The sequence below is a fragment of the Lepisosteus platostomus genome, chromosome 8 (assembly GCF_059453375.1).
Source record: "Lepisosteus platostomus isolate fLepPlt1 chromosome 8, fLepPlt1.hap1, whole genome shotgun sequence".
In the NCBI taxonomy this organism is placed as follows: domain Eukaryota; kingdom Metazoa; phylum Chordata; class Actinopteri; order Semionotiformes; family Lepisosteidae; genus Lepisosteus; species Lepisosteus platostomus.
Genome location: NC_142618.1, coordinates 20,985,086 through 21,099,456, shown reverse-complemented (window position 1 = coordinate 21,099,456; position 114,371 = coordinate 20,985,086). Strand labels below are relative to the sequence as shown.

At 43.0% G+C, this 114,371-nt stretch overlaps 1 protein-coding gene and 1 long non-coding RNA gene across 17 annotated transcripts; one reads left to right on the top strand and one right to left on the bottom strand.

Annotated features, from left to right (window-relative positions):
- Positions 1-7,195: 7,195 nt before the first annotated feature.
- arhgap12b (Rho GTPase activating protein 12b) lies at positions 7,196-96,872 on the top strand. Of its 16 annotated transcripts, none has more exons than XM_088642878.1 (20): positions 7,196-7,406; positions 16,589-17,362; positions 64,362-64,640; positions 66,513-66,653; positions 68,610-68,690; positions 70,048-70,173; positions 72,301-72,375; positions 73,089-73,163; positions 73,737-73,798; positions 76,357-76,438; positions 77,075-77,197; positions 80,633-80,734; positions 83,021-83,119; positions 85,628-85,766; positions 87,622-87,741; positions 88,763-88,861; positions 89,004-89,081; positions 90,454-90,588; positions 91,208-91,313; positions 94,825-96,872. In XM_088642878.1, the coding sequence occupies exons 2-20, from the start codon at positions 16,661-16,663 to the stop codon at positions 94,997-94,999; spliced, it is 2,799 nt and encodes a 932-aa protein (XP_088499004.1). In that variant the 5' UTR covers positions 7,196-7,406; positions 16,589-16,660; the 3' UTR covers positions 95,000-96,872. The 16 variants fall into 16 exon arrangements, with proteins under 16 accessions (XP_088499004.1, XP_088499002.1, XP_088499010.1 ...); XM_088642876.1 differs by having other exon boundaries at positions 80,630-80,734; XM_088642877.1 differs by lacking the exon at positions 7,196-7,406 and adding an exon at positions 8,126-9,007 and having other exon boundaries at positions 80,630-80,734.
- Positions 96,873-98,803: 1,931 nt separating this feature from the next.
- On the bottom strand, positions 98,804-114,142 carry LOC148657071 (uncharacterized). The gene is made up of 4 exons (XR_015940855.1): positions 113,989-114,142; positions 109,054-109,139; positions 104,590-104,643; positions 98,804-98,919 (listed from the first exon to the last, which is right to left on the bottom strand). It is a non-coding gene; the product is annotated as an uncharacterized LOC148657071 (long non-coding RNA).
- Between the last annotated feature and the right edge of the window lie 229 nt (positions 114,143-114,371).

The following is a 114,371-nucleotide window of genomic DNA, read 5'->3' as shown; positions in this document are numbered from 1 at the left end:
CCTTTTACTCTTAAATCTTCAAACGTTTTCTCATCAGACAATGGAACAGAGTTCCAGGAACTTTTGAAAGTGGAGATGGGGATTCTTATTGCCCAATTTGGTGCTAACAACATTTTGGTGTTGGGGTTTACAATATCTTGTGATTCTGGTTAATAATATTGTTCTGAGGATTGTGCTTAACATCCACCCTGAGTGAAGAAGAAGAAGAATATGGTCAACGCACATAGAATGAAACAGGAGCAAAGCAGAGGAAAGAGGAAGAGTTATAGAAGGTGGTCTTGTCGTCAATATTGTTTGATTAGAAGTATACTGCACAAATGGCCAAAATGTTTTATTTATTAAAAAGTCAGTAGCCAAGTGAAACTTGGAAAGCAATTAGCAGCTACTGTGCAGGATGCATTTCATTGTATAAAGGTTAAGGCAAGGCTGGTTACACCTGCTTATTGTGGGGTGAAGGGTCTTATATTTGTTCAACCCAAGCTCTTCATTTGACTGAGACCAGCTGCTGTGTTTATATGGACCTCTTTGCGTTTCATTGGAGGCTTCAGAATGTTCTGTCCCATAATTTTGGATACAGCCCCTTTGTTCCAGATACTGGATTACAATTCTGTTTAATATATCTGGTTAAGCAACCTGATAGATATATTAGTTATCAGGGTTTCTAACACAAAGGAAACAAGGAAGGGAAAAGATACTTAAGCCCCTATGGCCTGCAGCCTGACATACTTAATTCAGACAATATGATGCGGGTGACAGTGGCAAGGTAGCGTGCTGAGAAAAGCTGCTGCTTCACAGCTCAGGAGTCCTGGATCTGATTTCCGGTATGATGTCTGCATGTGCTCCCTGCTTTTGAGTGCTCCAGTTTCCTTCCATCTGTCAAGGGCCGGCTGGATAAGTTTGATTGGCCTGTGATGGGCCGGGGGCTATGCAGGGGGTGAGCCTTGGTATGTTGTCAGCTCTGCTTGGCACCCTGTGCTTCCAGGATAGGCTCTGGCCTGATTCAGTCTTCATCATGAAGAGCTTTAAAGCAATCTGTAAAAAAATAAAGAAATAGTTATGACTAGCAGATAAAAACACATAGACATGATCTAATGTTTTCTTCTGCTCTGGTACCTTTTTTTTTTTCCTCAATAATGATGAGGTGCCTAAATACTATCCTAAAAATATACTATCGTATATAAAGGTGGTATTAACATGAGAAGATGATCAGCCTTATTTACCCCAAGCTGGAATCAATCAGCATAATCGTTTGATAAAGGAATGTTTTGCAGAAGGAAATAATACCAACACCTTCTTTTTCGTGGGTGTGGAAAAAAACGAGGTATGAGGGTGTAAGCAAGGCCACAAAGGTAAGAGCTTTTTTTCAGAAAGTGCTAACGTCCTCTTAGGCAGCACTTCATTGAAAGCTTTTTAGCTTGAAATATCAGAAAAATGTTTATAGCCAAAGAACAAAGCAAGAATTGAAGAGCACAACAACGATAATGCATGGTCATGAACCACTAATTATCTAGGGCAGCAGAGGAGGTTTCTGAATACTGTTAAACTGGAGGTATTTGGGAGTTAATTGTAAAACACCGCACTCTGGTACTTTCTTTGACTAAAAATGGCCATTTGCATTTTAAAACCCACCACAGATCTGAAGCATAATGGCTAATCGATGCACACATTTTGGGAGATGAACGGGATTCGAGTGAAAGACCTGTCCAGTCAACGCTTCAAGCTTTACCCTGACCAAGATGAGGGGTGAAAGGGTGACAGGTATATAAGCCCGAGACACCCAGAGGACACAAATCAGTTCATGAAAAAACACAATGAGCTAAGAGACAAAAATATTTGAAAAAACATTTTTTAGACATGAAATTGTAAAAAATGTCAGATGGGGGGGGGGAGGGGTTAATGAATTTCTACAATTAAAAGCAAGAAACCAAAAGGACTGATTAGTTAGGTTTAAAGACCTTGGCTATTAAAATCAAAGGAGGTTTGTCTGATTTCAATACATTAGGGTTTTTTAATATGTTTGATTTTATTGAAGTTTTTGCATTGACATGTTAGACTTCTGGGTTGAATTGTGCAAGAATCATGTTTTCCTTATTTCCAGAAAGGTGTGTAAGAAACAGATGAGCCTACCTACACCAGGTCGTTCATCAAACCTGAACAGTTTCAGTACTTTGATTATATTTATAATAATATCAAAAAGACAGAGTAGAATTTTAAAAAATAAAAACACAAAAATCTGCTACTGCAAACATGCAATATTTTAGAATCCAGAAGGTGGAGCTCTTTCTCTCGTCTGATTGTGCCGTCTTCAAGAAAAAAAAAACGCTGTTGTGTAGCATCAATAATTAATAATAATTGCTTACACTTATATAGCGCTTTTCTGGACACTCCACTCAAAGCGCTTTACAGGTAATGGGGACTCCCCTCCACCACCACCAGTGTGCAGCCCCACCTGGATGATGCGACAGCTACAGTATCAGTGGGGAAGAGAGCAGAGTAATGAAACCAATTCATAGATTCATTTCTGATCAGGCCTCAGCACAATCAGATCAATGTATTACGAAGGCAGAGATTCAAGTTGATGCGTTCGGTGGATTTCGCCCATGACATGTTGTCAGCCACACCCTTTATGAAGAAACATCTGAAAACGTGGTTTGGAGCAATAAATGGGATCAGCTTTGAATAGTTCATTGAGGGAGTTTCAAGGTGTGATTTTTGTATGCCAGCTGCTTCACTTGTACCACGTAAGTCAATGATGTGAGGTTTGTACCTTCAAAAATGATGCCACAATCTGAACAATTTAACAGTGTGAATAGTACATTTCATAACGCTTTTAACAAGGACCACTGGAAACAATCATTTTTACACACTGTGATGATATCCAAACACTTTAGCTTACTGAAAGAAATTTAAACGCCAAATTCAGTACACCTAAAATAGCTATGTGGGCCATACTTTTTGATCATGTTTTCCTCTGACCAGTGTTGGTTTCAACCTGTCTGCTCATCAATAGAATCTCCAGCAAAATTGAAAACTGAGTTTAAAAAAGTGACAGAAAAAAAGTGAAAGGAGACAATTCAGTCCATCCTGTGCTTGGTGGTTTGAAGTAGCAAATGGATCCAAGGTTTTCATCCAGTTTTTTCTTAAACAAACAATGTTTTTTGGCACTGTACCATAATATCCAAGTAAATTAAGTAGAATTACAAACTAGAGTATAAAAGTGAGCTTCAACATGGGACTTAAAAGTGCAAGACCTGATACAGGCCAGGAGATCCTTCCAAAGTCCGTCAACCAGTGTGTGGAAGTTCACTTTAGGAACCCAAGGGAGGCCAGAGTCCACAGAAAGCAAACATGGAATATAACAGAGAGTTAAAAGTCCAGTGATGTAGTCAGGAGCCAACCTGCCCTTAACGCTGCACGGCAGTTCTTTGAATTTTATTCTGAAATCTGCAGGGAGCCTGTGGGAGGAAGTGGAAACAGATGACACATGACCGTGGATTTTCGTTTGGGTTGGGATCTGAGCAGTGGAGTTGTGAATGTGCTGCAACTTGCTCAGAACATGATTTGATACACCAGCAAGTACTGCATTCCAACAATCAAGCCTTGAAAAGTCAAAAGCACTCATTAGCATTCTCTGTTAGCATTGAATTGGGAGAGACGTGTATTGATAGTTCAAAGGAACTAGTAAAGGTTTTATTCCGTGCCGAAAAGAGACACAAGGTTTCGGCTGTGGAGTCATCTTTGGTTGTGATATGTTCAGTATTCCAAAGACAAATACACATATTCAGCATTGTACTTAAAATTTAAAGCTCAAGTCAAAAATGACACTACGTTTCCTGGCCTCCGTACCATACTTCGACAGATCCCAAGACCATCAATAGTTTAACGAAGCCTGACACATTTGTGGAGTTGATAAGGAAAGTCAATCATCATAAATCCAGTCTTGGAAGAGCCCAGACATTTAAGATTTTGTCACATGTGTTTTTAACAGTATCTAAGCAACAAGTGCTTGAATAACATTTTATTGTAACATCTGGGGGTCATCAGCTGAGAATGACAGATGATTCCATACCTATGAAGAATCTGACCCAATGGTAACTTATTGGATGATTGTACCCACTACACCCATGCACCATTTAAACTCAACAGCATGTTTTTTAAAAAGTAAATTAAATTTGCTTGTGCTAATGATCTTGAGAAATGCAATGCTTAGCTTTACCCAAAGTCACTTTTAAGTTAAACCACACATAGTTTGTGATTACTATCTTATGTACTATGGTCTATATATATTTGGCAAGAATAATCAAGTACGTATTACTTTATACAGTAAAGGGAAGTCAAAATTGAAAATATGTATTTGCTGACCTTTCAGAAGCATACAATGTGGCAGGACCCAGATCCCTAGTATAAAATTATTCATTTCCATACATTATTCTAAAATGACAGAGAAATATTTTTTGTACGAATGTGCTTTTTGTGCTTAAAAGGTGCGTGACCAGCCGAGATTACAGAGACACATAGTGTAATAAAGACTGTTTACCGTAGTGGACCAAGAACAGGTGGCATGATATATACTATTTCTTGCATTAGGGATTTCTTTTCGCATACCCCAACTTGCTCTCCATGAGACACACAGACAGGGGGAGAAGCTTGGGGTCAGAGGGCAGGGTCAGCCATTTATATACAGCACCCCTGGAGCAGTTGGGGTTCAGGGCCTTGCTTATGAGCCCAACAGAGTAAGATTCCTCTGCCGGCCGCGGGATACGAACCAGCAACCTTCCAGCCACAGGCGCAGATCCTTAACCACAGAGCCACCGCACTGCCCTCCGAGGAGGAGCAACGCCCAGTTTAGACAAATTATTCTCTGTCGGGTCGACAGGAATAAATAGATCAATCACATTAAAGCAGTTCTAATATGACCCAAAAGCCTCTCAGATCTATTCACCGAGGTGATATGGTCATCACAACAGAACTAAGGTCCAGAACACGAACACACAAAAAAAGAAGCAGCGCTCATCAGCAGTTCACGAGTATCGCTAATAAGCTGCTTCTTTACTACGCATCGACCTAAAGCCAGGCTTACCAAACAGCTCACGTGCAGATGCGTGAGATTTTCACTGAACTGCGACAGCCTGCTGGAGAACATTTGCCAATAATACTAAGGTAGCTATTGGCTGACAGTTATTGAAAGGCTGGTGTCTAAATCTCGCTAAATAAGTGCCTCCTGTTCTCAGTCTGGAATGTGTTTTCCCCTGGTTTTCAATTGCATGTTCTGGTTCATGTTTCACTTTTGATCCTGAATAAACCCATTGGGTTAACTTTGTCAAGGCCTTGTATCACAACAACTGCACACTAATGACGTTTAAGCTTAGTCGCACATTTACTTGCTACTGTTTCATTATAAATTAATGAAACAATCTTTACAAGGTGGGATAAAAAAATGATTTCATCTGAAATCATGAGAGTTCATTTGGACAGTTATTGGTTTTTAAAGGCACTAATAAAAAGTAGAGGTGTCAACAGGTCATTTACATACCATTCTGCTCCAATTGACTTAGACTAGATTTATTTTCATTTAACTCCAATTAAAAATGCTTTCAATAATTAAATTGGGAAAAAGTAGACCTGAATGCATATTGAGTTTCCTTTAAAAATATAATTTAAAAGCAATAAAAAATTTGTTTTCTTGTCCACAAAAGGCATCTTAATGACAATTTGTGATTTACATCTCTTTAATTGCACAATTAGTGGAACACATTTTAAAATCTTGGCATAATACAATTGACCTCCACAATTAACTAAATGTATTCTCCAAAGTCAGATGTTTAAGAGTTATATAGTAAGGTTCTCCTAGTATTTTTTTAAAAAGCTAAATTGGTCAGTACAGCTTTTGGAGGGGTTCTGTTCTATACTGCTTTCTGTGTCATACAGACCACTGGGAAAGTTTGCTGTCTGCATAATCCATTGAAAAAAACTAAAAAATGTGCCAGAGACCACATAATCGAGGCAATAATATGGATCTATTATCCAGTCTCGGCAGCACCAGCCATCTGTCTCCTCTAAGCACGGCTGGCAGGGAATCCAAAGACTTCTGAAAGAAGGTCTCTTGAATTTGTTTGGATTTATTAACATTTTCCCTTGACAGAACTGCAACTATTTGCGTCGATGGTTCAGGTCGAGAAGCCTCAACTATTCCTGAGCAGAATTTTGGAGAATGTGGCGGAAGGCGACGCGCTCTTTCACTGCATCTCAAAAGAAATGTCACCCGAAAATGCGTGTGGACTTGGAAGATGGCAGTCTCTCTCACTGTACGGTATTTCCGTATAATGCATCGTTTCAAACAGTACGATAAACGAGTGCCCCTTATTTTTAATATTATTTAAACAATACCCTTTTAAAGTAATCAAAGCAAGCTCATCGTCTCCTACCCATGCAGTACATTCATAAAGAAGAGCAGAAATCGGAGACACCTGCAGTTCCGTTGGGGTTTTGAATGAGTGTAGGAAGACATGTTGTCTAGGAGGTAAACTGAGCCTTGTGGGCACGCTCTGCAGTGGACTGGTATCCTCCCATTGACAGGTCAGGGCTGTCCAGTCCGGGTCATGAGAACGTGCAGTTTTTAATTTCGGCTCAGCTCTTCATTACCAGCGCTTCCCAGCTCATCGGGCCCTTAAAGACACCTACAGGAACAGCAGACACTACAGCCCTCAAGACACGGACTGGACAGCCCCGATCCGTGAAGGTACTGAAAATGCTTTCGTTGGTGCTAACAGTCCAATTTAACTGTAGACGTGCCTGACTGCGTTGTACGTTGAAAACGGTGTAGCTTATCATTAAAAAAATCTTGTTGCGTAAGTTGTATTAAAACCTTCAGAAGGCTGGGGGAAACAAAACTTTTCCAGTTTCATAACTTATTTTCCCGTTTAAAAAAAACAAATACCTATTTTGCCGTGGGAAGGCAAATATGCCACTGGCATATGTATCGGCTCACCACATATTATGACATACGTTCACCAAGGAGAGGTCAGCAAATAAAAAAAAACCCAACTACATCGAGCCGTCCAGCGTTTAATGTAATTCAGACAAACCACAAGATGGTGCCAGTCCCCAGGACAGCCTGCCCCGTGCACCAGACATTAATGAACTCAAGCTGCAGGGCGAAGCGATACCGTCCGGCGGCGGAGCTGGGCGGCCGGCGAGGCGGGAGCGAGCGCAGCGTGTGCGCGTCAGGCGAGTGGAAACGGGGCGGAGGGAGAGGGCGCTCCTGCCGGGGAAGACGCGCGGCGCGCCTGCGACCTGTGCGGACTGCGGACTAGGAAACCGGGCGGAAAGAGAGAAGTTTATTTACTGACAGGGACCGCTGGGCTTTGAAAACCGGGGACGCCGAGGGGCGGAAAGAAAAGTAGCAGGTTAGTAAAAGATGCCTTGTTGTTTGCCGGCGCGAACCAAAGTGACTGAGGGTCGGTAGCGGCTACTGAAACTCGCTTCGGGACACGATACTTGATCCCCCATGTTTCTCTGCCGAAATGAAAAAGAACCTGTTCTGTCTGGCAGATCCGGCTGGAAAAAAACGCCTTAGGACGGTCACCACTGCAATTTGCTGACCATTATGGGCACCTACACGTGTAGTTTGTATTTAGTGTGGGGTGTTTGTCTCCCTTTTGTCTCGGTGTTTTTACTGTTTCAAGTGCTACAGCGCGGAGTTGACTAATCTCATTAGAAAGCCGTGCCTTGCGGTTTTGAATCAAGTGCGGTGCATTTCTTTCACCTCCTAGCAGCTAGGACCTCATGGCCTTTCCGTATTTATTAAGCATCTGTATCAAAGTGACACTTGTGGGACCGCGTATCTAATGGAGATCGCAAGGAAACCGTGTTTTTGTAAGGCGGCGTAAACGCTGCATGTTGTAGGAGCAGTTTCAACCGGGGGGGGGAGATTTCCAAGGAGGGCAAAAAAACTTGTTTTATTGTATGTTTCGGTGAAAAACAAATCGGGAACCGAGCGAGCGGTGCCGAATGTGTTCATTTGCAGATCCGATTAAATCGCGGGGGCAGGATATGGTCTTTCAGGTACAACGCCACGTTATTTAAGGAATGTCCTGGGAGACGCGAGCATGCTCCGATCTTGTTAAGGGTTCACAAACGTGGTTTACAACTCGGTGGGCCCCAAAGACGCCCCCCTCCATACTGGCCTGTTTGGGGAGGGAGTACTTTCACGCAGAGCAGCGGTTGGGAGCAGATAAGCGAATTGGGTCCTCTGGTTGTGTGTGTTTTTGCCGTCGTTTGATGTAGTAGCCACAGCCACCAACCTAAACTGCATTGTTGTTCTACTTAAGTCGAGATGTCGGGTTTCTAAAAGCAAGGATTTTCTTAAAAAGCGCAAACCACCTGTTTTCGCCTGCTTTAGGAAATATACTGAAACATACGTCGTGACTACGACTAAGATTTCTGTGGTTTCAGCGCGTTGTGGGTTTAAGGCTGGATACACAAACTCGTCGCTCCTAAGGAGGAGAGAGGTGGAGATTAGATTTTTATCTCACAAAGGCAACACCGCCGTAACTGCTGTGGCATTCTGACTTGTCTCAGTCTGGTATTGCGAAGAGCTGAAGTACAGTAAGGTCAGCCTGGTGGGGAGTAACTCCGCCGAGCTGCCCGTGTGTGCGTGTGCAGCCGGACTCCTGCGGTACCGTCTTGGACGCAGCGGGCTGTCGTGAACCGGCCGAGTACCGCGTTTTACTGCGACTACGCGAGGAGTTGTGTTCATCGGAAGCCGAGCAGCCCCGGACGGTGCTCTCTTTAAGCCCGCCAGCAAGAGCCCCGCGCCCGGCGGCAGCTGCCGCGCAGCCCCGCCGGAGATCTGCCAGATGCGGGACGCGGCTCCGGTCCCGGGGCGCTGCGCTGCTCTGTCTGGGCCAGTCGGTGCCCCTGGTGCGAGCAGCCGGGAGACATTCCAGGGAGCCGGACGCGAGCGCTGAGTCGGCTGGCGACACGTCCCTACAAGCCCGAGGTGTAGGTAGGTAAGAAGCCACCGACAAATGCCCTTCCTCCCTCCCGCCCATTTCAGCCGTGAGGACGATTTTCTTTAAAAACCCGCGTTTCACTAAAGAATTCGTTTTGCCGGTCGTCGTGTTTCGGATGTTTTTTTTTAAAGAACGTGGTTATAAAACCCTTCATGTTGGGTGTTGGTCTTTTGTTTTGTTTACCGGTAGTCGAGCTGTTTTGAAGGATATTTTCTTTCCTGGCCTTTAAAAGGCGTTCACTCTTCCTACCTGTCTCATTTCAGGAAGAGGTTGCTCTGTCCCTCCCCCTCCAACTTTCGCACTATGCGGTGCAAAGCCCTGTTCCCTTTAAAGTTTTTTTGCAAGGATGCCGTTTCGTGAAAGCAGCGGCCGGTTGGCCAGCGAGTTTGGAGACTCTGGCGGGGAGTGTCGGAGTAAAATTCAACAGGAGAAAAGAATACACCTGGGCACGTCTGATCTAAATCCGGCAAAAGTAGGCCATTCAGTGTTGAGATAGGATGCGTGGGACATGAATCTGGCTTGAAGGTGAAAATGCTGTATTTTTAGTGCAGTTTCTGAGCAAGGTCATTTTATTCACTGCAGATGACAGATTACGCCACCTTCAATCTTTTACAGCTTTTGTTTGGCAGTGGTTGGGTGACTGTGGTCTGATAGATACTTTATTCAGGTGGGTAGCTGCATCAGCATGCGTAGGCTGCAAAGGAACAAGTAATAGGTTTATTCCATGCTGAAAAGAGAAGGCTCTACGGCCGAAACGTTGTGTTTTCTTCTCTTTTCAGCATGGAATAAACCTATTACTAGATACTTTATTGTCCACGACTGTGTAAATTTGTCTTTGGCTTTTCCCATAAAAGTGCAAAACACACACGTTTAACGTGAAAGTCACATAAAGTACATGCCATCACAAAAGCCGTCTGTACTGCATCAATAAAGGGATGGATAAATTGGTAGTCGGGGGACTACATTTACATACATTTAGAGAGCAGTTTTACTGCAGAGGAGACAAGGGACGTCTTATACATGTTTGTATTTGAATTTGGTATCCCGTAGTTCTCCCTGGTGGGTGCCTTACAAATTGAAAATGGAGTGGGTACTTGGATTCAGCTGTGATGTTGCCTTGCCATTCTACGAACTCTATTATCGTGTAAATTGCTGACCTGGGCCCATTGTTTTTCCTGCCATTTTCACAATCTGATCGAATTCATGAGTACTCTTTCTCGATTCATTGGAAGGACCACATAGCAGATAACCAAATTCATCTCTGTTCTAGATCTCTAGCAACTGTTGTTCCATTAATTAATTAGGAATGCATATTTGCTCAGAGTTATACTGCTGTTACACAGAGCATGTGAAGAAGGCCTAGTTTCCTGTCAGCAGGGAATAAACCTGTACCTGTTCCTTTGCAGCCTACAGCTACTGAAACAGCTTCCTACTCAAACAGCTTCAGCCCATGTTGTAATCAAATAACAAAACAGTATTGTAGCGTAGTTCCCCATGCAGACTATTTAACAGGTTTTCTGGGATCTAACTAAGGGGAGAATGGAGACTTCCTAAGAGCCAGGAAGGGCTCTCCTCCCGTGAGGAAGATCTAGCATGTGTCTTCACAGCAGGAGCAGAAATATCACTGTCAGCTTTCTCCTGATCTCAGATCTGAGTGATACGTGTTATACAATTTGACAGATCTGACGGGAGACATCTCGTCGCCTTTTTTCTAAAGATGTGGAGGGAGACTGGTCCCGAAAGAGCACCTTGGTTGTTTAGGAAACTTAATGCTATAACTGAGATTAGAGTGGTAAGCGAGACCCCTTCATGGGAAGTGCTGAGGGAGGGCAACCCTTCTGGGTCCAGAGGAGCCGTAGTCGTTAATCTGATTGAAGATAATCCGTCCGTTTAACCTATCAGTGTGTCTTTGGACTGTGGGATGGACACCAGTGCACCCAGAGGAAACCCACATGAACACAAGGTGAACACACAAGCTCCGCACAGATAGCACACTAGGTCCAGATTTGAACCCAGGCTTCCTGGTCCAGTGCTAAGCACTGTGCTAGCATCCCTCCCCCACAAAACGCCACAGGCAATTTGCCTGCTGTGTTTATTTGTGGCCTTCTGTGGAAGAGGAAAGAAGAGAATTAGGAAGTGGGCAAATGGGAATTAAAAATGTTATTTTAATCCCCTTTTCCAGTGCCTCGTTTTGCCCTCTTTTGGAGGAAACCTGGATTTCATTTGCTGTTTGACAAAAAAAAAAATGTTCAGCGGCCGAGAAGGCTGGCACAGTCAATTTTATATAAAGATTTGTACCGCGCGGTCTGACACCGAGATGAAGCTCAGTTTTGGATCTTAGACTGCGGAGTGAAATTCAAGAAGTTGGGTCCTGTTCTCTGGTTGAAACACAACTGTTCACCGCTGGCAGCTAAAAGCATTTGCTGAGCATTGCACTTTTGTTGTTCCTGTTTGTTTTGAACACGTTGGTTTTTAGATGAAGGCATAAAAATACTGTTCTTCAGGCGTGATCCTGTGCAGCCTTGCCAGCTTTACTGTCTGTTAAATAACGCTGGGCCTTGCAACTGTCTGAGGGAATAAAAAAGCAACAGACTCTGTATTTCAAGAGTTAATTGATAGTGGTGCTTACTCAGGGCAGTAATGAATTGAGCAATGCCGTGACTACAAACTTGTAATGTACCAGGAGCATTCTGCCATGGTGACTACTTTTATTGTGGAAATTCCAGCGATGTTGGCTGCTTCTGATAAGTCTGTGCATGCATCGATATGAAAGAACAGGGCCGCGTGGCTGGAAAATCTTAAAATCATTTCTCAACCTCACCGTGAAGCTTGTGTGGCTTGTTTTATTTTCCACACATTTTGAAATGGATTTTGTATCTGGGGGGGGAAACCCCAACAATTTGTCTTTTTGTGTCGTCCGTGAGGATGCACAGCGTCAACGACAACTGGGAAAGAGCCTGAATTGAAAACATCTGTTTGTCAGAGTTCTGGGTCGGTGTGGTAAACGTGTACTTTAGGAGGATGTGAGAGGGGCTGATTTGTGAATGTGGAGCTTGACTTTGGATAAACCTCCAGATCTGTTGAGATTTAAGGTGTCTTTTGGGGTTGGTGGAGATTAATGGAGTCTGGGAAGATTTCATCCTGTCGTCTTCGGGGGTTGGTGTGGTTGTGCCCGGGACTTAGCAGGAAAATGCACAAGCACGTCTTTTAATTTCCTTGCTTTTCATGAGTTTGTTGTTTAAAATTAGGGTGAATTAACTGGGGCTGGTGAACACCAATAGCATGTAATCTCTACCTCCCCTAGGGCTTCTGTTCATTGGCAGCAGCAGTGTTAGTGAAAATAAGCTGCAGCATGCAGATCCAGGCTAAGGAGCAGATCACATCAAAAGACAGTGATAAGAACTTGTTTGGTAATCTGTTGGGTTGCCTCCCATTACAATTAAACAATGTTGTAGGAAAGCAAAAAAAAAAAAAGAAAGGGAAAATACTCAAGTTTGCAGCAAAGAATATAAACAACGCCTCGATATCAGAGGTAGTGATGGCGTTTGTGTCCGTGTGGAAATGTGGGGTAAAAAGCGTTTTTGTAAAATCAAAAACAGCCTTTTTACCAAGGGTGTAACATAATGGCAGAGAATTGGAAACTTTTCCTCTGTGGTGGTCAAATCTTTTGGGTCTGCTGGAAGCCATTTTTATTAGTTTCTATTTCGGAGAGGTGGCATATGAGCAGGCTTGGTGGTTTGTTTGCTCATCTTATGTGACCGAGGAGAGTTAAATAAAGGCGAGCGATGAAGCTGCTGGCGGGCACTTTAATAGATGTGTGGCCTGTACAATTCCCGTTTGGTGGTAGAGGCTTATGTGGCACAGGGTAGGGATGAACTACTTAGCGTGAAGCATGGGGTTAAGATATCATTAAGCCCTTTTCGAAGATCGAAAACAGTTTTACTACAGGGCGAATTGACAAAACAGGGAGAATTAGTGATTATAGAAGAATCTGTGCCTAGAAACACTGAAGGCACTTTAAGAAAGCATTATGAAGTAGGGATAAGTTGAAAATGTGGATTTTTAGTGGTAGTTTTATTAAAAGAGGTAACCATGAAATACGCATTTACTTATTTTTCTATGTAACCCATCAAAAAGCCAACTGCAAATCAGATATCTTTGGACAAGCGTCCATAACAAAGTAATAGTACCCCAGGGGTGCCCAGCCACGGATATGAGGAGCTGCAGTCTGGCAGGACGTAATAGGTCACCCTTCATCGATGCGTGGGCCCCTAATAGCTCTGATGGGAGAGCATGAGACTCATAGTCTCAGGGTAGTGGGTTCGTGTCCCACGTCGGGCGCCAGGTCCTCCATGTTGGAGGTTGGGCACAAGACTAACAATCCTGTCCCGTAAAAATAAATGTTACAGAAACAGCAACGGGATGTTGCCGTCCCTACGTGCCGGAAGGCATAACAGGCAAACATCCATCCATCATCGATATGTAACGTCAGATCATCAGTCAGTAAAGCTGAGATCTCAAATGCATGGCAGGCGACGCCTGTTTCTTTGTGGCTGTCGGGAAGGGTTCAGCGCATGTGTTGCCCGGGCCCGAATCGTCCACGGGCGAAGCCGGCACCCTTGGGGGCGGTGACTGTGTCCGTCTCGGAAGCACGGTGCCCCCCTGGGGTTCTCTCCCTCCGCCCCATCACGGAGCCCCGCTTCAGCAATGTCATGGATCGGTTTCAACAGGCCGTGTCCTGGCACGAACACCGTGGGGAAAACCGCAAGTCCCGCCTGCACAATCGCTCTGGACTATCCTAGATTTTTTTATCTCAAAAGGAGAAAACGGAACAGAATTACACAACTTTTGTTAAGAATAAAGCTGTGTAGAAATGTATATGTCTTTAAGTGAATGGAAAGTCAGCACCCTTGATTTGGACAAGTACTCCTTGCCAAACCGCGATAGTTGTAGAACTGAATTTTTGCTGTTTTTTTATCAGTTTTCTTTCAAATAGTGTTTTGTGTCTTATTCCTCTTCCATGGATCGCCTTTGCCCAGAAAAGTACAATACTAGGTACTGCAATGGCTTAAGTTGAGGGTATTTGTATGAAACATATACGTTTTCAAAAGAAAGATTGAAAAAGCATGGTGTTGGCGTGATTTCATGATTTCTGTGCAGCCTGCAAGACTATTTCTTTGAGGCTTCAGGTATGGGCAGCAAAGGCACCTCGGCTGTACACATCTAAATAAAGATCAGCAGCAGGACCAGATCAGTGTCGCGTTGTGTAATACAGGGGGTGTTTTCAAGCATGAAGCAATCATGGTCTTGGTCTTCTTATCCTTTGGCCTTCTCTTGACTGCTATTTCCTAACAGCTGACTTTATTACTCACTAGTACACCCAATACATCAGCTGGGATCCTGTACTATATTTATATCCCACTCCTTAATCATTAAATTACTGTTTTTCCCTTCTCCCTAATCCAGTTATAACCATTTCCTCCTCTTTAAGCATTTGCTTATCTGAAGCAGCTGCTTCTCCCCACCTGAGAGCGGTCCTGGTCTCCCAAGCAAAATGTACAGCATGAATCCTCAGTGTCCATGTGAATTGCTGAAACATCCTGTACTTCAGGTTTGTGTGGTAAGGTGTGTAAGGAGAGTTTTATTTCAGTGTACTCTTCATGTTTTCCAAACTTTTTTTTTATTCACCCCCATTATTTAGGGTGTTATTCCCGTCTTGGTACAAAACTCTTCTTACACACCTTACCACACAAATGTAACACATGCTAATGTCATGCTGACACTGTCTTCCGGTATGAATCAGACCAGATTTAGGTTGCTTCTCTGCATGCAACCTAAAACAGCTTTTATACCATAGACTGTGCCACCAGGACTCTAATCCAATATGTACTTCAAAGAAGAAGCTCTTAACATTGAATATTCCTCCTGTTTGCTCAAAAAACGACTAGCAGGATAATGTAATCAGCTGCTGTTTGTAAAATACGACAGCTGTTTGTACCACGCACTCGGACGGGGAGCTATAATAATTCGGCGTTCAGTGAGAGATGTGAAACTTCCAACTCGGGACATAACTGATGAGGTTGTTTGGCACAGACACCACCTTAGATCCCTCCTGAAAACAGGTATGACTTCCGGTCTGTATCCTCCCGTCACCTGCTTCATTTCATCCATGGGGTAGCGCAGGGAAGGCGTTTTCCAAATTCCTGGCGACCACTGTGATTCCACCACTGAAGCAGGTGGACTGTCCACTTAGGTAGTTCAGAGACCCTCAAGAACACGGCTGGCACACATTCTTTACTTAACTGGATCACCTGAAATTAATCTACTGATCTGTTCTGACTCCGTACATAAGGGGTGGAAAGCTTATTTGGTGTGGTGGGCCAGATCTGATTTAAATTGATGTTGAGCAGGCCATACATACCAGTAATGATCTAAATACTAGGCACAGCCATTGCATAGTATTATTATTTGTATGGTTCTGTGTTTATGTATTTTAAAACTAAATGCTGCTCTTTAAACTGCAGTTAGCCATCATTACAATTTCACTAGGTGGCAGTTTAGCAAAACCTGCTCATTACCTTCAAGTATGGGATGTTTATTTAGCATTCTTAACCTTAATCACAACTATGATATTTTACATTATTTTACATGGCACAAATCTCGTTTCTGTTTAAAAGAATATTGTCCAAATGTCTTGTTAAAACTTTTTGCCAAAATTTATGCACGTTTTTTTGCTACAACAGAAGGTAAATTTTAATACACCTTTGCTGTACGATGGTCATCTTCAAAATACAAACACGGGAACAGCACTGTTCCTGGTCTCTGGTTTGTTATGCCAGTTTATGCCTTTTGTAAGCCTCAGACTCTTTCATGTAGGCCCTTAGTAATCACTGTGTACGCATGATTTTTCAAATGCGGATGTGGTTTTAAATATTTAGTACTGATTTGGTATTCTCCTTTATTAGTATAAATTGCAGGAAAGCCTGTCGCTGGACAGGCCTGAAATGGGTCAAACCCTTGGGGATTTGGAGTCGTTTTTTTCCGTCCTGTGAGAGAAACGGTTCTGAGGCCAACGTCTGTGACAGAGTGAAGGGTTAGGTGACCACTCGGTGTAACGGTCCAGTGTCCGGGGGAAAGAATTTGTAAAAAAATCTAAGGAAAATTAGTCCTCTTTTGTATCATTTTTCTTGTCATTTTACACTACATTGCAAATTTCCTTTTTTGTCTGTCATTGTTTCAGGAGGTGGTCTGCGGCTTTTGTTCCTTAAGTCTGTTTTTTCCATCGGTCACAATGAGCTTCATACTCGCAATAAGGTTTTAGGAGCAGTGAATGCTAGGAAATTGCAAAGGCAGCCCTTTGAAGGTGGACTTTAGGAATCAGTTCTCTCAGACGTAAAGAGATGTAAAAGAATCATAGAGCACAGAGTTGTGGATGTTGACCCACTCTAGAGATTTCTATGTCTTGATTTTTCCAATTGTTTTTTTTTTAAATGTTTCTGTTGGCATCTTGAAGGGCATTGTGTGAGGTGTTTGACCAAAGCTCCTGATCTGAAGGGTGTCCTGCTCTCTTCCAGAGCTGCGCCGGCGAAGCGCGCCATGTGGGTTCCTCCAGCTTTCGCTCGGTGAACTTCGGAGCCGCGCAGAAGATGGCCGACAAGGATGGCAAGTGCGACTTGGCCATAGCTCCCGGGCAGGTCTACGTGGAGGTGGAATACGACTACGAGTACAAGGCCAAAGACCGGCTCATCACCATCAGGCAAGGGGAGTGCTACATCCTGCTGAAGAAGACCAATGAGGACTGGTGGCAGGTGAAGAAGGACGAGAACACCAAACCCTTCTACGTGCCTGCCCAGTATGTGAGGGAGGTGCGCAAGGCTCTCATGCCTCCCCAGAAGCCCCTCCACTCCGGCGCTCTGGTCAAGGCGAAGCCCAACATGCTGGACATCCACCCCCTGCAGAAGTCGAACGAAAACCTGGCCAAGGCCCCCGAGATGACCAGTTTCGGCCGCCCCGCTCCCGGGCCCGTCACCCCGCCGGCCCCTCCCAGGGACGCCAACCAGAACCTGGGCAGCCCCGTGCAGAGCAAGAGCCTGGCGGAGCACTTCCTGAACAACAACAACATCAGCGGCGCCGCTGGCTCTCTCCCGGGGGCCCGGGCCGACTCGCCGCCGCCTCCCCGGCCGCCCAATCACAGCAGGTCCCCCGCGGCCGGGCGGAAGCCCCCCCTGGACCTGGAGGCCGACCGGACGCCCCCCCACTGCGACTCGGCGGGGGAGGGCTCGGAGAAGCACCGCCAGGACTCGGAGTCGGGAGACGAGCTGAGCAGCAGCTCCACCGAGCACCTGCAGGTATGCACAGCCGCGCTCGGCAGAGGCAAGGCGGGTCTGCCAGGACCGAGGGGTGCTTTCTGTTTGACCGAATAATAGTGTAATAGTGGCTGGAACAACTATAATGCCTGATAGAGAGCTGTAAAACACCTGGAAGCTCCAAAATACACGCCCAGTAGAGGGTTGTCACTTATTGACCTGTCAGATTTTTCTTTTCTTCTCTCGTGAATGCTTGGTGTGTCCCCTTGTGAGCCCGCGTTTCATGCATCTTGTGGACGGCACAGAACGGCACAGGGTTCTGCGTTGTTCTGTTCTTCCCCGGTGCCAGGCAGCAAGTTTAGTTGAGGGCCTTGTTAAACGTGGGCATGCCATCTAAGGATACAGCCTCCGTGATGCCAAATGCTTTCGGCCCATTTATCCTGCGGTCCAAAAGGCCGGCTGTGTCTGCCATAAATTCCTGCGCACTCTTCGCTTTTCTTGAGCCTCACAGGTATCTTGATGATTAGTACTGAGGAGACCAAGTAACTTCTGAGTTTGACCAAATGTACTTTTTCCCCGCCGGTCAGGTGTGACTGTTTCTTGTAATAAGGAATTGGGTGTCCAGACAGATCGATATTTGCGGCAGCATGGAGAGCCGGTGTCTGTTGAAGCCCTGTAAGAGCAAAGGGCTTTTCTCTGTTGCTCCCAGAACTTCGCTGTGCACAGAGTGCCCTGAAATGGCGGTGTACAGAAGAGGCTGAGCTGCTGCAAGATAGGATGTCTGAAATGAGACAAAGAGGATGCCCCCCACTGCTAAGATAAGGACTCTTTCAGATGCTTGGATGCTGGATTTCAGTGTCCCCACCCCCCACCCCAATTATTTTCGCTGTGCATAGTAATCTGAAGTGGTTTATTAAGCAAATAGGCTGAGTCGCCACCTTTTAATCCAGCCGCGCATTAAGACGCATTGCACTTGCTTTGTTCTCTTTGCCAAAAAAAGCTGTGGAAGTGGCTGCTATAGAACAAAAACCAGAGACAATTAATAGAAACTAGGTCACATCAGCAGAGGATTCATCCCCATGTCTAAATTGGAGAATCAGAGGGCTGTAGATCCAAGATACGGCATCTCGTTTTTAATTGGCCGCTACAGAGACTGGCCTGCGGAAGGGATGGTCTTGAATGCCTGATCAGCTCACGGTTCTTATGAGAAAGGAATCATCTGGCCGGGTTCCCTGATCTGTGGTGTAACTACCTGAGCGATGCAGTTCAGCTCTTGGAAAATTCCCCATAAAAGTGCCGTGCTGAAGAGCTTCGCTGTTGCGGGTATTTCTCTCACTGCTGTTTTGCCTTCCCGAGTTCTGTCGGGGATGTGCTGTAGATACCATCAAATTAACTTGTCATTTATACATGCTAAATTTGATGAAACCCTTACTTTTAAGCAAAAACAGAAACTTGTGACTGCAGCAAACTCGCGAAAATATCCGTAGAATGACAGTCGTGTCTGATCCCTTCCTCGCCTGAATTCAATATCCCAAATCCCTGTACTTATTTTTTTGAAAAACATAAATGCATGAAGCAATTATTTTGATGCTCAGTATTCTTGGGTGTCTTCTGCTTCAAAAAGTTTCAAGAAAACAAATTAGCATGACGAGGCCAAAATGTCTGTTTGCCTATAGACCGGCAAATTATAAAATGCTTTGATTTGAAAAGTATGTTTTTTCACAAAGTCCCGGTTCTGCCTTTGTTTTATTTTGATGTTTAATGTCAAAAGGGCCTCTGAATATCATTTTCCAGAGTCATACGAACTCTATGTAGAGTCATATATATATATAGAGAGAGAATGAGAATATAAGACAGCAGCTGTATCACCCTACAACTTACAACTGGCAGCCCACTGAAGCTTAGCAGGTGCCTGGCCAGTATCTGGATGGGAGACCAGGTTGGTGCTGGAAGAGGTGTCAGTGGGACCAGTAGGGGGTGCTAACCCTGCGGTCTGTGTGGGTCCTAATGCCCCAGTATAGTGAAGGGGGAACTCTACTGTAAAATGCACTTTCCTGACTCTCTGTGGTCATTATAAATCCCAGGGTGTTTCTCGAAACGAGTAGGGATATTAACCCCGGCGTCCTGGCCAAATTTCCCCCTGGCCTTTACCAGTCATGGCCTCCAATTAATCCCCATCTATAAACTGGCTTCATCTCTCTGTTCCCCTTCCCTGTGGTAGCTGATGTGTGGGGAGCGTACTGGTGCATCATCCAGGTGGGGGCTGCACACTGGTGGTGGTGGAGAGGATCCCCCGTTGCCCCCCCCCCAAAGCACTTTGAATGGAGCGTCCAGAAAGATGTATGCGTAAGGATTGTTATTATATTTTGATTGAACATAAGCCAGCCTCTCTGAAGAGGTATCCTGGCCAAGCGACGCAGTGAAAGCGACTCTCCACGCTGAGCCCCCTGTGAGCGTCTGCGGTGTCCAGGAGAGAGAGGGGGAGAGAGATGACTGAGCCTCCGCAGGCCGCAGTGCAGCGACAGCTCCGGCTCTTTCCTGAGCTGTTGGCACGAACGTTGTGAGCCACGTCCAAAACGTTAGCTCTTATAATGAAGTTTCTTAAGCTTGCTTAATGGCTTTTATTTGATTTTGCTGTTATTGCGGGTTTCTCTTCAGGGTTTGCAGAGACCCCAAAAGACATCAGCTGTTGTTAGCGGTAGGTGTACCAGTTGTGGCAAGACTCACGTCGGCTCTGCTGTCTCGAGGGCCCAGGCAGACTGTGACAAGTGTTTTTTCCACATTAAGGACACAAAATAACATTTCAAAGCAGCTGCCGCGGGCTTTCTTTAACCCCAATGCCGCCATCCGCCCCTGGTTTTTGAAGAAGGTATTTCTTGGTCTAGCCTGTCTTGATCCTTTCCTTTGTCGTCGTTGTATCGGAATTGACCGGTCTGGGTGTTGTGAGGCCTCACCTCCTGAGTCCGGCTGTCTGTCTGAAAGAGCCGGCGGCGGCTCAGTGCGTCACGTGGCCGTAGACGGATGCGCCGCGCTCCCGTCGGCACGCGGCCGGTCTTGTTCGCTCCGGAACGTTCTATGGATCGTGAGGGGATGGGCATGGGACAGGGTCTCTGCCTTGAAGAGGTGGCGGCGTCTGAGCAGTATGGGAGACGGAGGCCAGGCTGCTTTTACATGCTCTTTTCCTTTAAAGGCTTTGTACAGTGCGCAGTATGGGAAAGTGTGTTGTTCAGAAACCCGCTGGACCAGGGGAAGGTCTGTGTAACTTGTTACTTTCCTTTGAAGGGTGACAAATTAAAAAATAAACATTTGCAAGTGCTTTTTTTTTTTGCAAAAAACTTGTAAACTTAGTTTTTTTTTAAACTTGCAAAAACACTAGGTTGTTTTTCTTCAAAGGATATCTTGCTTGCCATGGTATCATGTTGTGACTCCTTAAGTGGAGGGAAACACACTATGGCTTGCATAACAAGATAGAGAGCCACTCTGACTAGAGTATAATGGGAAAGGAGTATGTTTATCCTCTTTACAGCTGTTGGCAAATCCTGCACTAACGGCAGGCCGGAGGAGAGCCGGCTGTTTTAGGGAGGGGTGCAGCTCGGTGGGTTGCTCTCGGTTTTCCCCAGTTTCACCAGAGGTGCTCTCCTCCCCACTGATAGCTGATGTGTGGTGAGCGTTCTGGCGCACTATGGCTGCCATCGCATCATCCAGGTGGATGCTGCACATTGGTGGTGGTGGAGGGGAGTCCCCATTACCTGTAAAGCGCTTTGAGTGGAGTGTCCAGAAAAGCGCTATATAAGTGTAAGCAATTATTATTATTATTATTATTTTTATTATTATTATTATTATTATTATTATTATTAAGAGACTCCCATCAGCAGGCTATTCTTTTTTTTCCCCACGTGGAAGTTGAGGTCGCGCAAGCAACCGTTCAGGAACGCTGAGCGCCACCCAGCCTTCAGGGCGACCACCGCCCTTTTCTCTTCGCTGCTTACCGAGAGAGGGGCCTTGTGTCTCAGGAGTTACAGCTGCAGTCTGCGTCACCTGGTTCTGTTGGTTGGTTGTTAATGAGGAGCGGAGGCCACATTGTCAAAAAAACTTTCTTTGTAACAAAGAAAGCGAGCGTGTTGAGGGTTTCCTGCAGGAGAAGGCTTGGGTCAGGTGGTAACCTCCCACAGATAATATAAAGTGGCACATTAAGATCAGCTCTTTCAGCTATGTAAAAGCTAGATTAGCGTACTAGTGTGTGCACTAGCTAGCTTCGTTATTATAACTGTTATCCTGAACAAGATGTGATTAGACCCATCTACTAGTTTGATTATATAGGATGCATCAGTGATGTGGGCGACCCCTGAAGCTGCCTGGGGATGAGTTTTGTGCTTGAAGCAAGTTGGTATTTGCTATTATCTGTCTGAATCAAGCCATCGTTATGTTCTTTTTGCTGTTGACGCCCCATTTATTATTTTGTGCTCATTGAGGCAGCAAGTCTTTTTTCACTTTTTGATAGTCAAGTGGCAGGTGAAGGGAAGGGCAGATCGCCGTATCTGTTGCTTGTGGTTTCCTGTGACGCCATGGGTCATCACTGACTCGAGGTTGGCCTCTCTGCATGACGCGACTCCATCTGCCCTCTGTCAAAGGTGAGAAATGTGAGGGGGAGACGGTCTCCCTTTGCCTGATTAAGTTCATATTCTGCGCTCACTGAGGCAGTAATTCTTTTTTCACTTTTTGATAGTCAAGTGGCAGGTGACGAAGAGGCGCCGTATTTTTCCGTGACCCGGTGCTTCACCTGTGAGGGAACTGTTTTTCTCTGCACCAGTTACTAACGCATCTCTCAAGTGTCCAGAGCCCTAATACGTGCGATTTTACATAGGGAGCCGCGTTTGCCCACCATTTGTATAGGTGGTTTCTTCTATTCATGTCCAAAAAAACACTTTGGTTAATTTACAGAACGGTGAGTCTCCACAACAAACGTGAAATTTTACATTACTTTCCTTCATTTTTTATTTTGGGAGGGGGGTGAGAGGCGACAAGTTTGTTCTTACTAAACCTGGTGGGTAAGCGGCCATTTTTGTACCCGTGCCACAGTCTCTCTGTGCAGTTTTCCGTGTTCCGTGTTAGCTGTCAGAGAACCCATGAAGGACCCTTCTGCTCGACCCTAGCCTCAGCTGTCGGGCTTCTTGTGCAGATGAGAGAGAGGTGGCGGATCCGCCGTGCTGCTGCGCGTGGTGAAGGGAAGGGCAGACCGCCGTCTCTGTGGCTTGTGGTTTCCTGTGACGCCACGGGTCATCACTGACTCGAGGTTGGCCTCTCTGAGTGACGCGACTCCGTCTGCCCTCTGTCAAAGGCGAGACATTAGGGGGAGAAATGTGAGGGGGAGACAGTCACCCTTTGCCTGATTAAGTTCATCGTAAACAAACAGAATACTTGCTCAGTAGGCTTTCTCGTTTAATTACAGTGGTTCATCTCCCGGTAGTGTGCATGGTGACTGGAACAAATCTCTGTTTCTAGAGGAGGATGTGTTGTTTTGGGGGGTTGTTGCTGAGGTGCTGGTTAACGCAGAAGGTTAACGCAGTGGGAGGACGGCTCTCTTTGGGTCAGGTATTAAAATGGATGTCGTTCAGAGTCCGAGGTCAGGTTGTTCTGTCATTGCTCTGCGTTGTTTCCAGCCTGGAGCTCTCCGGCCCCCCACTCGCACTCTTAATTAAAACAAAATAGCGTGGAAGCGTCGGGAGGTGTATGACTTGTCGAAGGGCACGCTAGCTGCAATTAGTTTAGTGCTTTTTTAACAGGTTTATCGTTTCAGAAGAAAATGCTGAATAATCGGTGTTTGTGACCAGCTAATTGTTTGTGGGAAATCTTAAGCCGGCTTGCTTGGTTTTCTGAGCTGGGATGAAGAGTGTATGTGTACATCACCTTATTTTTCTGTGTGGTTTAGTGCCCAGGAATAGGTGCTACACAGCAGGAAACGTTCAGCCTTATCCCCGGACCACAGTTACAGCATTGATAGGCTCGGTGCAGTGATGTGATATTTTAGGCCAAGCAGGAATGCAACCACAGGCACTCGGTCAACCCTGAAGTCCTTGTGCCAAGTAGCTCTCTTTTTATAGACGAAGCTTTTTAACTGAGGCAGAAGCGGATGCCATCGGGCGGCCTTGTCGCCATTGGCCAAGCCAGGCCCCTTGAAGGAACCATATAAAATAAGCCCCTGGGCAGCACGGCGGCGTAGAGTTTGCCCATTGCTGGAGCCCGGGGTTCGGACTGGGACCTGGGGTGCTGCCTGTGTGGAGTTTGTTCTCCCCCTGCTTGGGCGAGTTTTCCCCTAGGTGCTCTGGTTTCTCCCACAGTCCTAAGACATACTGGCTTTTCCATTGGCTTCTGGAAAACTGGCCCTGGCGTGAGTGTGCGTGCGTGCGTGCGCGCGCGCGCGCGCGCGTCTGTGTTTGTGTCAGTGCGAGTGCCGTGCGCTGGACTGGCGTCCTGTCCGGGGTGGACGCCGCCTTGCGCCCGTTGCTTGCTGGGATAGGCTCCGGCTCCCCTCGCCACCCTGAATCGGATGGAGCAGTTTGAAAATGGATGGATGGGTTAAATCCTGGAGTCTCTCTGACCCCCCCGAAGGTGGGAAGTGGCTGGAGATGATGTGCTGCGGAGGCCGGTGTTGCAGTCGGCCAGGGAAGGAAAGTTGGCCTTTGGCCGGAAGAGAGTGAAGAAACTGTTCGCACAGTTAGGTGCGCCGGTGCCTTCAGGATGTGCGGTAAATTTTACTGCCTTGCCTACAAGCTGATCTGTGGACAGTAGGTGGGGTTTCATTCAGGGAGAGTTCAGCCTGGTTCGAATTTGCTTATTCTTGTTTACCGTCTTTAGTTATTGAGCAAAGGGTTGCATTCATTGGGAGCTTAGTGCACTTACAATAGTGAGCAGTTCCTCCTGTCCAGGTTCTTTTAACAGTGTGCTATCGCACCACACCTGTACCAGTTTGTGACTCAACAGTGATTTTTCCTGAAAAGTTTTTTGTTTATCTATATCCAATGGAAATGTAATACGTCACCCTGGATAAGGGTGTCGACTAAGCATAGAAATAACAGGAGGACAAACCCTTTCAGGCCTGTGGTCATGAATTTTGATCACTTAGGTGTCTGGGTTTTTGTATGGTGCAGTAGCATGAGTTATCAAGAGTTCTGATTTTACTTGCATAAAGCTTTATTCACGCATGTTTAGCTTTTGCCACAGATACTGTGAGTACTGAGTGCAAGGTTTTTTTGTCTTCTGCTTTTTTACAAGTGTAGCTTGACTTTTTTGTTGTTTGTGAAGCGGCAATCAACAGGGGGACCTAGTCCGATAAATTTGTAAGCACCGTAGCATTGCGAGCAGCTATGTCACCCTGAAACTGGCAACCCACTGAAGCTCAGCAAGTGTGAGCCTGGTCAGTACCTGGAGGGGAGACCTCCTGAGAAAGCTAAGGCTGCTGCTGGAAGAGGTGTTAGTGGGACCAGCAAGGGGCGCTCTCCCTGAGGACCCACACAGACCAAATGCCCCAGTATAGTGATGGGGACACTTTACTGTAAAAAGGCACCGTCCTTTATTATGAACTGTAAAACCAAGGTCCTGACTCTCGGTGGTCGTTAAAAATCCCAGGGCATTTCTCGAAAAGAGTAGGGGTGTAACCCCGGTGTCCTGACCAAATTTCCCCCTGGCCTTAACCAATCATGGCCTCCTAATAATCCCCATCTATGAACTGGCTTCATCACTCTGCTCTCCTCCCCACTGATAGCTGATGTGTGGTGAGCGTTCTGGCGCACTATGGCTGCCGTTGCATCATCCAGGTGGGGCTGCACATATGTGGTGGTGGAGAGTCCCCATTACCTCTAAAGCCTTTTGAGGGGAGTGTCCAGAAAAGTGCTATATAAGTGTAAGGATTTTTTTTAAATACTTGCTGTATTGGGAAGACTGCTTAAAGGCCCATGGAAATGAAATGAGGATGCAGTGCTAGATCCTTTGGGCAGAGGCAGCTTAGACTTCAGGGTTTCTTAATGAGTTCAGTTGACATAGATTTTCTTTATCTTTATACCCAGTAACTTGGGGGGGGTTCTTATTTAAAATGACTACATTTGCAGTCTTTCTACTAAATTGGTAAAAATCCCTTCAATTCTATCAATCTAAACTGAAGAAACCCTGTGGTATCCCAGACAATGTTTTTTTTGATTGAAGGTAAAATCTAAGGTTCTCTAAGGTATTCTACTTTGTATACGGTCAACTTTTTAGGTTCTAAAAGATTGTGCAGGCTCTAACCTTAAAGATAATGGAACCGAGAAGCTCCAGTATGATAAGTTCGGAAAAACACTGCATCTGTAATCTAATTTTTTTTACATTCCTTGTGATACTAGCAAATAAGAGAGCCTGAACTGGATTCCACATTTCTTTATACTGGGAGTATACCTGTTTAGTTATACACAGTCTGACCTTTGTCGCATCGGTGGAAGCACGAATAAGTCAAATCTTTTGGAAGCCGAGTTCCAAGGACGGATATTATTGCGACTATCCAGGATTTATGCCAAAGGATTAGTGTTCTTGTAGCTCAGCCCATATGCACTGACATAGCAGTAAGAGTAGAAATGTGACATCAGACGGGGAGCTGTGTATCGGTGCTCCTTCATTTATCTCCAGCTTTGTCAGGCTGCGGAGCGACCGGGAGATTTCCTCCTCGTGTGGCCTCGCCGTCCGCCCTCGGGGTCCCTGTGTGGTCCCAGGGGTGAAAACTGGCGCCTGGGCAAATGCCTCCCGAGCCTCGGCTCTGCCGCTGGGATTCGCCTGGCCTCTCCTAGGGAAGAGAAGTGGTCCGCGCGGCCGGAAGGGGGTCCTTGGCGGCGGACAGGGAAGGGCAGCCGGGGTCCGGGCGGTTCTGTGGTGGCGGGGTGTTGGCGTGTGTTTTGCCGAGCGGGCGGGCAGGCGCCGGGCGACCATGTTACGCAGGGGGTGCCGGCGGCTGCCGAGCGACCCCGCTCCTGCTGGGCGGTGTGCCGAGCTGCGGCCGCGCGGACTGGGCTCCGGTCGGGGGCTGTCCTGACGCGGCTCGTCGGGGGTCCTGGCTGTTCTTCTGGAGAGCCGCCTGCAGGCGAGGGGAAAGGTGGGGCGTCTTTTGCCGAAATACAGCGAATACAGTACAGCGCCAGCAGGGAGATAATGTTCCCAGAGGCAAAGGTACGTCAGAGCAGCATGGTTTTATATCCCTTTATACTCCCTCTGAACGTCATGCCAGGACTTGATGGGCATCTTTAACATGTGAGCTGCTCTTGCAGGTCCAGTGCTTGATTTAGACGGTCATCAGTCTTCGATTCTCGAGTATAAGAAGTGTTATTTAATTGATCACCAATGGAAAACTTCTCAGTAACTGCGAATGCCCTCTCTTCATATGTAATTTAATTGACAGTCAATTTGGGTGCATGTATATATATTATAATTATACAGTTAATAATTTTTTTATCTACTGTTTTTTGTTAAAATATATGTGAAATACAACTACAAAATGCAGAACCTTAAGTCACTTAAAAAGGATTATATGTGGAGATGGTACATTAAGCAGTTCTCTCGATGAAATATTACATAACTGTTCAGCTGTAATGTTTGTTTGAACAGCTGGGAGTCCTAAATCACAGGTTGTTAGACTACTTGAGGGGAAAGAGCAGAGTGTGGATCTGTTTATCTGCTTGTTTAGTTTAGGAGGCGTTGCTGCTGCTGCTGCTGCTGCTGCAAAAAAAATTAAAGATGAGAGGTTGATTGTGCTTGCAAAAATGTCGGGACAAAGAGGAGATGGAAGCATTTTGCTAGCAAAACAACCGCTTTTTAAAATGACCGAGCTCTAATGGGTGTTTTCAACCTAGCGAACAAGTGCCTGTGATTGTTCAGATTCATCATCTGAAGTACATCTCAAGTGATGCACCTGTATTAACGACTGCCGTTGCCAAAGATGTACTCTTGACCGAAGAACGCCAAGGAAAAGGCTTTCGGACACTATCGTTTTCTGTCTGCCCTGAGCTAGTTGGATAGCGTTGTTGATAATGCTGTAAAGTTGGGAATTCCCAAACGCAGAGCATCACTAACGATCATGATGCAGAACCAAAAGTTTTAAGGGAATTGGTTTTAAGACATTCTAAGATATTCACCGTTCTTTTAGTGCTCACCTCTGCGCTCGTCACCACGCTCAGGATTGTTGAGGTGAATCGGCTGGTAAGGGCAGCAAAATAGCCCGTGTTTAGGGGGCGTTTTGAAAGGTGGGAGTCTGACATGTTTGTGTCATCAGATGCAGCCCAGGAGAGACTCAGACATTTGTATTGCATCCCCTGCTGACAGGGGACGGGCGATCGTCCTTGGAACGCCCCCTGAGGCTGGGGACGAGGGTTTTCACTGGGAACACGCGCCGCTGTGTGTGTGTGTGTGTGTGTGTGTGTGTGACCTGCTGTTGCTGCTCTCCGCTGGGAGCCAGATAGAGGAAACCCGCCGGCAGCAGACCTGTTGTTCCCCCCCCCCCCCCCCCTCCCTCTTCAAAGCTGCCTTCGAGCTGAAAGTGTGTAGAAGGCTCTCGCCTTGCTTGCGTGTGGGCTGCCCTGCGCGGGGGCTGGTGGCAGCGGCGTGTTTTCACGCTGCGATTCTGTCTGGCGCGCGCCGGCTTACTGCAGGGCCGGCGGCCTCCGGAGCGCTGAGCAAGCGCACGGGGCCTGTCGTCAAGCAGCGGGGTGCGGACCAGCTCCCCTCCCGTGTGCCGGGGCGCCTGCAGGCCGCTCTGTTCTCAGAGCTGGGTAACAAGCAGCTTGGATTCCCAGGGGCTTTGTACACATCAGTACCGTTGTGCTTTGATCCAAAACAGTCTTTCAAGAAAGGGTTTAAAGACTTTTCTAACCTTAATAAATACTGGTGAGTGAATAAATCTTCAGTCTACTGGGCCATCCCGGTTAGTGGATTGAGAAACCGAACAGAGGGGGGTCAGGGGAGTCTTGGGGTGAATGAGCCACAAACCCGTGGTGTGACAGCGTTCGGCAGCTGAGTTACAGCCTTTAAACTCCTATGGCGGTGGACGGACGCAGTGCTCCGGTCCCCCTCTTTTCACCAGGCTGTCATTGTTCCAGCTGCGTTTTTGTGCGGGGGGGGGCCCTTCCAGAGAGATCTTTTCTGTTCGGAGCCTTTGGAACAGCCATGGAAAAAGCTGAGAGGTGGAGAGCAGGTAGACAAAGAGGTTGAGGGTCACCGTGGAAAGCGCCAGGCTCTCTACAGGCTCAGCTGAACAGGGGCTTGATTGTGGACTCCAGGCATGTTTGTTTTCGCAGTGGCACCCAGTGAGCTCTGTGTGAGATGTTAGTAACATGTCTGTAGATTTTATTTTACTTCTATTTTTTGTTTTGTTCTATGTTAATTTTATTATTTTTATTTGCTTTGGCAACACTGATTGTACCCATCAGTCATGCTAATAAAGCACCTTGAATTGAATTGAATTGAATTGTTAGTGAGGACAAAGGGAGAATGAGAGAGCTTTAATCAGACAAAATCTTAAGGGAGGCCTGCTTGGAATAAAAATATGCACGGATGGTTTTGTGCCTTTACCTCATTTACAGGTCTGTGGAAGGGGGTCTAGAGTGCTTTTTAAGCTTTAGGATTTTGTCTACAGGAAGTGGACCAAAGATGGAAATGCCAGTCGAAGTCACTTCATGGGCTGTGGAGTGGCCAGGCGCACCCTGTCGAGGGATTCAGCATCAGTAGAGCAGCACGGCGGCGCAGTGGGCACAGTGCGGGGGCCCTGGGTTCAGGTCCTGGGCCTGGAGTTTGTATGTGCTCCCCATGGTCGCGTGCGGTTCCTCCCACAGCCCGCAGACATGCTGGTCAACTGGCTTCTGGGAAAACGGGCCCTGGTGTGGCGGGAGTGTTGGAGTTGGTCTGTCCTACAGCGGACTGGCGTCCTGTCCAGGGTGTATCCCACCGTGTGCCTGTGGCTTGCCGGGATAGGCTCCCAGGGCCCGAATGGGATGAACCAGATGGAAGCAGCCCCATTCTTCCACACAACACAGGACCGTACCCTCGTAGCCAAGTCACCGTATCTTCTAGCTGCTAGTTCATTACCCATACATTTCTCACCCCCCGAGCCCCGAGTAGAACTTACCTAAGCCAAACAACCTCTTTTAATTCAAAGAAAATAATCATGATCAACCACCAAAAAGAAAAATGACAACTAACCCCCCTGAATAAGCTCAGTCCGTTTGACTGAGAGCCACCTTTTCACCTCTCAGTCACAGCCACCATGGACTCCACTTCCAGTGTGCTCGCCAGTGGTGTAGATGAGGTATTTTTAATAGTCCAGCGCTGGCTGTTGGGTCAGATATGCATGAGCACTGCTCGCAGTCAGAGACCCCCGCACATCGGTGCTTATGCGTTTCAAAAAGCTTCAGTGACGTATTCTGAGTAAGCAGCTCCGAGAAATAATTCATCTTGTTCACGTGTTTCCAAATGGCACTTTGCACGAATGGCCGTAATCTGTACTGCTGTTTTTAATGAGTTAAGATGTCCGATGTTGTCTTAAGTAACTGCGGTTGTGAACTCTGTGGAAGTGTACAGGAAACCCTTAACATCCTCCCAACATGGGCCCGTCGCGTTTGTTCTGGTAGCATGTCAAGCTTCTGTCTGTAGGTTCAAAACTAGGAAAACCACTCAGATTCCTGATGTTTAGTGCTTTTTATGCAGCTTTGAGTTTTACAGGTTATGGGCTGTTTTACATAAAGCATCACCAAGTGATTGTTGCATAACCAGATGTTGGAATTTTAAAAAAGAATATTAAATTCACTATATGGTTTTTGTGCTCCATATGTCCAGTTTTGCACAAGGGTTCACGCAGATTCTGAAAGTTGAAGAGGATCAGACTGCCAAATGGGTCCTCTCTCTGCCCTCCCCCAGTAATAATTCAACTTCACTTCTGGACGAAGAGTGTTTGGTGGAGTAATATGTATGTGTAGTGGTGAGCTGTAACATCACACCAAGTGAGTTCCCGGAGAAAATCAGTGTACAGCACATCTGCAGAAGTAGCAAGTGCCTCTGTCCTTGCAGTAAGCCCAGGAGGAGGTGAGTCTTGCCTCACAGCTTGAGATGATTAGTTTCACTACTTAAATTGCAGTCCTTCCTCTGAATGTTGATACGGTTTGGTTTGATTCTGCATGAGCGCTCCCAGGTCTGAGCCAAGCAGATTCTGAGGCACCAGTCTGGATCTTGCTGAATCATTATTACTGTAAATGTGGCAATTTTCTTTGAACAGTTGGTGTTGGAAGTCTTGAAAAATACTTTAAAAGACAATGTTCTGAAATCACTTTTTTTTTTCCGTGCTGCCCCACAAACGAAGAACTGCGTTTCTCTAAAAAACTATTTCTAAACCCATTTTGCTCATATCAACAACATACCACCATTAAAAAGATACTGAAGGATTTCCCAAAATAAAAATTAGCATCACTGATTGTTTTACAAAGAAAAAAGAAGCATGCACTGTTGTCTTTTGAAGGTTTAGTTGTACTTTGTGATTGTTTGTAGCATTCGCAGTAATAAAGCAGAAGTGTTTCCTTTGCTCTTGTGTGTAATCTGATTTGAATCATAAGCATATGTTGATGTGATCATCAAATCTTATTTGGTCTTTCATTTAGTAACCTCATTGCTGTATTGCTTAATATTTGTGCCTAGCGTTTAAGTAGGTTGAATTTAATGGAAAAAAAAAACACGGGACCAGTGAGCTGAGAAGCCTACCCTGTCCAGAGAAATGCAAAGTGCATACGGTTTTTATTGGGTTTTATTTTACTGGGTTATCTTAGAATAGTGTGCTGATCTGATTTAGGACCTGGTGCATTACTGTGCTAAGGCAGTGATAATGGACACCAGGCTCTGCTCTTCGAGTGCTCCTCTGCTCCTGGTACTGTGCATTCCACTTTGACAGATCACAATGGGAAAACCTGACTATTCCTGAAAGCCTGTTGCAGTTCATTATTCAACATCCTTAGAGCCAAGTCTGTTTCTCATGGTGAATTTTGGTGAAATTGTTACATCTCTTTTTTTTTTACAAGTGACATTAGTTTTTTAATTTGAGCTAGGAATTTGTTTCTGATATTCATTGTGTTGTACGTAACTTATTTGGTATCCTTTTGTCTCCAGCAATTTTGAAGATGATTAAATATCTACATTTTCCTTCGAAAAATCTACATTATAATTGATCCCGATTGGTGTTTCGTAGTACAATAAGTAGCCTTTAAATTTTGTGGATATATAGAGAGGAAGAGATGTTAATGATGGGGAATCAAGTGACTAAGTCTGATTTGATTGTTAAATGCGATGTGTTCAATACTACTACTGTATGTTTACTGCTCAGTATTCATGTATTCATAATTTAAGTTTACCTGTAACTGTTAGTAATACTGTTTTGAATATTCTGATCATGGTGAGTTTAAAAATGTGGTTTCTTCTTACCAAGCTAACCTTGTTGATAATAAAAGATGTAATAGTAGGAATTGTTAATGCCTAATTGTGTCTGAGTTGTATAAGACTATCTGTATTGTAGAATGTCTTATTAAAGTGATTATGTAGTACTTTGCCAAATTATTAGTAAAGTAACTGTCTACTGTCTGTTCTTCCCTGGATGCCTTTCAGAAACATCGCTTGTCTTCTAGTGCAAGACCAGCTGTATTGTTGTGTAAATGTTAGGGCGCCTGCACCTCGTAAAAGGCAGTGTTTTGTTTCCTGATGGTGGGAGATAAGTTTGGCATTTTCTGTGCTTTCAATCCTCAGTGCCTGAGGAGAGGATGATTGATGAGATTAACTTTTTGGGCCATTATCTTCTCTTTCCTAAGAGAATTGTTGTCCTGAGATATAGAACAGGAAACATTATCATTCTATAGAATTATATTATTATATTTCACCGAGATAAAAACACAAGAAAGTAAATGGTGAGATGGGTCATTGTGCTGATCAGTGCTTTTTATTTTCTTGCACTTTTAACGGTTTTTGTCACAGTAGTGTGACTGGTTTGGAGACTTTGAATCCAAAATGTTTGTGAGGAACCTATTCCACGAATTCATAATACTCTGTAAGCTTTTAACATGACAGCAGAGACTGGCTTTTACTAGCTTTGTGGTTATTTCCTCAGGTTCCGTTTGCTGAACTTAATTTGAGATATTGACTGGAGTCTTGGATAAAAAGGGACTATATTCCTTCCGGCTGTTCTCAATACTCTTTTGTAACCCCTAAATGAATTTTGTTTCTCTTCAGTGGCCCTTTAACCTAGACCCGTCTGTCTGTTTTGTAATGTTGAGACCAGAACTGGAATGCTGTGCTCCAGATCTGGTCCAACTCAGGGAAGTACAGTTTCAGTACAACATGACTTGTTTACTGTACTGTATTTATGTGTAAGCAAGCTTGCTGGTAGCCCATGTTCTTGCTGCTGTACATTGCCTTGGTGCTGACAGGTCTACTGCATTTTGGAGTCGGTGGGTTGTATGACTGAAGGATTACTTTGTGTGCTAGCCAGAACCAACAGTTTAATTGAATCTGCTAGGCAAGTTTTATTGAATCAGTCGATCTCTCTTAAACGTGAAGGGATTGAGAGAATCGGTGATGAGTGAGGCCCTTTCTGTGCTCTTCCTTAGAACCTGAAGTGCTCTGTCCATAAGCTTTTTTCAAGAAGTCAGCAGTTCCTGTTTCAGTTAAAATGAACAATGGCAAATAAAGTCATTTTCTAAATTCTGAGAGGACCTGTTTTAAAATTAGTTACAAAAAAAAACATCAGCCGATTTGTTTATAATGTGTCACAGTTTACAATCTGTATGAAGGTCTGGCTTAAAGTGATAATGAAATGCAGCACCGTGAGAGAGGTTCCACATGGTCTATCAGTGATAAGCATTTTTGAGTTTTTACTTCTGATTTTTCCAAGTGTTAGATCTTCAGCAGCTAATTGTCCAGTATAGTTTAAGAATTGATTATTGAGCTTACTGTATACCAAGTTGGGGACAGTCATTTTCTCTGTAAGATTGAATAATGACGCATGGATCACTTGGAAAGCCTAAGGCCTCTGTTTTTTTTTTTGGAGTATCGAATGAGTTATCTTTAGATTCTTCTTTGTGTCTTGTACGTAAGCGTGTGTTCTGGCGGAAACGCTTCTGCCTCGGTTTAGTGTATCTGAGCTCCTTCTGGGTTTAGTGGTGGGGGCTGTGGGTGTGAGGCCTCACGGGGATGTGGAGATGTATTGGAAATAACCTGGGAGATCAGACATCACAAGCCCTGCTGTTTTGTGTCCTGACAACAGCCCGGAGAAACCCGAAGGTCTGTATGAGCTTTCGGCGGTTGTCCACACCCACTGTGGTGAGAACAGGTCTGGGGGACGAGGCCAGTCGCTATGGCCAGCTGAAACGAGGCTGTACCTGGCCGTCTTCAGATCGCACCCGTCTGACAGCTCAGCAGGCCTGGCCGCGGGAACCTCTGAGCAATCGGCCAAAACGTAGAATCAAAAAGAAGAATTGTTCAAATGTATCGTCACAATGGAAATAGGTTTATTATAGCACATAGCTCAAGTGTTTCCTGTTGGTAAAGCCGATTTCCTTTCTGTGGAGTTGGGTTGAAAGCAAACATCACACATACTGCTAATTACATTTATTTTGTTTGTCTGCAAGATTTGGTTGTGGTTTTGTGTTGAAGACCCCCTATTGTTTATTTAACAGGCTTTTACCAGTACGGTCACCCCCAGCTTTTTGCTTTTTTTTCCGTACTAAAAGAAATACAGGGCAGGCGACAGCGTTTTCGCGAGCACGCGTGCGTTGCGTGTTAGTCCGCCTTTGTGCCTTTTCTTGTCTATTAACTCTGCGTTTCGTTTTTCAAGTGAAGTTTTCTGTGGCCCATAGCCTATATTTTGATTAAATATGGGACTAAACATGCTTCTTGTTCTCATGCTAGTAATCCTGGACCTAAAGGACGCTAGAAAGTTATTACTTGGGTAGAGAAAGTTGCACTTTTAAACACGTTGAAAGAAAAAAAAATGGTATATATCATTTATTGGGCAGAAAAAATTGTTATTCATTTGTTACCAAGTCTCCCCTCTCCCTTTCCATGTATCAAAAAATGTGAAAATCAGGCAATATGCTCTCGAATGTTCTCTTAATTACCCTCGATTAGAAAAAGAATAGTAAGCTGTTTTGGGGACCGGGGTTGTTTTGGAGAAGGCGGTCAATTATTTGTGGATTTTCATTCTTCGCAGGAGGTCTTGGAACCTTTCCCCCGCGAAAAGCAAGGGATTACTGTATACAGTGTTTCCAAGTGAAGCAATGAACAAATAAGATACATTTTCTGTAGATTGCTAGGGGTTTTAACTTAAATTTTAAACTTGTCCTAGTGTTTAGCCATCTTTAATTTAGACCTCCCAATCCTTAAGCCCGTAATTCTGATTTTTAAACATGGCTTTCCTCAGAAATGCACGCATGTTAGTGTCTCTTACCTCATCCCCTGTTGATGGTAACCACAAGTACAGATTAGCTTGTACGTTAGATTGTTCACTGAACCCTGGGAGACACACCCCAGGTGTTCTTTAATTCCATATTAAAATAACTGGTGGGATATGCCAGTCAGCTCAGGTCTACAGCTCCTTCTCTAAACCCGCCGAGTTAAACCCAGACACCCCCTGCCTCAAATCTTCTTACCTCCTTCGCAGGGAAGCGACAGGGATGTGGTAATGAATCACTCCCGGATTATTAGATTACAGTCTGCCCAACACTAGACACCCGTTCCACTCTCATGATTTTAGGAAATAATAAAATAAAAACTGTGGTATGTTACAATACAGTGTAAGCCGATGAGCGAGCAGCCATGATTTCAGGCAGAAGCCTAAACACAGCCACGTTTTGAGCTCGCTGTTGCCTCCAGCAATGGTTTAACACGATACCTCTGCCTGGGCTTCTGCACTTAATGTTCACTGAAAATTAAGACACTCCTGGGTGGAAAGCGACTGGTAAAGCAAGCCACAACAGGAGCCATTAGGAGCTGTGTTTCAGACCTGAGCACGGAGTAGTTGTACACATCGAACGTGTGTTTGTGTGGTAAACTTATGGAGTTTAAATAAAACTATGATGTACCTAAACTTTCAACCTAGGAGCGACAGCTAATGTTTCCAGCTGTCAGGTTCAGAAATCTTTTCTTTTGATAAAAAGCACGATGTGTTTGTCAAAAAGGCTTCTGTGCTTTAGAGATCGACAATAAACAATTGAAAGCACCTGCTGTGTCATAATTTTGCCTCGTTTCAAATATCCGAGTAGTGGTAATGCAGTGAGGCTTTTCTAGAGCAGTTAATTCCTCTTTCTTGTTCCAAGGATTGAACTGAGTGGAAGCTGCAGGCTCTCATTTTTGTTAAAGTAATAACCAGAGGAGATGGTTTTGTTTGCCAAATAGTAATTACAAGCCCGCACTGGCGTTCCTGTTAAGCTTTTCCAGAAGGATTTAGATTAATGTTTTAGAAAATATTAGACTTCAGCTTTTGTTTACTGGCCCCTCTTTATATACTTTTACATTGTTGAATTTACATTGCTCCATCACATCTGCTGTAAAGAAAGGAGCCAAACTGTTTTGCTTAGTCATCGTCCACTTTATTTGCATTGAAAACTGCAGCAAAAGAAGTGACGTTTGGAAGTTACTAGGCTGTGTTCTCTTGATCACAGCTTTGCGTATTTTGTGTTTTAAGGCTCACAATAATAATAATAACATCACTTTATTAACCCTTTACAATTTCTTGCATTAGTAATTATCTTTTCGCATACCCCAGCTTGCTCTCCATGAGACACACAGACACACAGACAGGGAGAGAGCCTGGGGTCAGAGCGCAGGGTCTGCCATTGTACGGCGCCCCTGGAGCAGTTGGGGTTAAGGGCCTTGCTCAGGAGCCCAATGGAGTAGGATTCCTCTGCCGGCTGCGGGATTTGAACCGGCAACTTTCTAGCCACAGGCGCAGATCCTTAGCCACAGAGCCACCGCTCCGCCCGAAAGCAGTATGGATGAGATAGCACTCTGCCAGATGTCTTCTGTCCCGCGGTGCCTGTTAACGAAGGACCTCACTCCTCCACTGCACCTCAGACTGGTCTTGAAGGAGCTTCAGCGCCGGAGCGGGGAAGAGATGCACAGGCCTCTCCTGTGAAATCTCGCTCCTCCGCTCAGGCTGGCCGACGCCTGGCGCCCTAGGCGAGCCGGCCAGTCGACGCAGGCGAGGGTGCGAGGACCGGTAGCGGCGCACCCTTGTGGAGCAGAGTGACAAAGCGCACGACGAAATTCAAATCTCACTGAGCCTTTCAGGCCCCCATGTCATTGGCAAATTCTCAGAAACGTCGAGAAATGAATCAGGATAGCCCCCTGCACGCACTGGTAAAGTAATGACAACTTCGTAGTTTAATGCTCATTTTAAGTCTTTTTTTTAAATCTGTTTACGTCAACTTATTTTTCTCCCGAATTCTGGTGCTCCGTGTAACTTGGCGGCCTAGGTGACCGCATTGCAGACGGGCCGTGCGGTCCGGGGGTCGCGCCCTGGGAGACGCGCGGTGAGGTCTCGGGGGCGCCGGGATCGTTCCTCCGGTTTGTTGCTGGGGTATTCCGTGCCATGCTCACCCTGACAAAGGCGTCATTGTGTCAGCGTGGCGGGACGTGCCCACTGAAAATGAAATTGCTCCTACAGAAGCCGCTCTGTATGGATCAATTATCTGGGACTGTTCACAGGTCACTCAGAGGACACAAAGGAGGCTGGGAGGAATGAAAGTCTCAGAGGGGGGAGGGAGGGTGTGTGTGTGGGGGGGGGGCATCTCCTATTATTCTTCCTTTTAGTGGAGATACTTTTTGATTGTTTTTTTAAAACCATAACCAAATAGCTTTCATGTCTGTACTGGCTGTGTAGAGCAGGGGTTAAAGAGCTTCGCCCTGAAAATCGACCAGGTTTCGTATTGCCTGTGCTGTGTGTTGCACGCCAGTGAGCTGCGTTGGGTAAGTCAGATTTACTCCACTGCCGGCTCACACATTTGTGCTGCTCGGAGTTGTGTGCAGGCGTACTTAATTAGCACATTTCATGACCTCCTCCTGCTAAACGTGTTAACCCTTCCCCTCCCCGAGCTGCAACATCTGCCTCTTATCTTGCTGTTGAACATCAAACCACAGTCTTCTTCAGATGAACAGTCTGTTCTGGTCTTAAGAATGCCGAGGAACATGTGTTGCAGATGCAGTTCTCGCATAATAAGATAATGTGATCACTTGAACCCCTGTTTTGCTTGGTGGGGGGTGGTGGTGCAAAAGTTATCTAATTTTATCTATAAAATGTCATTTTATATATATATAAAAATTGGCTATATAATGTTTTGTGCAATTACTTTTGATATTTAAATGTAATTGCGCATTTAAAGCAATATCCCCCAGCTCAGTAAAATAGACTGGGATAATCAGAGAGTTATTACTGTTTGAACTAGACTGAGACAGAGTAAATATTGAAGTTTTCAGCTGTTTTAATGGTGCAGATTGTAGTTAGTTATTACAGTGTGATTAAGTAATCACTGTAATGTAAAGTAATGAAATGTTCAATTATTCAAAATATCTGAAGTATATAAAAGTTCAAGGCCCACTGATTTCAAAGAAAATCCCCTTTATTTCGCAAGCCTGCTTAATTTTGAGATCTGAGCATCTGCAAAATCAATCTTTAGGTGGCTCATATTGTGGGATATTGAATTTATTAAAGTCATTGCTGCTGATGCCTGGAATAACTTGCGTTTTTGTCGGATGTCGAGAAATACACCAGACTTTTGCTATCGCCATTTGATAATCATTTTATATGACAATACCCTTCAGCCCTGGAACTGAGACAGCGTGTGTTTGTACTGAATCTGGGTGAAATAGAGACCCTTTTGTGTGAAGGAGCTGTGCTGGAATAGAAAATATTTGCCTGCATGTTTGCTTTGTTGGCAAGAGGTGGTGCAGAGGCAGATTTTGCAGATCGTTTTTTTGGGGGGTATCGGTTCCTTTTGTTGCTTGTCCTGTTCTCGGCCGTGAGTCAGCTGCAGCTCTCTAGCTCAAGAGCGGATGGAAATTTTTCGCACTAATTTCCCCCCCCCCCCCCACTGGCCCTGTATTGTTGGGAGTGCAGAAATTTCACTTTCTACAGCCGGCGTGCTGTAGATGAACCTGTGGCGGTATTTTTACTAGAACGCTGTGGGAAGAAAAGTGTGCAGCGGAGCACTATAGTTGCGGCTGATCCCCTGAATGCTGATCAGGGTATTATAATTCAGTGGCGCTGGCTGTGTGTGTGTGTGTGTGGGGGGGGGGGTGTTCTGTGTGAAATGAATGGCCTTGTATGAGATTATTGGTCATTGCCTCATCAGCAGAACGTTCCTGCCTCGTTTGTGACATGTCGGCTGCTAATGTCCGGCACATTTGAGTTGGTCTTCTTTTGGAGTGGCAGGGTTCTTATTTTATTTTGAAATGGTGAAGTACTTGATTTGTTTATTTTTTTGGTGGTTTCTCGCTCTTCGTGCTCTTCTGAGGGAGGCTGGCAAACTGCAGTGCTCCGTGTTCAACGTTTCTTCCGAAAAACACAATCATTTGGCCTTAATAAAGACAGCTTTGGTGTCTGATACATTATTTATATATATATATATCCCGGGCACGAACACAAAAGGGAAAATTAGGTTTTTCCAGAAAGCCATGTGTTTGTAGTATGAAAAGGTGATTTGTGCTGAACACATTAGCATTTGTGGGCTTTTGGAAAAAAAAAACAGGCCTTAAAGTGATAGCTAGACACTTTCCCAATAAAAATATGCTAAAATATTTTTAGATATAGAAATAGAGATTTAGAAAAGTGTGTGCGTGTGCGACCTATTTTCTCAATACCACAGTGTGCTTCGAGGTGGACAGCTGGTGTTGTGGATGCAGGAGAAGTCAAACAGTTGTTTTATGTATTAAACAATCTTATTTCCAAGCCCTCCCCATAAATGACTGACACACAAACTGGAACAGGTTAGAACGTGCCATTTTTGAAAACAAAAACAGGATTTGTTCTACATATTTCATTGTGGAAGCAAGCGTCTAGACATCCACTTTCCTTTCCTTTTCCATCATACAGAAGCTGTCAGGGCACTTGAAGGCTTGCTTCCTCTTGTAGGCAATCGCAGCACAGCATCCGCGCAGAAACCGAACCGAACGCACACCGAGACATTTGTATCGGCCGTAATGGGCATTTTAAACGTTTCCTACTGGGCTCTCGTGTGACTGCTGAGGGTTAATTGGGCTCTGTATGACCTAAGAAAAATCATATCCAATACAGGAATAAAAGGTTAAAAGAAACAAGAACTTGCCAGGATAAGAGGTAGAATTCGTAATCAATCCATCGGATGACTTTGACAAGGGAATTGCCTCACGGAGAATGCAGGCCGTCCCCCGGTACCACAAATACACCCAAAATAGAGAAATCAGTATGTCCTAGTCGAGTCCTGTCAATCATCACACAGTGCCTTTTCACATTGAACATTCACACAGGTGAATACATCCCTCATTTCCACTCCATTACAACTCCCAACACCCACAAAACCGGTTGTGGACAAACAGTGGAAGTGCTCTCCAGCCCCACAGTGCGTGCACCCACAGTGCGTTTCACAGTGAAGAGTTTATAGGCTAGCAAATCTGGTGAGAAGTCCCCCATTCCTGGGCATATATTGGTGGGCGCTGCAATACTGGTGGAATGGGTTTGGAATGGACTTGATTACCAGTTATTTCTCAAATGCGCTTAAAATGTACTTTAATGAGCCTTATATACTGAGCTACATTTTGTCCAATGTGGTGTTTAGGGTGTTGGTTTCATCATGGTGTTTCAGTCAAAACACTTGGATCCACATTTCTTGACGGTCGTCTATGACGATTTGCTCCCTTGACTGGGATTGTTGTTGTCCAGTTCTCCTTGTCTGCAGTGGGGACAGTGTGGCTTCAGTACCTGCCTCTTTCACAGGAGGGTTCAGTTTAGCCTTGGGGCACACAGAGGCTTCCCTGCTCTGAGCCTGTTGAGACCCTCCTGCTCGCTGCAGGTGTGGTGAAACGAGATGAGATCATGCCTCACTCTGCCGCTCCAGGTCAGACCTCCCCTGGCTTCTTTGAAGAAACAGCTGGTTGAGATCCTAGGTCGTTTTCGAGTTAGGATCTCATGGTCTTAAGTCAAAGTATATGACATTAATAATTTAATTTCAATTGCAGACTAATGTAATGCAGAGTCCTTTTGTCACAGCATTGCTCATTAGTTCCAACTAAAGCAGCACTTCGGTAGAGAAATAATCCTGGTTGCTATGAGCTACATCTGGAATATGTCATTTATCTTGAAAGCGGTTTGCTCTTTGCTCTGAGTGAAACTAGAGATGCAGTTAGCATGATTGTTTAGGAGTTTTGGTTAGTGACTTAGCTACAACGGTTCCTCTTCTGCAGTGTGTATGAGGTTCAGCAGAGACCGTAGAGGGGGCGTCATAATGTATGAATGTCTTCATTTCTTTCAGTGTCTTAAATCATTTTGAGAGCCCTATGCTCAAATGCAATTCTACCCTTGCTATATAAATATCTTATCTCTTTAAAACAAAAGCACACCCTCTTCTTTTACAGTGTCAATGTCGACTTGTGTAGTGTGGAAAATGAGTTATTTTTTCATTCGTTTCAGCGGCAGTTTAAATGTAGCAGGCTTGGGGGGATACGGCTCCATACTCGGTTAGTGCTGTAAAGCTGTGGAAGACAGACGGAGAGCAGCTCAGGGCTGGTCTCTTTGCTGCAGTTGCTTTACTGCACCCTGAACGTTTGCCCTTGCCCTGCCCAGGGCCCAAAGACGAAGGTAAACGCACTGCAGGGGGGAAAGCCAGGCTTGGCGATTTACTGCATTTGTGGAAAAGTTTGTTTTTTTTTGTGGCACAGGAGCCATTTTTAGTTCAGAACTAGCCCTCTAAAGTGCCCTCCCACAGGCACAGCATCCAAAATAGACCCATTTCCTGACTTCGTGGCTCCAGCGGAACAATAAGAATAAAATATTTGAGTTTAGGATAAGGGAATCAGGGGTACGCATTTAGTTTGTGAGAGGAAATTATGGTTTACGAGCCAGGTGGACATTTCTGTATGCGTTTTAGAAGAAAGAAAGCTGTTGTGGGAGTTACTGTTCAGTTGCCAAAAGTAGTTATTGACCAGGCTGCAGGTAGACTTATGTCCCTGGCTTCCCTGCCCATCTGGTTCTGTGGGAGATGGGGAAAGGGCTAAGCGTTCTGGAAGAGCTGCCAGCTGGGGGAAAACCCTTCGAAGAGGAATCCACAGCAGCTGTCCACAATGACACGTCCGTCCCTGTTGAGCCACACAAGAAAATTTGCCAGCAGGCAATGTTTCCCGGAACTGCTCGGTTTTCTCTTCCTCTTCGAGCTGGCTTCTCGTGTCTCGTTTCATCCCTAAGCCATTTTAAATGTTTGTGTGACCATTTCCTGGGTTTAGCCCCAAGAATGTGTAGTAAACTGGAATCGCACTTCACTCTCTGTTATTTTCAAGTAGCAGTCTCCTATTTCCATGGTTTTTAGTCTTTCTTTCCCTTTGATTTGCAAAGACACTTAAAGGAACCAGATGGTTCTTCTGTTTTATCCAGAATGTGGTTGTAAAAAGTCTCCTTCATTTTTTTCCCCCAGTGCCTGCGCTTTGGGGGGAACCTCAAAACCAGATGGATCAATGTTGCCGATACTGAGGCTGCATTGGGCGGGTGGAGGGGATTTGGAGTGGTTATACACTAGTCTAATTGCTGTTTAGAACAGTTGTCTCTCTGCTGCCTTCTCGCCTTTTCTGTGTTGGAAAGAACTGCAACCCGAGTTTGTAGTCTTTGTGCTATTTACCGTTCTTTTAATCTTACAGTTTAATTTGAACCCAAACCAAGCTTTGTCTGTTTTTAAAATTTGACACCCACCCATTACATTTCTGTATGCCTGTTACAGGGAAGTAGGTGAAGTTTTGTATAAACTTTGGCCCAGTCGCTACCTTCAACCTAGACAGCAGGAGCCTGACGACGTGCATCCTGCTTCCGCTGAGTCTATCACCTGTGTGTAACGCTGTTCTCAAACGCAGCTCATTTTTGTTTTGACACAAAACAAATTCCATCAATAATCATCAGGGGGTAAAGATGCACAGGTGAAGTGCTTTGATTTTGCGATTTGTGGGGGATTTTTTTTCTTCACCCTGTAAAAATAGCTTCCACTTTCACGTTGAGAATTGTCAGCATGCTCAATGGTCACTCAGTCCATCACTAAATTCCTCTTTCTGGCGTTTCCTGTGGTTCTTGCATGTCTAGACATTTTGTCCTTGCACGCAGCTCTTGGAACGGACTGTGTAACATTGTTAGCTATTCAGAGCCGGTAGGGTATTTTTGAGCAGTTAACGTCTAAATTAAGAGTGGAGCAGGCTGACTTGTGATGCATTCAGTTTCTGCAAAAGAAACAAAGGATAGACCACAGCAAACCACTGAGAGGCCCGAGGAAGGCATCTACATTTTTAACTTTCAAACTGTAATGTGTGCATCTGCTAGTCTGCAGTGGGTGTTCATTGAAGACACTGACATACCAGTACTGGCCATTCGCTGTCTTATAGGATTTGCCCTCTCTCTCATTTCACTTAGACCTCAGTTATGATTCTTGATCATTTTCAAAGCCAGCCTTGTCACCTGCTGTATTTGTGGTGTGTTCTGAGGCTGCTTTATTTCCCTCAGGTACACTGAGACTAGTGAAGTAACTTGGCCAATATACTCCATGGCACGTTTGTGCAGAGTGCAAGGGGAAAGTAAATGACAGGTCATTACAACTGCATGAGTCTCATAACATAACATCACTTTATTAACCCTTTACAATTTATTGCATTAGGAATGATCTTTTCACATACCCCAGCTTGCTCTCCATGAGACACACAGACAGGGGTCAGAGCGCAGGGTCTGCCATTGTACGCTGCCCCTGGAGCAGTTGGGGTTAAGGGCCTTGCTCAGGAGCCCAGCAGAATAGGCTGCGGGATTTGAACTGGCAACCTTCCAGTCACAGGCGCAGATCGTTAACCACAGAGCCACCGCTCCGGCCCGAGTCTAAGACTGCTCCTGACAGATACTTTTGGGGTGTGTTGAATCCAACTGTTCCCAATAACTTTCCTCTCAGGCCTTTCCTGAACCGACACGTTTGTATCGGTAGCAGTTAAATCACTTCAGTCTCGCGATGCAGCTCTGGTGTGTGAAGGGTCGTGGCAGTATAGAACAAGCTAAGCGGCCATGTTGATCCAGTCAGCGCTTCGGCTTCTTCCTGCAAGAAATGCTGGATGACATCCATATTAACCACCAGACAGGCTAGATGAAGATGAAGGACCTGCTCCCGCCTGTAACCATTCTGTTGTTGTTATTTGTAGTGTCTCCAAAGTACTTTCCTTTAAAAAAAAACAGTTCAGGCTTTTAAACTGAACTGATATGCATTTTGCATCTTTTTACTGTGACTTTCAGTGCAGATGCATGTTAGAAACACATATCGTAAGCAAACAGTGTTCGTTTCAGTTGCGTTTTCGATAATCACTTTTGTTCCTGTTCTCCGCTACAGACATATTGGATCGCCTTAGATGCAGCAGTGTTGGGGATTAACAGGTGGAAATTGAACGAGATAAGGCAAAATTCAATCGATAATAATTGATCTGTAAACCGTTCAGTAAAAAGGTGATGTTTCACATTGTAAGCGTTCTGTAGACTGCACACAGCAGGGCATGAGAGCACAATTTAAGAACACTGCAGTAGTCAAGTTCAAAGGAGGTCTTGAAGATGAGTCCAAATAATTTGGAATACCCCAACATCACTTTATTGGCCATATACAATTTCTTGCATTAGGAATTTGTCTTTTTTCGCATACCCCAACTTGCTCTCCATGAGACACACAGACAGGGAGAGAGAAGCTTGGGGTCAGAGCGCAGGGTCAGCCATTTATACGGCGCCCCTGGAGCAGCTGGGGTTAAGGGCCTTGCTCCGGGCCCAACGGAGTAGGATTCCTCTGCCGGCCGCAGGATTTGAATATAAGTTAGCATCAGTAATAGTCAGAACTAATAAATACGAGCACAGGGATATTATTTATCATTATAGCATAACACCGATTCACTGACAGTTGTCAGAATCGGTGGCCGGTGGCAGTGTTGCTGCGTGTGTGCCTGCCCGTGCTGTTTGCCGAAGGAAGCTCCGGGTTTCTGCCTGGTGAATGAGATGCTGAAACCAGCGCGGCCCTAATTAGGTCAATTTGTGAGAGGGCGTTTTAAAAATGGTCCTTTTGTTAATTGTAGACTGTCACGCTTTTCTCCAAGCTCATTTGTGGACTTGGAACACCCTGCAATAGCAATTTTCCGGACGCAGGGAGCAGCACGGGGTCTTTCTCCTGGGCAGCAAGTTTATTTCGCTTGCTGAGGGGACAGGATCGGTGCCGTGGGTCTTCAGAGACTAGTCTGTGCCCTGCTCACTCTCTCCCCCGGGGCAGGTTGTGTGTATTCACGGTGCAGACGTCTTTCCACTAAAGAAAAAGTGTTGAAAACCAGCTGAGATAAGTAATGCACAGTATTATTAACCTTATTCATAGCATTTGTGAAGCATTAATGGTTAAACACTGCATTTGAACTGTGGCCATTTTTAACTTTTTCTCTCCAGATTCCATTGTTATAGGGGCTAAATAACGATGTGCTTAAATCTTAAATGCTCTAAACTTGATTGGAAGTAAGGCATTTATCCCAGGAGTGAAATAGTCAGTCTTCAAAAAATGTCCAGCTAGTGCAAATACAATTTCAGTATTTCAGTATTGCCGAGTAGTTATGAGTGAATGGGCAAACAGTCCTTTTAGATTCATATGCCTCTCTATATTTCCTGGAAGGAGTAAAATTAAAATGACACTATTATATCTGTAGCAGCAGTTAAAGGAGTGATGGTGTGAGTGGCGCCGACCTGTATTTTGTGCAGTTGTGGCTTATATCAAGCTAACTTGATACATCAAGTGTGCGGGAGCTGGCACCTGACTTTGCGACTGACTCCGCATAAAGAACAAGTGGACCAAGCAGGCTGCTGCCCTGGCTGTCCGTGGGGATGAGTTGTGGAGTTGCCCTCTTATATAACCTCCTGCAGGGCTTAGGCCATCCGGCTATCCAGGATCACTATTTAAAGAAAAGACTGCCGATCTAAATATATACTTAGATCCCCTGATCGGTCTGGTCCGCTGCCCAAGCGCTCAGCGGTGTGACTGGAGAGCAAAACCAAGCTCTGGGACAGCTCCACAGAGCCATGTACTCGCACCTGCGTGCCCCTTACACTGTAAATATTCCCCTCCTGCAGCTTCTCGGGCTCATACTTCTGATGAGGGTGATGACGGAGTCTTTCTTACCGACTCGGACGTAGTGGGGAAAACTCACTGAAATGCTTGTGAAGGCAGAGGAGTTAGAAGAAAAATAAATGGTGAAATTGTGATGACTGGTAGTCTACCTTAACCTAATTGCTTAAAACATTGTGCTCTTAAGGCTTTAGGTACGAATTAGTTTCATACCGGAGGTAGTTTTGATTTAGATAAAGCTTGGAGAATGTCTATCTTTAACTACCTCATGGGCTTGTTTTTTATTGGTGGAGGTTATTTTTTATAAAAGGGAAAAACAAACACGCACCCACCAGTTTGAGGTGCTGTTCATTAAAAATGAGCGAATCGCACAGTCAGCTGGGCACACGCTATCTTGCAATCTTTACAGAGGTTATTTTTGGATCGTGCTGTCTTGTTTAAGCCCTAAAGTACCACCCTTTTATTCAGTGGAAAGTTTTGGAAATAAACCTGAGGGAAGAGATAGTGTGGCCTCCAAACTTTGGTGGAGAATGGGCTCACCTCTCAACACCTTCTCCTCTCAACACATGTTCAGACACAGAAAGGCAGTGGAGCTGTTTGTTCCCTACAGCGTTCAGTAAACGCACATTGTGTGCAGCTTCTATTTGCGGCGTAGAGACAGGCTGAATAGAGACCATGCTTTTGTGTATCTCTTGCTTTGACAGCTTTGAGGGTGCTTCCCAGCACAGAACACCTGGTATCTGGATCTGATGGCAAAAATGTTTTCTGTTGCTTTTGAAAATGTGAGATGCAGTGTTCCTACCGTCTTTGTCAAACAGGTTGCAGTAACATTGCATTCACAGTGTCCTTGATCTTCACTGGAGACTTTCAGCCTTAGACATGCAGTTTAAGAGTTGTATTTCCATCAGTTAATTGTGCAGTGCTGTTGTGAGTAAATGGTTTTCTTTGTGTGAAGCTTGTTGTTTTTAATAATTGAATTTTGCTCAGAAACAGAAAAAAACCCCTAGGGTTAAGGTCTACAATAGAGTTGTTTTTTTTTTAAACGGTTTGCTCCGATAGCTTTATTTCATATCAATATCGGAACCCTGGCTCCAAAGTGCAGCCTAAATGGCCTTTTTCCTGGAAAATTTGGCAAGCGCACCAGTGTGGGATTGGTTTTTGTGGACTGCAGTGACTGGCTGCAGTGTTTTTCCAGTACTGGGTTCCACATGGTTTTTGTCCTCTGTACACATTTGGGTGTCCACTGCTCTGCAGTACCACCAGCCTCTGCCATGCCTCTGCTCTGACCGTGTGCCTGCACACATGGGCCCTGCTGGGCTCGGGTTCCAAACAGCTCCCGGAGAAGCACGGCTGTGACATCTGCCGACGTGTTTGCAGAGAGACGTTGGGTGTCATAGTTTGCTGTCGTGTTGGCTGATTTTGCAGAGGTATTTGCCTTTGTTTTATTTCTGAGTAGGTGTTTGGAATGACAGGTGAACCTCCCATTTCTTTTGATGAACGTTACTGTAGATGTTATTTACTGAAGACCTTGTGCAAGAATTGTATAGGATTGTGCTTTACAAGCCATCTAGGAGGCCTCCTGAAGAGCAGAAGAAAGGCTGAGAATCCCGATGATACTAACATTTAATTTGTTTTAAATGATCAAAACAGCGCCGTATTTAAACTGTGTGACCGTTTTAAAACTTTTCAATCCAGGAGGTTTTTTTTTTACACCTGCCACCAACCACGCCCCCGTCCTACAGACCCCTCAAAGTGTCCTGACACTTAGTTTTATTGTGGCTTTGTGTTTAGAAGTTTGCTCTTGGCGGGCCTTGGCCTGGCAGGGCATGTCTTGTGTTTGCTAGCCGATTAATCCCGTGCAGGTAGGAAGGGAAGGGTATTGTTGTCCCAGATGCATGATGTGCACACTCCCCATCATTTCAGAGCTCCTACAATCGGCAGTAAGGTGTCCCCAGTGCGTGTCAGGGAAGAAGAAATCGATCTCATCTTCGTTTTGTAGCAGCACATCTTGGCTGTAACTGCAGATTAGGCCAGAGATAATTAGGATTGGTAAGGAAGAGCCATGTGTGCCATTTACATCACTTGCAATTAGCATTTGGATTATCGTTGTTTTTGGCGTCAGATGTCCCCAAACAAACATTTAGGAAGGAATAATGGATAATTGTCAAGGACTGAAATCACTGCTCTTTTTGCTGTCGTGTTTTTTTTTCCTTCTTTTCTCCCCATCAAGCGCAATTAAGACAAAGATTGCTGCATAGTGAACAACTGCCCACTGTTCTCTCGTGCTTTCTGGGCTGAGGGGCTGAAAAGAGACTATGGCTTCAGGGGACTGAACAAACGTTCTGGACGAGAGTCAGCCGCAGGCATTAGCTTTTCAGAGCAGAAGGACAAAATGCTGCGTTTTTTGTAATTAGTAGGGAATTGATTGGAGAGCAGATATTAATGTCTGTTGAAAGCCATGACCAGCCATTTTGTTGTGATGTATTATTTTCATTAATGGCAGTACACTATTTATGGTATAATAATTCTTTGCAATAAACTGTGCAGCCCTTGTCGTGCCAGAGACTCTCTGAAGGGCATCACGAGCTACACTGCAGATCAGGCCGAGCTGTGAGAGCTTGCCAGTTGAGTGGAGGAGGTCGGCCTGATGGTGTGGCCTAAAGTGGACTGTAGGGTGACACCCCTACTCTTCGGTGCAGAGATTTGGGATCTGTAATGGCGAAGTAGTCAGGACCTCGATTTGATGTATCACCCGATGGAAAGTGCCTCCTACAGCACAGATATCGTGCCGGGGGTCGAGAGGGAACCAAGCCACCTTCTGGCCCACGAGCACTAGGCACTTGATGGAAAGGGTTGTGGGAGTGTGGAACAAGTGACTCAGCCATTTTGTTTTAAATCCGTACCCTGGCTTCCTTCAAGAAACACTGGATGACATCCTTGGATCAATGTGCTACTAACTTCTGGACAGCCCCGACGGGTATCTGGACCCAGAACTCGGGTGTTTGAGTGTGTTGTCTTCAGTAAACATTAGCATGGTAAAGTATTACTTTACTATCCCCTCAGAGCTGCTCTGGTTTCTTCTTGGGGAGACATTGTCACTCCTTCCCTTTAGCTTTTGTTTTTGTCAACCAGCACCCTTGGGTGAAAGTAAGGACATTTTTATGGGTGCAGCACCGAGGCTGTGCTAGTGGGGTACATCTCCAAGCGTGATAAATAAACTGCTACTTGTCACTGTGGGAGAGAGTCAAACTGTTCATTCATATTATTGAAAATGTGTACTGGTTTGTACTTAACACACCGAGTACTGGGGTTAACAGTTTTACAGTGGTGGCTAAAATAAATTCAGATTTGTTATTTACGAAGTGTTCTGTCACAATAGACTAATAGAGTGCCCAGAGGTAGTTAAACATTTTAAATAATCGGCAGGATTTCTTTCGAGGTCTGTGGAAAACGTGTTGCCAAGAACCGGAGGAAAAGTGGCACAGAGAAGTGTTTACTGGGGCACTTTTCTCAAGTGATCACCCATCACCGCTGTGGTGCTGAAAGAGCACTTCATTCTGCAGGGCAGCCTGCGCAGAAATATCTGTGCGTGTGCGTGCTTGTTCTTTCATTTCTGAGGTCGAAGAAGAAGATGGCAAGGAATGCTGTTTTTTTTATAAGTGAATTTGCCAGAGCTTGTTACAGTTTGTGTTGGGGAGAAAGGCCTGGTAATATTCGGTTTTAAAATACTGGGTAGCTAGTGTGAGAGTTCAGTCAGTTCTTTAAAGGCTCTGCAGTCTCCGTTAAATACTCTTGTCTTCTGTTGTCCACATTTAGGAGTTTCACAGTTTGACACCCTGGTCTGTGACTATGCTGTCAGACTATTTACGTAGCTGAAGTATAATTATAGTACGTGTGTGTGCGTGGCGATCATATGTCTGGTTTTATCGGGAGCTTTGTGGTAACGGTATACTGAATGGCCACATCATGCTTTTGGAGAAATAGCCAACTTGGAACAATGTACTAAGCACTACTATACTGTTTGTTTACTTTCTGGAACTTTAACTGAGATTGTACACAAGAAAATGAACAGCAATATGCGACAAAGTGAAAAGATATTGTGGTAAAAGTATCGACCATTGACAGTGTGCTCATGAAATCCTGGTTTTAGCTATATCTGTGAATGAATGCAGCACAGGTTGTGTCTTAGCCTACAGAGCTGCCTTGGCTCACCTGTCCACTGTACAATATGCATTGACAATGACAGTACTGTGAGCTCACTTTCTTCTGCCGAACAGGGCTCTGACCCGTTATGTAAAAATACATTGTGTCCTGGTTGGCACCGTGGTATTAATTCTGCTGAAGTCCTGTCGTATTGTAAAGCCACTCCTATGCTTAGGACAAGTAGCCAAAGAAAGAGCTTGTGAATTAATGAGCTTGAATCAATCATGCTTTAGGCATTAAGACCCGATTACTCATGAGGTGGGGGGGGGAGTTATCTGTTGGCTGTCTGCTAGTAAAGAATGCAAGAAGTTCTTGCAGAGGAGTTGTGGTAAAATGTACTGTCTTAAAATACTGTGTGGCCTCATTGGTCCATCACCCAGTGTATTTTCATAAAGCATCAAACAGTAAGCATGGACTAGTAGTCCTGGACAGATGGAGACATGAAGTGAGCTGTCCTAAAGTTTATCTTTCACACTGAATGTGCAGCTGTTTTAATTTCAGGATGGTATAGTATACATGGGTATGCTTTTGCATTAGGTGGCAGTGATTATTACTATGAATGATATGAATACTGTTATTTACTAATAGTAATAATAGTTTACTATCATCTGTGTTTAGCACTGGTTTAACTGTGGTTAATGTGAACATATTATTGCATTTTCTCCGAACATGAAATAAAAGCTCAGAGCAGCTGTTCTGAACTGTTTCCTCTTCTTTCTCTGCTTTCCATTGTGGCCTATGAAGTTAATCCTGTGATGATGGGGATTAAATTGACACTGTCAGGTCCTGATTAGTCTTGGGTCTTGCGCCGCACTATGCTGTGTGTAACAAAACAGACATACCCTTTTCTGTTTTCCAAATAAAATTAGGGCAAAGTGTTAATCACAAAAATTCAACTTAAACAACACATGACTCTGAAATTGTCAATCTGTGCAGCCAGTTGTAACTTCAGAAAATGTATAATCTGAATTATTTGTGTTTGTATCTGCCACAGACCTCTCTACCATGTAAAATGTTGAATTGGATATTCTGCTGATGTTTCTGTGCACAGGCTTGAGGAATTACTCAATGATCTGATTGTGAATGTGGTTTAGTTGCATTCTAAAGAACTGGATTATGGTGCAGTGGATATTCATGCCAGCGTCTTTGGCATAACAAACTGCCACCATATCCACCTAGCAGGTTTTAGTAGATAGCTGGATCATTATGGCTGTCAACGTAAGCAACTATGTTTGGCAGAATAAAGTTTAGCCATGTGCCACAGTATATTAACAAATACATTTCTTGAACGTATCAGAACTTCTTGGAGCCCCTCCCCTTTCATTGCTGGATTTGTAATGTTGGCATTTATCATCTCCTGTACACTGTAGATGGCATCGATGTGCACCAATCCTCTGAGCCTCCCTGATGTCTTGACAGGAGGCACAGATCATACCATCACAGGGCATCACGGGTTCACTCAGAGCTTCTTGCACACAGCCGGCTGTGAAACCAGGCGAGATATTTAGTAACTGCCTCATGTTTTTATCGAATCTGCCTCGTCATTGAATCTCAAAGTAAAGGTTTTGTCGCGGTGGCTCTTTGGCTAAGGATCTGCGCCTGTGGCTAGAAGGTTGCGGGTTTGTATCCCGCGGCCAGCAGAGGAATCCTACTCCGTTGGGAACCTGAGCAAGGCCCTTAACCCCAGCTGCTCCAGGGGCGCCATATAAATGGCTGACCCTGCGCTCTGACCCCAAATTTCTCTCCCTGTCTGTGTCTCACGGAGAGCAAGCTGGGGTATGCGAAAAAAGAAAAATTCCTCACACAAGAAATTGTATATGGCCAATAAAGTGATCTTATTCAACTTTTGCCGTGAAACACTTCGCAGGAAGAGTTTAAAATAATGTAGAATGTTGAATTTAAACAGAAAAGTGGTGAGTGAATAGATTAACGTCAAACTGTGTGAAAAGATGTAAGCCTACACTGTGATAAGCCGATGCTTACCTTTATTTCTGTTTATTTTGACTACTACATCCATGTCAGTGATGGAAAAGGCAAGATGGGTGTTTCAACTGGGGGGCTTGTGTGCGTTTTTCTCATGCGCTGACCTGTTCAGGGCAGCAGATCATCAAGGTAGCTGGTCCCAGGCCCCAGGTGTTACTTGTGCTGGAAGATGTCAGTGAGCCTGCGAGCTCTAATAACAGGGCAGCATTTTTTCTAAGTGGGTTTTCTTTCCTCCATTAAAGTTTTAGTGTTGATCGCAAGAGTCCGTGAGCTTTTCAAGAGTTTTATTTTGAGCTTAGTGGCTACATTTCATAAACTGACCTTTTTAGAAGAACAACTATCATAAATTAATACCAGACCCCTGATGCTCACTTTGTGCTGTTTTTTTCACATTTACAAAACATATCTGTGTAAATGATTTGAATATATTCCCGTATTGTGGCTGTAGAGGATCTCTTTCATACAGCTGTTCAGTCCACAGTCTTAAATACATGAATTGAGTGGCTGCAGCATTGATACCTTTGGTGCACTGTGTGTATTGGAGGGCACTGAATCTTGCCACCGGTACACTGTTGAGAGGTAACAAAATCTTTTTATTTATTTATTGTGCATCTTATTATGCACACTCAGAACAGTAAAGTAAAAATCTGTTGTTTTTTTATTATTGGCCGTTTGAAAAATCCAACTCACACACAAAACTAAACCTAATTCTGTCTGAGTTCTAATTACACTGTGAACCATCACAGCTTAAGAGTTAAACTGCTTGGCCACGTATAAAATAATCTCTTCCATAAAGCCACTTCTCGAGTCCACCGGCTCACCTGACAGTCACCTTGCTGCTCCCTTTGGTGCGGCTCGTAAAAGAGGATCTGCTTCCTGGTCACTTAGTCAGGTGAACAAGGATGGCAAGTCATCCCCACAGCATTCTGGGAAATGTGGTTCAGACAAGAGCCTCCATCTTGCCTCCGACCTATCACCCTCTCACAATAGTTGATACATTGGTCCAAATACATAACTCGGCTTCATACTCATTCATTCTGTGCAGAAGAGCCAGAGAAATGCATCTCCCTGGAGCAGCAGAGTGCAGGGCACGGCTTGTCGCACAACAAAGAACGCCTCAGTGCTGCCAGTTTTATAAGGAAATCGCAAGCCAGCTGAAGTGCCGGAATCAAAATCCTCTTCCTAAATCTAACTTGTATGCGAGTTTCAGTGAGGCAGAGAAACGAGTTCAGCCACCTGTTCGTGACAAAGCAGGTTCCACTGTCTGCGCAGCCAGCGACGGGAAGGGGCCGGTGATGAAACCAGTTCAGTGTTTTCAGCCAAGTGGAAGCAGCAAGGTTACCAATTAAATGAGTATGTTCAGGTGGGCAGCTGCATCAGCATGCGTAGGCTGCAAAGGAACGAGTAATAGGTTTATTCCATGCTGAAAAAAAGAAGTCGTCTTATTTTTTTCAGCATGGAATAAACCTATTACTTGTTCCAAATGAGTATGTTGGTGAGTCTACATAAAATAAGACTTCTTTGTCCTATTTGTGAAACCATATTTATAGCCCAAATAAAAGAGAAAAAATAATTGTTGTTTTTAAAGCAGTGTATAATTTTGCTCAGGGGGAGAGACGGGAATCAACATGGGTGATGACCCACTTAGCTCAAGATTTGCAGTGCGAAGTCACATCTTCGGTTCTCCTGGCTTTGTCACGTTCCTGACACAAACTAACTAAAATTAGTTTGATGGAGGCTTTCAAATTCCCGAGCTCTTTGTGATACAAGAGCACATTGGCGTGTAAGTAGTTGAAATGTGCATCTTCTCTTTTTTCCACACAAAGAACTCGTGGTAAGGATTGACCCACTTGTACCTGCTGGGCAGAAATAAAAACTTGCTTTCAAACAGGAAACGAACCATTTTTAGTTGCAGAAGTTGGCGCAGAGTGACAGTTTTAGTATATTTTTCTGAGATCTGGGTTGATAATTTAACAGCATTTCATATCTCACAGTAAACGCGTTTCCTCTAGTTTCATAATATGCTTCAGCATTAAAATTGTGTAGTGCTTAGTGTGTTTTGGAAGCACATATAAATGTTTCATTGTTGTTAAAATAGAAATAACCATTTTTGGGCATTAATAATTATTCCTTACACTTATATAATTGTATATAAAATGAATTGAGACCGAGCAACTGAAATGATGGGGCCAGTAAAAATAATTTCTCGCTGTCCTTTGCCCTGTTTTAACATGCATTATTTGTTATTATTTTCTGTTCTCTATAATGAAGTTAAAGGGGTAATAGTTCAGGTGGGTAGCTGCGTCAGCATGCGTAGGCTGCAAAGGAACAAGTAATAGGTTTATTCCATGCTGAAAAAAAGAAGAAAGAGAACACATTTCGGCCGTGGAGCCATCTTCAGGTGTGTCAAAGGGGTAATAGTTGTGTGTAATAAAGGGGGTAATAGTTTATCAGCAAATCACCAAACAATAATGCCACTGTGGTACTGTTGTTTGGTAATGAACTGCTTGAGACTGCTGCCACCTGTTGGCAGGATGTCTAAAATACAGGCCCACTGCAAAAGGTGTGTGGGTCAGAAATTAAGACAATATTAAGTGTAATCATAGTGTAAATATAGGTGTTATTTGGAGTAATTTATGTATTTTGATAGATTAACAAAGCAGGTCATAGATTGCTTATGATGTTCTCTTGGGAATGTCTCGCATGAATGAAGCCCAGTGGAGTCTGCTATCCAGCTTTGAACTTGCACTGTGAAAGTAGGAAAGCATCTAACTTGCTTTTCTGAACAGGTTTGTGTCTGTCTCTGGTGAGCTAAGCATGAGCCACGCAGTGCGATCGGCTTAACACCGTCTTCTCTCCCTTCTGCCGCCTTCCTCGGCTCAGGTGGTGCCTGTCTCGCGCCCTGGCCCCGCTGCCTCGCCTTTTCCCTTTGAGCTGTAATGCACACTGTTGACCTATTTAGCGCTGTCGCAGAGCGCGCCATTGGGGAACAGCAGGTATTTCCGAGCCACTGTGAAGCTCCTGACGAAGTCTATGTGTACAGAGAGTTGGATGGTGGAAGCAGTCTTTTGCTCTCAAAATGCTAGCAGGAAACAGTGATGGAGCACGTCATGGCCTCATACAGACCAGCTTTTAACACTGGCCTGTGTGTGAATGAATGTGCGTACAGCACCTGGAGTCCCTCAGTGCTTTCCAAGTAATGTGTCTGACTCGCTCAGCCTGGTTGCTGAAGGATCCTTTTGATTTGAGAAAGTAATGGGGGCCAGACTTGGCCATGTTTCTTGATTTGGTGGGAGAGCTCCCACTGAGGTGAGCTGCAGGCAGTGGCTCTGCTGTCTGAAGCTTGATAAATCTGTGTCTTGTGGCACTTCTGGCTTCTCATCATACTATCGTGCTGCAAGAGAACAGGGCAGAGGAAATTAAACCTGCTTTGTCTAGATGAACAAATCTTTGTCTGAGACGTGGTCAGACTGCTTTTACATTAAAAAAAGGGTTTCACGCCACAACTGAATAATATTACCAGCAGTGAGAAAGGTTTTCTCCCATGGGGGTTGTGCATTGGGCTGGTTCTTTTGTATTGGTAAGATTACCACAGTGGTGGTTCTTTAACCTTGATAAAAAAATCTCCCACTGGCTGTTAATGTAGGATGTCTCTTTGGTGTAATGATATTTTCATACCTCAGTTTGTTTTTCACTTCGCAGTGTTTTGTGTATTATGACCTTATAGTTTGTGTGGTAGATGACTTGCACACTGAATACTTGGAATGATTTGGATTGTGCAGTGGCTGTGAGTGGTGAACTGAATTAATTCCTTTACATCCTGAAGGATCCTAGAGCACTTTCTTTAGAGGAAGGCCCCTACATAATCTACCCCTGAAGCATAGCTCTCATGTGGGTGATGCACAGCAGCCCCACTGCAAACAGATCAGGTACAGAAGCGAGACTTTCCTTCACGTCAGTTCAGGGAGACTTCTAGGTAGGCCAGTTTACAGAGGAATTCAGTCAGGATCCTGGGGTCTTCACTCCTTCATGAGCAGGCAGTCAGGACTGCTGACGTAATGTCTTCTCTGAAGGATGGCACCTCTGTGGAACAGTGTCCCTGGTCACCATACTGAGACATTGACTTAGAAAATCGAATCCGAGGGTTAGTTGCGTGAATTGCTGGTCCACCAACAGCCCTTACTGACAAACTTCCTGGTTTCTTTTTTTTGTCACAACGAGGGGTTGTTTGGGTTTCCATGGCGAGAGGCTGCCATACCTCGGGCCCCATCCAAGTTTCTGCTTTAAACCGCGCTTTACAGGAAGCTTTGCAGAGCCAGTGGCCACCAGCTTTGTTCTCTGCTTTTGGTCAGCGAGGGCCAAGTGGGCATCGTTCCCCTATTCCAGTTCTGAAATAGCTACACTGCACCACAGCTTCGCCCACCGTCTTACAGCTGCGGTACCGTCAGCTTCAGTTCAGTTCAGTTAGGAAGTGTTTTTTCTGTGAAAGTATCCTGGATTGCAGATCGAGAGCAGCAGGTCAGTGCCTGCTAGCCAGCAGATTTCATCGGAAATAGGGCATGTCATTTTCCCCAGCCTTTTCTTTTAAAACTATCTGAAGGTGAGGCAACATCTGAGGAAAGAGTTCATATTCGTTTTTTGAGCAGCGTATAATTAGAGTGGATATCCACGAGACCACAACACTGGAGGGAGTGCAGCAACTCAGAGGCACAAAAATGATGCCTTTCAGTCCAGAGACAGAGGTGTTTTTGTAAAGTAAGTTATGATGAGAAAGGTCTCAGTTGGTATATAGCACTGCACAATAAGGATGAAGCAAAAGGAATGCGGTTGAGCAGGTGTGTTTGTGTGTAAAAAGGAAGGCAGCCAGAGATTCGTAACTCTTGTGACACACCCTTTCTCTGCCACTTTTCAGCCTGTGAGGGCACAAGTGGAAACTGCAGGGAAGTGCAGTAATAAACCAAGGACTGAAGACACTTCTTTACCCAAAGAGGTGTGGGTGTATGGAACAGGCTACACAGCCATGGTGTTGAAGCCGATACCCTGGCTTCTTTTGTGAAATGGCTGGATGGGATCAACGGATTGATTAGCTACCCAATGGTCTTGACGGGCCACAGGGCCTCCTCATTTAACTTTTAAACATTTAACATCCTCTAAGTAACTTTTCTTATGATCTAAGGTTCTCATGTTCACCTTAAGCTCTCTCCTAGAGCCCAGCTGCTGTGGTGTGAGAGAGACACCTACTGGCCACATTAGTGAGGTACACCAAGCTAACGTAGCCCACTTTGTATTATACTGCAAGAATAACCAGCAGAGAAAACATTTCCTGAATTCGTGCATCTGTTTTTTTTCCCCCCACTTATACCTACAATGTCCGGTAAGTCCAATAAAAGAAAAATCGCTAGCCCTTAGAATGTGCATCAAGCTTAGTCTGTTCTCTACAATTGTGGTGCTGGTGGAGTGTATAAAAATATCAAATGTAACTGCAAACATAAAAATTGCTTTTATATCTGTGATCTGCAGATCGTGTATAGGATGGCTTGTTCAATCCGGAGCTGGTCAGAGGAAAGCTGTTGAGTAACGAGAGGAACTGGTGCCGCAGTCCTGCAGGGCCACTGGCCACAGAGGCTGTTGTCCAGCACTGACTTCCTAGCTGGCAAGGTCACTCAGATGTGCTCCAGGGCCTTGCTCTCTTTTAAACAACCTTTTTATAACTTCACTCAGTTTATTAAGAACCCTGACTGCTTGGAAAGTTCTAGTTCTGTTCTACTGGTGTCAATCAGTTTCACCAGATTGTAGCTGCAGGCACACGTAATGCCAGCCCGTAGTTAAAATTTTCAACATATCTGCTCTGGCGGAATGCAGTTCTGAATTTCTTCAGCATTCGGACGGTGTAAAAGGTCTCCACTTTTCAAGAACCAAAGGATTCATTTATTAGAGGAACCACGGTCTGCTCAGAAGTGATCCTCTCTGTATTCATTGAAGCAGAGGGCACAAAGGAAATTGCAGTTTTTAATAACTAAAACAATTTTAAAATACTGTATTATTTAGTTTGCCCATCTGATTTGCGGCTGTTACTTTTACGGTTACTGTGACTGTTAGAATCTGTGTTTGCAAACTTTCAGAAGTCTGTTTCTGAAATTCTGGAGAACTGATGACAGGAGGCGCTTATAAAACGTTTTAGGTTCTGGAACAAGCTACCTGGCACTGTCACCAGAGATCCTAAGATCTGTTTGTTTAATAGCCATCTCCTCACCGACAGACACAAAAACAGTTCCAGTAAGAAAGAGCCCAGCAGGTCTCCAACCCTTCACACAGCCACAGAGCCAGCAGTAAATGTTTTTAATTTCCATGTATTTTTCAAGACTTGTTTTGAGGAAAGTAAAAGTAAAATTTATAACTAGGGATGCCCTGAGGGAATTTATAATACTTTCAAAGCACTCCCATGCTGTAGGTTCACATTCTGATCATGTGTATTTGTTGAAAACTTAAACCTGCAGTCTTGTAAGGTGAGGATATGATAAAGAGTGACATTTTCACAACATGTACAGTATATATCGCACTCATTGCTGCTGGGTGTAAGCCTCTTTAGCACAATAAGGAAAAACTGGTAGTGTTTTTGTCAACACCTTGTAAAGCTCAGTGGAGTGTATCCCTACTCAAGGTTTTCTTTCTGCTGGTTTTTGAGATTCAAGACTTTTTATAGTCTTTTAAAAGTGTGAAATCCTTCATACATTTAATGCTGTAGTTATAATTTGGTGATAACCACATGGTTTGTGTTGTTAAACGTGTTTGTCAGTGCCCAGGTTTTGTCACAAGAGGGTGTCGTAACACAGCACTGTACTTGTAAAAACTTTGCTGTAGCTCTGCAGGCCCACCTTTTTATTATTAGAGTTGTGAAGTGATGAACAAACACTGAGTGTCAGCGGAAGTCTTCTTGTGTATTGTGAAACCTAGCGAACGTCTTAACAGTAATGTACATTCATGGGCTTTCATTCATTTTGTGTGTAATTAATGATGTTTCGAGTGCATCATCATGCTAAGTTTCGAGTGGAACGAGTCCTGGATAGCTTCACCTTTAGACACCCCTTATGGTCCTCATTCAGAAAGTGAATTTGCCCTCAGTAATCAAACCAAATGACGGAAAATAGAAGGCCAGATGTCCTTTTATGTTTGCTGCCCTGCTTCAGTGTCAGTACTTGTCAGCAAACGGCATAGAGGCCCATTAATTTGCAATGTGCAAACCCGGGACACTGACCCTGAACAAGCACGCTACTTTGTCCGAGAATATGGAGATCAGATGACCGTGAAGTAGGAATAGTGAAAAAATAGGGACGGCTGTCGCCTAAAACGTGCGCAAGTGTCACAGGGTTCCAGAAGCTTTGCCGCTGTTCTGAGCGAGCGGAGCAAGTCGTGGCTCTCGAGTACGCGGGCGGCAGGGCCTTGGCGAGCCCACTCGAAGGCCCATTGCCATTGGGTTGCTCAGACTTGTCCCGAACCTCAGGATTCGCAGCACGTTCTGCGTGTCACGCGGAAGGCCAGGTTTACTCCTGCCAGTGCTGTTTCAGTGTGACAGAGCGTGGGCGGATGAAAGCAGTGAACGTTTGTTTGGGCGGGGGGGGGTTCCTTACAAAGCCACTTCCTGATCTGTGATCCAGTGTTTGTTGTTGCAATCTAGACTTGTGGCGCTAACACCAGCGCCGCCCGGAGCAGTGAGCACATTCACCCCTCCGCACTTCACTGGTAATGCGACCTGGGGGGACAGGCTGAGATTTCTGGGCCGGTATGATCCGCTTGACTACTTTTAAAGGGTACCGTAAATCAGAGGAGGATGACGACGAGGTTTTTGTCAGCAATTCTGGATCAAAGGTGACGGCACTTTTTGTTTTCCCTCCCCGTTTTAGTTGTCAACCAGCTAATTGTACAGGCGAGAGAATCACGTGGCTTTAAGTAAATCCCAATCTGAGTGGTGTGTAAATATTCACAAGACTTAATTGCATACAAGTGGTGTCCACTTGTATTGATGTTGATGTTTCATTCTGGACTTAATAAGAACTGCATTGTCCACACACACCAGATAAGCAAAATGTTTGTAAACATTATGTGGTGGCTCCCTGATTGATAAAGATCACAGTTCCATGCAAATATGAGTATTTTGGAAGCCTGTGAGCTCTGCTAGTATGCAGAGGAATGTAATTCACCAGTGAGAACTGGATGTGGTTGAATAGGCCATTTGTAGTTGGCGATGAGAATGTCTGTTCTCTGACACTGTGGGAATTGGTGTGGTTTACTTCAGTGCAGCGGTCAGCACCGTTATTTGAAACTGGAGTATTTGGGTGATGACAAGAGTGTGTTTTCTGTTGATGTTTCCTATGTCCTCTTAAATCTTTTTTTTTTCTAATTATAGTTGGTCAAAGTGAACTAACCTTCATCTTACCTTGAAAGATCTCCAAAAATATTTTAAGATTAAAGAAAAGTGATTGTGTTAACGATGCTAGAATGAGGCCTGGAGCTCTTAGGACAGAGGTGAAAATCCGTGGGAGGAGAACCTTCATTCTAGTGTGATCAGTTTGCAAGCCAGCAGCATTCGAACAAGTGGCAGCAGGGTTTATCATCCCAGTTGGTCAAGTTGCAAAATCGAGCTTCACTGAAAGTATTGCACTGTAATTACAGAAGACTTATTTTGCACTGAATCGAACTGTAATTTTTCTTTTTCTTTTTGCTATTTTCCGTGCACACACTGTGCATTAATTGTAGGGCATATCTTCCTCAGCTTGCAGAGCTGGCTCAGCCTGATAAGAAGATGTGCCGGCTCAAACCAGAATTTTTAACATGCTGTGGTTAGTTTTAATTTCTCCTTTTCATTTGTGCAGCTGAGTGCTAAGGGTGCCGTTGGCTAATTGCTCGGATATTGGTTAATCGCCCCTGTATGACCCAAGGAATAGTCGTTAAATTGAGCCATCTCAGGCAGTGCTGTGCAAAGACACACGATTGTAGAAATAAATGACTGGAAAATGTTGGTTAGAATGAACGTTTCTAGATAAAATATGTACAATGTTTTATATTGCAATATTGTTAAATGGGGAAGAAAGCAGCAGCCAAAGAGTTTGCTATGCAATTATTTTGTTTAAAAATAAACTGTTGGACCACATAAGGAGGTGGTGATGATTGTAAAAAAAGAAATTGTTGGAAATCTTCAGAGGTGCTACTTTTTAGGAGAAGCATAGAGCTTCATGGGGTGTAATCCTAAATCCAAGGGCTATGTACAGGGATTGTTTGCCTTCCAGTCAGTGGAAGCTTGTTGAATTGGTTTTTGCCGAGTTTAAATAAGGTTTTATTTTCTAAACTAGGCTGTTACTTAAGAGAATCTAGTTTGACTTTTGAAGTCCAGCAATAAGCTTTGAATGTTGTGAAACCAATGCCTTTTAGCGATGTCTCATTTGATTAACAAAGCTTTCAAATGTGCATTTTTAAAGTGAAACTATAAATTATTATTTGAGAGCTCAAACTGAAAGATCAGATGGGTAAAACGTCAGCAAGAATTGCACAGAAAAATATAAATGATTTTAATGGAATGTTTAAAATTAAGATACTATAAACGCTGCAATAACAGTTATTTATCCTGTTCAGGAAGTATTGTTTTTGTCATTTTTAAGTTAAAGATTCTATGCAAAAGCAGAGGGTACTTTTACTTGTACAGTGCTGTGTTACAACAGCTTCACTTAATTTACATGCAAATGAGGTCTCAGGGGTTCCTGCTGTGTATGCTGTTCAAGGGAAATGTTTTGGTTACGGTTTTGCTCTTGTCTAAATATTTTAGTTCACCTCCCTACAGACCTGGTATAAATAGATTAAAAACAACTTGAAGTGAACACAGTTAGGTGGTTAACTGTATGTTTTTCTGATGTAGATCCACTGTCATTTTTAGCAATATTTATTTTGTACATGGCATGTATTTCATTTTACTCATCTTGGTGGGGGGGGGGACATCAAAAGTGACCACTACTCAGCAGAGAATGCCTTAAGATTGTAGAAGGTTTGTGAACTGGTTTTTTCTGCCCTTGTTTCTGAGCAGGAAATCCCAGCTGTTTTGAGTCGTGGGCTATACAGTGCGCACGTAGAACTATCCCATTAGGCTTTCTATTGTATTATCCGTGAGGAAACTTTGTGTTTTTCAGTGAAGGGGAATGGACCAGTTTCCCAGAACAGCTCAATGGACAGTTCCAGTGTGTGTCTGCCAAGTTTAGTCACAGATGTGCACAGCTTCACCTGACCCAGGCACGTCAAGGAAGCACTGTCACAGGGGTATAGAGTGACAGAGGGGATACGTGTCAAAGTACAGTGCCTAGTATCAATGTCTCAGAACTTATGTTCAATCTGTGCACTATAAGTGTATTTTTGGTTCAAGAGGAGAAAGAATTTCTTGAATGTTCAGCCTTTTTTGTCTAGCAATAAGGCTAAAAGTGATAACAATGTACTGTTTCTGTGGGCGTTCACTGGTGTTTTGTCAGATCTGAAAAGGTGACAGATTGTGTATCTGTGTGCGCTCTGGCTGTTGTTGAACTTTCTCGGAGACTGAAAAACTGTCCCGCTGGGCACTGTTTGGAGAAGCTGCTGTTATATAACAGTCTTTCTAGAGGCAGAAACAAGGCAGTCCAGGCAAAGAAACCAAGTGCAGTTCCTTTGTTTATTTTTGCAAAAAAATTTTTTAAGGCTGCAGTTACAGCTTGTTCTCCTCAGCTAACTGTTTCTCCAGCACTTTCCACTGCTACTCTCTTGGTTAACAGTGTGTTGTAAAATTTCAGTAATGTGCTATAGAAAATTCCTCATCTGATATGCTTTAAAGTCAAGGTCATTTAACCCCAGCAAAGTGTTTCACAGCAGGCTTTCTTGCAGTTTCCTATTTTGTTATACATCAGCTTGTTACAGTCACACTGTTTTTTTTAAGATGACCAGAGCTGGGGGAAAAATAAATAACTGGAGTTAACCTGATTATTCTCAGATGTTGCTTTGAAGCCTGTTCTCGTGACGTCTTTTTTCTTTTCTTAAACTAGAAGAGTGAGTACTGGGGTCAGCTCAGAGATGGTCGATTCCTTGCAGAATCGGATGAGAGCAGAAGTTAGTGAGGCCCTTTTAAAAGCATCTGGACTCCACTCTGCTCTTCCCGACCCATCATTGCGACCTGCAATGCTGTCACAAGCAAAAGCTGTATTTCCATCTCTCTGAGAATATGGTGTTATCTGTACTGTCGAAACGTTCATATACAGAAGCTTTGCCCCAGACTCCAGAGCTCATCTTTTTAGTTTCCAACGGCTTGTTTGTGTGAACAGATGCTTTCTTCTGCGCAATATCCTGTGTTGTACTGAGACTTGAATATTATCAAAAGAAAAATCGAAGACGGGGGAAATCCTTTGTCAATCTAATTTTTACACACAAACTTTGACCATTTCAGCAAAACTTTTTTTTGTTGTCTAATTGCCATTTCCCTCAAGTCAAAAAGTAGTAAATGTTTGTGTCTATTAGAGTGGACTATACTTATGCTCACGTTTAAGAAGTGGTGTTTTAACGTGGTGGTGGCTACTGAACTCACAGAAGTGATTGACCTAAGCCGCGGTGCCCAATGTATCCAAGCAAAGTGAAGTAAACAGCATCAAATACTGTACACTGTGGTGTCTAGAGGATCTTGACATGAGAGTTTTGCTCACACGTTTGTACTAGAATTATAATAAATTGGCGTACTGCAGCTCTTCACCCAGTTGCCTGGTCAGAAACCTACTCTTACTCCAGAGTCTGCCGGCTCTGGGGAAGTCTTTCGCAGCTGTTGGGTGGATTTCTGTTTTTGATCATCTCTACTCCTCCTTGGAGTCCTCTTGATGTCTGTGATCGCACTAAATGCCTCCATTTCAGTTGTGTCGGTACCTACTGATGAAATCACAGCATGGTTAAGAACTGTCCAATACCGCACGTTGTTGAACAGTATGTCGAGCCGAGTTCGCGGCATCGAGTCGGGGTAGGTAGGGTTAATCTTCTGATATATATATATTTTTTAATTTGAATGAAAACGTACCTTCTGCTCCAGCTCTGCTTAAACTCTTCGATCTTCTGTAGTGTTTTAAGAGCACAGCATTTTTGATAATTGAGCTCATGATGTGACTTTATTGGCCTTTTTGGGTAAGTAACGTCGTGTGTCGTATAAACAGTAACGAGTAGCGACATGTGGCACGGTCTGCTGCATTCTCCCCTCGAAACAGTATAAACCACTGGTTCTCGTTTTGTGTGTTTATCCATTATTCACTTGAGAACGATATTGACCTCGGTATTTTAGACTTCGATTCTTGATGGCGAGAATATGGATGTGTGACCGAATTCTAGATGCGACGTCTTTAACCACCCCCGCCAGGAGATTTCCTCGTCTTGGCTTTCCTGGGCGCGTTTACCTCACGCTCCTTCCTTTTGGTGTGTCCCCCCCCCCCCCCCACTAGACGGCTTCCCCGACGGGCCCAGGCCGCCCCGAGTCCCCCGTCTACACGAACCTCCAGGAGCTGAAGATCTCCCAGGCCCACCTGCCCCCTGCGCCCTCCGGCTCCCCGCTGCACACCTTGGGCGACTGGGAGACGTACAAGGACCCCAGCGGGCGGCACTTCTACTTCAACAGGGCGACGCAGGAGCGCACCTGGAAGCCGCCGCGCGCCCGGGACGCCAGCAGCAGCGGCAGCACCAGCAGCAGCCGAGGGGAGGCTCACGCCCCGGGGGACCCCGAGGTAAGGGGGTGACCCCCACGCATGTGCGCGACTTATACCCCCGCCCGGTTTCGTTTTTTGTTTTAGTGTTGGCCTTTAGCCGAGCACTTTCTGGAGCGTTATTACGCACGTTGCCTTGATGAACCCCCACGGCTCCCGTCTCTGTGGCCGAATCTATCCATCTCATGCGACCGAGCCGACAGGTGGAGCCGTGTATCGCAACGGCCGCCGTTTAATTTCCGGTTTCGTTAGGTCAGCACAAGGTACAGAACGTGAGTGAAGATCCGCAAATCGACAGAAGGCGGAATAAATACAAATATGTCCCTGACTATATTGATACATAACATAACATCATCACTTTATTAACCCTTTACAATTTCTTGCATTAGGAATTATCTTTTCGCATACCCCAGCTTGCTCTCCATGAGACACACAGACAGGGAGAGAGTCTGGGGTCAGAGCGCAGGGTCTGCCATTGTACGGCGCCCCTGGAGCAGTTGGGGTTAAAGGGCCTTGCTCAGGGGCGCAACTGAGTAGGATTTCTCTGCCGGCTGCGGCAACATTCCAGCCACAGGCACAGATCCTTAGCCACAGAGCCACCGCTCCACCCCAAATACTGTGTAGATACCGTGGGAAGGGTATTGGGTAGGACTTTTCCTACCCAGGCACAACCATTGTTTTTCTGCTTGTGCGTAAACGAACTCTTCTCCGATTAATGAGTTATGCATTTGAGCTAAATTGTTTTTTTTCCTGCATGTATGCGACAGGAACACCTTTGAGACAAAGCGAAAGTCTGCTTGTGTTGTGGTACACTTTTAAAACCTCGGAACATCCTGCATTAGTGGTCTCTTTCTTCGAGATACTACAGCTCGCCCGTCTCGGTACAGGCAGCGACACTGTTTTTAAAACGTATTCTCAAGCGGCAGAATTAAGAAAAGGCTCTTACGTTGGTATCGTTTTTTTGGGGGTACTACAGACTCGGTACACTTCAGACTAGTCACCCGCTACCCCACACTGACACCTTGTGGCCAGAGAGTTTACAGTATTGCTGGTAACCTGTGCCTGAGAGAGGAGACCATCCTGTAGTGGGAATATGCTTCTGAACTGAAGCACAGGGAAAGTCAGAAGCCCCATCTGTAGGATTCTGCTAGGTCAAAGATAAGGTGAGGACGATAAGGAATTAAAGAGTTTTTAAAGGAATAAACTAAAAGTTTTGAACTTTTATGATGAGTTATATTTCCCTTTGTCTTCTAGTTTTATTTACCAATCAGGTCAATATATGTCAGACCCTGACTGGCTGAAAGGAACATTTTAAAGAGGATAGCGTAAGAGTGTTGCATATGCTGCCTGAGAACTTCTCTTCTGTACCAAAATCATCGGCAGGTTTCACAGATTGTTTTCTTTACAGTGGCTCACGATTATCCCTAGTGAATTAACCATTGCACTCGGCACTTGGCCTTTTGTGAATGAATCCGAAAAGTAAATATAATGGAAGTTTATTTTTTTTCCCCTGTTGTAGCATGAATAACTGAATTTGCTACTTGGAGTAGCATGCTTTGAAGTCCCTTTCCCTGTGTAGCCCTCCCCAGTTATAGACCTCTGACTGCCTTTCTACCATAATTCCCAGGTATCTGAGTTCCCAGCACGGTGAAACGTGGGATAGCTGACTGTTCACTCTTTCCTCCAAATCTCTCTCCTGCTGAGCAAGTGCATGTCTTTGCTTTTCAGGTGACGGGTGCCACATCTGATTTATTTGGATCTTTTGGGATTTCTCCCGGGGGGGGGTTGGGTGTTTCTAAACCTGGAGGGACGTGTGGTTTCCGCAAATCAGAACCTTGCCCTGTCCGAATCACAACGCCTGTCTCTCTTTCCCCTTTTTGCTGTCGTTTGTAGCCCCTCTCGTCCGAAGAGAACTGCCACAGCACTTATTCCAGCCAGTCAGATAGTCAGTACGGGTCTCCCCCCCGCGGCTGGTCTGAAGAGCTGGATGAGCACGGGCATACCTTGTATGTCAGTGAATATACTAACGAAAAGGTACTGGGCTCTGTTCTTTTCCCATTCCTCTCCTTTCCATTCCATCTTTCCCTGCACTGCGTGCGTCTTCATCAGCAGTCAAGAGATGTGCGGAAACTGAACTCTTAATAATCGGTGCATTTTTATTAACTCATTTTTGATTTGTCGTCTGTGTGGAATGGGTTGAAAATTCACATTCGTTCCCCTCCTCGAGCTTACTCTTATATTCCACTTATAAACCACCCTGCTGTGCAAGTTTTTCTGGCCAGCTGTCCTCCCTCCTGTATCACTGTATCCCTCCGAAGGTAAGTTGGCAGTGATAACCTGTACAGAGCTCACATCTGTTTCCTGCTGGGGGTTTCCCACCTAGTGTTACCACTAGAGCAGGAAAGGGCGATCGTTCTAGTCACGAGCTCGTCACTTTTTTCTGAGAAGACGCACTTGATCGCTGATGTATATGCTTATATCAAGGGTATGAATTCTGAAATAAGAGGAAAAATATTTAACTCATACAGATAATGGGCCTCAGTCTGAATGCGGTAAAAATGATTTTTTTCCTGTTTTTAATAACTGGCTACCTGATAGAAAAGTTCGAATATAAATCCAGTGAAATGTTGCAGACTTGATGTGCTGTGTGAGGAAAAAAATCTGAGTAGACATGTAGAAAATAAGAGTGATATCTTGAGCAAACAGGTTACTGAAAGGAAATGCAAAGTTCTCAGAGCACTGGAAAGTTCTTTAAAAGTAATCAAATGAAAACATTAGTGATCCTACATAAATATGGGAATGTTAAACAAGGCGACACACAATTTGCCCTGTCTGATTGCAAGTTAATCAGCTGTTGAATTCACAAGAGATGGACTGGGTCACGTCTTGGGTGGCTGTTCGGTCCACTTGTGTCTTTTGGAAATGTTCTGTCTCTTTTTTTGCCGAGAGAGACGGGGCCCTTCATCATCCGATCCTGTCCTTCCTGTTGCTGTGTTCTCAGTTCAGGGATCACTCCAGTCGGAGTTTTGTGCCTTGTTAAGGATACATCGGGCGATTAATTGATCAGGGCAGAAATGTCACTGTTTCACATGTGATGTTACTGCATTTCTGTGTCGGACCCCGTGAGTCGTTTTTGTATATCCCAGAGTCAATTTCAAAACACATTGGTCTAGATCGCCAACAGGCTCAGTCACTGAAATCGAGAGCAGCACTCTTGATCTCGGCTTGAGGAAGAAGCAGACTAATCTGCCTTGTCATTACATGTTGCGAAAACGACTTTATGATTCAGTACGTCTTGGAAACTGCAGTGCAATTGTATTTTAATGTTTTCCACAAGGTGCAGTTTGTCCTTCTAATCTCTGAGCTCTAATCTGTGAGCTCGTTCATAAGCAGGTTCAGCCTATGAGAGCTAAAACTCCGATTTCTGCTCATTGCATTTGGAGCCTTTACGCATTTACCCCTAGATCATATCAGGTGTCACTGATAGCACTTTATGGCTTCTACACCATTCATTTCCTGTAAGCGCTTTTTTTAAATATTTAAGTTTTAAAGCTGCAACGATGTATATATTTTATCTAATATTTTGCGCATGTAGTCAAATGCAAGCTTTTAGTTTACAAACCTGTTTTAATCTAATTAGATTATTCTGAGTGGGTAAGTAAGTTGAAGACTTGTATAAAGAACATTTAGATGTAATAAAAGCCACTTTATTTGATAAAACGACATTGGTTTGTGATTGTTGTCACTGTGATAATATTTTTTGCACAATAAGAGAAACTTGTCTAGTGGCAATTCAAGTAATCTCAGATGTAATGTTTCTTTCCTGTCAATTGTTACAAAAAGGGTCAAATTAAAATGGGCACTTTTACCCATTTTGTAGCTTTGCCAGTTTTTGTAGCTTATTTTATTATTTAAATATCTGTAACATATATGAAGCATGTTCACCACATCCTTGTGTAATAATCCTCATGAATCTGTATTTATTTCCAGTGGATAAAGCATGTTGATGATCAAGGCCGCCCGTACTACTATAGTGCTGATGGCTCGAGGTCTGAGTGGGAGTTACCAAAAGTGAGTCAGCTAAGTACAAAGAATGACCACACAGAAACAACTGGAGTAGGTCGCCTTGCCGAATGCAGAGAGATCAGACATAACTAAGTGAAAATCACAAGTCAGGTAGTTGTACAAAAACTTATTGAATTGGCCTATTGAATATTGTCCACAGTTGAGCCCTTTCCGCTATTCGGTTTACAATCTACCCAGGGGTCAGCTTTTCTGTTCTAGTGTTTGTGTAGGCAGAATGATCTATTCCTGTGATTGAACTTTTTTTTTGCAGATGCAAGTGACAAAATACGTAACTCTGAAGAATAGAAGAGTTATTCAAAATGTTAAAATATTTACTTTCTGCCATCTGTTAAAAGAAAAAGTTTAATGAAATGATGAAAAACAATTGTCATGTTGAAGTTGCACTTTTTAAAAAACAACTTCAATAAGGATTTTTAAAACTTGCGTATTTGTTTTGCTTGGCTTTGTCATTAAAAGATTTTAAGCAGTATAAAGTGCCAGCTTTATAAACATATAATGAAAGCATTATTACACTAGTTGTGGGAGTCAAATACTCAACTTAGTGATGGTTAATGGGTATTGTTACTTTTAATTGATAGCTATTTCAATTAGAAATAGAATAGATAGAATTGAGTCATGGATGACTACTGTACTAAATGTAGGTAATATACATTGAATGATTGTACAGTAAAAAGTTAAAACGGCAAATAAAAACAGCTTGTAAGTAAAAAAATAAAGATGTGAATCAAATATGTTTGACTGTAGGAAGTCTAACCAAAAACACCAGCAAAAGGTTTCCGTCTTGTTTTGTTTTTTTAAATATTGGGTACAAAAGCACTTCATTGCTTTTTTAAGCCTTTGAAGAACTAAGCTTTGTGCAGATCCTCCCCCCTAGATGCAGATGCTGACAATATCGTGGCTCATTTAAAAAGAGAACAAAAAGAGAATCAAACCTAATGAAGGGCTTTTACTTATTTGAGGTCTGAACCCAGCCACGCAGCATCACATTGACCAATTACGCAGGACTTTACCGATGCATGCAGATCGCCCTTTTCACTAATCTCTCTAGCAAACAGCTAAATTAGGTACAGCTATAATCTGATTAAGGTTAGTCAAGGCCAGAAGCGCTGGGAGGCGTTGAGTCTCCATCCCCAAGAGTAAACTGGGCTTGCAGCCGCCTTCATGTGGCACCAGATCAGAAGCCCATAACAAATCTTAAGAGGGGTGTTTTTCTCCTATGGTGTTCTGGTCCATGAAAGGAGAGGTACTGCCTGTCTGTATTGCGTGGCCTTTGTGCAGTTTCATTTGGTGGTTTACCTCGGCACACCTCTGACCAGCTGTTCCTTCCCTCCTCTTTGTGCAGTATAACCTCTCGCCGCCGCAGCCTGGAGACATGCCCAAAAGCAGAAGTCTGGACAGGAAGCAGGTTGAGCCTATAGTGTTAACAAAGTGGAGACACAGCACCTATGTAGCAGATTTAAGTGACAAGGTAGGAGAGTGCGACTCGCTTGTAAAATAATAGTGAAAATGACGTGTGTCCACTATGTACTGCTGGCCTTGTACACGTCACAGAAGCCTGTTCCTCGACCTGTCAGATGCCACCTTTTTTATTACCACCGGAAAAAGACCCACGTTCTTCACACATAAAATGGATTGTGACCGAGGAGGAAGCCGGAGCAACAAGCAATAGCCTTTTCGTTTCATGTCGCTTAATACCGCGCAGTCTTGAGCACATAAACTAAAACTAGTAATTCTGTATCAGCTCAAAACAGTATAACCTTTCGGCTCACTTCCACTGTTGGGGCACGAGTGTTGTTCTTAATTTAAATACTGCAATCAATTACAGTTATTACTGATATTGTTTTATATATTTATAGGCCACCACAAACTGTGATGCTGATGCTCATTTTGGATGTTGTTTGTGTATTGGTTTGGATTGGTCCCCGAGTCGTGGCACAATGGTGCCGTGCTTAGGCATACTGGCAGGTTAAGTGGCTTTGAGGAAAACTGGCCCTGGTGTGAGTGTGTGTGCCCTGCGTTTGACTGGCGTCCCATCCAGGGTATATCCTGCCTTGTGCCAATTGCTTGCCTGGATAGGGTCCAGTTTCCCCACAACCCTGTATTAAAAGGAGCAGTGTGAAAATGGCTGGATAGCCCCCAAGACCTACAGTGAAACTTGAATTGCTGCCCAACGACTTGCTTGAAAAGCAGGGGCATGCTTTTTTTTTTAAATCAAGTTAGATAAGGTTCCTCCTTTTCGAGTGAACGTTTCAAATGAAACTTGCAAAATTCCTGCCTGGCGAAAGACTCCGTGCGGTAACGTACTTGCAGATGGAATGGTCTGAAGCGTCCAGCTCCTCTCGGGCACAAACAGCGCTGCAGCCGAGGCCACAGTCTGCTCGCGTGCTAGAATCGGTCCCGAAGAGCGCGATGATGGTTGAAGGAGTTCAGTGCGGCAGATGGCTCTGTGTAGGTTTTGTAGTGCTCCAGGAAAGAAGTTGCTCCAGGCAGGGGAAGGTAGTTATCGCCTCTGTCAGCAATGCCTGGGCCAGCAGAGAAGATGCAGTGATGGACATTGTCTTAATAGCCTGGCTTCTTCAAATACTCTTGATCCCCATTGCCGTGACCACCCAGAAATCCCATCAGAAGCACGTCTGAATGAAAGTGGGAAGGAAGGTCTTCCAACCTTTTTTATTTTTTGGTCTTGAATCTTTCTCTGTATAACCAAGGGTCTGAGTGTATCAAATGTGTCTTTGGTGACTCTTTCGTGGTGCCAACCTTCATAGGCTACGATTGTGTTTTAATGTGAATTTCTGGGTTTTTTTTGCTAACCAAGCGGTTAACCGTTATATTTTTAAAAGTTGTTTGTACAAGGACATTTGTAAAATGCCATACTAAAGGGTTTCAAGGTGAGTGGTGCCCATTCCTTTTGCTACTTGGTGCCCCTAAAGGTTATGATGCAAAATGGAAGCAATCATTTTATTCTAAACTCATCTCCCACCCCTTTTTCAAGCCCTTGAAATGAGAAGAGCCAGTCTGACTCGGACATGGGAATGTAAAAGTGTTCACCTGTTTCAGGCACAGCAGTTCTGGAATATGTAGAAAATCAGAATAAACCAGTGCGATATATACTGCTCTTGCCCATTGTGTAGATCATGTTGTTTTCAAAACAGTCCTGGACCTTTTTAATCCCAAAAATAGACGCAGTTAAGGCAAGCAGATAAAGCTGCAGGATGTGTTTACAGTGTCCTGAGTCACGAACGGACATGTGACAGGAGATGAGTTGCAAATTCATTCTGGCAGGGGTATAGGATGTTGTTCTCCATGAAACACCTCAGAGTTCACAGCTGTTCGCCCTGTAACTCAGCTCCTCAAGGCCAAAGCTAAAGGGTAGCCGGGAGATTCTCGTTCCTGTAACTGCTGTGCTTCGGTTTTCAGTAACAGTGGTGAGTGCACTGGTTTCCGTAACCAAAATGAGTGCTCTGGTTCACTCATGCTCGAGCATACAGGAGGCTTTTCAGTAACTTGGACCAGTGTCTGTTGTGATGAGAGGTCTGTTATTGCCTTACGAGTTGAAACTGGATGCTCGAGAGATGCTCTTTTGGTTCTGTTTCAGTTGTCTGTCAAACACAGACGTTATGCTTCTGAGCACCATACAGGGACCGCTGGTCCTCCGCCATACCCTGAACAAGTTAGTACTCTGCCCTGTGACTGTCCTGTCTTTTCACCTTCAGTAAATGGTATAAATTAACAACAACAACCACAATAACGATGAATCATTCTGCTGATCTTAACTGGCAGCGATCAGGTGGTCAATCAAGCTAATCATCCTTGTTGCTTGCCAGAACTAATTGAGCACTGTCCTTATTGATTCGTTAGTTTTTTCTGTACTGTGCAGAAAAGCTAATGCTCTGAATTGTAATGCATTAAAGGTGCAGCATGCCTTCCACAGCCTAAGCAAGTGCCTTCAGTCTCTTATTCAACTACAGTAGCTAATTGGGGCTCCAGTTAGCTGAGCCTGCAGCAGTTTCTGCTTTGTCTTTTATTTAACTAAAAATTTCATAAGGCCTCAAAAGTTCTTAAAGCCATCCATGACGGGTGCTAATTGAGCTTGGTTTGGATAAGTCATCGGACGTTCAATGAAGGTCTAAGGCTGGAGCGTTCTGAAGTACAATTCAGAAACATCTATCTTAAAATTTGAAACAAGTTCTTGGTGAAGGGAATGCTGCACTCTTAATCACTTCAACAATTTACCTGCTGTCATTGTCTCGTAAACCACGTTCAAGTTATTGTTCCATTTCATGTGCCCTTGCTTTGGTGAGTTATTGTTGATTTTGTTCTCTTGTGGTTTCCTGCTCACTTATTAATGTTTGTTGATGTTTCCATTGTCATTCTCATTCCTAGGAGTCTCCGACAGGTCCCAAGCAAAGCTTTCCCGATTCCGACTCCTGCCCTTCATCTCCCAAGCATCCCACAGCAGTTAGTATCCTCGCTTTTCTCTGGCCGCCCTGACCTTGGGGCTCTATTCCATTAGTTCCATGGTCGTCCTGGCAGGAAGCTGTGCACCGTTCCCAATCTTGTACTCTTTTCCCGCTCCATCTTGTGGTACTCCAGCTCAGCTAACAAGATGTCCACTCCCTTTTATGTATCTGCTCGTGGACAGCTTGAAACCTAGAGAGGCTCTTACATTTTTTTGTGCACAGGCTGAATGATGTATAATTGAGAGTTGGAGGCCTTATAGTGGGTCATGTTCTGCACAGTGTGAAGTTTGGGTCATAAGTCATTTCGTTGGTTTCCAGGGCTGTGGAACTTGTGTAAAAATGTCACAGGTCCATTCTAGAGCACATCAGACAGGTCCTTTCCTCCAAAATTCCTTATTCTTTGGGATGAACCTAGCTTTTCCCTTAAGGCCAGTCTGATCTCCTAGGATTGCATTCTTTTTACTGACTGATATAGGTGAAGCGTCTGCCTTTACAATCTGTTTTTCTTGGTTCAGTTTGTCATTTTCTGCTCTTTACATTTCACTGTTGACCATCTGTTTTTGCATCACAGACTTCAGAGAAATGTGGAGTACTAAATGTGACCAAAATCACTGAAAATGGGAAGAAAGTAAGGTGAGTTTGATTAAACCTACAATCTTTGGGTATTCTCATGCATACTGCATGTTAAGAGCATAGTGATGTGATCCTCACTGCAGTAGGATGTGTAGATGTAGACCATTTATAGTGTTAAAGAATTAATGGGTAAAACACATCTGTTTCACTATAGTCACATTGTTTAAAAGTATTCAAATACCTTCTTAAAGGGGAACTATAACTGTTTATATTTTTATTTCAGGGTTTATTAAGAATCAGCATTAAAGTGTGCATTTGAAACCATATAAATCGAAAATGTACACAGTAACTTGTAAAAACTTCAATTTACATCACAAAACAGAAACAATTTCCGGGTACGCACAGCACCATGTTGTGCTTTTCTAAACGAGGCAACAAAACGTCTGATGAGGTGAAGCAGCCTTATAACATTGTAAGCAAGCAGGCTTGTGAATATCTCTCTTTTAATCCTAAAGAAATATTGCTCTCAATTTTGTTGGTTTTGCAGACAAATACTTCTTATTAACTCTGCATGCAGATCACATTGGAATATCTCTGTGGTGCATGTCAGCTGCACAGCCTGTACTTATTCCCTTGTACATCACATTACATTAGTCATTACAGTGACTAGTGAGCAGGAAGGGCCACATCACATCACAATTTGTGGGAACTCGCACTTTCAATCATGACGAGACCAGGGGTTTGTGACAACATGGCAACGCACGATACTTGTACAAAGTTCACGATTTTGTGCTAAATTTGACATTTGTACATTTTTATATAACGTCAGTGGATTTGTTTTGTTACTGATAAATACTATTTATTTAAATACTGATCTTGGAAATTGGGACTGCAGTTCCTCTTTAATTTGACAATTAATGTTATGACTCGGGTTTCAAGCCTTTTTTCCGTTGAATTGTTTTAAATGCGGAAAAAATTGTATTATATATTTAAAAAAAAATAAAGCAGAATAATGAAATTGAGGCAGAAATCACATTTTATTTAATAAAAATGAAGCAAGGGCAATCTTTTAGAGATAATCCCCTGTTCTAGTGCACCTTTCTGTGGAAGAATTCCAGCTTTCACTTGTATGGAGACAGTAAGGGGAAGCAACAATTTTTATATTCGGCTCCAGATAGGAAGGACTGGTACATTACCTGTATGAATCCTTTTTGATTCATTAAACAAGTAGAGAAATGAATACTAAAAAGCTGTGCTGTTGTAACACTTGGAGAAATAAGAAAAAATTAAATGAAATAGACTGTCCATTTTTAACTGTTTGCAAATAAAACAGTGTTACACTACTCATACAGGTGTACAGTATTGGTTTTAGAATTAACATCTGTGTGTGGGGTCAGATTTTGAAATTAATTTTTTCACAGGTCCCGCTTTTTTCTGTGTGCACAGACAACTGCACAGATTTCAGTCGAATGAAGGTTTGGTTTTTAATAAAATGCACAGATGAATATTTGAAGGGGAGATTAGACTAAATTGATTAAAATCCCCAAATCATTGCAGATTGTTTACAGCCAAGTAACCCCTATTTGTATTATATACAAGTACAGGAAAAATGAGTCATGATACACGTGAATGAAATCTAAGATTAATAACAGAGAGTCAGTGATCTGATGTTTATGGTACTGGGGTTAGCAGTATGTAAACTGGCAGTGCAGTGTAACAATCAATTTTGCATAATTAATAATGTCGTATCAGCATGATTACACATGGATAGCAGACACTACAATAACTTTTGGATCTAGTAGTTGCAAACCTACTGCAAATAAATCTCCATATATCCTAAGACTTTTTCCCCATGAACACTGAACAGATTTAGACTAAAAATATTGTAATATTGCAATCCTTCTGTAAAGGAAAACCGCACACCCGTATAAATAGATGCTCTGACAACTGGGTCTTCCCGAGGAAGTGTCTGATAATGAAACCACTCGATTTCCTTTTTTCATTTTTAATTTGAGCTCAGCTAAAATGTCAGGCATCTCTTCGAGGAAGTAGAAGGTTGTTAGCTGTTGAAAAGCTGCCCAGTCTTCTCGATAGCCTTCAGAAGGCTGCGGATGTTTCTTCTCTAGGTGCACTCATCTGGGTAAAGTGCAGCTACAGAGCATGCCCAGGGCCTGCCAGGCAGCTCAGCAGGTCCCTGGTTGCTCCTTTAGACGTGGCCTTTAAACGTGCTGATAACTGGTACGGTTTCAAGATGAAATGACCAAACAAATAGTCACATTACAAGAACCATACAGAGCACTGACAAGCTAAATCAGGGGGTATTATATCAAATTTGTTTAATGCATTATTACTGTATTGCAAGAGCTGTTTTTTCACCCTTATTTTTGACAGAACTATCTTCTGTTACTAATGGCCCAAAAGGCATGACTCAAATTGGTCACGACGGGTCATGAAACAGACTCATCCCCCTTTTATATGCTCTCCGGTTGTAAATTTCACTCCTTTTACCTGCCCGGTTTTTTCCATGTCAGATTGAGTCTTGTTGATCTCTCATTCCTGGCGAACGGTACCTTGCGAGAGGTGTTCTGACCCAGATGGGCTTACCTGCTTCATTTCAGGAAGAACTGGACGTCCTCCTGGGCTGTGCTTCAGGGCTTCGCACTGCTGTTCGCCAAAGGTCAAGGAGGCGGAACCGGTTGGGTGTGTGTTCTTTTGTAAAATGTCAATTGTTTTATACTTCTGCTTTAGTGAAAATACTAGGCAATGCTATATAACCTCCACCCCTCCCAGAAAAACATTAGCAGGAATAAGAGTATTTATAGTGTTAGAAATGAGCCATGCGTGCTGCCCATGTATCTAAAAGGGTATGTGATCGCCTTAATCATAAAAGCATAGGCTCCCTTCTGTTTCTTTAACCGTAGCATGTGCTAGTAATCAGTTTGATAAATGTGTCTTTCTGCAAGGTCTATTTTTCACTGTGGTTATAGTGGCTCAATAAAAAGACATATGAAGCAACATCAGATGTATCATAGCCTGAAGTGTGAACGATGGTCAGAAGGAAAAGTCATGATGGGGAAAAAAAAACTATGGTGCACCTTATAGCAACAATATTTGCATTTTCATCTGTACTGGGAGCTGAATGCAAGGTTTTAAAAGTGACTGAACAGTGTATTCGAGAGACTTGGCTGGAATGCATCAGGGCCTGAAAAGGCACAGGTAACCCAGGGGGCTTTCATTAATGGAGTAATGTCTGGCTCTTGGCTTCTGTCGTGCTGTGCACCGTTCCTTGTTTGTTTTTTTGTGACATCACCACTTTTCTTCCCTCTTCCCATGAAGTCGTACTACCGCAGGGGCTCGATCCCTGAGCTCCTCCTCTCGCTGTTAAGCAACTGGAAACGCTCAGTGAAGCAGCGCCCCGCTGTCTCCTATGTATACTCTGGCCCTGTCACAGCTGCCACTGTATGTGTTCTCTCTGCATGCCTCCTCCCACTAGGAATGCCTTCTGTCTCTCTTCGCCTTTGACCTTTTGGACTGGGTTCAGAGGGGGTTTTGAGTGACCTTCCCGATTGAATCATTTAGAAATGGTTACTTGAAATCAGTCAGCTGTGTGTTCACTCGTGCCATTTCAGTGCAAGGTTGCAGGTTTTAACCTTTTATATCCCGTACCCAGTAGCAGTAGTGCAGGTTGCTTATTAGAGGTGTCTGTCGGCAGGCTCTGTGCAAACAGCCTTGATTAAAGGAAGCACTCTCTCTTAGAAGTACAGAAAGTCAAAAACTACTTTATAAAATGTGGAAGTGAAACTGAAGTCGGGTTCCAAGTAGCCATTTCTGATTGACGTTCTTGAAAATAATCCTGGTTGTGTGGTGGAGGAGTGTGGACTGGCTTGGCACTCTACTGTTAACCACACAGCAGAGTAAAATAACAGGGTTGTCAGCAGTAGGTCACTTGTGAGTGAAAAACAATGCCGTCGGAGGGTTTTTTTAATTCGGCAGAATCCATAGTTCTTATTTGGCAAGGATAGTAGTGGCTGCAGTGTTTGTCCCTGTGCAAATGCATGATTTCAACAGTGTTTACTCTTCAGCTGGCTGCATGAAGCTGACATTTATTTTGCTTTATGTATGTACCCTGCAGAATGCAGCCTGCAATTTATAAAGAATGTTAATTCATTGTTGAGTGCTTAGGCTTGTGCTTCTCTTCAAGAACTATGTGCCGCTCTTTGTATAACGAAGGTGGCAAATGCGGAGATTATTCTGGTCCGAGTGGCCCTCAATGGAATATTTATACACTGCACAATCCGTAACAGGTCGTAAAGGGCTCCAAGCTCTTTGACAACAAGCCTCAGATAGAATGACACTTCACTTCACCGTAGCCTTTGACACGCCGAGTTCTGTCGTGTGAAGCTGCTGCCTTTTTAACCCTGGGAAGAGGAGGCAGACTCACACCACCCTCACCTTTCACCTTATTGGAGACCTGTAGGCTTCGTGATTACGGCGCTCCGAAAAAAAACCCCAAACACGGTGCAGAAAATCCTTTTGGAGATGCTAGGTGACTTTAAAAAGGAGACATTTTGACTTCACGTGCTCCTTAAGTATACTTCATTTAGCCTGGTCTATTACTGGTTTCCCCAGAATCTGTCTGATGAACAATTAAAAACCTTTAACATCTCTTGCATATCACTGGGGTCGGAACTTGTGTAATCTTCCCAGGCTTATAATGTGTTTACTAAGAAATTAACTTTTCTCTCCTTTGATTAATTAAAATTGTACCAAAACCTGCAGATTCAAAAGCGAGTCAGTGCAATAAAGCTCAGTTTGAAGAAGTCATATTTGGTGCCTTTGAGTCTCCTGAAAGAATTGTAGTTTTTCTTTTTGTGCCTTAAAATAAATTGTGCAGTTTCATATTTGAACTGAACTGATAAGACCGATGAACTACCTGAAAATATTTTTTAAAGGGATATCATAACAGCCTTTTAGGATTTTTCCGTTTTGTTTACTGTTGCATTAAATACATTTAGAGGAAGAATGATGGTGGTTCATTCTATTTATTCATTGTAGAGAAATTGTAGTGATTTCTCTGGAATGTCACGGTCTACCACCGCTTTGCAATGAGTTGGAAACCCCAACGTATTGATGTTATAGACCTTATGCACAGTTATTATGAACACATTTTTTTCTGAAAAGTAGGGTACTATACATTTTTATCCGTAGTCTTTTTTTGAATCTCATGTCCCTGAAATGTGTGGGATCTTTTTCAGCCCCCAAATGTAGCCTCTGACTTTTGAAGTGTCTAGTAACTAGAATGTTTTCTGACTTCTTTAACAGTCTTGAAGGTGGAATACTTGAAAGCAGCAAGTGAACTTGAGCTGTAGCCGTCCTCCTAAATGGAAGTTAAGATCCATTTATAAAATCTTTCATATAAAACTTACTTTTTAAAATTGTATGTATAAGTATTTAAAATAAATGCGAATGTCACGCCTACCCTATTTAACTCCTCACCTATGTGAAACTTAAGAGAAAGAGGAAAGATTAGTGGGAAAGAATGGACTTTCCTACTCTGATCTGCCTTGACTTCAGCTGTAACTGTTTCTGTCTCAATGCATGAAACAGAACAGATTTCAGGAGGTCACCTTCTCTGTCTTCTAGCGAAATGCATCATTTCAGTCATATCTTTGTTAGTTACTCGATGTGCTTCTGCTACCTGTCTTTGAGTGATTAAAAGTGTAATTTTAATAGTTTTTGTCAATTTGTGGATTTTGAAAGCACGATTGTTTCGGTTCTCAATACTTTAAGATAAAATATACACTATAAATGTCATTCAGGCATAGGCTATAATAGTGATGTAACTTTTGAGTTAATGTTCTAAAAAGTAATTGTCTTTAAAAATCACTTAGAGTGTCAGGAAATCACTATAGTGGTAAAAGATGCAGGGCAAATCAAAGTCCCTAAGTTTAACATGAATTTTGTCTCAAGTTACCGATGAGGTAAGCAATAGGTTTGAGGAGTGGACTTTTGAAAGTCAGATGGCATTTAGTTTTTTTAAATTTTGATCCATCTGATTAAAGCAGGAAAGGCATCACACAGTGAGCAGGTATTAGCAGTTGTGGTTTTGTGGTTGTGGTTTTGGTGGACATCAGGAACAGGTGGCCTTTAGACAGAGGACTTTATATCGAGGGTCATCACTTTTATCTGCTCCTAAGTTGTCTCGAATCAAAAAAGGGAAGAAAAGCTTAAGAAATGCCTTGAGTTTTGTGTATAAGGTGGCCATTTCTGCTGTGGGTCCTTGCACTGTGAGTGCCTTGGAAACCTGTTCCTCTTCACGACTCTTGAGATCTTGCTCAGTCCACTCAATGTGGAGCTGGCTGTGCAGAAGCCCTTCGAGGGAACAAGCTTGAACCGTTTTGCGCGCCCTGCTCCAGCGTTCTCCAGTTGGATTGTTCCTTGGTGGAGATGCTGGACTCGTTTATGGGCTGAGCATGCCTAAGGAACGCTGTGACTGCCGAGCGCTGAAGCAACTGGATACGGGTTTCTCGGAGAGGGTATCAGGGGACAGCTTGGCGGTGGTGAGGTTGGGTGGATGGGAGCAAAGGAGCATGGGCCTGCATGGCTATTGGGAAGGTGCTTCATTGTGCCAGCTGTATTGCTCTTGGGAGAGGTGTGGCCGAAGGCATCGGTGTCAGCTATTTTTCACTTCCAGAGTGAGCTCGGAAGGGCAACCTGCCGGATGCCATCTGTGTGCATAATTCATACCCTGTGGACAATAAATATATCCCATGCGATCAACTGGGAAATTTTTCTTTTTAAGGTTTAGTTGGTGTGTGGCATTTTATTGACTCCCCCCTCCCCAGCTGTTCTGTAAATCTGTGTGTGGTTAATTATGTTTTTTCCCTTCAGAAGTTTGGTGGTAATCAGTCCAAGCCAGAGTTCACTGTGGACCTCAGAGGGGCTTCTGTGGATTGGGCTTCGAAAGACAAATCCAGCAAGAAACACGTCATTGAGGTAAAGACCCCTTTCAAAAATGTCCTTCTTCTCTTTCAGTACTGCTGGAAGTAGAGGCTGTCAGACACAGGAAAACGTATTTCAAGTATTACATGATTTGGTCTTTTGAAGGGAAAAACAATGACATGTCTTGAGGTTGTTTTCCTGAATTGGTTGTTTTCTGAGGTTTTTTTGTATTTTACTGAAGCACTGATTATTTTTAAATTGCACTTCGGCACCCTCTAGTGCTCTAATCCTAAACTGCGTGGAAAGTTTTATTATCTGCCGTTTCAGAGTAGGTTGCTTCTGTTTTTTCTCTTAATTGAGTGGTTTGCATTTTTTTTTCTTATTGTGTAAGAACTGAAGTTTGTTAAACAGGAAGAATAATGGCACTTCATGGTGAAGTAGGTAATTTCAGCTGTTGTGATTGTGGTGGACTAGTTGATATTCTCTTGCTGTTGTAATAATCATTTGATGTTGCACTTAATGATTTGCATTGTTCTTTGTGGTAGGAACATTTTTAGAATGTCTTTATCCTTCCTTACATTTTCTACTTTTTAATTGCATATTCCGTTTTAAGATACTTGTGTGTCAATTACACTGTTTTACAGAATGTGACACATGTTGTGCCCCCGTAAAACAAAATCATTAGTTCAGTGTCTTTGAACTGCTTAAATCCTCTTGTTCCATTTGTGGAACAAATTTGTCTAAAATTAAGAAAAGTGGGATTTTCATAAACAACAATAAAATTGTAGAACTAAATTGTAGACTAAAGTCATCTTTGAATACAACACAAACTAACAGATCTGTAAGAAAGAAGGAAAAGAATATCCCACTATCTCATTATTGTCCAAAAGTTCTTGTAATAATTATTTGATGCTGAGATGTGTGATCACAGAGTAGTCTAGTTGAAAGTATTCATTCATTGTTAGTACTTACCAGAGCTTTCTTGTCAGGATGAGGCTGGTATTTCACTGTCAGTTTAAGATTGAGGATTGGGAATTTGCAGTAGATTTCCATTGAAAAATGTATGGTTAATTCTGAAAGGGAACATTTCGCTGAAAGCTTTTTCAATTGTAATTTAAGCTTTGTTGTCCCATCGGGGAAATTGTTTTTTTACAGCACACTCCCCACATAACACAATGACAGACAAACCTTTACCAACCAACATGCTACAATGTTACAGCAGGATAAGGGTAAAGATAGTTATGATACATTGCTTGAAAGATATTGCAGTGGGGATGAGAGATTTCATGTTTCTATTAGTCTTACACCTGGGGACACAAAGGTGTCTCCCAGACTGGGGAAGTGTAAACTCACAGTGGAGTGAGAGACACAATCCATGATACACTTTCCTTTCTTTGGCACCCTCTGTTTGTACAGGATCATTGAGTTTGACTAGTCTTTCCAGCCTATTCCAATCATTAGTACTGATGTTTCCAAACCAGCAAGTTAAACAGTATGTTAAGAAACGTTCAGTAAAAGACTTGTAGAAAAGTGTTAGGATGGTTCTGCCTACTTTAGTTTTTTAGAAAGAAATGTCTCTTTTGGCTGATTTTATAAATGGTGTCACAGCATTTGCCTCAACTCAGGTTTTTGTCTTATGACCAGTCCCAAGTACTTGTAGTCATTCTTGCTAAAGCTGCTAATGATCTCATGACAATATGACAATATTTCTGGTGCACTTTCTTAATGTTTAAAGAGAATTCTATACTCTTTAATGGAAATCACAACATCCTGTTTGTTGGACATCTCTGGTACTGTGCTTAAATGGTTTAAATCAAACCTTGTTAATTGAGCTAGTTAATCACTGGTTTGAACCTGGGTCATGTCACCTAGTCAGATGTGACTGGGATTCAAGGCCTTTTGTATCTTCACAGCTCGGGAGCAACATCTCAAAAGAAATCGGGGAGTTTGCGCATTAGGTGCATCTGAAGTCTAGCCTTAATACTTTTTGAGGAAGATTTTTATGTTGTTATATGGCTGCATTGTCTTCTTGACTCTGTTTGTAATGTGCTTTTTAAAGGTGCTATATGATGAAGGTTTATTATTAGAAAGTAATGCCTGTTTAACCTTTTGGTTTTATGGTCATTTTCCACTGACTTGATATTGTATAGGAGAAGCACTGGTGACACGTTGGAAACATCAGGAAAAGCAAAAACCATATCCGCTGCAGAAATGTGTTCTCGCGTACATATAAATGCAGTATAAATGCTTGCAGTTTAACTGTGCTCCTTCCACATCACATCAGAGTGCGAGGCTACGCTTTCAGATCTGGTTATCTCGGAATTTGTTTTTTCTTGTCAGCTGAAAACCCGTCAAGGAACCGAGCTCTTGATTCAGTCCGAGAACGACAGCGTTATCACCGACTGGTACAAAGCACTGGCAGAGACGATAAGCACCCATGTAAGTGTCATCGTATGTATATGTATCTGTGTGTAGGCTTGGTAACACCTCTTTCTACAGTGCTAATAATAATTTCTTAGACTTATATGGTGCTTTTTTAGGACTCGAAGCGCTTTACAGGTAATGGGGACTCTTCTCCACCACCATCACAAATGTGCAGCCCCACTTGGATTGTTGCAACAGAAGCCAAAGTGCACCAGTACTCTCACCACACATCAGCTCTCAGTGTGGAGGAGAAATGAGTGATGAAGCCAGTTCATAGATGGGGATTATTATAAGGTTATGATTGGTAAAGGCCAGGGGGAAATGTGGTTAACACCCATACTCTTTTCGAGGAATACTTTGGGATTGTGAATGACCACAGAATCAATTTTACACCTCACCTGACAGTGCCTTTTTTTTTTTTGCCGTATAGTGTCCCCTTCACTATACTGGGGCATTAGGAACCACACAGACCACAGGGTGAGCACCCCATACTGGCCCCACTAACGCCTCTTTCAGCAGCAACCTCCCACTTCCCAGGAGGTCTCCCATCCATGTACTGGTCAGGCTCACACCTGCTGAGCTTCAGTGGGCTGCCAGTTGTGAACTGCAGGATGATATAGCTGCTGGCATCATCTCTCACAGGGATTTAGCAGGTGTACCAGCTTAAATGTGAATTTAGCATTTATTTATAAGCAACAGACGAAGAGCACACACTGTCTCATGGCAAAGGGTCTACTGTGCTTAACTCAAATATCAAGTCTTGGGTATGTCGTGCAGTCACAGGCGTCTCGAGGGCAGACCCAGCTGGTAGAGGGGGCGCTGTAAAGTCACTCATCGGGGCAGAAAAGCAGCTCTTTGTGTCCTGGCGTCCTCAGGGTATGGATTAAAAAGCCAGCAGCAAAATGCGGCTTTGTCCGACCCTCAGGAGGAATGCATGCCGTCGTCATGGAGTAGAACAAAAAAATGTTTCACTGAACTCGCCTCTCGTGCTGTGATGGTAGCCATTTTGTTTTCTGCTTAAGCAGCAGTCAAACTCAGTGCTCTAAATATTTGGCTGTTTAAATAAAAGGCAGGTACGATTTTCAGGCCTTCATCCTGGGCTTTTGTAGAAAAAAAGGCTTCTGCTGGAGCCCCACGTCTCCCCAGTAGGTGGCATCGCTGACCGTTAGTTTGCCGATTTGTGTTCGCGATGGTTCGCATTGCTGCCTTCCCAGCGCCGGGGTCCAGGGTTCACTCCCTGCCCTGGGAGACAATCCGTGTGGGGGTTGTAATATTCTCTCCGTGTTTGCATGGGTTTCCTCCAGGTGCTCTGGTTTCCTGGTAGGTGAATTGGTGTCTGAGGAAAATTGGCTCTGGTGCGTGTGCCCTGTGATGGACTGGCATCCCGTTCAGGGTCCCTTGCACTCATTGCTTGTCAGGATCGGGTTCGACTCTCCTGCTACCCTGCAAAGCAGTTGGAACTCTACCATCACTGTAGCAGAAACGCATGACGTTGGCAACTTCGAGATTTCCCTTATCATCCCGTATTAGCAGCGTGAGCAAATAGTAAATGAATGAAAGGAAGAATGTATAGTATTCTGTTACTGTCAAATTGTGAATTAATGGGATTTTCTTTCTATTGCTGTGCGACTGCTGTACAATGTAACAGTGTTATTTAGCACAGATCTGTACATTATTAACAGATTTTTGTTTTTACTGAATTTTTGTTTTATAATAATGTACTCTTTAGGATAAGAAACTTGAATTGCTTTCATTTGATGCAAAAACAATGGTTTTACTGAGCTTTCTGCTGTGCAACACAAAGCACTGTTCTCACACAAGGGATAGAAGAAACTACTCAATTACCATTCTTGTTGAGCTGACGAACTCGCATGTTGTCACTCCTATTAATACATTTTACAACAAAATGCAACAGTTCTTTCTTCTTGACATCAAAAAAGAAATCGATTTGTTAAACAAACACTAGGGGGAGTATTTTGTACACCACAAATAAATAGAAATATAATCACAAATATAAAGTACCATCATAACATTTGCATAATTGGTAGATTAATTGATTAGTTTATCCTGCAGATTGGGGCGATTTATTTATCGTAATTAGAAGGTATATTATACTAGAGCTCCTTGTAAATGTAATGTTTGTGTAAACACTCTTCATGATTCACTGTTTCCGATTCAGTTTAAATTTGTCTTGCTTGATCATTGTTCCGGCAGCAGCAGCCTCTGAAAATATTTTTGGAAGGTGACATTTCAGACCTGATGTGGGCAAGCACCTCTGTGGTGCTCCTTTTACTGTCCCCCTCGTTTCTTTGCGTTTGCCTTCGACAAGTATTGTCCGATTCTCTTGCTGTCCGGATACCTTTTCATTCCTTAAAATGGACAGAAGAAATGCAGCTTGATCATATAGAATTGACTTCGCAGCACGGGCAGCAGGGAGGCGAAGAGGTGGCAGTGAAGTGCAGGTGGTACAAGCTGGTCCTTTCAGGTAAGCCTTCTGATAACCCTGCTCTCGGTGCTGTGCAGGCCTGGGAGTCGGACGAAGCCATCGAGGAGGACATGCCAGAGTCCCCCCGGCCAGAGAAGCAGGACAAGGACAAAGAGAAGGACAAGGACAAGGAGAAGGACAAGGACAAAGAGCACAGAGACTCCAAGAAAGGACGAGGTGAGAGCCGTTTCAGCATGGGGAGGGTGGCTCTGCTTTACTCCGACATCTCTGTTTTCTGCAGAAAGAAAATGAGGCAAAAACAACAGGGATCGTGACCAGGAACTGTTTCCATACACTCAAATGTTGCTCAAATACAGTCCAACATTTTGGGAATTACAGTGTCCTCCAAATGACTGGGATAGCAGAGGTCAAAACTCTTATTGTTGTTTTACTATCAAGCTATTTGCATTTAGAACTATGAATTTAATATGCTTAATTCAATAATATATACTTATTTTTGGTTAATGCCATGCATACATTGGCTCATATTAGCACAAGACATTTTGTGTTCACCCCAATGATTTTACATGACAATTTTGATTTGATTCTAAGTATTGAGACTCTTAAATTCACTTATAAACCTAAGTATTTGGTTGCATATCCCTTTGAGGCCATAATTACATGAAGTAGTTCAGGTGGGTAGCTGCGTGAGCATGCGTAGGCTGCAAAGGAACAAGTTAAAGGTTAATTCCATGCTGAAATGAGAAGAAAGGAAACAGCATTTCGGCTGTGGAGCTTTCTCACACCCAAAGAAGACTCCACAGCTAAAACGTTGTTTCCTTTCTTCTCTTTTCTCTTTTCAGCATGGAATAAACCTCTAACTTGTTCCTTCATAACTACATAAAGTCAATGACCGATTAAGCTCAACGAATTCTTTGTATAAACTTGTGTGATGCTTTGCTGCAGCCGTTTTGAGGTTTTGCCTATTTATTTAGCTCTTCAAATTGTTCTTCAGCACATAAACCACATACTCTGTTGGGTTTAAAAATATAGAGGGACCTGGCCACGGACTTGAGATTTTCCACTTTTTTCTCTCCCAGTGAGCACATAGAACTCATTTTGCTGCCATCATCAGCTGAGAGCAGTGCAACAGACATGCGTGCCCGGGCCAAGACATTACCTCCAACGTGCTTCACAGATGAGATGGTTGTCTGGAAGATTTGGGGGTGGCATGTGGTAGTAGTTTCCACCCCTGAATATGGCCTTGCCACCCTGGCACCACCCCATTTTAGCCATAACCTAAAATCCCACATTGTCTTAAATTCTTTCCTACATTTGCATCTTTAAATGTTTTTTAAGAGTGTAACTGTACCCAATAGTGTGAACAGTTAGTGTCAGCAAATATGTAGCGGATCATTGCAGAGTGGTTCCGTGCAGCTCAGTGAATGTCGCACAAGATTTTTGTGTGAAAAAGGGGTTACTGGTGTAACTGGTGCAGAGAAGCACAGTAGACCACCTTCAAGTAGAACATCCTATTTTAGAAGGCAAATATCATTTAACAATACTGCCCCTGTAGGTGTCCCTGTCACTCCAAACATAAGATTCCTGGCTATGCCACATTAGACTTTCCCCCACTTTGGTAAGTGTTTAAATTAGTATGTCAGTAAACACTCCAAAACTACCTGGGTCATCTTTTTGCATCTCAGCAAATTCTGAAGCAAAATGATTAGAAATGATTTGTTAGCTTCTTCATTTTCTGTTGTTTTTTTTCTTCCCCAAAGTGAATAACCTGATGTTTGTGCTAAGAATATCTGAGCTTAATTCAGGAACTGAAAGTTAAGGGAATGGTCTAGGAAAAGATTAGGTTTTGGAAGCAGTCTCTGTGCATTGAGTTTTACTGGCAAAAGAAACATGGACTAACTATATTAACATGGCCAGAACTAAGCTGTCAGGCAAATATTAACAATCTTTTAACCGCAGGATGTGAAGCTCTGTGCTCCCTGGTATGTCTGTGCTCAACCTCCTTTTTGTAAGGAAAAGGCCGATGGTGGTAAAACGCTTGTTTCCATCTTTGCGTCTCTTTGTGTTACAGTGATGAAAACCTCGACCAGCATGGATTCTTCAGACCAGAAGAAAACCAGAGTTAAACTGAGGAAGTTTCTCACTCGCCGGCCCACACTTCAAGCAGTGCGAGACAAGGGCTACATTAAGGGTGAGGCGAAAGGAACAGGTCACAGCGGTTTCACACGTTTAGTGTTTTTGAAATGTCTGTCTCTCAGCAAATGTGTACAGGGAGCCCCAATTTAAAGCAGCACTCTGGAAATGTTCAACTTGAGTTCTGGGTTTAAAAAAAAATGTTAAAAGCTCAGACAGAAAAGCCGCAGAGAGAGACACAGCTGAAGAGGAGCGAGTCCAGAAGCGTAGACGTTGCTGGTCCAGTTTTGGGCAGTGTCGTTAGCTTACACAGAGAGCTGCCAGGGCTAAAGGAGCCCACAGTGTTGCCTCTATGAGCTGCATCACCCCTCACTGACCGTTCCTCTTGGGCGGTGAATGACCGGGAGCTCCACGGCGAGTTGACTCTCGCGGTGCTCCTTCTGCAGGAGGGCATGTGCAGGCCTTAACCCTCCTGTGCTCATGCCAGGGCCTGAGCAACAACAGCTAAGTTTATTTACTCTCCCTGATTACAAATTGGAACAGTCTGAGAATAAATGTTTCGGTATAAAAAAACGACTAAGATGCACAGACGTTTAGGTCTGGATTTCTGATCTGAATAAGATGTGGTGACGTTCAGATAAATAGTGTTGGGTTTCATGACACAATGCTGTGTCATGAAAGTTGGAAATATCCTGGAGATATCAAGGGTTACATAAGGAAATTAAGCCAGAGGGAATTTGCGCAAGCTTCTTCTGTGATTATTTCTTCTTTAGGATCTGTGTTGTACTGTTTGCACAGCTGTTCACAAAGCAATTTATTGATTTTTTTTTTTGTCTGTGGAATGAATACAGTTTTAATCTCCTCAGCATGTTAAAATGCTTGAGCTTGACTTTGTTTATTCCATTTAAAAGATCTAGTCGTCTAGTTAGATGGAACGTTCTTTACATTGTGAATTAATGGCATTGCTACCTTTGCTTTGATAAAGTGTGAAATAGGAATGACCAAACTTGAAATGGATAAAGTCAGTGTACTTGGTTTGTTCTGAATTGTCCAATGTGTTTTTCTCTTCTTTAAAACAGATCAAGTGTTTGGCTGCAGTCTAACCAGTCTCTGTCAGAGGGAAAACACTACGGTGCCAAACTTTGTCAAGATGTGCATTGACCATGTTGAAAATAAAGGTTTGTTCACTAATAGGGTTGATGCAGTAAAACAGAGACAAAATTTTGTCTGATTGCTGCAAATGTGTCATGATTCTTTGTGTAACCTTAAAACAGAATTCTCTTTTGCTGGTTATATCCGCAAATGTGTTTTTTTTTTCAGGTTTAAGTGTCGATGGGTTGTACAGAGTTAGTGGAAACCTGGCTGTGATACAGAAGTTACGATTTGCTGTGAATCATGGTAAGTTTCAACTTTCATGAGGCATTTTTCTCTTCTAGGTTTCTCTCATCTTAGTGATTGGTTCTGAGGTACTTATGGATTGAACCGACTATTACGTCTGGTTGGAATTTTGAAACTATCCTTAGAAACATGCAGGACACAAAAATGATAGCTTTAATAAAGGAAACCTTCCGTGGAAAAGGACTTGCATTTGTTAATTTCCACATTACACATTACACTTGTGACAAATTCTTGAAAGTGGTCTTGATCGGCTGTTTACAGGGCAACATTAAATGCTTCATCACCCTGAGCTTCTGCATAGGCCTTTCACATCTTTCACTCGGCATTTAACAAGCCTCCAGGCTACCGATGTATGGTGTGACTCCCTCTATGAAATTTGAGCAGTTATTTTAATTCATTGTTGTTATATAATTCTATTAATTTATATTAAAATATATATTCTATGAAATTTCATAATTTCATTTGTGAGCAAAGCCAAATATAAGGGATTATGGCATTATGCGCAACACAATCTTCCCAATTTCTGTAACGTTCAGAGAAATCTTGCATATGCTCTCTCTATCGTCTGTTTTGTTTTTATACTTGATCAACCTTAACCAGCAGCTATATCACCCTGCAACTTACATCTGGCAACCCACTGAAGCTCAGCAGGTGTGGGCCTGCTCAGTACCTGGATGGGAGACCTCCTGGCAAAAACTAAGCTCACCCTGTTGTCTGTGTGGGTCCTAATGCCCCATTATAGTGACAGGGACACTAGATTTAAAAAAAAAGGCGCCGTCCTTCAGATGACACGGAAAACTTGAGTCCTGACTCCACGGATATTAAAAATCCCGGGACGTTTCTGAAAAAAGTATATGGGTGTTAACCCCCGGGGTCCTGGCCAAATTTCCCCCTGGAGATTACCAATCATGGCCTACTAATAATCCCTATCTATGAATTGGCTTCATCACTCCTCCCCACTCTTATCTGGTGTGTGGTGAGCAGACTGGCGCATCATCCAGGTGGGACTGCACACCGGTAGTGGTGGAGAGGAAATCCCCATTACCTGTAAAGCGCTTTGAGTGGAGTGTCCAGAAATGCGCTAGATAAGTGTGAGGATTTATAGGAATTATGATTGCTCAATTTCTAACATTTAAGATGCAGCATCTCTCTTCTTCCCATCTGTCATTGTGGAGATTGAGCCACAGGAGTTGTGTCCAGTTCACAAAACCTGCATTTCAAAGGTTACGGCTTAATTGTGCCAAGCAGCGTCCCTTTCCATAATGGCAGCGTCACGTGCTGTGTCATGTTACCTTGGCTGTGGCTGTGATCGTCCCCTGTAACCAGCCGGTCTGCGATGGGCCCGTCTCATGTTCCTGCCTCTCTTCCTCAGATGAAAAGGTGAATTTGGAAGACAGCAAGTGGGAGGACATACACGTCACCACCGGAGCTCTGAAGATGTTCTTCAGGGAGCTGCCAGAGCCTCTCTTCACACACGCCTATTTTGAAGACTTTGTCAGCGCTATCAGTGAGTGTGCGCAAGCAGGAGTGTTTACTGAGGGCAAATACCCAACCGATGTTTAGGCAGTGTAGGAATCAGCATTGCCGCCTTCAGCGAAACAAGGTTGGGCTTGGTCAGCACTGGGACGGGAGACCTCTATGGAAACGTTGCTGCTAGAAGTGATATTTGTGAACCAGACAGTGACAGTCCTTACTCTGGATCAGAATGTCCAAGCCAGCGGTATGGTGTCCAGGGACCTTAATTTATTTGGTGACGCAGTTTCTCACTGTGCCTAGTCTGCTCCCCTGCCTCATTGTAAAGAACTTTGGGCTGAATTGTAAAATAAAACTACAAAGGACATTTGTAGGTTAATGTGTTTTTTGCATTTGTAATAATAAACTACAGATCACTGTTCATATCAAAGCATGATAGGATTCTTGGAAGTACCCTTTTCTGGATGAAGTATTTTAAATCACTTGGATGTCTGACTACAGTTCATACACTATTGTCTTACTGGGGGATTTCTTGTTTTAAAATGCAAATTAATGTTTTTCCCTCCAATTCTCTCCTTGTCCACAAGGTGGCACCATACATTTTCAAGTAAAGGTACTATCTTTGAGGTTAATATATTTTTTGTCTCTTTCAGAATGTCCAGACTACAAACAGCGAGTACATTCAATAAAAGACTTAATTAAGCAGTTGCCAAAACCAAACCAGGATACCATGCAAGTTCTCTTTAAGCACCTCAGAAGGTAAGTGTATTTGTTATTTCTCCAAGTTGACCTAATGGAAGATATAAAGAACTGTTGTAGACTGTAGAGAGCCCGATACTTTAAAAAAAAAGTTTTTAGTGAATTCTAGAGGGTTGAAATCTAGAGAAGACGTGCCCCAAATGGCTTTCAACTTTGCCTGGAAAAAACTTTGTCCAAACCACAGCCTTACACAAATTTTGTGATTTGATGCCATTGGCTGTCCTGTATCTTGAACCTGTGAAACATCATTTCCCCAAACTCACTTGTCTGTCATTCTTTCCTAAGAAATCTGCATATATATAGGCTCTGTATTCAACTTTTGCTTTGAGCCCAACCTGTCACTTCCTGGTTATTTAAAATCTGTGCAGGAGAGCACACCTGTGTTCTGCATGTTATGAGTTGTTCACATAAACAAGTTAATCCAAATCTTTGTTTCACCTTTTACTTTTTAAAGCTTTGACCTTCCCAGATTATACGACCCAAATGTTCCTTCAGGAGATAGAATTTGTCTTTCGAGTCCTACAGACCTCTCTCAAAGCAATTCCAGTTTTCAAGTTTGTGTAAGGATATATGGAAAAGTTTGTTTGGCAGTGCTGCTAATGCATATGGTACAGATGCTGTTGCGATCGCACCGAAATATCCTCTGCTCTAGTACAGGCATGTGCAGGCATGTGCAGAATTGGAACGGTCATCAGTCTTCACTGCGAGTTTTTGTAGAAGTACTGATCAGAGAGGCATGGCAGGTGAAATTGTATCTGCCTACCAATGGGTAAAGCATTTAAGATATTCCCAGAATTCTCTTGGAATCACTGAAGCAGCAGAACACTGCTTAAATCAGAATCCAGTGAAAACTGCAGATAATCATGTATTTTTATTAGCAGAGAGAAGCAGAAAGATGTATTAAGGTTCAGAAGAAGCCTGTTGTGGTGTCCCTTATAAAAGGTGATCCTCCCAGACAGTGGAAGATTAACTTGACAGAAGAATTTTGCAAAGCGCCATAAATAATTACAGAGTCGGGGTCATGCTGTTAAAAGACAGAGACGTCTCTGTCAAAAATGAGTAAAATATTATCACGCTCTCCATCAGAAAAAACTGCAGACTTGCTTAGATCTTGGTGTGCCGAACCTCAGTTGCCCCATTTTAATTTTATAATGGTTTGCACTTGTTCTTCTAAAGACTTGCCTTGTCTGCTTTGCTAAGGTAGAGAAAGAGCCGTCTGGATAATGAGGAAACACACAAGGTCCATGCCTTTCTAATAGTCATATACAGTAGATGTACAGGTGGGGGAAAAATGTTTGATAAAAGCTCCTGTTAGTTGGCCCATCAATCTGACTGCTTATGATGTCTTGTAAGCCCAGCTGTAATTGGGGTTTGACTCTAATGAGTGATGTTTTATTACCTGCTATTTCAAGTGCGTCTACCCCCACCCCCCCCCCTCTGTGCAGCAGCAGTTTCAGTGACATATTGAGCATGCAGATTGACACTCAGGGGTGACTGAAGTGTTTGAACAAATGTCCTGTGTAATTAGGCTTTTCAATTAGATAGACTGGAATATTCCTGCCAAAACTGTGAGTTTAATTTGTATAAAGCCAGCAGCAACAGGGAGATCTCACCTCTGATTGACTGGAGAAGGTGAGACAGCTGTACGACTCATCATTTTCTCTGTATTTGTCTTTTAAAAAAAGTAAAATTACCTTAATGCCCGTCTCAAAGCTGTAGAATTGATTTTTGTACTACTACAATATAGATTTTGAGAAGGAATTATGACAAGTTTCAATCTACCAGCCAGAATGGCTCACTGTAATATAAGATTTGATTGCATTGTAACACATTGCATTGTTTTTATAAAGAATGGCATCAATATGAAGGAAGTATGAATTCCAGTCCTAGCACATTGTGCTGTAAGTGCTCTTTTCTTTTCTGATGCCCACCCAGTGTTACAGCACATTGTTAAAAATATAAAAACATGGAGCTAGCTAAGGAACGGTGAAATATTTGTGTCTGTCCTCAACAGTGAATATTCACTTCAATTTCTGTACAGTATACGTTTCCCTTATATAACAAAGGACTTTCCTTTGGTATAACAACCCCCTGAGCACGAAGGAGAGAGCACATTGTTGATGGTCAGGTGTTCCACCTGATTGTGGGAAAACACAATGGAAAAACCTCACCCAGCCCAGGAGTCCAAACATGACACACCATTGTGGGAAGAGCTCTGCCTTAAGAACCAGTCTGCAGTTTACTCTCCAGTTTGAGCTAAAGCACAACCCACAGAGCCCATTTTAAATAAATAATGATAGAGCTTTGTGTCCATAGATCAGTGGTAGTCTTGGTACCTCCATTCTGTGCCATTACAGGATTTGGACTAGCAGATTACTGAATTGGCCCTTAATTGCTTAATTAACCCAGGTGTCAAAGGCCACTCTGCTAATTAAGGATTAGCTGGAGGAAAGACATGGAATGGAAGTGCCAAGGCTGACTGCCCCTGCCTTAGATACGTGCAGCTAATTAGCAGTCAAACAGAGCTCGGCACTGTCGGCGGTATGGGTATCTCACAAGGTTCGCAGGCAAGTCTTTCTAATGTGGCTTCGTTTCGAGAACGTTGAGTCAGTGCAGAGAGGTGCAGTTCCAGGCCTGTAGATCCACAGTGTCTGCGGGCTTTCATTCCACCAGATCTCTTAACTAATTGATCTAAATATCGGTGTAACTAGACCAATTTCACATCTTTCCTGGGTTACATTAGTCTGTGGAGTAATACGGCCCACCAGGATCGGAGCTGTACTCCTCTGAGTTTGTGGGATACATTTCTAACATCTTCATCTGGTTATTTTAATGTTTCTTATCTTGTATTTACATTATAGTCAGAAGTTATGGATTGGCTGTCCATTCCAGTGCTCATAATTTAATTTAATTCCCTCTCAGTCTCCCGACGAAAGGCCAAAAAATAAAGGTCACGTAATCCTGTTGCCATTTTTCAGACAAATATGTATTTTTTTTTCCCTTAACCATTAACGTTTTCAGTATTTCAACCGGGTTGAGGGCACAGTAGCACATATAGCACCTGGTTTGACCTGAATAAATGTTTGAATGTATCAAGTACTTCGGGTCACGACTAAAAATACTTGTGCCTCTTTTTTTATTAAAAAAAGTATGGAATGATATTTCCCCTGCCCCTATTTGCATTTAAATGATGTGCGCTTTAATACAAGACCTGAAATGTGTTTTGCTGCTGCTTGACATCCTGTCTGTGGGATCCAGGGTCCTGACGCTGTGAGCAAAGAGGAGTTACATAACATAGCGTTGACAGTATGCGTTCTGCTCTTGCCCATGGTGTTTCGTTAGCTCTGCAGTGAAACCTGTGTGTTCATGGATTTAAAAAGGCTTCATTGGAGCTTATTTGAAGGAAAATGAGTTGCCTTGTAGATAAGTTTAATCCCAGTACGCGAAACCCAGCGTGTTGTCATCACGTGGAAAGTAACGTGTCATTTTTTTACTGTTTCTCTCTTTTCAGAGTTATAGACAACGGGGAGCTGAACCGCATGACGACTCAGAGTGTTGCTATAGTGTTCGGCCCTACGCTGTTGCGACCGGAGAAAGAGACTGGAAACATCGCAGTGCACATGGTGTATCAGAACCAGATTGTAGAATTGATCTTGCTGGAGTACGAGAGCATTTTCAGCAGGTAAACCTGCTTGTGAAAGAGGACAGTCTCGCCGAGCTCTATACCATGGCAGACGTCAAAACTTCCATCTGTGAGATATGCTGTGGAACACGCAATATAAATATATTGAAATAAACAAAGGAAAAACAAAAGACTAGTTGACTTTGCACTTAACATTTTGAAGCTATGTGTATATTTTCTTTTGGTTGTCATTCCTGCAAGTAGAATTGCCATTACTTCATGAGCCTATGATGCTTTCACCTGACTGGACTTTGACTGGTTCATTTGCAGCTACAAAGCAGTGGGGTTAATAAGGATGGTTCCTTTTTTCATTGGTTAAGACAAATGACTGTTCAGGATAAGTTTGTATACACTGGATTCTTCTGGCCAGTATTGATGATAATGAGGTCTAATTGCCGGTCATGAGAATATGTGAAAGCTCTGAACATTTATACCCATCTTCACTAATCACGTGGATCTGAATGACTCTCTTTGAGCCAGATTCCAAGTTCAAGATGGCTTACTGCTGACCAGCATAAGTGGAAGTTCATGTTTATTTAATCTTACGTAAATGAGACATCATTAGGAGCCAAGTATCCGTAGAAGGGTAATTTGGTTATTCTTTCACTTGGTCTTTTTTTTTTAAAAGAAAACATACCATTTCACGGTCTTGTAAAATGCTGACTGCTGACAGACTCATTTAAAGGAACTGCATCTGCACACTTGTGTACACCCAAAGGAAATCTGCAGACAAGGAACATTCAGTTGTAACAGTATTAGAAATGGGAGTTTCAGTGTGCTCCATTTGATGGATTTGATTACCTGGAAATGTGTGGGCTAACACTTTAGGAAAACACGCCTATAACGCACCCCAGAAAACACAAGACCTGAAACAGGAAAACAAGAAACAAGACCCTGTGGACGTGTGGACATGTGGATGTGATGTGACCTCTTACAGGCATGAGACTTCTGCATAGAGCTCAAGACCTTTTGGTTAGATTTTATGGGTGTTATCGTTGTAGCAACGAACGTCTTAAAAGGTGATCTGCTCTCCCAGAGACCACTCATCGCATAGGCGTGCATTTTCAGAGCTAACGTTTCACAAAGGGGGTTCTCTGGGTCCCTTAATGTTGTGGGCATAGTGCCAGCCAAACAGTATAAAACTGAAAAACCTTGAAATAGTCAAACCTGTGATGGAAAAACTCCAATGTTTATGATGTAAATATGTGGAAGGTTTAATCTTCTTCCAGTGCTTGTACATAAATGTATAGTTCCATGAGTGATGTAGGCCTCTTTTCTTTTGTAACAGTTCCTAAATACACATCTAATTGCCGCACATTTAGCTATAGGAAGTATTTTCTTTTGCTGGGCCACACTGGAATTGGATGGAGCAGCCAAGGATTTATTACCAATTCAGATAAATACCGTGTGTCCTTTTCTGCCTCTTTTAAGGTCAATTTTTCTGTTTCTTTTCTCCCTATTTCCAAGGCTAATTCAAACTTTTAGAGAAAAAAAAAAAAACATGGTACTGGAATTAGTATTGCGTAGGCCTGTGGTGAATTGATGGTACAATTGCAATAGGCCTTTTTACGATTAGATACAGAAAATATGTACAGCTGGAGTGAGAAATTGCCTAGTGAGATCTATTGTACAAATTTCTAACAGTAATTGAAGTATGTATGCTTTGATGGTGCGTGGTAGCAACTGATAAATCACTTTAATTTTAATTTTTTATGAAAATATAAATAATATAGACTGATTGTAAAAAAAACTGGTTTGGAAAGTTTATCTGTTATTGGGAGCATGGTCAGCTGCACATTTTTGAATGTAATTTTCTCGACTAACTGCGTTCGTGACATTGCTGTCTAATCTGAATAAAGAAACCTTACAAACACAAACTCTGTGCTTTTTTTTTTCTCCACCTCAGTCAATATAGTTGTATGGTTTGCGGCCGTCTGATCCACCTCCCCCCGTCGGGTTTCTAAACCCAGAATATTTCGGCAGGTCTCTGCAGAATTAATTGGACCTACAGCACAGTGCCACGTGATGGCGTTACGGCAGTTGCTGGGGTCTGTACTCGTCTGTGGCTCATTACAGTGGATCTTCCCCCACACGTTCGAACGACACGAGTTTTCTTTCTGACTAAAACTCCGTTCAGGGGCCTGGAACAGAAAAGTGGGGAATACGTCAGTGGCGCCGATGACGTGTGTTTTGGGGGTCAGCAGAGGAGGAGGTGAAGCTGTGACAATCAGATCTCTGGGTCAGTGCATGACCTCTTCTGGCTGTATTTTAAAGGAAGAGTTTCCAAAGTCTAGTAACCATGGGGAGTTTGAGGGGGCTTTTGGACCTCAAAGCCAATTTAACTTGCAAATCCCACAAAGGTTCAATAATTGGATCTTTGCAGGCACAAATTGCAATATATTTGGGTCTTCAGCATGGTGAGGCAGCAAATCTCAAGATCGTAAATACTTTCATTTGGGTTTGAGAAATTGGTTGTGAGTATTCAGTAGAACAGGTTGCTTGAGTATAACCTACTATAATCTGGGTTCTACAGTGTCCTCCAGTAGTACTAGAATAGCAAAGTCCAAGCCTTTCTATTTACAGTTTGGCAATTTGTAGTTATGAGGTGAATTAATATGAAGGATAAGTACAATAGGTTTTATTTTTGGCTGCAGACACATGTATGATCATATTGAAGCTAAAAATGTGGCACCAAGGAAAACTCGCTCATGCCTGCTGTACTGCTTTTGTGTTATATAATATTGCAAGTATTTTGCGACAATTGACAGTACTATGCTATACGGACACAGGACAGTGCAATTATTTCTAACTAATCCTAGTGTGTGGCTTTTACATAATCGTCCATTTGTTTGGTTCCATGTTTCATCTTTTGTAATGAGAAAAACCTGGCACATACGGACATAAAAAAGAAACTCGACTTTCATTGCAGCCTCTGCGCTGCAGGAGAATAGAGTGAAGATGTCAGCCTGGGATTTGTCTGCTGTTCGGCAGGCATGTCAGGATTTTCCCAGTGAAGATTGCCTTTCCACATGGAGCACTTCATCCATAAGGTCAGGGAAAGAAAGGTGAAAATCTCTGCCGACTGTGTCTGGATGATACAAGTGGATCCCCCCGACTGCTGTTACATTGTTACCCTAGACAGGGATTGTATCGATCCTTTTGTAGAGCAACAGCTGCCTAGCACATCTGTATGACAACAAATGCATTGACCTACCTACATTCGGGATTTGTAATCATAATGCCTTTCTGCAATGAATTATAGTTTTCTGTATCACTCATGCTCGGCAGTGGAAGGTTTTTTGTTTCCTTAGTAATGGGAACGGCTTTTTGAAAACACTTCAGGCGGTTTGAAAGACGCAGGAGCACATGGCTTCCCTCGAGGGGAGGGGAAAAGGAGGAGCGTATTGTTTGGTTGTTCAAATGGCCTGTTTTTATTTTCATGATGTAAATATCAGCACTCATCTGAAAAAACGCCACATGGTGAGTGTGTGAGAGAGAGCACACAAACCCTGAGGTGTCGCCCATTGATTTTACATGTGCAAGTTCTGGCTGACATTTGTGTTTGGCACAGCCCAGCACATGTAATACTTTTATAATAATATTATATCATCATAAATATCATCTTCTTTTGTATTCGTCAGTCTCAATCTTTGGGAGACAACTGAAGTCTCAATAGATGGGCAGTTTAGACATCCCTCTCTTTTACAAAGCAATACAAAAACTAGTTTTCCTTTGTTGTGGAACTCCAGCCTCTTGAAGATTTCTCGAACATTTTAAATTAAAGTGTGTAACGAAATGTTCTTCCGCCTTTCAGATAAATATGTTTCTTTTTATTATAGGTTTCATTTAAATAGCTTGTAGCAATGGTGTCACACCAGATGTAAATACAGTTTCTCGTCTTCCTGTGGAGATCAAGCCTGTGGTCTGTGGAATAAAAAACAAGCAGTACATGACAGTTACTATACTGTTCAGCTCTGGAGCAAAACATTTTTATAAAGAATGTTAACACAATGATAGAAGAAACTTAAAAGAAAGAAAAGCAGTGTAGTATGAACTTAGGTGGGTGGGTCTGCAGACGTGCTGATGAACAGGACAATTGCATTACACACTAGTACTGTTAATCTGTTTTTAGTCTTACTGCTAGCTGAAAAAATGGTGGCACCAAAATGGAAGTTAAACAAGACCCTCACCCCTGAAGATGATTTTAGACCTTGAACAAAATTACATCTTGGTACCTCCTTAAGCAAAACTGATGATGACTTCAATGAGATGTTTCCTGTAACCATTGATCAGTCTCTCACGTCCTGTTTAAGAAATTTTGGTCAATTTTTCTTACAGAACTTCTTCAGACCTTTGACATTTAAGGGTTTGAGCATGAACAGCTCACATCTACCATGGCATTTTAATGGGATTTAAATCCAGACTTTGACTTGCCCAATCCAAGTGCAGAATTTCTTCTTGAGCCTGTTGTAGATTTGTTTTTGTATGTTTGGGATCTTTGTTTTGTTGCATGACCCAACAATGGAATGGATGGCCCAACAATCTACTCCAGAATTTGTTAATACAACACCAAATTATATTTATTAATACAACACTATGTTCATGGTTGTTTCAATGATCAGCAAAGGATTTGGAGCAAAGTAGCCCCAAACCACGACATTCCTACCACCATGTGTCACATTCGGGATGAGGTAGTCCTGTAGATCGGTTGTTCTTTTGCGAAGAGGTGGCAACGTTCCCCGTAGAGAGCAGAAGCTTCTTCCTGGCTTTTCTCCCATGAAAACTATTACCATTCAGGCTTTTCCTGATGGCTGGGGCATGAACACTGACATTAGCCGCAGTGACCTGCAGGTCCTTTAAAGTTCCTCTGGGACTCTTTGTGATGATTTTCAGGGTCGCTCTTGGGGAGAACTTGGCAGAACTCAATGTGTATTTGAATGTTTTCCATTCAGAGTAAGTGGATGGATGGAGCCCTATTTGCAAATGATTTTGCAACGCTCCCTGGACCAAATGATAATCAGGTGCTCTTTTTCTGAGGTCCACTTGATTGTGACATGATGTTTTTCTACTAACCTGTATGGTACACAACAAAAGCGACAAAAAACCCCTGTGTTTTTGGACCGGGCTACTCAAATTCAGTCCTTGTTTATTTCTTACTCAATTATCTAACCACCTGTCTCTAATTACCCCTTAACTGTGCTGAGTAAAATAGGTTTTCACTTATAATTTCACATACACTGATTCTTAATTATTCTTTTTCATTCATCCTGCATCTTAAAAAACATTCAGTTGGTAAAGACAAACCCTACTGAGTATTTATGTAAAGACCAGTTCTGATTTAACAAGGTTATCATGGAAAGAAATTGTAAGTACAATAATTATTTTGGGATCACCAATCTTTCCTCAGCACTATAAAGGGTGAATCTACGTATAAACTGCTGCAAAAAATAAGTTGAATTCAGAATAAACATGTTGGGTGTTGTGGTTAATTTCTAACCCAGCTGTAGCAGGACCCTTGGTTAGATGGATGTTTTCCGAAAGTATAGATGTGTAAATCCATTTTTAATGCATTACATCTGTTCGAATGGTATTGAATGCTAATATGGCTCACAGTATACAGAATAAAATTAGCTTGCTTCTTAACTTTATAGAATAATATTTTAAGATAGAGGGTGAACTGGCTACAGTATGTGTTGCACGAACTTAACCCTTTATATTGCACAGATAACTAACATATTCTATGACCAATCAAGAGCTGCTCTATTAGAAGCTTCCTCCCTGAAATGAGAGAGCCAGGGAATTAATGTTTAGCAGGTGAGCATCTGTACTTTGCAAAAAGACACACCTGGTTCTAATTAGAGCTAACCTCCGACGCAGGCAGGGGTCCTGGAAACAGCTGCCATACTCATCCGTCTCCTGTCCTGGAGGAGGTTGGCGGCGAAGTACTGAACAGACGAAGGTAAACCCCAAAACTTCCTCCCCAAACTCCTCTCCTTTCAGGGATTGCCCATGTCTGAGGCCACCAGAGCAGCAGCCCTGACGCTGAGCGCACATCCCTTTCTGTATTCACCAACCGCAGTCTCGACTTCGATGTACAAACTTGTTGATATTCATCCACAGGCCCAGCAAAGCTGGGGAAGAGATTCTTTTGTCTCAGATGAGCGCCTTACTCCCAGCTCTGCAAACGTTGTGACACATCTAAATGTCGAGCGGCTCCCCTGATTCGGCGTCTTGCCTGGTCTGTAAAATCTTCAGCATCCGTGCCTGACGTGCAGATAAGGTAACCAGTAAGTTTTTTTTTGCTGCTACTGCTGTTCACTAGAGCTGAATGATCCACCGCCAACACAACACCAAGACCTGGGAATCTGGAAATAGGATTTTAATTAACACAATCCAGTACATTGGCTCTGTGTGAATCTGCATTGCCTTTTCACTGTGACGGTTGGTAGTGCTTTGATTCAGCCATGCTTGCGTTTTATGTAGACAGAAACTTCACACTCAGTGAGCCGGATCCTGCATGCTGGTACGGTTAATAAGATTTATGATTTTGTCTAACATTGTTGACCACTGATACCAGGTTGTGGAAATTTCAATTTATCATGGCAGTGGGTAATCACTTACATTGCCTGATTGATTCCTCGGTGACTGGTATGCAATTTATGTGTAATGAGGTAATTGCACCATTGCCAACTTTAATTAAAATGTATAACACTGAAATGGGACTTCAGCTAGCCAGCTGAACTCCAGTTTGTGTGAAAGGCTTCATTTTATTGTGAAGAAGCTTAGTAAAGTTTTATTGTACTTAACCAAACAATAAAATGTCCTTCTTTTTACAATATTTTTTAAGCATAAAGTATAAATGTGAACATTGCAACTTGTCTCTTAAGCCAATACCTATTAATCAGGTCACACCATGGCATATTCAGGGTGAGTATGACCATTGGAACACATTTATTTATACATAATGTAAGATTTACAGTAATCCTCCTCAGCTTCTCGTACATGGAGAAGCACACCGTGCTTTTGCATTGAAACGACCAGAAATGGTGTAATATAATGGCCAATCTGGTTAACGGATCTTCAGACTGTCAACACTCTTGATCCTTACTCAGAGTTTTTAAACAGAAAATGGTAAAGGCTCAAGACATTTTCCTTTTAAAGCAGCCAAGCCTGGAATATTTGTTTTGCGTGCCTGAGGAGACGTGGGCGTGCAGGTAAACCGAACAAGCGGTTTTGATCTGTTGCACGCTGCTGTACGTCTGTCCCTTTTTCCACAGGGGCCCAGCAGGAATAAAGGAGACAGGCGTGAAGGTAGTGGCTCTCTTGCCAGGCCATGAATGTTAAATAGCAGGCCGGCAGCCAAGTGTTGCCAGTGTCTGGTTAATGTCAGCTCCCCATAGAAACGCTGCGGGAATCGATTACTCCTCTTTCCTCGCACACTTCCATAGCTTCCATACTCATGTGGGATGAAAAGGCCCTGTAACGTCTCCAGTAGGATCTTATTTTAGCCTTGATTGAAACATCAGGCGTGGAACTCGGAGAGTGAGACAGAGAGAGGCAGAGGGGGAAGCAGCTATCTTTTCGCCGCTCCTGCCTCCTCCTTGTCGATTGAAAGAAGTGACCGGGGATTGGCTACTTTTTAGGTTGCCTTATCTCGTGCAGCCAATCGGAGGCCGACCTCTAGGATAAACAGAGCCAGACTCCCAGTGGTGCCACAACAGAGAATAATTATTGCTCCAGACAGCTGACAACAGCAGGGGTTCCGTTTTTTTTTTTATTCCGCCTCTTAGCCTGACTTCCATGATTGCTGGCAGAAAAAGATGCTGATTATAAGTAAAACATTAATTATGCCCTGCCACTAAACTGCTGAGTTAGTCTGCCATTTTATGAACTGTAGGCATCCTAGTCTGAGGGTGGAATATACTGCAGCATCCCTTACGCAGGCTTCTTCTACCTCTCGCTGGAAGGAGTCTGTCTCTCAGGTACAAAGTGGTCAAAGTCTTGTGGCAGTAATTTCACGGACCCCAGAGTGATTCATTACAGGGCATCGGCCTGACAGCTGACTGTGCTCTATGTGCGCCACACAGCCTGCGCAGGGAAAAGGCCCAAAGTGAAGCAGAATGCGCTTTATAAACAAGCATAAAATGTGATAATTCTACATTACGGTATGTTTATGTCTTAAATAGACTTGTGAATTGCTTTTGCTTCGTTAATGAGGGTGCGTAGGGGGGGCCTGATAGTGCAGTGGTTAGCACTGCTGCCCTTGCAGCCCAGGGATCAATTCCAGACCTGAGGTGCTGTCTGTGTGGAGTCCGTATGTTCTCCTCGTGTGCACATGGGTTTCCTCTGGGTGCTCCAGTTTCCTCTCACAGTCCAGAGACATACTGGAAAGTTAGACTGACTTCCGGGAAAGCTGGCCCTGGTGTGAGTGAGTGGGTGTTGTGTCCGTTCAGGGTAGGCTGCAGCTCCCCCGCACCGATTAGAAAATGGATGGATGGATTTCATATAGTACATTCAAAAGCAATCATCTCACAAGCACTTTGTTCCCAACTCCCACATACAGACCTGCTGGCATGCTTAGTTGGATTTTTGCTCTGTACATTACAGAAAAAGAGCACAGATTTCGAAATCAGAGAAGACATCTGATACCATGTATATATACACAATATATTTATATAAAATGATGTGGAGTACTATTTCGTCATTTAGTGTTTTTATTTACTGGCATTCCAAGGAAACAGTCTGAACACAATATGAGTATATTACAGACTTAAAATTGAATGATAACACCCATGAAATATCTGTAGCCAATATGTCTGTGGGAGCAAGACATTTGTTTCAACAGGACAGTGTTAAACCTCTACTTCCTGCTAAAAGAAACAGAAGGTAGTTGCCGTGACAGAGTGTTTTGTCTTAAATTAGTAAAATTGACCATGTGAAGGGTATAAATCAATGACTCCTAAGTTCATATGGCACAATTCTCATTCCCTTGAGCAAGCTGTTCTGTAGCCCCAGCTATTCCTAAGGGACCTGGGGGAGTGGTGTAAATGTGATCATCTCATTTCGCACAAGTGTCCAGCAATACACAAGGCCTCAAAAACTGGTAGGAGGAGGAGGAGATGGAAATAGTCACTCAGAAATGGGAACAAGTGAGCCTATTCGTGTTCATTTAACTTAAAATTGGCAATACGCTCTGGGATACCAATAATATAAAATCACACATTTTTTCTGCATTCTTTCAGTTCTATTCTTTTTAATGCAGGGTGAAGAAGCATTTTTTTCTGCCCTCATCTCTGTCTAATGAAATCATGCACACATAAAAAAGGGGTTTATTTGACAAGCTGGCTGTTTTTTACGGTCTAATATATAAATGCAAACAAAGCCCCCGGTTATATTTTTTCCTGCTGTGCTGCTCCTCTGACAGTTACAAGATCTGCTGTGCTGCGGATGTACAGACATCCGTCTTTGTAATGTCAGGACTATCGACACCACTGTTCAAAGGGGTAGTTGGAGCGATAGCTTTGACCTTCTCCAAGTGAACTCTCTTCTTTACCGGCACAATGGATAAATGATTCCTAAGCGCATTTGACTTACCACACAGGTAACAAGTGAGCTTGCAAATGATGAGTACAGTCCATAAAAGTCCCACTGAAAGCAAAAATAGGTTTTCATGTCAGACTAGGCAGAATGGCTGCTTCATTTTAGTTCTCTACAGACGACATGAGCAAACCAAAGAAACCTAACGTTTGTGACCATACAGATGTATTTTTCAGTGATGTGCATTTTTCTTCCTCTTGCAGTATATTGGCAGTGCCATTCCTGTACAAAATGCAGTTGAAACATTAATAACATGCATTTGTGAGTATAGTAGTTCAGGTGGGTAGCTGCATTAGCATGCGTAGGCTGCAAAGGAACAAGTAATAGGTTTATTCCATGCTGAAAAGAGAAGAAAGAAAACACAACCTATTGTTCCTTTGTGAGTATATGTTTACCAGCATGTGCCCATCTACAGTACATAAGAATCATGAAGGCTTACTCTTGGAATAAAAAATAAAATCACCAAGTTTCTTTATAATCTCAGTCTTGGTTGCAAGATTAGAAGACACTGTCTTGAGTGAGGGGAGTGTAAGCTTAAATGTTATATTAAGCACCTGACCCTGTTTAATACTGCTCTTAGACTACCTGATGTTAATTTAGATAATTAAGTCAAGAACTAGTGCTAATTATGGGCAGCAAAACAAATCCTTAGAATTATAATTTGGCTTCATGAGGAAAAATACCCTACATGAACATTTTAGGAATGTCTGTTTGGAGGTAAAGCATAAGAAACTTTGGTTTAACATGCATTGGCTGAGGGTTAACCATACCGCCATAGGACCATGACGTTCGAGCCTCATACAGGGTAATTAACAAATTGGCAGCTGCAGGATGGGAAAGAAGAAAGGATTACTATGTGCGAAAGATTAAGAAGCTTGGCACAGAGAGCTGTGTACATGAAAACAACACGCTAGAAAAAGGATATAGGAAAGATTCAGGCTTTAATTCACCATTCTCCCCAAAACATTTCTCCGTAAATTGTCTTTATGTGTAATTGGGCAGCAGAGCTCCACACCAGTACCAAAATCACAGTCTGTCTTGCAAACTCAAAACTTTAACTTCAGGAGCAACTGTTTTCCAACACTTCACAGTATAATGTCCACTGGCTTGTCAGTGACTCAGCCTCCTCCTTCTCTAGTCCCCACTGCCTACTGGGGAATGTGGTTTCAGAACTGTCCTCTTCTTCTTACAAAAGTCATCAGGGGAAAAGAGTGGAAAATCCTAGACTGGGAAGGGTCAAGGCCAAGACTCATTCACTGAGTGTGCATCTTGCATCCTGAAGAAAAACTGAAGTCAGTTAAAATAGGAAAGAACTCAAGATGACTGTGGCAAAGCATCTCAAATTAGACAAAGAGTTTGAGCACCATAGGTCATACCTTGCAAACAGGTTTCACCTCACTTGGGCTTTTAAATTGAAATGTTCTTAATGAGAATGTGTTAACACCACTGTACGTATCACTGGGTTGAACACAAACTACAGTTTGTTTCTTATGTACTAATATGTTCAAATTACTCAAAAATAAAATGTATACTATGCCTCATTATTCACATTAATCATGATCACAAATAGAGGACAAAACTGATGCAAAACCGATTGAAACTGAAATGTCAGTATCTGAATCCTGAGGCTAACAGAGAGTTGTTGTAGTAACATCTGCCTCCCTTGCTTATTCACAAACTCACTCTCAACTACCTGTAATTGGTTTTATAATTAATCTGGCCTATAATCACACATACCCACTTTTTCACTACACTGTAACTGTAAATGCAGAACTAGGCACAGACCTGACAAATAACACTTCACGTAGATAAGTGCAGAGCAATGCATGCAGGAAAAAAAAACTGCAAATATAAAATGGAAAACACCAAACCTGAAGAGTTAGAGTTTTAGATACTTATGTTGACACATCATTTTAATTTCCTAGGCAATGTGGAATGTGTGTGAGAACATTAAAGGCAAACAGAATGTTAGGATGTAAAGTACGTAAATCCTGAGTTTTTAGAACTTCTGCTAGCTCAGGCACTTTCGAGTGTTTTCCAGCTGTATGTTTAGAGTTTATCTGTCTACTGGCTTCAGTAGTTTCAATTTTCTTGAGGTGTGTGCTTAGTCGTAAATTCTAGATATTCTCCTATTTCCTTTACAGCTTCTACAGTGCTTGCTACCCTCCTATTCTGGTTTCTGTTGCCGATGCTGAGTTTGCAAACTATATTAGAGTTTAGGTCATTGATATGCATCATAAAGAGCAGCGGTCCTAGCAACAATCCCTGAGATACTCCATTAATTACCCCCAATTTGACCATTCAGCCATGTGCTCTGTTTCCTATCCACTACAACAGAGCAAATAGTGAGAAAGGCCAATATCACCGACTGTCATGACCACCCCTTGCACAGTGAATCTGACCTCCTTCCATCTGGGCATCAATTTAAGCTCCCTAGATTCAAGAACAATAGAACCAAGCCATCTTTTATTCCCACAGCCATTAACCTGCTGAAAGTAGAAAATTGACTGCATATTTTACTTTATTTATAAATATTTATTTTCTTTGTAATTATATATGCATGTCTATTATTTGTTAATTGGTTCATGTTAAGAATAATGTATTGTTTAATATCATGGTCTCACAGAATGACTTTATTGCTCCAGGCCTGTTTTCAGAACAGACAAGCTTCTTTGTGAGCCAACCTCACTAATTTATAATGAGAAATAAGCTCGCCGACAATTGGTGCCAGTTTCTCTAATGTGGTATATGAGGAATGTGAACCCTAGAAGTTTCCTTCTAGCTTCATAACCCCTTATCTATGCTCAAGATCCTGTTCCTCCATTACAATTAAGTAAAATTTGTATAACCTCATCAGGCCACAGAGAATAGTTTAAGTAGATCTAATTCTGTAACACATCTTCCGTTTCTAGTCTAATACTATTGAATACAGACTGTGTGTCTGCTTGGCTTGAGGCATTCAGTTTCTCCCCTCATAAACACCTGAGTGTTATATTCAATTAAGACATTTCTTCCATCATCTTGGCATTATTTAAACAAAGTTCAGGAGAGGGTCAAATTCGAATCTCACACTTCTGCTCTCCTGCTCTCGCTGCCTGCCCACCACTCTGCACATCTTTTCTAGCACTAAGCCTTCCAGTCTCATTGGAGACAGAGGTACTGAGTCTCACACTTGGCATTTCCAAAGACCTTACCTTTATCCTACTAGCAAAGGACCAGAGCCACTCTCTTGCCTTTTCTCAGATAGGGAGCACTTCAACTTCAAATTCTCAGTCAAATACAACTGGCTCTGTTCCGGCCAAGTTGTCTGCTCTTTTCTTTCAGTTCTCCTGATGTTGTCAACCCTCCAAACAACTGTGGACACTTCTCACTTCTATTTTCTGCTCTCCTATCTTCTTTGCCACAGCAAAGGGCAAGAGAACTAGAGCGATCAACATGCAAGAGTGGTCCAGGTGATCAATATGAGGATTCCCATTTTGATTACAAATATTCACTTTAAAAAATGTACCTAAATCATTTGTAATTGAACAGCACAGGATTGTATTAGAATGAGTAACTACTTTTGCAAGACACTATAAAACTGCATTATAATTTTGTTGCCGGCCAAGCAACCAGGTTTGGCTCAAAAGAAAAGAAACCCCCAAACAGCAGTCTTCAAATGTAAACAAAACTGGATTAATTGCCATCAAAATAGGGATAACCCCCCACCTCACAGGAGTACTCTCTGCACACCTTCCCTCCAAAGTACCCTCTCTCTACTGGGCTCTCCCAGTCCCTCTTATAGCCCCTCCTCTCCAAAGACCATCCTCTCTTAAAGGGACTCGCTCATGTCTTTTCACAGACCTTTAACAGACAGAGAGTTGACACCAGACACTTAAGATCTTTGTTTGTTCCAGCTCTTAATGCCAGGAACACAGCATTTTTAAAGTCAGCCAGTCTGCCTGGACTCTAGAGACCATTTGAATAGCCTATAACTTTACCATATTCATTGTGCTATCCTGGATCAGGGCCTAGAGGTTGGGACTCTTCAGTGGGGTCCTCCACTGCACCACTACACTGTGCAGTAAGTTCTCTTGCGACAGCTTTGGTACACAAGCCCTTATATGGTGGTAACATTTTACCACTGCAGTTCAAGGTCACTGCATTCACACAGCCTGTACACTCAGAAAGATGTATGGGTCCTCCTCACATGTGCTAGGATGTGCTGAGGGGGCCCAGCTTGCCCTGCACAGGAAGGGCTCTTTGACATTGACAAAGAAGCTTTCAGAATTCAAGTTGAGGAGTAGGATAACCCATATGTGGGATAACGACTGTATTTCAGGAAACTAGGGTTATGGAAATACCCTAACTTCCAGAAAATTAATGTTTTTCCAGTACATTGTTTCATAATGCTGTAGAGCTGTTATCACTTCCCTAGAGAGAACCACTCAGTATTAGTCTTACAGTGATATAGGAGCTTACCTTTCCCATTCCTTGCTCCCTTCCTGAGATCTAAGATGACAGATATGAGCCATGAAGTCAGACAACTGTTTTCCTTTATCTCATGTCTAGGAAAATAAAAATTTGATCAGCAAGCTGAATGTCTTCCTTGATAATCACTCCCTCTTACATGTCTGCAGTGAAGTGTGGATAGAGGGATGTGGAAAAGGCATTGGTAGTGTTAACTGAGCTCCAGTTAAAGGAGCACTCCTTCCTTCACTGGATTCTTACTTCTAAAATAGACCCTGATACATTCTAATCCACACATAATACCAGCACCCTTTCCCCACTCTTGGTAAAGTGTGAATTGATGATAATTCAGGGAAATTCAATGCATTTTAAACAGCTACCATTGTTTCAGAACTGAACATTTTAACCTAGGATTTACATAAGATGATTATGATGCACTAAAAATACTTTACAGCCTGAAGTGCTTCAGAAATAGAATAAAGTCAATTAGGGTACTTAAATATTTTGCAACACAGAAAAATCCAAGTGTTTTTCAGAAGTGTTTGACACATTTAGCAGAACGGCATTAGTTAGCTCCAATAACTGAAGCACCATTGAAATATTTAGAGCATATGTTGAATACATCAAAAGAACTCAAAGGTTTTTCCAAGGATTAACAGGAGATGATATCAGGGAAGGCCTAATGTAGTTACTAAGAAAGGAAAGGAGTTTGAGATATTGAATGAAAACTCCAGCATCAGTAACCCACAATGTTAGTGCTTGATAAGTAGATACCAAAGATGAGGCACAAACAGGCCAGGCAGTCTTGGATAAAGTCTTCTTTAAATGTTACATTTTAACCTAAATGGGTCTTAGTTTGATCAATCAGAGACACAAAGGATCTTTTTAGCAATGTTCATTTTATTGATTTTTTTTTCACCTCTAAATTCATTGAATAACAAGTCACATCTGTCCTGCTTGCTTGATCAGCAGTGGTGAAGAGTGGAAGTGAAAAATTCTTCAAGAGAAACTGCCAGGATTCAAACTCAATTCTGGTTCAAAGCAGCAAACTGCAGTTTTTTATGTTTGCAAATTGAGGGTGTAACTTGGCCTCAATTTCCAGATTCAGCCACGTGTTTCTTTGTTGTACAGAAATGGACTCAGATGCCAAATTAAAATATTTTCAATATGAAAGCCTTCAATATCAGTCCCTACATAATGGTAACCTTCAAATATGTGAAAATCTTGTTGATGTCAACATGCTCTTGGGAAATGACATTTTCGAAAACGAAAGGATTATTACTTTGCAGTTCGGTTTTCATAAAGAAGAACATATGTTTTCCTTGTTGTGTTCTGAATTCTGCATGTTTATTTGTGAATCTTATTATCAAAGGAGTGGGATAATAACATACTTTAAATGCCATGAACTTCGAGATGAATAGAATAGGTCACCATAGAGAAATACTGTGCAGTATGTAAAGTGGTGACAAGCATTACAAATGTTGCTTGTGTACGTTTTTTAAAACTGTTTTGTGATACAGTTAGAAAATTCGAATCCATTTCTTCTTCGGAACAGGAGATGAATGAGCTGTACTGTGGTATCTAGTGCTTTTCAAAACAACCAATATACTGTATGAGTCAATATTTTCAAAGTGATCAAAGATTGTATGGATTTAGACACGCAGATTTATATTCTAGAGTTCTGGGTGTAGAAGCCAAAGATAAAGCCATACTTAAACTGGAAAATACCTGATTTGGTTTTAAACTACAAAGTACAAGTAAAGCCTGGAAGCAATTAATGTTTTTTGTTCCATGAACACTGAGAAATGACATTTTAAATTGATTTGCTTAGTATGTTCAAAGGTTTCTGGCTTATTTCTACTTGTTGTGTAATATTTTTCTTTTCATGGTTATAAGATCTGAATTATAAGGTATCTGAGTTCTATGTGACTGCTATCCAGACTTTCTTTTCATGTTTCCCATATTTCACCATATTTCTTACAACAATGGAGCAGTCATTCTTTTTGCCTAGTATGAAAAAAATGAGATTAGTTTGAGAGACACAGTGTGGTAGGTGTAGATTCTCTTAGGCTCTTCACAGCACATTTACATGGGTGTGTTTAACATGGCAAAGCTTGCAATTTCCAACAATACATGATTAAAAATAGCCTGCCATTTAATTAAATCTTTTTGAAAAACTGAAGTACGTTTGTTAAAAAGCCTATTGAATTCTCTAGGGGATCCAGACATTTTTCAGTTTGTTTTTATATTGGCAAAACATTGATAATTTTGAAACTGGGTAAAACAGCAGAAGCTGTCTCAAAATGTGTTTCTGTAAGTGTTGGTAAAAAAAAGAAAAGGGAGCCTGAAAACATGAATTATATGGCGTGTACTGCAAATGTATTTCACAAACAGATCAGGGTAATTTAGTTATCCATTTTTAATAGTAGCACTTCACATTTTGGCTCTAATTACTGTGTAATTAAATGCAGGCATGACAAATAATACATTATTACAATTTATAATTCTTTATTTGTCTGTCAGGAGTCATGCACTTACTTACCTATTTATTTTCATTACTCGTTTTATTTCCATATTTATTTGAGTATAATCCATTTACGTTGTTGGATTATACCATCAGCCCTGGGGCTCATGCTTAGAAGCATCGTTGTTCTCAAAGCAACGTTTCAGTGTCTGTCGAGTGGGACCAACGGTCAGCCCAGGGCAGTGGGACAGTGGTGCTGTCGCTTCCTTCATCAGAAAGCAGGTGAAAGGCTAGAGGGCTTGAATTTGAACTTACGGCAGCGTAATGCAAAACTCTTTTTCCTTGCTTTGCTGTCACTTGTCTATAATCAAATGAGCAGCTAGCTCTTCACACTGGTGTGATTTACTGTATGCTGCAATGGAGCACACTGAATGTGAATGTGCCTGACATGCAGGCTTTGAACTATGCGCCTTGTATTTAATGGGCCACAGTGTCATCTCTGCCTAAACGACTGCTCTGCTTAGTTGACTTCAATTTTTCCCTCCTCAGGCAAACAGAGTAGACTGTGCAAGAGGACAAAGCCTTCTAGTGCCACAATGGCACAACCTTTTCTCACTACCTCATTAAATTGTTTATTCAGGGCTTCATGGAATTTGGAGGAGAGGCATACACATGAAAAATAGCTAATTAAATAACCATGACTTAGTTAGGAATATTATTTAGATATTTTCATTTCACAATGCTGGATCCTCTGATTCTGCCTTTTGCATATACAGTATAAAATCAAATGTAGCAGCCACAGGCTACTGTTACACCCTTATCAGGGTTTATCAGCATGGCATAGCTGGCTTCAAGCAGTGATACTGCTAATAATAATAATTGCTTACACTTATATAGTGCTTTTCTGGACACTCCACTCAAAGTGCTTTACAGGTAATGGGAGTCCCCCCCTCCACCACCAATGTGCAGCCCCACCTGGATGATGCGACGGCAGCCATAGTGCGCCAGAATGTTCACCACACATCAGCTATCAATGGGGAGGAGAACTGAGTGATAAAGCCAATTCAAGATGGGGATTATTAGGAGGCCACACCTCTACTCTTTTTGAGAGACGCCCTGTGATTTTTTTTAATGACCACAGACAGTCAGAACCTCGGTTTTACGTCTCATCCGAAGGACAGCGCCTGTTTACAGTATAGTGTTCCCCTCACTATACTGGGTCATTTGGACCCACATAGACCACAGGGTGAGCGCCCCTTACTGGCCCCACTAACACCTCTTCCAGCAGCAATCTCAGTTTTTCCCAGGAGGTCTCCCATCCAGGTACTGACCAGGCTCAGACCTTCTTAGCTTCAGTGGGTTGCCAGTTGTGAGTTGTAGATTGATATGGCTGCTGGCATACTGACACACACCATATGCATATCCTACAAGGAACACCTTTCAGGTTTATGGTGTCCTTTAAGTGAGCATTCCAAACACATCACAAACCTGAAAGGTGCTGCTTGTAAATATATACAATTAAATCTTTTTTTTTAAATTGGCAAAACCTAAAGTCCCATCTACTTGTTTTTTTTTTTTTTACATGGACATAAAGTACTTTTCCTTCTATACAGTCCACTGCTTCCAATCATTACATTTCCATACAAGGTCTTTTCTCCTCAGCGTACATCTGCAGTTGACATTAAACACTGCTCAACTGCTTACATAGGGGCAACCTGCTCAGAAGGCATTTCATTTTAGCCCGGTGTGGTGCCAAAACTGTTTGCCATAGAAACACTGCTGGATTCTTAGAGTTTCTTTCAATCAGGGTAAATGATAGCAACAAGGAATCAGAAGAATGCAAGAATGTTTATTAAAAAAAGAAATCACTCTTATGGAGCTTTAATATTATTCCAATTAACAGCAGTAGATCAAGAAAGCTATCTAATTATTAAGCAGACAAAAAAATACTTAAACTTGTTTAAATAGCTTAAATAATTAAATAACACATACTCAATAAACAGGCAGAACCTTGCTTAATTACAACTAATATCTAATAGTATGTTTCTGAATCTAGGCATGGCATTCAGTCAGTTATAACTACATATTTAACTGCATTACTAACTTGAGTCACTGTCCAAGTACAGTAGGACTATTTGCTGTGCAGTATATGTCTCTTCTCTTGAGTAGTCAAGTGAGTCCTCATTGGAAAACCCAGTTTCTGCTGCTTTCAGTGCTGTTAAAGGGACTGTAGGAGACACTCTTCCCTCTGTTCAGACTTTCCAAACTAATGTCACACTATGTGCTTTAGGAGGAAACCATCCTTTGAATAAGATGTTTACCAAACCGTTTACTGACTTCTGGGTCATTAAAAACCCATGTCACTGCAAGATGGTAATAGTGTTAACCCCAGTGTCCTGGGCAAATTACATGCTAGAATTACACTAACTTGTCTATGGAAAAGTGAATAATTCAGTGGGTGAAACACTTTTTCACTTTCCTACCTGATGTGTGGTCCAGGAGGGCGCTGGGAGCTTCAGTGATAGATGACATGGGCCTACTCCTACGTGTGAAAGCACTTTGAGATCCTTCAAAATTAAAAATGCCACACAAATGCAGGAAACTATTAATATCACGAAGTTCTGCGAACTGTATGACCTTCTGTGAAGTAGGAATAGTGGCCCCTCCCTCCCTCCCTCCCTCTGTCAGCCTGCCTCCAGCACTGTTCCTTCTCAGCTACCACAGCTGCTCTCTCTTTGCTATCCAAAAAAAGAACAGGAGCATACAAGGGAAAAGGCCACAAAGAATGAAAAAGAACTCAATTAACCCGTTAATTCAATTATAGAGTGAACTATATTATGGTGCCTAATTAATGGTACAGGCCTGA

What these genes read in the sequence shown, in the direction of transcription:
- arhgap12b (XM_088642876.1), top strand. Translation starts at nt 16,661, where the DNA reads ATGGCCGACAAGGATGGCAAGTGCGACTTGGCCATAGCTCCCGGGCAG. An exon ending in AGACAAGGGCTACATTAAGG is followed by an intron (nt 87,742 to 88,762) that starts GTGAGGCGAAAG and finishes TCTTTAAAACAG; the next exon opens with ATCAAGTGTTTGGCTGCAGT. An exon ending in ACGATTTGCTGTGAATCATG is followed by an intron (nt 89,082 to 90,453) that starts GTAAGTTTCAAC and finishes TCTCTTCCTCAG; the next exon opens with ATGAAAAGGTGAATTTGGAA.